The sequence below is a fragment of the Lithobates pipiens genome, unplaced genomic scaffold (genome assembly GCF_037356315.1).
Source record: "Lithobates pipiens isolate NorthernLeopardFrog02 unplaced genomic scaffold, aLitPip1_a1.2 Scaffold_3, whole genome shotgun sequence".
NCBI lineage: Eukaryota > Metazoa > Chordata > Amphibia > Anura > Ranidae > Lithobates > Lithobates pipiens.
Window position 1 is genome coordinate 284,041,552 of NW_027507790.1, and position 121,184 is coordinate 284,162,735.

The following is a 121,184-nucleotide window of genomic DNA, read 5'->3' on the forward strand; positions in this document are numbered from 1 at the left end:
GCCTGCATCTCCAAGAATATTAGTAAATCCCTACCTTTCTCAGCTTGTTAGTAATCCAATGACTTAAAATGTTAATCGATTCCCTGTGCCTCTCCTAATGTTAGCAGGCTCCCCAATTTCTCCCAGGATGTTGAAAAAACCTCTTCCGTTCTCAGGATATTAGCCATGGGCGTCTGCAGGTAGGGGCAAGGGGGGTCAAGTGCTGCCAAGACCCCCATCAGTGTAGTGTGACTTCTTTTTCCCTACTCCCTACCCTCCAGCAGAGAACTCGGCAGCGCTGTGACAGGAGAAAGGCGAGCTGCGGGCTGTCAGAGGTTTCCCCTGCTTGCCCCCCCTTTCTCCTGTCAGGGAGCAGAGACGGCAGCTCTCATCAGGTTCCCCACCCAGCTTCCTGCCCACTCCATTCCTTCCCTATTGCCATAACTGAGGGCCAATCAAAGGGGACTAGGAGAGGAGAGCATCATGGGACATGTAGTCCCAAAGATCGTGGCCCCATTTTCCACAGGGAGGAGGCTACAGCTCAATCAGAAGAGAGATTGAGAGAATGCAGCCTAGAAAAAAGCTGAGGGAGAGAGCGCTACAGGACAAAGAATAAGGGGTGTGCTGGGTGGAAGCCAGAGAAAGAGCCACGCTGCCCAGCACCACCAGAGAGAGCCACGCTGCCCAGTGCCAACAGAGAGAGAAACACTGAGCCACTACCAGGGTACAGACATGCTACACTACTGACCAGAGTCGGCCCTGGGGAACCCAGAGGGAGCGATCATCCAGCCGGAGGGATCACTGCAGTAGTTTCGCTGGGTCTGGTAAGAGGGCCTGTTGGCCATTGGCCATTACTTATCCTAGGGACTGTACTATGTCTGTAGTCTCTGACCATAATAACGTGATAATGACATTGTCGAAAAAAGGGCGGTGCATGGGTGACCCTAAAATGATGCCCCCCCCAAAAAAAGTTCTGTGGACGCCCATGATATTAGTAATACTCTTTGTGCCAACCAGGATTTTTTTTTTATCTTACTTCTATATAAGGAAGCTTCTTTCAGGATGCTGAATGGGCCACTTTACCCTACCAGCATGTCTTGCACATGCTCAAGCTAGTTGGTGGGCATCAAACATGATGGAAAACTTTACTAGCACACCATACATTTTTGCAATACCTGCAAAATTCCAACATTCCGACTAGCCTCTGCATTTTTCCCACTTATATGAAAAGGCAGCAAGAAACATAACAGCAAAACCCTTCCCAACCCAAACAAGACAACTTCTGACAAATTCAGGTCACCCACCTTTTGGAGGTGCATATTCTTAGTTAACTGTTCTTCCAACATATTCTGCAGCTTCTTGTTCATTTCCCGCAGGTTTTCATCTCCCGGTTTAACTAAATCTCTCAGGACACTTCCAAGACTGCTCCGGTCTACTTGGCCATGTGTGGTTGACACATCTGGGGGTGAAAGATTAGATGACAAACATCAGATTAATAATATTAGACAAACTAGACAACAAGAGTATGGGGGTTGCCACCATTTAAAGTACAAATTGCTTAAAGCTAAATGCCAATGGAGACAGGAAGAGTCAAAATTTTGAGCCAATCAGGTTTCTACATTAAATAATGTTCATTGTAAAACACAGAGCTTCCTGAGATGATGAAATGGTAGAGTAGAATTGGAAGCCACCCATTGGCCCGAGAGTTTTTGGGCTTTTAATTTCACCTTCTTCTAGTATGTACCCAGTTCTTTAACAAGCTGCACCAAAGTAGGATTGTTATAGTGTATATCACTTCTATGTTATTGTTGAAAAAATTACCAATAAAAACCATTGGAAAAGAAATGGTAGAGCAATGATCTTATTAATCTGCTGCTGCTCCTCCAATGTCCAATCACAGGTTGGGGTGAATTCAAGTGCAGGCTGCACTGCTCATATAGTGTAGTCTGTAGGGAGTTCTGAGTGCAGGAATTGGCTATAGTGTTTGATAAACTGTCATGTCTGCATCACAAGGTTGATTAAACAGAATGATAAATACTTTCAGCAGGTAGAACAGTTAATCATATACTAATGTGATCGCATTTTCATCCCAGAGCATCCCCCCCCCCCCCCAAAAAAAAGAGCCCCTTGAAATACAACCAGATGATCTCCACTGGGCAAGTTATACATGTACACCAAGTGGGGCTCCCACTAGAGAAGATTCAGGCATGGTAACCAGGGAGGATGTCCCAGGGCAGACCCAGAACATGCCAGGCCAGGGCAGACCCAGAACATGCCAGGCCAGGGCAGACCCAGAACATGCCAGGCCAGGGTAGACCCAGAACATGCCAGGCCAGGGTAGACCCAGAACATGCCAGGCCAGGGCAGACTCAGAACATGCCAGAGTGAAAGAAACTGCCCAGCCAGGAAGGCAAAGACCTGGCACCTGCCACATCCAAAAAGAAATCTCGATCAACCAGTATGAGAAAGTACATTGAGATTATGATGTATAAAACACAGAAATATGAAAGCTGCCACTCAGGGCACAAACACCAAGCTTGCCATCCATTTTCCTGCATTTAGAATGTCAATGAGTGACTGGCCAATCATGCAGCCAATGTAGTCAATCATAACACCTGCATAGTTGTTCATGGTAAATTATTTACTAGGATGTGAACCCAGGATGAAGAGGACAGTCCTGGAGCCAAAATCTTAAAAATAAAGTTGGAAAAGTCAGCCCCCTTCTATCCTAACAAGATCCCTTATAAAATAAAATACATACAAGGCCCGGCCAAAAGCATTTACATGAAGGTAGAACTAAGGAATTGTACTATGGCATGGGTCAGGCGACATGAAAAAGATGCAAACATGTATAGATTTCCTATATGGGTGCCATAGGACAAAGTAAATCCGTCTTCGTGAAGAAGGTCCTTTATGCAGTGATGAGCCCAGGCCCACAGTGCCAGACCCCATAAAGAGTTCATTCAACTCCTTGGCAAAGGCACAGGAATACAGCAGTGATGTTTTGATTGAAATGTAAATAATTCAGGTTTTTATAAAGTGGATCCATTTTCTTAGAGTGTTTAGCGCTCAGCAGACTAAGCATGGAGCTCAACCCAACCCCTCCCCCCCACCTCCCAATTTCTACGTCGGCTGTATCCTCCTCAGGACACACCCCCTCACCTCTCTCCACTTTATGCCTTAGTAAATAAAACATCAGCCAATCTTTCTGCAGCTAAATTATTCACACCTTGCAGCCCCCCACTTGCTGACAGCCTTAAAATTCACCAAACACGTCATGTCCTTTTACACTAAGTCTGGGTAACGGGACGGACGGGCATCAGAGAAAGAAGATCATTTCACTGAAATAATATAAGAGCCGACCAAAACCTGCGCACAGACTGGGGTGAAGCTGTAGACGGGGAAAAAAACCAGTGAATCTTGTATTTGTCTAGGAAGGGGTTAAATGGTGAAGAAAGGCAACTGGCCAGGCTCAGGTTGCTAATGTGCACACTGACCGAGAGCAGAGAGAAGGCAAGCCATAGCAGTGTGAAGATGGAAGAGCCGAAGTCTCTGGGATCTGAAGACTATCCAGGACAGACAGATAACCACAAAGTGTGGGATCCATATTGCTCTCCGCAACAAGCGCAAGTCAGACTGGCAGAGAATGACTTCCTTATGCTAACCAAGGTGGCAGCACAATCAGCAAGCAACACATTATACAATCACTATGTTATCCAATCTGCACTAGACTGCCTTAAATCCCTGGAGAAAATCACCTCCCATAAACTGAATTGCCAGAGATCTGCAGAGTGATGCTTAACTCCACTTCTGCCGGGGGCCCCAAACAAAATCACTTAATTGTTTCTGCCAAGGCCCTGAATTAGATCACTTAAAAAAACATTCCCCTCGGGGTGATCTCTGTACATTGCAAGGATTATAACAATCTTTGTTGCAGATTGCTAGCTTTTGTTAATCTGAAGAAATCCCTGTGTGTTTGTCTGTGCCTCTGTACCAAGTGGGTCTAATGGGAGGGGTTGCATAATTAACTGTCAGGTTTGCAGCTGCAGGGCACTAATGAGGAAATCTGCTGGGCCTGCATCCGCTGGGATGTGTTCCTATTGAAGAATCTCTCCAAAAATTGCATTTTTGTTGCAGGGATGCCTGAAATCTGATTTGTATCTTAGGCAGACTTCTGGGAAAATTGGTGAGCCAATCACACAAGCAGGAAATGATGTTTCTGGGGAGTAGTCGGTACACACTGTGTACAGAACCACTCCAGGTAGCCATATTGCAATGCATTCTCAGAAAATTACAGTGGGTGCAGATTAAAAAGAAAGGTAATTTTTAATAACATTCAGTTACAATATTAGTGGGCTCTGCTTTTCTGCACCCCCCCAAGTGCCACATTTGCCACCTTTTGGGGGCAGTGGGTACCTGTTTGACACGTACCCTTAACCACTTCTGAGAGATCTCGCCGCAGCAAGATCAATCAGAAGTTCAGCACCCCTCCTCTATCCCCTCGTAACTGGGCCATTCAGAAACTGCGGCACATTTCACCCACGTGCAGTAGAGAACCGGCTGGGAAGCCAAAAGGCTTCATTGCTGGTTTCCCTTACTACAAATGACGGTGGCAGCACCCAAGAGCCAATGAAAATATCGGCTGGGGTACCAACATCACTAGATTCCAGGACAGTTAAGTGTCCCAATATATACAAGTCAGGACTCCGCTTTAACTTCACTTCTATCCACTTCTACTGGGGCCCCAAACAAGATCACTTATTTGCACTTCTGACAGGGCCCCACACAAGATCTCTTAACTCCACTACTGCCAGTGAACACGATCACTTAAAGCGGAGTTCCACCCAAAAGTGGAAGCTCGGCTAATCTGCTTCCTCCACCCTCCACTGCCACATTTTGCCCCTTTCCGGGGGAGCGGATACTTGTCAAAACCAGATACCCGCTCCCACTTAAGCGTAAGGGCGCCCCAGCAACTTACGTCATTTGTGGCCCCTCCTACTTCCCTCCGCTGCCTTCTGGGAGACACAAACATGTCCCAGAAGACAGCGGGACCAATCAGAAAGCAAGATCACTTAACTCCACTTCTGCCTGGGTCCCAAACAAGATCACTTACAGTGGAACTACATTGCATCTGAACACCACAAACCAAAAACGCTATTTAATCATTTTTAATATTCAAAGCAAACTCCCACATTCACCCATATCGCCATGTTCATTTCTGCTGATAAATCACTGCTGGGGTCCTGCAACAAACTCACTTGGACCCCTTTCACACTGGGGATCTTTTAAGTCCCGTTAGCGCTAGAAATAGCCTCTGCAAAGCACCTGAAAGCCACCACCTATTCATTCCAGTCTTTTCACACTGGGGCGGTGCGCTTATGGGACCTTCCAAAAAGTCCCGCAAGCAGCATCTTTGGGGCGGGTTGGGAGGGTTGCATTTAGCGCTCCCAAAACACCCTGCCCATTGGAATGAATGAGCAGGGAAGCAAAACAGGAGTTTTTAACCCCACCTTTTTTTTTTAAATTTTAGGTTAAAAGGGCCCCGCTATCGGCCAAGAAGCGGTGCACAAGTGCCAAGTGGCGCTTTAGCGCTAATGCCCAGCCCTTTTAGTGTGAAAGTAGCCTTAAAGTGACAGTAAACACAGCCTTTGGGATACAGGGTAAAAATAAATATTTAACCACTTAAGGACCAGAAGGCCCCTTAATGACCAGGCCATTTTTTGCGCATTGGCACCGCGTTGCTTTAACTGACAATTGCGTGGTCATGCGATGTTGTACACAAAGCAAAACTGATGTCTTTTTATCCCCAAAAATAGAGCTTTCTTTTGGTGGTATTTGATCACCTCTACGGGTTTCATTTTTTGCGCTATAAATAAAAAAAAAAACACAAAAAGCGTATATACAGCGGTTTGCGCAAAAGTTACAGCGTCTACAAAATAGGAAATTGGAATGAATAGGCAGCGCTTCTGAAGCGCAGCAACACAGGAGTTTTTAATCCCTTCTTTGGGGTTAAGAGCACCCCGCTATGGCCGAAAAGCACAGATTAAACTGCAGCAAAGAATTGCTAAAACAAGCGGCGCTTTAGCGCTAACGCGGCCCCATTGTGAAAGGTGTGTAATGGTTTCATAAGCTGCTGCACCTGAGGAATACTGCTGGGCCTGTATCCCTTTAGACGGAATTTCCTATTGGGAGTATCTCACCAAAAATGACATTTTTGTTGCAGGGGATGCCTGAAATCTGACTTGTATCTTAGTGCAGACTTCTGGGAAAATCAGTGAGCCAATCACACAAGCAGGAAATGACATATCTGGGGGGCGTTCTGTACACATTCTGTCATATTCATTCTATATTAGGCTTGTGCAATTCGTTTCGTAATGAATCAAAATTCGGCCTAATTTTACATCTTTCGGACATTCGGATGCATCCGAATAAAAAAATAACGAATTACAACGAATACGAAAGAAATTATAGCGGATATAACAAATTAATTTGACATGATTCTGTAATTCTTTAAAGGTCTAATGAAACAAAAGCTGAAATCTTAATCTTAGTAAATCTTATAGTCCAATCAGCTGATTGAGTTTGTGCCGGAGGTTGGATTACTGGTAAAGCGCATTCCTGAGAAGTGAGTGAGAAGGGTGATGTGTTGTATTTGAGGCGAGGAGAAGAGACGTTGTCATTGTGTGTGGTAAAAGATTCAATAAACAAACGACTTTCCAAACTACAAATCATTATCAGGAATGTCTATACATAAATAGCGAATTTCAACGAATACGAACGAAATTATAACACATATAACGAATGAATTAGACAGGATTCGAGATTCAGTATAACGAATATCGACACTCTACAAATAATAACAAATTATCTGAAAACGTATTAATGTAACATAACGAATATAACAGAACGAAATGATGTATTTTACGAATGACAACCAACCGAAACAAATTTTCTGTTGTGCACAAGTCTATTCTATATCCATTCGTTGTATTCATTGGAACACCTCCAGGCAGCCATATTGAATGTCCTATTAATGAAAACTACAGTGTTGCAGATTGAAGGAAAGGTCATTTTTAATACAATTCAATTATAATACGACTTGTGTTGCAATTGCACACGCTATATTATTTTATTTTTTTTCCCAAGAAAGTGGAGTTACCTTTCAATTGAAGAAGCTGAAGTTAGAAGCCGATTGGCTACCATGCACAGTGCTCCAGTTTTAGTAAATGGCCCCCCTCGCGGAGTGCGATCAGCACGCCATGCAGCGTTTATTGATGTTTGTTTGATGTGGGTTTAGTGACACTTTAATTGGAAATCCTGCCAGAGCCCCAGAAAAGATCACTCGTCTCCAATAGGCGTTCAATATATCATCACTTAACTCCCCTCCTGCCAGAACTAAGGCCACCATCCCATAATTCCCCTCTGGCTAGCAGTCAGCATAGCAGAGCTTAACCCTTCTCTTGCCAGAGCCCAGCACAGCCTCATTTCCCTTTCTCCTACCGCAGCGCAATAGAGCGCCATTTACCTCGTTCCTCCCACAGCCTGAGACCCCCGTACTTCCTCCTATGATAGCCTAGCACAGCATCATTAACCCCTTGCTGACTGACCCATGTACATTTACAGCGGGGCGCCGGCTGCTTTGCACAGAATCATGTATAGGGACGCAATTTTGCACTTCGGGTCTGGTGCGCACGCGTGTGTGACTGGACACAACGGAGCCAATCAGCGGGTCCTGAGAGAAGCAGAATGGCGGTCTGCCTATGTAAACAAAGCAGATCGCCATTCTGTTAGTAGGGAAGATAGAGCTCCTGTGTTTCTGCTAAGCCGATCTCTTTCTTCCCACAGTTAGCAAGCACTCGCTAGGGACACATTTAACCCTTTGATCACCCCTAATGTCAACCCCTTTCCTGCCAGTGACATTAGTACAGTGAGAATGCATTTTTTTTTATCACTGATCACTGTATTGGTGTCACTGGTCTCCAATTTGTCCGTCGGAATGTCGCAGTCCCGCTATAAGACGCTGATTGCCACCATTACAGGTAAAAAAAAAAATTTTAAATTCCATAAAAATATCCTATAGTTTGTAGACAATATAACTTTTGTGCAAACCAATCAATACACGCTTATCGGGATTTTTTTTTTAACCAAAAACATGTAGCAGAATACATATTGATGTAAATCGATGAAGAAATTTGATTGGCCAAGTCTGTCCTGCTTTAAAGGTTTAGTGCTGTGCTCCGAATAACTAATATACACCTCACTAACACCACATCTCCATCGCAACCCGGCTGCATGAGGCGAAGGCGTCCTTCACTTGGCTGCTATTGTAGGAATAACCTGGAGGAGGCCCAATGACATCTCCGACAACACAACCAGTCCATTCATGGAAGAATGGACTAACAATGCAGCCTATCTATTCTCTAGAGCAGTGGTCTCCAAAGTGCTGCATGGGGGCCAGATGTGACCCTCCTCCCACGGACACCAATAATAGGGCACTATTCCTCCCACCGACACCAAAGATGGGGCACTATTCCTCCCACTGACACCAAAGATGGGGCACTATTCCTCCCACTGACACGAAAGATGGGGCACTATTCCTCCCACTGACACCAATAATGGGGCACTATTCCTCCCACCGACACCAAAGATGGGGCACTATTCCTCCCACTGACACGAAAGATGGGGCACTAATCCTCCCACTGACACCAAAGATGGGGCACTATTCCTCCCACTGACACCAAAGATGGGGCACTATTCCTCCCACTGACACCAAAGATGGGGCACTATTCCTCCCACTGACACCAAAGATGGGGCACTATTCCTCCCACTGACACCAAAGATGGGGCACTATTCCTCCCACTGACACCAAAGATGGGGCACTATTCCTCCCACTGACACCAAAGATGGGGCACTATTCCTCCCACTGACACCAAAGATGGGGCACTATTCCTCCCACTGACACCAAAGATGGGGCACTATTCCTCCCACTGACACCAAAGATGGGGCACTATTCCTCCCACTGACACCAAAGATGGGGCACTATTCCTCCCACTGACACCAAAGATGGGGCACTATTCCTCCCACTGACACCAAAGATGGGGCACTATTCCTTCCACTGACACCAATGATGGGGCACTATTCCTCCCACTGACACCAATGATGGGGCACTATTCCTCCCACTGACACCAACAATGGGGCACTATTCCTCCCACTGACACCAACAATGGGGCACTATTCCTTCCACAGACACCAACGATGGGGTACTATTCCTCCAACTAACGATGGGGCACTATTCCTCCCACAGACACCAACGATGGGGCACTATTCCTTCCACAGACACCAACGATGGGGTACTATTCCTCCAACTAACGATGGGGCACTATTCCTCCCACAGACACCAACGATGGGGTACTATTCCTCCAACTAACGATGGGGCACTATTCCTCCCACTGACACCAAAGATGGGGCACTATACCTCCCACTGATACAAATGATGGGGCACTATTCCTCCCACTGACACCAATGATAGGGAACTATTCATCTCACCGATAACAATGATGGGGCACTATTCCTCCCACTGACACCAATGATGGGGCACTATTCCTGCCACTGACACCAATGATGGGGCACTATTCCTGCCACTGACACCAATGATGGGGCACTATTCCTCCCACCAATACCAATGATAGGGATACTATTTCTCCCACTGACACCAATAATGGGAAGTTATTTCTCACACTGACACCAATGATAGGGGCACTATCCCCCTCCCCCCCATTCCAATGATGGAACACTATTCCTCCCCCTAATACCAAAGAAGGGATGCTGTTGACTCCCACTGACACCAGGACATGTTTTACTCCCGGCCCCCCTAAAGTTTGAAGGACAGCAAACTGGCCCTTTGTTTAGAAAGTTGGAGACCCCTGCTCTAGAGAATAGTGACATCATGAAGAACAATCCATTTTAACTCTAGGTTCACATCTATGCGTTTTCTGTGGCTTGCGATCCGTGGGCACAGCAGCCTATTCATTTGAATGGACTGCGGTACCTGCAGGAAAAAGAAAGGCACTGCAGCTTTTTAATAATGCAGCCGCAGGGAAATAGTTTGCCTGGAAAGGCTTTGTGCTGTCTGATGTGTAGCGGCGCCATTAAAGAGTAGAGCGTCGGTAGCAGGTGCCGGAATCGGTGAGATTTACACGCTGTCCCGAAACCACAACCACACAACATTGTGAACTTCGTCTTAGTCAGTTATGAATAAAATGGTTGTACGGAAGATGGTTACTGTTCTGTCTTCAATTATTTCATCGTAAGCTTCTAAAACCAATAAATATTGAAATCACTGCGAATGCACCCTGTCCATTTATTAGAGGATGATGACATCACAGCGAATGCACCCTGTCCATTTAATAGAGGATGACGACATCACTGCGAAGGCACCCTGTCCATTTAATAGAGGATGACGACATCACTGCGAAGGCACCCTGTCTATTTATTAGAGGATGGTGACATCACCGCGAATGCACCCTGTCCATTTATTAGAGGATGATGACATCACTGGGAATGCACCCTGTCTATTTATTAGAGGATGATGACATCACTGCGAAGGCACCCTGTCCATTTATTAGAGGATGATGACATCACTGGGAATGCCCCCTGTCCATTTATTAGAGGATGATGACATCACTGGGAATGCCCCCTGTCCATTTATTAGAGGATGATGACATCACTGCGAAGGCACCTTATCCAGTCACTAGATACCAGATGCATGTTTAGTAAATTCATAATTGATCGTTTTTCTACCACTGCTCATCAAGAGAGACAAAATGATTAAAAGGGAAATAACAGGAAAATATTATTTACCAAAAAAGTGAAGCTGTTTGCTGAACCCATAAATGACACGGTTATATGCCCTTTCCTACATAAACCTCTCCGGCGCACACAGAGAGACGGCAGGCTGAGTGACTTTGATAAGTTTTTAAGTCAAGTTGTAGAGGAGATGAGGATACAGCAGTGGGGAGAAGATGTAAGAGGATCCCGTGACAACCCAAGGACGGATAGTGAAAGGAGAGCCAACATGAGCTGGGAGGGGTGGAGGAGGATGATGATGCCAAGGCGGGCCGGCAAACAGGTGGCATAAGGAACAGCAAGCGCTGGCATTGCACCGACATCCGCTCAGACACCCACGATGCCTGGCACTAGCCAAGTCAACAGCAAAAGCTGCTGAATTGTATCAAGATACAGTTCATTGGCACAGAGATATAGAATTACTCAAGTCGGCGGTGGACAACCACTTTGTTTTTTTTGGGACTCAAATGCTAAGTTGGTCACCTCGTAAGGGTGGCACATGACATTACTACAGTGTGTGCCTATCCAGTATGAATTCTGGGAGTTTATTTGGTACTTTCTTAAAGAAGCAGTGCCAGTTCTACAGTCACCACTCTTCACTAGCACCAGCTGAGCCAAGAATGGCAGCAGTAAGGGTAGCAGAAAGCTGCAGTTTGCTCTGATTTATAGTAAAGACGGGAGCACATATCTGCATCAGCTCTCATTTCCCACGGCTACATACTGGACTGTTCTGAATGGGCACAACTTCCGGGCAGAATTAGAGCTTCTCACCTCCGCACATCCCAAATGATCGATAAAAGTAAGAGGCACTTTTATTTACAGCTCTACAAATCACAGAAATCTGTACTGGATGTAACGGCATAAAAAGTCTATTTAACAAAGTTTACTTCTTACTCTGGGCAGACAGGATTCCAAGGTGACACGGTGTCACGTGAACACCACTAAACTGTACATCTCATGTTCAGCCTCAAAATGAATGCAGTGCAACAAATAGCAGTTCCAATCACTCACAACTCTAGCAGAATGTCAGGTTCAGGGAACAGGACACTGAAACAGGATTTGTCTACTAATTTTATTGATACTGGAGGGACACAGGGGTCATGTTATACTTCCTATAGGAGGATTGGATAGTGGCAAAGTCCGGGATAATCCCTCCTACTACCAGCATCCCTCAGTTTTGTATCAAAGCAGTACTAGGAGCATAAACAGAGGGGTGAGATGTGTCCCTTAATGAAGGGGTCCCCAACCCCCAGGTCGCACTACCACTGGGAAGAGCCACAACAGCAGCCAGCGGCGGGAGGGGTGTCCACCTTCCCAGGGGTCCGGTGTGTCGACTGTATTGAGGAAAGGCAGCATGAGGACGGCCTACTCCGGCACTGCTGCAAACAAAGGCACGATAGAAGTCCCCTTGAGCGGGGATTACAGATGGAGCTGGAAGGAGGCACAGGCACCTGGCCACACGCACACAGCCAGGCCTCTATGTGAGCATCTGGTGGCAGGCTACGGGTGGCAAGTTGCATCTGGTGGCAGGCTACGGGTGGCAAGTTGCATCTGGTGGCAGGCTACAGGTGGCAAGTGACACACTGCATCTGGTGGCAGGCTATGGGTGGCAAATGGCACGTTGCATCTGGTGGCAGGCTATGGGTGGCAAATGGCACGTTGCATCTAATGGCCCGGGTACAGGTGGCAAGTAACATGTATCTGGTGGCAGGCTACGGGTGGCAAGTTGCATCTGGTGGCAGGCTACGGGTGGAAAGTTGCATCTGGTGGCAGGCTACGGGTGGAAAGTTGCATCTGGTGGCAGGCTACGGGTGGAAAGTTGCATCTGGTGGCAGGCTACGGGTGGAAAGTTGCATCTGGTGGCAGGCTACGGGTGGAAAGTTGCATCTGGTGGCAGGCTACGGGTGGAAAGTTGCATCTGGTGGCAGGCTACGGGTGGCAAGTTGCATCTGGTGGCAGGCTACGGGTGGCAAGTTGCATCTGGTCGCAGGCTACGGGTGGCAAGTTGCATCTGGTCGCAGGCTACGGGTGGCAAGTTGCATCTGGTGGCAGGCTACAAGTGGTAAGTTGCATCTGGTGGCAGGCTACAAGTGGCAAGTGACACGCTGCATCTGGTGGCAGGCTACAGGTGGCAAGTGACACGTATCTGGTGGCAGGCTACAGGTGGCAAGTGACACGTATCTGGTGGCAGGCTACAGGTGGCAAGTGACACGTATCTGGTGGCAGGCTACAGGTGGCAAGTGACACGCTGCATCTGGTGGCAGGCTACAGGTGGCAAGTGACACGTATCTGGTGGCAGGCTACAGGTGGCAAGTGACACGTATCTGGTGGCAGGCTACAGGTGGCAAGTGACACGTATCTGGTGGCAGGCTACAGGTGGCAAGTGACACGTATCTGGTGGCAGGCTACAGGTGGCAAGTGACACGTATCTGGTGGCAGGCTACAGGTGGCAAGTGACACGTATCTGGTGGCAGGCTACAGGTGGCAAGTGACACGTATCTGGTGGCAGGCTACAGGTGGCAAGTGACACGTATCTGGCGGCAGGCTACAGGTGGCAAGTGACACGTATCTGGTGGCAGGCTACAGGTGGCAAGTGACACGTATCTGGTGGCAGGCTACAGGTGGCAAGTGACACGTATCTGGTGGCAGGCTACAGGTGGCAAGTGACACGTATCTGGTGGCAGGCTACGGATGGCAAGTGACGCGCTGCATCTGATAGCAGGCTACGGGTGGCAAGTGACACGCTGCATCTGATGGCAGGCTACGGGTGGCAAATGGCATGTTCCATCTGGTGGCAGACTACGGGTGGAAAATGGCACGTTGCATCTGGTGGCAGGCTACGGGTGGAAAATGGCACGTTGCACCTGGTGGCAGGCTACGGGTGGAAAATGGCACGTTGCATCTGGTGGCAGGCTACGGGTGGCAAATGGCACGTTGCATCTGGTGGCAGGCTACGGGTGGCAAATGGCACGTTGCATCTGGTGGCAGGCTACGGGTGGCAAATGGCACGTTGCATCTGGTGGCAGGCTACGGGTGGCAAATGGCACGTTGCATCTGGTGGCAGGCTACGGGTGGCAAATGGCACGTTGCATCTGGTGGCAGGCTACGGGTGGCAAGCGACAAGCTCAGGGCTCCCACTGATTATTTTTATTACTACATTGTAATATATCAATGTGATTCAATCATCCTGACACCATATCAAGCATGGTGTCGGGATGATTGAAGTGCAACACCAGTCATTCCCATGACAAATCACCCGCCGAATTCCTCAGTCAACCGTTACTACACCCAACCACCCCCTCCCCCTCGGCCCCTGGCAATTTTTCTTCCACAAAACCGGTCCCGATTGCCAAAAATGTTGGGGACCGCTGCCTTAATGGACTCCAAGAAGGAAATTTTATATTGAGTACAAAAATCCTAGTTTCTTTTTCATCCACTAAGAGATTTTTTTCACCTGCATAACAGTCCAACTGAGGGGTGGTCAGCACAGCAAGCAAATATCAACAGGTCCAGGAAAAAAAAAATCCCATTTTGTTTTTCATCAAATTGATTGTAAACCCTGCGGGGCAGGGGTTGTTCAGCACAAGTCTGATCATTGGAGGAGAGGAGGCTGAGTTCCCAGTATGGCTATAGAACTAACCAAGGTTTGTTCCCCTGCTTAGTGTGGTCATTTTTTAATAGGAAAGCAGAATGACTGGAAGGAACAACATGAACTTCCCACAAAGGAAGCAATACAAGAAGAACAGGATACTATTTCATATAAGTATATGGAGTAGCAGGCACATATCAGGAATGGGGATGAGCTCCGGCGTGTTCGCACACTCCACATGCAGAGCCCACCAGGAAGTCTGCATAGTGCTGCGCTAATCACAGGCAGTGAGACATTGCCCCGATGCGCGGCTGCAGAGATCGGGGAATGTCTCACTGCCTGTGATTAGCGCAGCGATATGCCGACTTCCTGACGGGCTCTACACGTGGAGTGTGCGATCACGCCGGAGCTCATCCCTAATCAGGAATATTCTTTAACCTGCACAACATCCAAACGCAGTTTAGCTGAGGGGTTATTTACACAGCAAACAAATGCTAACAGGCCCAAGAAACAAAAAAGCAAAAGAACTGGAGGCTGCCAGCAGCTCAAAGAGCCACGCCAAAGGACCGAGCCAATGCTGGCACCAGATAAGGCTGCAATGTCCACCTGGTAGGAATTAGAGAACATTTGAACTGAAGACCATGTAGCAGCCTTGTAAATGTGGGAAACAGTTGGTGCAGAAAAGCCAGAGAAGCACTCACAAATCTGGTAGACTAGTGTGCCTTGACAGAAAAGGGTGGAAACAGATCCTCGAGACCATAAGCATAGATAATTGTCTGCCTGGCCCACCTATAGATGGTGGAATGAGAAGCCAAAAGCACTCTTATGGGATCCATCTGGGGTTACAACAAAGTAATCCATTTTTCTATAGGAGGCAGTAACTGGAGATGAAATCTTGCAGCCCAAGACAAATTCAGAGAGAACTTTCTTTTTGGCGAACTACAGCAGGACAGAAAAAAAATCCTGGTTGAGAGGAAAGGCAGAAAGTACCTTATGGAAGTAGGAAGTTCTGGGCGTCAACACCACCTTGTCCAAATGCAAAACCTGAAAGGGCTCCTTTCAGGATAATGCTGCCAGTTCAGACACTCACCTTGTAGAGTTGATCGCTACAAGGAAGGCCACCTTGGGGGTGAAAGTGGAAAGAGGAGTGTCTCTATGGGTTCAAACACTACTTTCTTAAGCACAAAGAGAACCAGATTCAGATACCACAAAGTCACAGGGGAGCAAACAGGGAGAGCTACATGGTTGACTCTCTGTACAAGGGTCCTAATCAAGTGAGAGGCCAACAGTCTCTAAAAACATAACAAAAAGGGCAGACCCCCACTCAGCGGTAGGTTGGTGAGGATTTACTTCACTGAGAAAATCCCAGGATGGAAGCCCTGAGATTCGCAATACAGAACGCCTTCCACATGCGATAATAGATCTTACAGGAAATACCAGTAACTTCCTAGCTTTTAACATTAGAGGAATTACAAATTCAACGGTGCCTCATCTCTCAAAACCTAGGCTTCACCAGCAAGCTGTTCTAGCCAGCAGATGTAAAGCAGGATAGTAAATAGGTTACTTGCAATAGGTTCGAACATTCATGGCTCATAAGATCCTGTTTGTGTCGTAACCAGCCATAATACAGTATTATAGCGGAATAGGACACAGACAGAGCCAGTGCATTACTGACATACTGGAGTCGGTGATATATATATATATATATATATATATATATATATTTGGTTTGCACCTTATTATTTCTGTTAATGTTCAAGCCAACGGCAAGTAGCGGTCCCTGTGTAGCAGCTTTTCTTCTGTCTTGTGCCCCTCCATACTCACCCCCAGGGTGGATGGACAAGCCATTATGCCTTGTCTGGTGGTGGTGTCCCCTCAGTGCTGAACACATCTGAATTAATTTACCAACTGTTGCCTCCTCTGTTCCCTCTTCTGAAGAAGCAAACCCTCCACGAGATCCTCCTTTGTTTTTTTTTCCAGATACAGTTTAATTTAACCTAAATTATTATGAACCATGTTTTTTTGTTAGGTCAAGTGATGATTTAAAAAAAATAATTTGGTAAATTGTTTGTGTTGCACCACAAAAAATCCGGTATGCCCCAGCCTTATTTTTGGTGTAAGATATCTTACAGATGAGGTTCTGTTTTAACTATATCAACTATCTCTTAATTAGTTAATGGAAACAGCACTTGTAGAAGCAACAGGCCGATTCCCTAGTGTCAGCGAGGTGTGCGGGACATCGATAAGAACGAAAACTGTCTCTGGTAAGAGCAAAAGCAGTAGATGGTGACTCCTTGGGGGTAAGCTCATCACTTGAAGACTGGAGAAACTCAGAATTAAACTCTGAAGGCTGTTGGCTCAAAAACCACCATGACCTTGTGTAAATCAGATACAGGATTTGGGGAAGGCAGCGTAGGAGTAGATCTGTGCCTTCAGAAAGCAGAATCAGCAAATAACTGAATGATTTGAGAGACAAAGTCCTGTATTACCGGAGGTAAAAACCTCAGCAGAACGCAAGGAGACACACTGAACGGAGCTAAAGAGGACACCGATGATGGCGTAGACTCTAGTGGCATATGGCTACAGAGATTCAGGCTGTAGATGTCAAACACCATCAGTAGAAGGGCTGCCATAAGAAATAAACGGGCCCTGTACAGCCTACCTGACAGCTCCCGCTGCCACTGAGTCGCAGCAAGGATCAAGGATAGAAGCAAGGCCTCGGGTACAAAACCAGATAAGCGTTTCCTTTGAAATATTGAATAAAAAATATTGGAAAAGAAAACCAGATAGCTGCTGGTAGCAGATGAAGGATGAATGGCTGGAGTGCTCCAAAGTCACTGTAGTTGGGCAGCAGGAATGGATTGATGTTCTATATAACTCATTAATTAAAAGCAGAAGTGGGGTGCTATATGACATTTTATTTACCATTGTCCAAATGTCCTGAAGGCAGCAGAAAAAAACATAAGGTGAAAGACTTCCTGTGTCTCAATAGACAACAAAAAAAAGTCTCTTACCTGTCTAGACGCATCTCTCTGCAAAACACGTAGGCATGCTAGAAGTAGGAATGGTTATCCTGGGCTGGCCTACATTTTTTTTTTCGTTTACTAGTGCCCAATTATCCTTAATCGTCATCAACTCAATAATAACACACCAACAATGAACCATTATTGTTAACAATACTGGAATAAATTGTGTACTTAACAGCTAGTAATAAACTAATGGAGTCCCAGTTATAACAGGAGATGCTTGATCTGAATAGGATTACTGTGGTCAAAGCAAAAATAGGCCTACCTCAGTATCTTTTTTTTTTTACCCAAATCTTGAGAATAATTTCCAGAAAACACTTAGAAATTGATGAAATGTCAGAGTTGTCTTCTTGAATTTACCACTTTGAACAACAAATAAATGTTCCACTAGTTTTTGGGCCTAATCTTGACTGACAACACTCTAGCCAGTACACACAGAAGACATCTACCCCAGTAATGTTAGGCCCTGATTAAAAAAAAAAAAAAATTCGGCCTCTTTCACACGGGGAGGATCAGTGATGATCCGCCCCATGGATATCCGCTTGCTCAGCGGGGGATCGCCGGAGTGATCTCCGCTGAGCAGGAAGATGACGGGTCCGTCTCTGCACACTGCGCAGGGACAGACCGGTCACAGCACTGCTCTCCCCTATGGGAGATCGGGTGACGTCGGGAGCGGGTCGGATGTCAGCAGACATGTCACTGCTGACATCCGACGCTTCACATGGCCGGATTGGCCATGTGAAAGAGGCCTTCATTAGTTCAATCTCTATTTTTCTTTCACTTAAAAAATGGGTCGGACGAAGAATGGATGTAAACTGACAAATGGTCAGTTTTTCATCCGTTTTTGCATTGGTAGTGGATGTAAAAAAAACTAAAAAAACAAAACAAATGAAAAACTGATGAGCACAGATGAAAAACTGATGAACACTTCATTCGTTTTGATGTGACTGAAACGAACGGTCCACATGTGTGAAAGGGGCCTAAACTGATGAAAACTTCAATGGGCCGCTTTCACACGGGCCTATCCGTGTACGGACTCCGCTTTGCTCAGCAGGGATTGATCCGCTGGCAGACGGATGACAGGTCCATCGCCGCTCACTGTGCGGAGATAGACCTGTTAAAGCCCCACTGTCCTCTATGAAGATCGGATGAAAACTGACCTTTTGTCTGGTTTCATCCGATCCTATTCTCCAGAAGGATGGAAAATAGGATTTCCATCCGTCTAGATTTCATGGACAGGATCGGATAACAGCGAATGCCAGCGGACATGTCACCGCTGACATCCACCGCTCCATAAGGCTGAATGGAGCGTCTGATCAGGTCCGCATGAAAAACTGACAGGCGGACCCGATTGGAAAGCCTGTGCCAAAAGGCCCTTGACCAGTTTCAAAAAATGGATGATGTACATGGATGTAAACTGATGTAAATGGATGATCACCCATTTACATCTGTTTTTCCACAGAGATGCATTGATGTACATTTTTCACCTGTCTGAATGGATAAAAAATGGACCTAACTTTCAATGCAGTTACAGCTATAGCTCACATTCTATAAAAAATAAATACAAATAAAATAATGAACTTGATTAATTATGCTTTGGCAATAAAACCTGGAAGCTGATTGGTTTCTATGCAGAGTTCCCCCCGGATTTTGCACACTTCAGTGTTAGTAAACAATCTCCAAAGTGTCCAGGGCTTGTGGTTTCCGAATACTATAAACCTAAAACTCCTATGACCCGCAGATCAAATAAGACACAATGGGCCTTAAAGCTATCCGAATTGCTGGGACTTGTAGTTCCACAACTGACACCTACCGTTATCTCAACCATGGCAAAGATGAAGAGGTCACAGAGTGTGGTGCATCACTCACCTATCCTGCTGTCCATGACGTAGGTCTCGATAATCTCACTTTTCCTGCATAGGTCCTCTGCCATAGAGGCGCTGCTCACTTCTAAGTGCTTAACCTATGAGACAGGCATTAAATTAAAACCATTGTCAGTGCTGGTCAGATTAAAGTGAAGTATGGAAAGAATGGACTCTGCGGTGAGCAGACAATGCAGATAATTATATTTTATATATGAAGAAAATGTATAAGCATCGCACACATTAAAAGCTTTCATTAAACTGGCTGCATCCACATGGCTATAACTAGCGTATAACAATTAACTTTATCCCACACCACCAGAAAGTGAAGGATTTAACATTCGCACTGTGGATTGTGGGTAGGGAAGGTCAAATTGCCATTAAAGCCCAAATGAAATATCCCACCTTTTTATCTCTATATAGCTCTATACTGTCACTGTTTATGATTTCATAAAGTATTTTGCAATGGCGTAGATATGTATTAGCCACACCCCTTGTAACAAGCATCCTATAAGTGCGGCGAAAAGGAGGGGGAGTAACTGATCTGACCTGTTGGTTTCAAAGTACACTGAACAAAGCACAGTCAATTAAAAGTACCAAGACTATTGTATCCTGACTCCAGTGCCAGCTGCTCTATTCATCATATTTAATGATAATTTACTTTTAGCGCAGCGTTAATCCTTTTTTTTTTTTTTTCCAATAACGTTTTATTCAATTTTGTCAGGTATACAATATTGATAACAATATATTAACATTAACAAAATATTGAAAGCAGATTGGAAAATGTAGATCGTTACAAACAGCAATCTACAAAGTCGTAAAACTTGTAATAATTAGGTCTAGCTTTGAATTTAATGTTGTGCTGAACTGCGACATCTAAATGTCGTGGGTTACGGAACAAAATAATCTGAGAAAAAATGATAGAGCCTATTGTGAAACCCCTTTTTTTTTTACCATTTCATGATTTACAGACCAAGTCTGAAACCTTAAAAGCCACCAGACCAGCAGGACAGCCATGCAATTAATGTTTACAGAAGGGGGCAGCAAGGCACCCTCAACATTTTTCAGAAGGTTTCCTTTAATCCTCTTTGAAGAAAATTTTCTGCAGATTTTTGTCTTCAGATTTAACAAAACCATATAATATGAGGTCAAACCTTAAGGCCGCGTACACACGGGCGGACTGTTCGCCCAACTTTGTCCGCTGAACAGTGTTTCAGCGGACAGTCCGCTCGTGTGTGGGCTTTCAGCGGACAGTTTCAGCGGACAGTTTGACGGACAAAGTCTTTCGGAAATTCCGAAAAACTGTCCGCTGAAACTTGGTTTGAGCGAACAGTCCGCCCGTGTGTAGGCTACTTTCGAAATGAGCAAACTGTTCCCGCTCGGAGGAAAGTCTGCTCATTCCGAGCGCGTGTGAAGGTAGGCGGGGCCCGCGACGGAGACGTCGCGGGCTCCGCCGCCTGGAATGGACTTAAAGGGGAACCCCAACGCCGAAAAAAATCGGCGTGGGGGTCCCCCCAAAGTCCACAACAGACCCTTGTCCGAGCACGCTACCCGGCCGGCCAGGAAAGGGGGGCGAGCGAGCGCGCCCCCCCTCCTGAGCCGTACCAGGCCGCGTGCCCTCAACATGGGGGGTGCCTTGGGGAAGGGGGGGCCCCGCGGCCCCCCCCACCCCAAAGCACCTTGTCCCCATGTTGATGAGGACAAGGGCCTCTTCCCGACAACCCTGGCCGTTGGTTGTCCGGGTCTGCGGGCGGGGGGCTTATCGGAATCCGGGAGCCCCCTTTAAGAAGGGGGCCCCCGGATACCGGCCCCCCACCCTATGTGAATGAGTATGGGGTACAATGTACCCCTACCCATTCACCTGTAAAATAAAAGTACCCAAAAAAAAACACAACACACGAGAAAAAATGTTTTATTGCACAGCTCCGGGGGTCTTCCGTCTTCGGGGGTCTTCTCGCCGGACTCCTCCGCTATCTTCTTGTAGCTCTTTTACTAGCGGAGGAGTCCGGCTTTCTTCCTCCCCGCCGCCGGCCTCTTCTCCCGACTTCAGGGGTCTTGTCCCCCTCTTCGGTTCTTCTGCCGGGCCACCGCGCCTTCTTGTAGCTCTTTTGCAGGCGGTGGCCCGGTCTTCTGTCGCCGCCGCCTTCCGTTCTTCTGCCGGGCCACCGCGCCTTCTTATAGCTCTTTTGCAGGCGGTGGCCCGGTCTTCTGTCGCCGCTGTCGCCGTCGCCGCCTTCCGTTCTTGTTCTTCTTCTTGTTCTTCTTCTTCTTCTCCAGGAGATGTTGACACGACGCTCTCTCCGGCCGGAATGCCAGAGCCGCCCTGCGCTGCCACTTATATAGTGCCAATGGGGCGGTGTCACATGGTATATGTCACATGGGTTGGTCACATGGGTTGATGTCACATGGGGACTATGACATCGTAAGGGGGCGGGGTCACCATGTGACATCAACCCATGTGACCAACCCATGTGACATATACCATGTGACACCGCCCCATTGGCACTATATAAGTGGCAGCGCAGGGCGGCTCTGGCATTCCGGCCGGAGAGAGCGTCATGTCAACATCTCCTGGAGAAGAAGAAGAAGAACAAGAAGAAGAAGAACGGAAGGCGGCGACGGCGACAGCGGCGACAGAAGACCGGGCCACCGCCTGCAAAAGAGCTATAAGAAGGCGCGGTGGCCCGGCAGAAGAACGGAAGGCGGCGGCGACAGAAGACCGGACTCCTCCGCTAGTAAAAGAGCTACAAGAAGATAGCGGAGGAGTCCTGCGAGAAGACCCCCGAAGACGGAAGACCCCCGGAGCTGTGCAATAAAACATTTTTTCTCGTGTGTTGTGTTTTTTTTTTGGGTACTTTTATTTTACAGGTGAATGGGTAGGGGTACATTGTACCCCATACTCATTCACATAGGGTGGGGGGCCGGTATCCGGGGGCCCCCTTCTTAAAGGGGGCTCCCGGATTCCGATAAGCCCCCCGCCCGCAGACCCCGACAACCAACGGCCAGGGTTGTCGGGAAGAGGCCCTTGTCCTCATCAACATGGGGACAAGGTGCTTTGGGGTGGGGGGGCCGCGCGGCCCCCCCTTCCCCAAGGCACCCCCCATGTTGAGGGCACGCGGCCTGGTACGGCTCAGGAGGGGGGGGCGCGCTCGCTCGCCCCCCCTTTCCTGGCCGGCCGGGTAGCGTGCTCGGACAAGGGTCTGTTGTGGACTTTGGGGGAACCCCCACGCCGATTTTTTTCGGCGTTGGGTGTCCCTTTAAGTCCATTCCAGGCGGCGGTGCCCGCAACGTCTCCTTCGCGGGCCCCGCCTACCTGTACACGCGCTCGAAATGGGCGGACTTGCCTCCGCCTTACGTGGGCGAGTCCGTTCATTTCAAAAGTTGAGCGAACTGTTTGGCAAACAGTTCGCTGAAACAGTCCGCTCGTGTGTGGGCAAGTCCGCTCATGCAAATTTTGAGCGGACTGTTGCGGCAACTGTTTGACGAACAAAGTTTCAGCGAACAGTCCCCGCGTGTGTACGCGGCCTAAGAGTTTCAATTTGTATGCAATCAGCCTTAGCATTAGGCCCCATGCACACTATTAGATTTTGTGAAAATTGTTGTCTTCAGATTTACCAGAACCATAAAATTGCAAGGGCCGGCCTGATTGTATACAAATTGAAACTCTTAAGGTTTGACCTCATTTTATATGGTTTTGTTAAATCTGAAGACAAATCTGCAGAAAATCTAATAGTGTGTATGGGGTGTAAGATTAACTGCTTGTTTGCAGTCACCTAATTGGTGGCATACTAAAATCAATGTGATGTTAATGGGTTGATTATCAACAAGCAAAACAAATTCAGCAATATATAATAGAATCCTTCAGTAGTAATAGTAGCCTTCAGTTACTATTCTTCATCCTGACTCCTGAAACATGCCGAGCACCGAGCATGCCCACTAATCCCCACCACCCGCTGCTTGTCTAAAATACGAGACTATCAGAGATTGAGCCAGGGGTGAATGAAGACGGGGGAGCTTGCATCACTCAACCTTGCTCTCCTTTTCCTTATATTAGAAGATAAGCTGCTTATTCATCAATATTTCAGGTGTGCCTGAACAGGTCATGCCATTTAAAAAGAAGTGAACAGGGCAAAGAAAGGTTTCTCATTCACAACGAGTCAATCTGAAGGGTTGAATTGGAGTGGACTGGACTTCTCACATCTCATGGAGACTCCAGTGGAAAATCCTCCCCATCACAATTACCGCCTTCGTTCTCTATCCTACAACAGCAAGAGTGGCCCCCACTCCACAATAATGCAGATCAGGCAACTCAAGCACAAAATCAAACCACTTAAGCCCCAGAGAGACATAAACAATTTGCAGTGTTACCTATTCAGCATCTACAAAAATCAGAAATGTCAGCTTTGGGTGGACTGACCCTTTGACAACACAGATCCTAATGAGCAGAACCATAAATAAAAAGGACTGATGTTCACACCAGTCTTATTGGAGCCCATCAGTTCAAAGTAATAGGAAATATAAACCATATAAACGAATGGGTAATAAAACATTTAGTGACTAGATTTACCTTTTCTTCCAGCATCCACTTCTCTTGTTGAATTTCGGCTAATCTCTGGAAAAGGTCAGAAACTTCTTCATCTGACAGCTCAGCCGGTCTTTGAGGCTGGGACTGTGGACTTCCACTGTTAGACTAGAAGAGACATCACAAAGCAAGTCTATACTACTGATAAAAGGATCCCATATCCAAAGCAACCATGCAAGCTCCCTCTCTCATTCTGCAGCATTGGCCAGGCTATGGATCTCCAATTACATACAGAAAATGATCTTTAGAACAAGGCACTGTAGAGTAATTCATCCTCAAATTCACAGTAAAGCAAATAAGAGGAGCTCCAGTCTGGAAATAATAAAAGTCAGTAGCTGCAAATACTGATATACTTTAAGATAAGGACACTTAGATGTCCAGGGATCCTGCAATGTCAGCACCCAGAGCCGATTCGTCAATCAGCTTCAGGTGCAGGCGCCGGCATTATAAGTAAGGAAAACTGTCAGAGAAGCCTTCTGGCTTTACAGCCAGTTTCCTACCGCACATGCACGGGTCGCACTGTGCTCTTTGAATGGTCCCGGCATCTTCTGAGACCTGTGTGTGTCCCAGAAGGCAGTAGGGGGGAAAGAGGAGGGAACGTAATGTTTGGAGATTGCCGCAGCGATCTTACCTGAAGTGGAAGCAGGTACCTGTCTAAACCAGGTACCTGCTCCCCCCCATAAAAGTGTCAAATGGGCAGTGGAGGAGGGTGTGAACAAGCGTAGGTTTTCCCTTTTGGGTGGGGCTCCGCTTTAAATTGTTCAAGTCGGCTTTCTCAGCAGCGCAGCTCCCCCTGTTCCCTCCTTCTCAGACTACCTGCTCTGCGTTTGCTTTAAATATCAGAATGCTGAAAAGCTGACAAGTCACTGCTGGGAGGAGGGTACAGGAGTAGCCAAAGCTGGTTTAGGCTGGGCACAGCCAAGTGATTTTTATTGCAAAGATAGACTATAAAGCATAGGACAGGATTATTGGCAGTTTTTAATCTGTCTTTGAGTTGTATGATGTCCCGTTTAATAATCCCTTAGAAAACATACCGTTTTTGGCTAGGATATGTGCAGGCCCTTAAATCTATAAAGCTACCAGGAAAAAAAAACTACTCAGCGCAGAGAACTAGTATATGCAACATCATCATAAAAACAAATGGGAAAGTAATACATACAAATAAAAAGAAATACAAAAAATCTTAATATAAAACTTTATTTCCTTGTATGGGTACCTTCAAGAGAACCTGTCATTTCTGAAATCTTTTATTCATCTATCAGCTGTGACACTTTAGAGCTGCTGTCAGTAAAGACCGACACCTGTCTCCGCTCATTTCTTTTATTATTATTCAGGATTTATATAGCGCCAGCAATTTACGCAGCGCTTTACAATATAAAAAGGAGACAATACAGTTACAATACAATAAAATACAAGAGGATTAAGAGGGCCCTGCTCAGAAGAGCTTACAATCTAATAGGGTGGGGCAGGTGGTACAAAAGGTTCTGTCGGGAATGAGATTAGAGTAGTACTGCACACAGTAATCCCGACTCTCAGCGGAGAATCGGATGAACTGCAGGTATAGAAAACGTTAGCTCTAAAAATAGCGATTTCGGTGAAGAAACAAAATTTGAAAGTGACAGAAAACATTTGAAATGAGTGTCAGCAGATTACCTTATTGCTGCTGGGCGCTGTGTTTTCCTTCATCATCTCCCGGTAGCTGAAGGACGAGACGCTGCTGCTGTCACCCGTTTGCGCCCGACTCGGGGAACTTATCTCCGCCAATACCAGATCCTCCAAACCTAAGCAAAAAATTACCAGTCAGAAACATTTTGGACAACCAGGCACAACTAAGCAGCCCGTTACAGTATCTGACCTACCCAAAAATCCTACGGCACAGTCACTAAAACAAACGTTTCTGTGAAAACGGCTTAATGTGTCTTGACAGCTAGCAGCACCCAGAACCAATTACTAGTGAGGCCCTGTTACATTGATGCAGGGTTGCCAACCACCAGTAAATTTAATAACAATTTGTAAAAATCAATATCTGCCAGTAAATATCAGGGGCTGATAATTTCATGCTCTGTTGACTTTTTAAGTGTAAATCAAGCAAATGACTTTGTTATTAGGTATCGTCAGTGTTTCCTTATCATGTTCATACTGTTTAAATATTTACTGTTTTAGCTTTCAATAGGAGTTCTGCAATTTCTCAGGTTGCCAGTAAAAATTGTGCTCCGTCAGTAAATTTTCCATGTTTAGTCAGCAAAAAATGCTGCGTGAGGTTGGCAACCCTGCATTGATGCATATTCTTTGCCTGAAGCTTTAACACATATAATGGTACCTGTGCCTTTCACTTCCAATGGGATCTCAGAAAAAAATGTCCAAGCATAAAAAAACACACACACACACACACACACACACACACACACACACACACACACTCTATTATCCCCAACACACTACATTCACAGCGCAGAGGTACTGTGTGCATACGTGTATGGGCCCCACACCCCACAACACATGTACAATGTGCCTTACATGTGTGCATAGGTGTGAAGCGGGCTAATGCTTTGTCACAAAGTATTTCTTTTATAGTGTTTGTTCCACTTATTTAAAACAAAACCAAAAAAAACAGCTCAGGTTTGTCCTGCAATGACATGATGGACATAGAAGTTTAGGACACATTCTTTCAGTTTTTATTACTCCGCTTTTATCAGAGTTCTGTGGAACCCCAGGGTTCCTCCAGAGGTTGTAGGGGTTCCTCCAGAGGTTGTAGGGGTTCCTCCAGAGGTTGTAGGGGTTCCTTCAGCATTGGGCAATTTCTGCCTCTCGGATAAGTTCCCACTCACACCATTGATCTTTCTAGCGATCTGTAAGGAGGTAATTCTTCCCAATGACAAGTGGAAGGACCGTTCTTCCCACTGACCATCCCACTAATGTATCATGAATTGTAGATTTCTAATTTTTAGAAGGGGTTCCCCGACACCAGAGAATTATTTCAAGGGTTCTTCTGTGTTGATGAGGTTGAGAAAGTCTGGTCTAGGTGCTGGAAATTCTGTCCCATATGGCTGGTGTAAACCTTTAATAATCCAGATTATTCACAAAAAAAAAAGGTTGTTTGGAGCCTAACTCCTGCCAAAACACAGTGGGGGTGGGATGAACCCTTTGGTACTTGTTCCTCTGGGGGAGATTTCCTCTCAATTCTGGTATGAACAGGAAGTGACGGGCAATCGCTCCATTAGACACACAAGCTGCAATAAAACACATTTTCAGAACAATGATAAAGGATTAGAACCTCTGTCGGGTTATTTTTAATGATTGGATCATCTTGTCCCTAAAACTACTAATTTCCTAATTTCTAGGCCAGCTGACACAGGGAAAGGAAATGAGGTACAATCTTCCTGAAGGGGGTCACAGACAGCAAAATAAACATTTACTTTAACATGGTCTATCACAAACAAAAGTTTTGGCTGGAGCTGAGCTTTAATCAGGTCGTAAAATAGGTCTGCAGTAGGGATGAGCTCCGGCGTGTTTGCATACTTCAAGTGCAGAGCCCGCCAGGAGGTCGGCTCAGCGCTGCGCTAATCACAGGCAGTGAGACATTGCCCGATCTCTGCAGCCGCGCATCGGGGGAATGTCTCACTGCCTGTGATTAGTGCAGCGATGCGCCGACCTCCTGTCGTTCCCATTGATTTCCAATGAGTACCGTTCAGATCTGTGCGACTTCAATATGCAGCGACTTCAAATTAGTCCCTGCACTACTTTGGTCCCACTTTGATGCGACTTGAGGTCCATAGACCTCAAGAATACACAGGCATTGCTTCCAAGTCGCGGCAAAAAAAATTGCAGTAAAAAATCACGGCAAAATTGCACAACTTTGGGGACACAATAGTGGAAACATAGCCTTAGGATGCTTTCACACTGCGGTGCATATAATTTCACACTGCAGCACTTTAAAAATGCATATTGCGTTTTACATGTGTTGCATTACAGCCCATCTGCGTGACTAGCTGGTTGTTAAGGACGCTGTCGGGTGTTGGCCCCTTAACAACCAGCTATTCAGTGGTTTTTAAGGACACCGGCGGGTGTCCTTAACCAATGATAAGGCCTCAGTGGTCAGTATGAGCGATGATACCACCGGAGGGGAGGAAGAGGGCAGATGGGTCAGCCTGGAGAAACAGCTGTGAGGAGAGGAGAGGAAGGACCAGAGGAGCTGGATGAACAGATTGTGCCCATGCTACCCTGGCAGGGGACAGGGGAGAGTGCATTTTTTTTTTTTTATCTACAGTGCCTTGCGAAAGTATTCAGCCCCCTTGAACTTTTCAACCTTTTGCCACATTTCAGGCTTCAAAAATAAAGATATTACATTTTTATTTTTTGTGAAGAATCACCAACAAGTGGGACACAATTGTGAAGTGGAATGAAATCTATTGGATTTTTGAATCTTTTTTAACTAATAAAAAAAATTAAAAGTGGGGCGTGCAAAATTATTTGGCCCCCTTGCGTTAATACTTTGTAGAGCCACCTTTTGCTGCGATTACAGCTGCAAGTCGCTTGGGGTATGTCTCTATCAGTTTTGCACATCGAGAGACTGAAATTCTTGCCCATTCTTCCTTGCAAAACAGCTGGAGCTCAGTGAGGTTGGATGGAGAGCGTTTGTGAACAGCAGTTTTCAGCTCTTTCCACAGATTCTCGATTGGATTCAAGTCTGGACTTTGACTTGGCCATTCTAACACCTGGATACGTTTATTTGTGAACCATTCCTTTGTAGATTTTGCTGTATGTTTGGGATCATTGTTTTGTTGGAAGATAAATCTCCGTCTCAGTTTCAGGTCTTTTGCAGACTCCAACAGATTTCATCCAGAATGGTCCTGTATTTGGCTGCATCCATCTTCCCCTCAATTTTAACCATCTTCCCTGTCCCTGCTGAAGAAAAGCAGGCCCAAACCATGATGCTGCCACCACCATGTGTGACAGCGGGGATGGTGTGTTGAGGGTGATGAGCTGTGTTGCTTTTACGCCAAACATATCGTTTTGCATTGTGGGCAAAAAGTTGGATTTTGGTTTCATCTGACCAGAGCACCTTCTTCCACATGTTTGGTGTGTCTCCCAGGTGGCTTGTGGCAAACTTTAGACGAGACTTTTTATGGATATCTTTGAGAAATGGCTTTCTTCTTGCCACTCTTCCATAAAGGGCAGATTTGTGCAGTGTACAACTGATTGTTGTCCTATGGACAGACTCTCCCACCTCAGCTGTAGTTCTCTGCAGTTCATCCAGAGTGATCATGGGCCTCTTGGCTGCATCTCTGATCAGTCTTCTCCTTGTCTGAGCTGAAAGTTTAGAGGGACGGCCAGGTCTTGGTAGATTTGCAGTGGTCTGATACTCTTTCCATTTTAAAATGATCGCTTGCACAGTGCTCCTTGGGATGTTTAAAGCTTGGGAAATCTTTTTGTATCCAAATCCGGCTTTAAACTTCTCCACAACAGTATTACGGACCTGCCTGGTGTGTTCCTTGGTCTTCATGATGCTCTCTGCGCTTTCAACAGAACCCTGAGACTATCACAGAGCAGGTGCATTTATACAGAGACTTGATTACACACAGGTGGATTCTATTTATCACCATCAGTCATTTAGGACAACATTGGATCATTCAGAGATCCTCGCTGAACTTCTGGAGTGAGTTTGCTGCACTGAAAGTAAAGAGGCCGAATAATTTTACACGCACCACTTTTCAGTTTTTTATTTGCTAAAAAAGTTTAAATTATCCAATAGATTTCATTCCACTTCACAATTGTGTCCCACTTGTTGGTGATTCTTCACAAAAAATAAAAATGTTATATCTTTATTTTTGAAGCCTGAAATGTGGCAAAAGGTTGAAAAGTTCAAGGGGGCCGAATACTTTCGCAAGGCACTGTATCTGCTGATTGCTAAGGAAGTCAGCATGTGCTGGCTCCTTAACAATCAGCTACTCGTTGGTTGTTAAGGATGCCGGCGGGTGCCAGCTCCCTAACAACCAGCAAAAAATGCAGCTAAAAATGTACCATAGGTGCGTTTTTGAAACATTTTTGTGGCGGTTCCTATTAGGCTTCAATGGATGGTGTATTTTTTGGTCCGCTTTTGGAAAGTGCACCAAAGATGCAGCATGCAGAGCTTTTCAAACTGCAGCACGAGTGCAGCAAAGGATTTGAAGGAAAATCATTTTAATGTACTTTTGTCCTGCTGTAAAGGTGCACAGTAAATTCTTACCGGCGGTTGTAAACACTGCCTGCTCAAATCGCATGCGACCAGCAGCAGCTGTGCGATTTTGTACTCATCCAAGTGGTTACATGAAAACAAAACTCCAACTGACCCCGAATGCACCCTGCAGAGTTCTGGCCACAGCTGCTCGACCAATTTGGATGCACCCATAGCACAGAGTCTTGCTGCGTCCAGGGACAGCGTTTAACATGAATGTGGACTTATTTACACAGAAGAAAAACACCTTCTAACTTTCGCCCAGCAAAAATTTGGAAAGAGTGCTGCACAAATGAAACCTCTTAAGTTTGCCATTTATTTTCAAGGTAGAAAGATACAGGTTATACAGTTGTAATAGAATGTGCAGTCATTCAGCCTGGGTTCACACTATTGCGAACAGAGACATCGCATGCGATTTGCACCTGCACTGCTGTGCTGATCACACGCTATGTCTGTGCAATGCAAGTTCAGCCATATAAATGTATCACTGAATTCCCATTAAAAAAAGGTTCAGGGACCCCCCCCCCCTGTACTGGAATCGGATCGCATGGGTGTTCACACCCACGCAATCCGATTCCTGTCCGAATCCAAAGTTCGCACTGTGATCTGTGAAACTACCTGGGGGTGTCATAAAAATTGTATTGACACCTGCAGTGGTTTGCAGAGGGCAGTGCGAACTGCATGCGGGAGAGATGCGATGCGGGAACTGACGCTGGTTCCCGCATCACTATAGTGTGAACCCAGGCTCAAGGATCAGAATTAAGCCTACATTCACACCTGCACAGAGCGTATTCCTGGTGAATTTTTAGCCTTTTTTCAGGTGTTTTTCATGTGTATCAAGCTTCAGGAGATTTTTTTTTTCCTGAGTTGGACAAGAGAACTAAAGCAGATCTATTGGGGGAAATGAATTCTTCATGTGTGAGAACGCATTCCTATTGAAGTCTATGAGATCAAAAATGCCTGAATACGCCAAAAGCTTGTGTGGTTTCTTGAGGGTGTTGAGTGACTGAGCACAAAGGTGTAAACAGGAAAATTAGAAAGAATAGGATTCTACATAGTCAGGTGTAGGAAAATGAGCAGAAAAATGCTGAAGTGTGAATGAGGCCTTAGATCTACCAACTATGCAGTGCAAGGGCCTGCTTGATTGGATATAAACTGACTGCATATATTCGGTAGGTCCTCATATCACGTGATTTTTTTTTTCTAAAGTTGATTGTACAAAGATTGTATCGTCAGATTGTAAGATGTGTCCATCACCCAGGAAGATTAAAACCACTGCAGGCGGCATGCTGGCCAACGTAATGTGCAGGTGTAGGAGTTGCATGATTTTCTGGACAATGGGCCTTACGATACCACCAGGGTAGTGTGTACAATAAGAGAATTATACAAGCCTGGCAGAAACAAAAAAATCTATTTAACTAGCTCTCCTGCCATGGCGCCCTCAGCAGAGCCGCGAGCGAGCTCAAACAAGATGCAACATCGGAAACTATACATCTTTTATGCAAGAGCTTCTATAGTACAGTATGTTAGGAAAGAAATTCCTTCACAACGAATTAACAAGAGGCACGAGACGTTAACACTGACTGCGCAGTTCACTCAGCGCCGCGTTCCGGGATAAAATGGAAATCTGTTGTAATTTTTATTATCCTAATAAAGTGCTACTGAGCTGGAACAAATGTCTACCATATACGTATATTACCGGAGAGAGCCAAGAGCCGCTTGTGGTTTCCAAGACCATTCTTTTAATGACCAATCGAAAAAAATTAAACAGTGCCTGAAGGTAACAAGTGAAATCAATCAGTGAGCTGCAAGTGCTATCCAGATATAAAACGGGCTTTCCAAAGCAGGTTCAGCCTTTAGCCTATCATTTTATGCCATGCGACCTCCGATCTACATTCTTGCAATATGTAGCAGGGGGTGGATCGGGGTGGGGTGGGCATCGCTACTTTCTGACACATTAGGGAGTATATAATTAAACGGCATAATGAGCTCAGGGGGCAGGGCTTGGAAATCTCAGGGTTGCAGAACTTTCATATTTACGTTAAAGAGGGCCTAGCAGAAGATATCATTTCAATGACCGGTAAAAGTAATGCTTATATAAAAAATAGATGCAGAGCTAGTGATATTTGAAAAAATTTACAATGGAAAAAGACTTAGAATAAAAGACTAAAGCAGAGTCCCAAAATTTCAGTCCATAGATGAAAGTGAAACAAACATCCGTGCTTTGTATAGATTATAGGCTGTAGGTGAGTTATAAGTGACCCTCCTTCACATTAATTGCATCCAGCTCCACACCCAAGTCAGGGTAAGTGGCCTGCTTACCAGCTCTCCGTGACCCCTAGAATCAGACCCCTTTCACACTGGAGGCATTTTTCAGGTGCTTTTGGGCTAAAAATAGGGACGGCAAAGCGCCTGAAAAACTTCTCCCAGCGGTCCCCGTGTGAAAGCCGGAGTGCTTACACATTGGGGCGCTGCGCTGGCAGGACATTCAAAAAAGTCCTGCAAGCAGCATCTTTGGGCCGGTGGAGGAGTGGTATAAACATTTCTCCTCCCCATTAAATGGGCACCACTGTGGATGTGTTTCAGTAGCGATGCTACACGGGCGCATTTATCCCTTTATTTGCCCGCTAATGGGGGTTAAAAGCTCCTCGCTAGCGGCCGAATAGTGCCACTAAAATGATAGTAAAGCGCCGCTAGTTTTACCGTCAACGCCTGTCCCAGTGTGAAAGCAGCCGAATGGTCTCACCAAGCACCTTAATAATGACTGGAAACTCTGCTCTACTGGTAAAACTCGAAAATATAAAAAAGAAATGCTCCCATAGTGCAGTACAAATGTAATATGACAAGTGGATTACACTTACAAGATAAAAGCAGAATATAGGCATCAAAGGCGCCTTCAGACGACGTTCTTTTGTGACAAAACGCGTAGGGTGAGGCCTACAACAGTGATGTCATCACGCTTCTCCCATCGGGATGTTGACAGACAAGCAAACCAGGAAGTCAAGCGAAGCCTGTGGAGACGCCGCGGTTTTTACTACATGACATGCCGCCTTTGATGCCTATATTCTGCTTTTAGCTTGTAAGTGTAATCCACTAATTTTATTAAAATTTGGAAACTTTAAAGTACTGACTTTTTTTTTTTGGGAGCATTTATTTTTTATATTTCCAAGTTTTACCAGTAAAGCGGAGTTTCTAGTCATTAAGGTTCCTGGGGAAACGCATTTCGCTGTGCAGGGTGAGACTATTATTCTAGTGGTCATGGAGAGCTGGTATGCTGGCCATACACGGGTCTCATTTCAAAAGAAAATTAGTGCGTGTTGTGATTCGATGGCGCCACCATTGATTTCGAAATTCGACCAACCAAACCTTCAATTTCACCTCATGTTCCTACAAAAAAAAATTTTCGTGTCTGGGAATCTTTTCTTTCCGGGAATTTTCTTTTCTTGCATATGCACATTTCTTCCCATCATTGATTAGAAAATTGTTTGTTTTTAAAAAAAAATTACATGTCCGATTATTAAAATTTGATGGCCGCACGAAAATCAGTTGTTGCTGCAGCCCCACTAATGGTGCGAAATTTGTACAAAAATTCTTAGATAAGATTTTCTAAAGGAATTTCTTTCGAAATTCCACCCGTGTATGGCCGGCATTACTCTGACTTGGGTGTGGAGCTGGATGCAATTAATGTGAAGGAGGGTCACTTTTTCCTCACCTACAGCCTATCATCTATACAAAGCACAGATGTTTGTTTCACTTTCATCTATGGACTGAATTTTTGGGACTCTGCTTTAGTCTTTTATTCTAAGTCTTTTTTCATGTGTAAATTTTCAAATATCACTAGTGCTGCATCTATTTTTTATACATTTCTGTTTGAGCTTGTATTAGCTGTTTTTTTTTTTTTTTAAGCACAGCGTTAGCCTTTGGGCCTTTTTTTTTGCAATGCTTATATGTAACATTGCGCTGCAACACAACTGTAGGCGCTTTTGGCTGTGGCCAAAGGTCAGCATGGGCACCCTGACTAGTCTGTGGGTAAGTAGCCCTATATGCAATCAACTCTGTGTGCTCTGTGTGTTCTGACACCTTTCTATCAGAACCGGCAGTAGTTCTATTGCAGGGGTAGGGAACCTCGGCTCTCCAGCTGTTTTGAAACTGCAAGTCCCATGAGACATTGCAAGACCCTGACAGTCACAGGCATGACTCCTAGAGGCAGAGGCATGATGGGATTTGTAGTTTCAAAACAGCTAGAGAGCTGAGGTTCCCTACCCCTGTTCTATTGGATCAGAATACACTCCCCTTGTACATTAATGAGCCATGGCCGTGCTGCCAGTTGACCAGTTTTCCTTCCTTGAAGCACTATTAGTAGACCCCGACCACTGCAGACCGGAACATCCCACAAGAGCTGCAGTTTTGGAGTTGCTCTGACCCAGTTGTCTGTAACAATTAAGCTCTCGTCAAAGTCACTCATATGGATTGCCATTTTTCTCTGCTGTCAACACATCATCTTCGGGAACAACATGTTGACTTTCTGATTCCATTGTTCTAAAACAAGCAATACACTTCATACTGGTCAGTAATCCATTTGTACATTTGCATTGACTTGTAGGAAATCAATTATGACATCAAAAGCCCTAAAATATGAGGGTCAAGGTGGAGGTCCCGTGTAAAGTTAACCTGTGGCCAGACGGGTAGCTGAGCAACCAACTCACTGCTTGGAGATGGAAGCAAGGGAAACGGATTTTCTGAGAATGAATTTCAAGCAAACAATGGTCAAAGTTTTCTTAACGTGCTTGTAAACCTCAGTCATGAAGTAGGATCAAAGCATATCCCTCTATAGTGTGTATGTGTCTCAATCCAGAGCACCAAGTGTCATTTCTCTCTGATACTTTGTTCCTCTGCTATAAGCATAGGAACCTCTAATGACCTAACCAAGAGAAAAAAGGTGACAGAGGAGGGCACAGTCTCCTCATCGATGTTCAGCTCCCTGCCCCCTGATTTTCAGAGCTGAGAGATTCTGTGTAAAGTCTGCACTTTGAATGGATGTAGGGGGGAAATTGCTGTAGATAAACAGGTACAACTTATGTTGAAGGATTTGTTTCATCTCTGTGTATCACCTGAGGCCAGTCACTCCACTGGGTATACAGTATCTCACAAAAGTAAGTACACCTCTCACATTTTTGTAAATATTTTCTTCTATCTTTTCATGTGACAACACTGAAGAAATGACACTTGTCTACAATGTAAAGTAGTGAGTGTACAGCTTGTATAACAGTGTAAATTTCCTGTCCCCTCAAAATAACTCAACACACAGCCATTAATGTCTAAACTGCTGGAAACAAAAGTCAGTACACCCCTAAGTTAAAATGTCCAAATTGGGCCCAATTAGCCATTTTCCCTCCCCAGTGTCATGTGACTTGTTAGTGATACAAGGTCACAGGTGTGAATGGGGAGCAGGTGTGTTAAATTTGGTGTTATCGCTCTCACTCTCTCATACTGATCACTGGAAGTACAACATGGCACCTCATGGCAAAGAACTCTCTGAGGATCTGAAGATAAGAATTGTTGCTCTACATAAAGATGGCCTAGGCTATAAGAAGATTGCCAAGACCCTGAAAATGAGCTGCAGCACGGTGGCCAAGACCACACAGGTTCCACTCAGAACAGGCCTCGCTATGGTCAAAGAAGTTGAGTGCACTTTTTAAGCGTCATATCCAGAGGTTGTCTTTGGGAAATAGACATATGAGTGCTGCCAGTATTGCTGCAGAGGTTGGGGGGGGGGTCAGCCTGTCAGTGCTCAGACCATACGCCGCACACTGCATCAAACTTATCTGCATGGCTGTCATCCCAGAAGGAAGCCTCTTTTAAAGATGATGTACAAGAAAGTTTGCTGAAGACAAGTGGATTACTGGAACCATGTCCTGTGGTCTGATGAAACCAAGATAAGGTTATTTGGTTCAGATGGTGTGAAACGTGTGTGGCGGCAAGCAGGTGAGGACAAAGACAAGTGTGTTTTGCCTACAGTCAAGCATGGTGGTGGGAGTGTAAAGGTGATGGAATGGCCAACCAGTTCTCCAGACCTAAACCCTAGGTGAGCATCTGTGGGACATCCTCAAACCGAAGGTTGAGGAGCACAAGATCTCCAACATCCACCAGCTCTGTGATGTCATCATGGAGGAGGGGAAGAGGACTCCAGTGACAACCTGTGAAGCTCTGGTAAAGTCCATGCCCAAGAGGGTTAAGGCAGTGCTGGAAAATAATGGTGGCCCCACAAAATATTGACACTTTGGGCCCAATTTGGACAGTTCCACTTAGGGGTGTACTCACTTTGGTTGCCAGCGGTTTAGACATCAATGGCTGTGTGTTGAGTTATTTTGAGCGGACAGCAAATTTACACTGTTGGGCCTCATGTACACTGTTGCTGGTAAACAGATGTTTAAGGAACAGTTGGGCATTTTTTTCAACTGTTCCTGAACTCTCCTCTATGTTATCTTATCAGTACATTGTACACAGGGCTGTTTAGTTGTTTCTAGACAGTTGAATTTAGAGACTTTTTGGAAAGCAAAAAAATGGTTTCAGAAGCTGAGTTTAGAGACATTTCAAGCACCAAACGCAGCTAAACTATATATTAATTTTTTTTATTTAGACGCTTCTAAACGCAAATGCGCCAAAACGCCACGTCATGTAAACGCGGCACAACCAGACATTTAAGCGCAGGTTATTATCTGTCAAGTTAAATCGTTCAGGAGAGGTCGTAAAAACATTCCGTGTACACAAAGCCTTTTACAAGCTGTACACTCACTATTTTACATTGTAGCAAAGTCTGTCATTTCTTCAGTGTTGTCACATGAAAAGATAAAATATTTACAAAAACGTGAGGGGTGTACTCACTTTTGTGAGATACTGTATGTAGGGTTGAGAACCACTTAAAAAGGGTTGTCTGGCTTGGCCCTCGCAGCATTTCCTTTGTGCCAACAAGTGCTTACCATAATGGTGCCCTACACCTGCATACCATGATGCAGAGATTGGTATTGATATTGATGTTTTAATATCAGCACTGATTTCTGCATAAAGCACTTCTCAATGCTAAGGAAGGCCTGAAGACGTCTGGAAAAGGTAAAAAAAAATAAAAGGGGGGGGGCAGCAAGGGGGCCTTCAGGAGGAGAGAAAGAAGTACTGAGTGCTGGAAGAGAGCAGCCCAAGGTTTGGCTTCTAGCCCTTCTGCTGTGAAGTCTGTGGTTAAATGCTCCACAGTGCCTGCAGCTACAGAGGTGAGTGAGAGCTCGTTTTAACGCTCATTTACAGTATAAGACTATGTAGCTACTAGAACGTCAGTGGCTTGGCCACAGGTTCATTTAAATATCCACTTGCAAAGTTTACCTGAAGCTTTTTATTTAATATCCTGGCTGTATTAAAGGTGAGGATGGCCAGCGGTTCATGCAGAAGAACATAGAAAAGCAGCTATTACCTCGGCTCAGCACTTTCCAACGGATTTTTTTCCCAAGGATGGGTTTGGCTGTTTCTGCCTCCCACCTCCTGACTCATCACAGCAATGAAATATTAATGCACTGCTGAAAGTGGATTGTCTTAATGCTTCCAGAGGGATCATGAGGAAGGAGGGAGCAAGCAGACAGCGCTGGTCTTAAGAAAACGAGAACGAGAGGAGAAAGAGGGTGGAGGAGAGGAAAATAGAAACTACGGCATCCAACATGAATTACATCAGTTAGCTGCAAATCCACGGCTATATAGAGAGACAGCTCATTGATTCCCCAGTCTAAGTACAGAAGAGGTCTTTGTCATCTGGAGTTCTGGGACCTCTTCTAGCCATGAGAAAGAATAATATAGAACAATATATATAAATAGCAACACTTGGGTCAGAAAGTGATGGCCCTTCTGGACACAACATTGAGAAAAACAGATTCAATACATTCATCCAATGCTATAAAAAGAAACCTCAACAAGAAAAGTGTCCTTAAACATGCAGCAGTTCACTTAAATAAATAAATAACATTATTTAAAAAAGGGAACATTTTCACCAAATTTACAAATATGTGTTAAAGAATATCTGAAGCCTGGTAATTATATATATATATATATACATATATATATATATATATATATACACATATATATACACATATATATACACACACACAAACACACACACACATTTTTTTTTTGGAGAGAGCAGGAAAAGGTTAAAGGAAAAGGTTGTAAGCTTTTTTTTGTACCCACTCAGGATGGTGGCAAAGTTTTTATTTAGTAATTTAACTATGTGTTCTCCAGATCGCTACTGGAATGTCTCTAGTGCACTTGTGATCCTTTAATGTCTGTGTTATTTTCTTGCATGGATCTAATAAAACAAAAAGGAGGAAAGCTTCAGCTTGCCAATATTTGTCCGTATGCCAGAACCATCCTAGGACGGTGCTTTACTTCATTATCAGTGCTGAAATGAAAGATTTGTCTCTTGTGGAATTTCATGACAGGTTACACATCAATTATCCAGGATCAGGCGTTCCACGTGCTGAATGATCACAGGAATGACTGCTGTGGGCCGGGAACCACCACAGACAGGATCGTCATTGATGGACTTATGGCCATCTTTGAAATGTTTACACCATTCAAATGTCTTACTGCGGCTGAGCGTCTCATCACTGTATTGTGCTTTAAGTCTTCTGCAGATATCCACGGGTATCCCGCCTTCGTGCACAAGAAACATAATCACCACACGCTGTCCCATGCAAGCACGAACACTGTTGTCCTCCATCTTGTATATCAGTAATAGTGAAGAAATGTCATCAGCACACGAGGATTCCATGAAAGGGCCAAAGCTTATTTTTGTGGTCCCATAATAAACATACAGCAATGTTTCGGAGCCACGCAGGGCCCCTTCGTCAGACAAGTGTCCACGAAAATAAAGCTTTGGACCCTTTGAGGAATCTTTGGCGTGCTGGTGACATTTCTTCACTTTGATAATCCATGGTTTCCAGCCTGTAGTCATTATAGCATCCAGCACTACTGAACAGACAGTTTCTTGAACGTTGGCTTGGGGAATATTGCGTTTGGGCATATCAGTAATAAGACACACTTGCCGGGGGGCGTGTCTATCCGCAAATGCGATAGGACGTGTTTTCACTAAGCTCCCTGCTGTCCGGGATAATCCGCCACCATCCTCGCCCACGGAGCACCCTCAACGCATCCTGCTGCACTGGGATACAGCGGGCAGGTCCCTATCCTAAATCCGGCGGTGCCTGCCTGAAACAGAGAGGAGGGAGAGTGCTACAGCCCGCAGTGTGACCCCCTCCGCAAACTCCCCGGCACCATCTTGAGGCCTACGGAGCCTCGGGCCTGTGCCACAGCCTCCCTCAGCTATCCGGGCCCGGAGTGCCCGCCGGGGCTGCTTCGTGTGGAGACACTGCCGTCCGGCACAGGCGGCATACGATTGCACCGATTTAGATTCCCTAGAGCGGCCGCCAGGCGTGAAGGATGGTCGCCATCACAGCAGTCGGCCGGACATCTCTGGAGCGGTGAGTGCCCCCATAGCTGGGATAAGTTGGACAAGTTCCTCACTGGGCTGCTGGGAGAGATCCAGGGGACTGTATAGGGCGGTACTCAGCGGGGAACTGCCACTAGGAAAGGCCGCGGCTTCGGCCTACTTGCTGAGCCTGGCTGCTATCTTGCTCCTCCAAGCACACCTCACCTCAGCCCAGTATGCCCCCCCCCCCCCCCCCGGGAACACTGCTTCCCCCCCTCCACATTCCCATATGAATTAAGCCCTACTGCTAGCCCCATATAGGGGAGGACTAAATACCACATCAGTTAAAAAACACACGGCCTGCCTGCTTCAGTGAGTGCATATGAATATATTTGACTTCTTACACTGTTATCTGCACATGGCACTGAGTGGATGTAATTAAGGGGACCTCCGACCAGCATTCAGTGTTTCAGCTCCAATTATGCCAGCAAAAATACCTAAGTCCCGCTCCACATCTAACAAGAGTTCAGGGAAGGGACCAGTGATTAACCCGACTGCCATCGGCTCCATACATCGCTTCCTGGTCGCCGATAGATCTGGCCACACAGCACGCAGCGGACAGGCTAGGGCCACAAGATGAAGCGCATCCCCCTCCTCACTTGCTGCCTCCATCAGAGAAAGCTCTCCCTTGTCCTCGGGCTGCTCCGACCTCATGGATGACCCCGGTTCTCTTACCGGCTCCGACATGTCATCCCTGGTGAGTGGTCTTAAAAAGGAACTAGCTGGGATGTTCCATGGCCTAGAAAAATCCATAAAAAAGGAGATCACGGGAGTGAGAGCGGAAATGGCGCACATTCTGAACAGGGTGGAAGACACAGAGCACAGACAAGACGCCCACGCCACAGCCATAAAGGAATTACAAGAGACTGTCACCCAACTTGCCTTCGCTCAATGTACCTCTTTATACAAACTCGAGGACCTAGAGAACAGAAACTGCAGAAACAACCTACGCATTAGAGGGCTACCGGAGGCAACAGGCGATAACGACCTTGAACCGTCAATCCGTGGCATTCTTAACACAATCTTGGGTAAACCGGTGACGGACCCGCTGCGGTTTGACCGAGTCCACCGTGCTCTTCGCCCCCGTAATCTCAATTCTGACCAACCCAGAGACGTTATATGCCGTTTACACTTTTTTATGGATAAGACCGCCATCATGGTCAAAATGCAGAACACCCCTAACATTGACTTTGATGGAGCGGTCATCAGCATCTTCCCAGATTTACATAAGGAAACTTTAGACCACCGTAGAGCTCTTAAACCACTCCTAGAATGTATACGCTCAGAGGGAATCACTTATAGATGGGGCTTCCCGGCGTGCCCGATTGCTGTTAAAAACGGCCGCTCCCACACCCTCCGATTCCCTGAGGAGCTTGCTCAGTTTCTGACAGATCTCAACCTACCACCAATGGAACTCCCGGGCTGGCAAGACTCTGTGCCTCAGCTTTCACCCATCCCGGATTCTCAGTGACAAAAAACCCCATCTAATGCAAGTTATACTGTTTACTTTGCCAGAAAATTGTTTACATGGTTTTGCTATCTTAATGTGTTTACCTCTCTTATTGTTACTGGAGCCAATTTCTTTCAATGTATGTTAATCCCTAGCTAAATGCTGGTGAAGCGCTCTGCTCCCATGTACCCCTTACATGGTACACTCCCTACTCCCCCCTCCTTCTGGGGCTGGTGAAAGCGGGTAGCCTCCAAGCCGCATCACCCGATCTCTACTTGGAGACTGGGAATGCTGCCTGCTTTCTCTCTCCCACAGGGACCACCGCAGAATTCTGCGTGACATACTACAATTTCCCATGAGAGTTCTGATGGACGATTATATCCTCCACACAAACTTGTTTTTCTTACCTTATCTTTTCCCAACTATTCTCTCTTTCTACCCTCCCCTCCCCCACCCACCTGGTTGGCACGCGTGGAACAATGTGTTTAGAGGTCACTTGCCGCTGACATAATGGCCACACTCACGATTACTTCATATAATGTAAGGGGCTTGAATGTAGCAGCAAAACGACACCAGGTTACACGTGAATTGCAGAAATCAGCCTGCTCTATTGCTTTCCTTCAGGAAATGCATTTAACCCACACAACGCCGGTCAATTTGACCTCACCCCAATTCCCTCACTGGTATTATAGCTCATCTGACACTAATAAAGCTAAAGGGGTGGCCATAGGTTTCAGCGGCAAGGTACCCTTTCAGACATGCAAGCGGACGATCATGGGCATTATCTTTTTCTAAAGGGCTTTCTTGACAACACCCAATGTACTTTAGCTAACATTTACTGTCCGAACCACAACCAACCCACCTTCTTCTCCCAGATTCTCACCAAATTGTCACATTTTGCCAAAGGAATTACCATACTGGCGGGAGACATAAATATGCTCCTAGATCCCATTTTGGACACCTCCCAGGGCCGATCTAGCATTTCGTTTAAACGTCTGACATTCATTAAAAAAAAAAACTCTTAGACCTTCAATTACTAGATGTCTGGCGTATACTTCACCCTAAAGAAAAAGATTTCTCACATTTTTCTAGAACGCATCATATTCCCGAATAGATAATATCTTTATAGACCACCACCACCTCCCACTCTTACAGTCCGCTCACATAGGTACCTCCACCATATCTGATCATGCATCCGTGTCGATGCGCATGGCCATGCCCACTATGACTCACCGCTCACCGAATAGCTGGAAACTCAATGACTCTCTTCTTTCTAACCAAACAGAGGTCTCCATGTTATCCTCTCACTTAATACACTACTTCAAAGAAAATACATCTTCCGATACTCCCCCCTCCATTGTATGGGAAGCCCACAAAGCTACCATGAGAGGTTGGTTTATCGAATTAGGAGCGAGGAAAAAAAGGGAGCATGGTCAGCAAATTGAGCAGGTGCTACACCAAATAGCAGATCTAGACAAACAGCATAAGCTTTCTCTACAATCAACCCACCTTACGGCCCTCACATTGAAGTGCGAAGAATTAAAAAATCTACTCGACCTTGACACTAAAAGGAAATTCCAACGGTTCTCTCAGACACTATACGAGTGGGGAAACAAACCTAGCAGACAACTGGCTAGATCCCTTAAAGCAAAACAGTCCAAATCCTTTATCCCCAAAATAAAAACTCTAACGACGATCTTGTACATGCAACCCCACACACAGCCAAAGCCTTCAGGGAGTATTACGCTGATCTATATAATGTGGCCCGTGATTCGCCCCTCCCTGACCTCTAAAGAGAGATGCAACCGCATGCTCACCTACCTGAAAGAAGCAAATCTACCTAGACTATCTGACTCAATTCTTAGAGACCTAGAATCAGAATTCTCTGTCGAGGAATTCGAAACAGCTCAGAAATCCACACCCTCAGGGAAAGCCCCCAGGCCTTACGGATATACTATTCTTTATTTTAAGATGTTCAGTGACAGTCTACTCCCTCGCCTTACAGCATATGCTAACTCAATCTCACATACCTTGGGACTTCGCCCAGAATCTCTCGTAGCCCACATTACAGTCATCCCTAAGTCGGGAAAAGATCCCACCCAATGTAGCAGCTACAGACCAATTTCCCTGCTAAATGTTGATGTTAAATTGTATTCCAAAGTCATGGCCAATCGCTTACTCCCCCTAATACCTAGCTGGGTCTCAGCTGACCAGACAGGCTTCATACCTCATAGAGAAGCCAAAGATAATCCCCTCCGAGCAATATCTCTAATCCAATATGTGCAGAAATGTGCCACACCCATCCTACTCATATCCACTGATGCTGAAAAAGCGCTGGATAGGGTGGATTGGAACTTTCTCGAACTAACCCTGCGGCATTTCGGTCTGGGCCCTCGGATGTTTTACCGTATCTCCTCCCTCTATACTAACCCCACAGCTCAACTCCGTATAAACGGCACTCTCAGTGACCAATTCACACTCTTCAACGGGACCAGGCAGGGCTGCCACGTCTCCTCTCTTGTTCGCACTCACTCTAGAACCTTTCTTGTCAACGATTAGACATAACACTAACATCCACAGCATCCAAGTAGGTAACAAAACCCACAAATACACGGCATATTTCACGCAACTAAGGAACCCATCGGAACTTATAAAGGCTCACTTGTGCCCCACCTGCTTAACACGGCTAAGGCCTTAATACCCTGCCTCTGGAGACAACCCATGATCCCTTCAGTGAAAAGCTGGCTACAAAAAATATCAGACTTCCACCTCATGGAAGACATTACTCACCGCAACAGGAATACTTCTCAATGACACACTCTAACCTGGTCTCCAAGGATAATCTTCACAACCTCCCCTCATTACAAGGAGCTCATAACGCAAACACTTTAAGACAGGAACCCCCTTCCCTGGACAGTTCTCATTACTCCATCTACCTGGAGGCTGGTTCCTATGTGGTTTAAGCTCGACTTTATTCTTACATGACCCAATGGTTTAGGTATACTCGTTATTAGGTTGCTACGCATGCCAACGTCCCTCCCCCCTGTTCCCCCCTCTCTTTCTCTGTTCCCCCACCTCGTCTCTTTTCTCTTCTCTCTCCTCTCTTTCTCTGATAACTTCTATGCATTTTGAAGGTCTTGAACATTCAACTGGAATCGTATTCCTGCCTGACCAACTTCACACACACGGTTGACGGTCCTCTCATAAGCATAGACTCCATCACCTTCTATATTAGACCTCTCAATTGCTCAGGCAAACTGTTGCACTCTACATGTAATATTGCATAGTTTCTGCTTATTGTTTGTCTTTCGTCTCTTTGCATTTCAATAAAAATGTATTAAACAATAAAAAAGACACACTTGCCACCTATTACAGTGTGTAGCACCGCCACATTAACATTCCTTTTCTTCTTTCTAACATTACTTGCCAAAAAAAAGGGGGGGGGGTAAGAAAATTAGACTTTTATCCTTCATACTAAAGTAGAGCGCTCACCTTTTGCTGTACCTTATTTGCATTTTTCTTTGTGCAAGCCCTTTTTTAAAAGACCTTACAAGGGGTCCAAGCCATCCCAATGTAAAAAAAAAAAAGGTTTTGGAGTGCCATACACTTTAATATTACTATTTAATACTGCTTGTACCCCTCTTCGCTGCATCTTAGAAGTCCTGCACAGTAAGGACCTGTGCACACTATATACAGTAAGCTGCATTTTGTCACATCGGAGCTCATCTGAAGTCTCTACCCAACCATCCATTTCTATGAACCACAGCTCCACTGTGACTATTCAATGAAGTGAAAAAAAAATTTTTTTTTAAATAAAAAAAAAAAAAAAAAAAAAAGTAAACAGTGTCTTGACAAAACACATGGCACTACCTGATCAAAAACTGACACCATCTTTCCCTGAGCCAAGGAATTTGCTGTATTCCTGCCCAGAAGCACAATGAAAAGCTTGCTTAATTTGGCTACAGTGGCCTGCACAAAACACATATTGAAAGCTAAATTTAAATATTTGCTATCCTCCTTATGTCACGCAGCCAAACTACACAGCAAGGGTAGGGAGCTCACAAGTCTATGTGCATTAACTTACAGATTTCTGGCAGGTAACCAATTCCTATTTATGTAACTGTCTAAAGCTGACCTTAAACTTCTCAGAATCAGCCACTAAAATCCCATAAGCAGATGGTCGCATAATTAAAAAAAAAAAAAAAAAAAAACACAAGATAGGAGGCGAGTAGTTTGGGAAAGCCATTCATTGCTCCACCGGATCTAAAATTCACTGCCGGCATATAACCTCTATGGATAAATTGCGAGCATTGGATGTAAAATGGAAAGTTGATGTCGTTTTAATTCTTCCGACTGACTCCTAAATCATAGATGTTACCCGCACTAGAAGAACAATTGGCGCACAGTCAGCACATCCGACTCTTTCTCAATCCTTCAAAACTTCCATTAACGTTCACAAGATACAGATGCAGAACGACAATGAAGCAAGTTTCTCTGGCCAAGCAATATTACCAATCCTACAGGCCAACCTCCCCACCACCAGAACAGAAACTGAGGAAATGAGAGGATAACCTTCAACCAAGCAGAGCTTCGTGTTTATCGTATCCTTACTCCTTTAAATGGAAACCTACAGCTTTTTTATTGACATCAATTCAGTGTTTTTTTTAAATATATATTTATTTAGATGCTAAATATTACTTATGAATACTTCATATTAAACAATCTGCAACCAGCAGGTGACAGAAGAAACAGAAAATAGTGCTGATTAAACAGTTGCTAAATAAGGCTGAAGGCTCATTAAAAGTGAAGTATGAGATTTTTTCCCCCCACAATCATACTTACCTATGTGGATGCTGCATCTGTCCCACACCGCCTCTGCACTGAGAACCGAGCGATCCAACACCGCTGATGACTCGGTTCTCACAGCCCCCCCCCCCCCCGAGAGGAGAGCCGATGACTGTCAATCAGCATCTCTCCGCTCTGTTCCTCCATGCTCATTGGAGTGCTGAGCTGTGGAGTGGCGGGGAGTGGCTGTCTCAGCGGCTCACTGAGAGGCTGAGATGCCCATTAGTCCAGGCACCTGGCGGATCCAGACTCCCATAGTCGAAATGACACGGTGCTTGGACTGATCTGTGTGACGTCAGCACAGAGTGGCGGGCTTCAGACCGCTCTCTGTTGCAAACAGGTCACAGGAGTGCAAAACAAACTGTGACCCATAGGAGAAGCCCCGGCCAAATGAGCTTAGGCTAGACTTCTCCTTTAATGACAAACTGTTGCGAAAACTTTTTTTTAAGTTTTGACAAAGTGGGGAAGGCATAGTTCACCTTGCTTCCTACTAGGCCATCCATTGTGTGCGACAGCGCTGGAGTGATGGATGGTCTGGTACCAATAGTAGCAGCCAAGGCTGCTGATAAGGGGATACCACCAGTCCTCCTTACAGGGCCTGGGTAACATGGGAAATCAGATGTGAGCAGGACAGGGAGTATGATTGGTGCTGCAGTGGTGTGATGCTAGGAACTGCTTTTAGCTGCTGCAGGGGGAGATACACGGGGCTTCACAATTTTATCTTTTAGATTTATTAGGAATTTTGTAAGTTACGTTATGTGTGTGTCTGCCAATAATGATTTTATTGTATTTTTATTGAAAATATCAGTTTAATATTTTCAGAGGGGGGCCTGTCAGGTAGTCTTTACAGGGCCCAGTGACTTCTAACAGCAGCCCTGGTAGTAGCACTGTGGGCTTGGTTGTCCTTTGGGGAGGGGAGGAGGCTTGTAACCATTGGGCTGTGGAGCAGGTTGACCCCGTCATGGTCTTGGGCTTCTGCCTCTATGAAAGAGATGGGAAAGACGCTCTGCAGAGTAATTTTGGATAGGTGTAGAGACGCACTCAGTATAAAAGTACATTAAACGTAAAGATATAAGAGACAATAAAAGGTCTTTTGCACCACACGGCAAGACCCTTGGGCTATGTGAAATGACACTCTCAGCCCAAGCTCCAGACAAGTCATGCCCCCCAACATGTTTCACCAATCATCATGATTATGCTCCAAGACAGAGTGAAACACGTTGGGGGCATTGCTTGGCTGAGTCCGGGCTGAGGCTGTCATTTCACATATTCACAGGGTCTTGTAGTGATGTACGGAGCATAAGACCTTAAAGGATATCTAAAGCTTTGTTAAAAAATAATAATAACAAACATGTAATACTAACCCTCTGTGAAGTTGGTTTTACAAAGAGTGGCCCCTCCACTTCTGGGGTCACTCAGGAGCACTCCTGGATCGCCCTCTTCTCAAGTACCCAGTTGTAGAGCTGCTCTCCCTGTGGGCACTAATGTGGGCACGCTCCTATGTTCTGCTGCTGCATCTATTTACACAAACAGCAGGACAGGACTCTGCCCCCCCTCCCCTGAGTTCCGGGTCATTGGATTTGATTGACAGCAGTTGGAGCCAATGGCTGCACTGCTATTAATCTATCCAATCAGGACCAAGACATCAGCTGGAGCTGGTGTGCTGGCCCCTGTCTCTGGAAAGACCGGGTTCTGGTAAATAAAATGGGGGCTCTGGGGGACAGCTGCATCACAGGAGGTGTAAAACCACGAGGTTTTACAACCCCTTTAAAGTCTGAGCTGAGGCTGTCATTTTACATATCCACAGGGTCGTGCAGTGATGAACGGCACATAAGACCATTAGGTCTCAGCTGAGGCTGTCGTTTCACATATCCACAGGGTCTGACAGTGATGTACAATGCATAGAACCTTACTTAAGGTCTTATGCATTGCATATCACTGCAAGGCCCTGTGGATATGTGAAATGGCAGCCTCAGTCCAAGCTCCAGTCAAGCCATGCCCACAACTTTCACTATTCATCATGGATTAAGCTCCGGGATGGAGTGAAACACGTTGGGGGGCATGACTTGGCTGGAGTCCGGGCTGAGGGTGTCATTTCACATATTGACAGGGTCCGTATGAGGGTCCTAAGACCGGAGACCTTGAGGTCTTATACGCCACATATCACTGCAAGGCCCTGTGGATCTGTGAAATGACAGCCTCAGCCCGGACTCCAGCAAAGCCATGCCCCCAACATGTTTTACTCTGCCCTGGAGCTTAATCATGACAAATGGTGAAACGCCTTGGAGGCATGGTTTGGCTGGAGTCTGGGCTGAGGCTGTCATTTTACATATCCCCGGCTCTTGCAGTGATGAGCGCTGCATAAGATCTTTTCTCTGGACAAGTACACACTATAGAGGGATATGCTTTCTTCATTTTTCATGCCTGAGGTTAAAAACCACTTTAAGGTAATAATTATCCCTCAAAAAGATCACGTTATTCTCCCCATTATCCTCCATGACAACCTTCCATACGTTTTTCTCCCCAGGTGGTCACCTCAATTTTTTTGCGCCATCAACCAGAATCTACTTGTAGCAAGTCACACAGTGAGATCTGCAACTACAGCAGATTTATGGCAAACATTAGTAACACATCCGACAAATGCACAGGCATCGGATTTATATGACATATAAATACACATGTGCAGTCATCTCGGCCCAGGACAAAGATGCTGACCCTGGATGATGCCTAAACAGAGATGGCTCCATTCTTGTGGGAGGAAAAGCAGATGAAGGCATTGTTGGCATGACTACTAGGATCTCTATGAGAGCAAATAAACAGCTGCAAGTGTTGCACTTACATTCGAATTACGCATTGAAAATGTACAGTATGGGCTTCCCGTCTATTGCAATATGAAAAGCCCCTTGTTGGGGTGTACAGACAACAGCCCATTGTGCCTGTAGCTGCCCTCTCCTGCGGGCTCTGCAGAGCACACTGAGCCCCCAGAGGCTACTCCTCATCTCCACATCATTGCCAATTCTCAGTGGCCCTGTTATAAATGGAGCTGTCAGGGGTTTGTTTTCCTCGTCTAATCCGGACACAGAATCTCCAATACTCGGATGCTCTGCAGTGGAGCCACAAGCTGTAAAGTGATCTTGCTGCAGTATTAAGCAGCAGCGAACCTCGGGCCTCATTCAATGGGAGCGTCTGGGGTCAGGACTGTTTAATTGCTGCCTTGTCGCCCGGGACTTCATGGAATTCTGCAACACAGCTCTATGTAAAGCCCTCTTTATGAACTGTGTCATGTATGCTTATCCCTCCGCATAGGAAGGATGGAAGCTCCAGGCTTACCACGCAAATCCATCTTTACACCATTTTCTTCCTATGACTATTAGCTCTGTATTCTTAAAGCTGAACTACAGCCTTATCCTCAGGTCTAGATGTACAGCAGCATCTTCTGTACTAGAATCACTTACTCTGATTTCACTGCACACTGTGATCTTCTCAGAGTGTGCATTGGAAGCTGCAAGTCAGACAGGACCCACCTCAAATCCTGGCTTTTATTTTTAGCTGGTGATTCAGCCAGTAAGTCTGTTATTCAAAAGAACAAGCTCTCCTGCAGTAGTATCAGGAACAGGGATGAGACAAACCATTAAAAAGGTACAGAGTAGAGATCCCTCCTCTCTATTTGTCCTGTTTACCATTATCATTGAAAGTAAAGAAAATACCACGTTAGGTTGTCCACAGAAAAGTAATAGATAGGAAATCTTCCAACGGGGACACTAATTCTGGTGACCTGGGGGTCCCCAAGGGATTCCCCCTTAATATGCAGAGATTTTCTCTCACTTCCTGTTTTAGCTATAAATCAGGAAGTGAAGGGACATCTCCCTAATGGGACACATAGGGCAGAAAATAAACCGACAGGGTTTTTAACCCCGCTCCCCCTTACTATATTCAAAAAAAAAAAAAATGCTTTGTCTTTAGTTCTACTTTAACACTGGCAGGGGTTCTTACAATGGTTAGCTTTTATTTATACCTTTATACCAAAGGGGAAAAAACGGTTAGGGTCAGTTCACACCACATGCAGTCCAGTGCAGTTTTTTTCTGCATCACAAACGCAGTGTGGCCATTTTCAGTGCATTCCAGTTCTAGAAGAAAAAAAAAAAGTAGAACATGCTGCATTTTTTCTGCACGGAACTGCACTGGAACGCGGTAAAACTCATCAAAAATGCACTGGAACACACAAGAAAAAAAAAGAAAAAAAAACCCACACTGGAACGCATCAAAAATGCACCAAAAATGTGCATGCAAAAAAGCATCCGGAACAACTCATCTGGACTGCGTTTCTCTGGTGTAAACTTCCCCTTCGATGTAACCGCTTATTACGTTTAACTGGAGTTGGGCTTCAATTAGTGTATCAAAATCTGCTAGTATATCTAACACTCCCCTCCCCCCAGACTGACAAAGCTGCTGTCTAAAAAGGTGTCCCCTGTGCTCCACATTTAGAGTGGGGCGTCTAATACAGGAAATGTGTTATTAGACAGATCACCGGGTGAAAAAAGGGGGAAAAGCCAAGCAAAGGAAAAGCCAATGCAGGCATCACACGTTTGGCAAGTGCAATATTTTTGGTTGCGGATTTAATACTGCTTTAATGGAGGCGCAGTAGCACATGCGTGTTACCTATGGTGCTCTGCATGCGTATGAACCCTGCCTAGGAATTCCCACACCTGCAGACTGACATCTACCCATCAAGGCATTTTCATATTTGCATAGCTGCTCCAAGAACCGGCCTCTGATTGCATCGGGGCTGAGGGCTTTAGTGAGGGCTGCTGAGGCAGGGCACTATGATGTTTTCCCTAGAAATATGTACAAACAACTGCCAGCCCCTGCCACCCACCATGATCTGCCTACATTGTACAAACAACCGCCAGCCCCTGCCACCAGCCATGATCTGCCTACATTTTACAAACAACTGCCAGCCCCTGCCACCCACCATGATCTGCCTACATTGTACAAACAACTGCCAGCCCCTGCGCCCCGCCATGATCTGCCTACATTGTACAAACAACTGCCAGCCCCTGCCACCCGCCATGATCTGCCTACAATGTACAAACAACCGCCAGCCCCTGCCACCAGCCATGATCTGCCTACATTGTACAAACTGCCAGCCCCTGCCACCCGCCATGATCTGCCTACAATGTACAAACAACTGCCAGCCCCTGCCACCCGCCATGATCTGCCTACATTGTACAAACAACCGCCAGCCCCTGCCACCAGCCATGATCTGCCTACAATGTACAAACAACTGCCAGCCCCTGCCACCCGCCATGATCTGCCTACATTTTACAAACAACTGCCAGCCCTTGCCACCAGCCATGATCTGCCTACATTGTACAAACAACCGCCAGCCCCTGCCACCCGCCATGATCTGCCTACAATGTACAAACAACTGCCAGCCCCTGCCACCCGCCATGATCTGCCTACAATGTACAAACAACCGCCAGCCCCTGCCACCCGCCATGATCTGCCTACATTGTACAAACAACCGCCAGCCCCTGCCACCAGCCATGATCTAGCTACATTGTACAAACTGCCAGCCCCTGACACCCGCCATGATCTGCCTACATTGTACAAACAACTGCCAGCCCCTGCCACCAGCCATGATCTGCCTACATTGTACAAACAACCGCCAGCCCCTGCCACCCGCCATGATCTGCCTACATTGTACAAACAACTGCCAGCCCCTGCCACCAGCCATGATCTGCCTACATTGTACAAACTGCCAGCCCCTGCCACCCGCCATGATCTGCCTACAATGTACAAACAACTGCCAGCCCCTGCCACCTGCCATGATCTGCTTACAATGTACAAACAACTGCCAGCCCCTGCCACCCGCCATGATCTGCCTACATTGTACAAACAACTGCCAGCCCCTGCCACCTGCCATGATCTGCTTACATTGTACAAACAACTGCCAGCCCCTGCCACCCGCCATGATCTGCCTACAATGTACAAACAACTGCCAGCCCCTGCCACCCACCATGATCTGCCTACATTGTACAAACTGCCAGCCCCTGCCACCCGCCATGATCTGCCTACAATGTACAAACAACTGCCAGCCCCTGCCACCCGCCATGATCTGCCTACATTGTACAAACAACTGCCAGCCTCTGCCACCCGCCATGATCTGCTTACATTGTACAAACAACTGCCAGCCCCTGCCACCCGCCATGATCTGCCTACAATGTACAAACAACTGCCAGCCCCTGCCACCCGCCATGATCTGCCTACAATGTACAAACAACTGCCAGCCCCTGCCACCCGCCATGATCTGCTTACAATGTACGAAGCGATGAGGTCACTGGGTCTAAAATAAGGTAATATTTAAAAACATCATGAGTAGGTTGATAAGGAGGGGAGGGAAGAACCAGGCAAGGCAATAGAGAGCAGACTAAACTTCAGCTTTTAGAACATGAACCTGTTATCACTTTGCACTTTATGTATTTTGCTGTTTCATATTGCACTTTTTGTATATATGCATTTTAGTATTGAAGTATGAATGTCATATGTATTATAACACATTTTGCTCATCATGATTTTCAAAAAATCGTGTCTTCCACATTAGCGCCCCCTTATCATATACAACCCACAGCTTTTAGAACATATCTAAACCCCCCAAAAATAGATTAGCATATTGCAGCTTACCAGTCCTTAGATGTGGTTGCGTTGGTTTTATTTTTTGCTTTTATTACACCCTGGTGATCCTGTCAGTAACAGATTTCCTGTCCTAGGGTTACAATACTATACTCATGGAGTATTTGTGTTGTCACTATAGGACAGAAAACTACTAAAAACAACCCCCCTCCCCCGTTCTCTATAAGAGTGGATAGATTCTGCGCTCCTCTGCAGCAAAGGCAGACAGCCCAGCCAGAAAGATTTGTAGAAGGGTCAGCAGGATTTTTTTTTACTTGTTAAAAGGAAAAGTACAGCCAAAACTCGTTTTGTTGTACTTCTCCTATGGCTTACAAGAGCGCAGTTCATTCACTCCTGTGACCAGTTTTCAGCAGACAGCGGGCTAAAACCCGCTGTCGACTGCCGTCACAGATCCGCTCCAGGCTTGGAAAGATTTAGACAATGAAGTCCGAATTGGCACCAAGCTTAGCCTCTCAACGGCCGCTCCCTACACCGCCCAACACTCCAATCAATAAAAAAAATAAAGGAAATAATAAAGAAAACATAACATATGCCCCAATGTTTTTGTATATTATGAAAGATGATGATAGATACCCAACATGAAATTCTTTAGAATTGTGCATGCTCGTAGATCGGCACCAAACTACACTACTTAAAAATCTCCATAGGTGACATTTTTCTACAGGTTACCAGTTTGGAGGCAGAGGGGGTCTAGTGAAATTATTCTCGCTCAGACGTTTGCGGCGATCCCAAATCTCTCCTCTACCCTTAAAAAGCAAAAGGCCTTGTTTACATATGAAAAAACAAATTGCTACCCCAGCCCTACTACTAATGTGGAAGTCCAATAACTGTGATGCGGTTCTCTAGCCGGGGCGTTCAGGTCGAATAGGTAAAGTTCTTGAATCAGGAAGGCTGGCAACTCGGATGCTCTTAAATAAAAGTACTTTATTGGTTACATGGGTACACAGGTACGGGCCATATTCTGATGCGTTTTGGCAATGGAGACTTCATCAAAGCCTTCGATGAAGGCTCCACAGCCGAAACGCATCAGCATATATCTAGTACTGGTGTACCCATGTAACCAATAAAGTACTTTTATTTAAGAGCATCTGAGTTGCCAGCCTTCCTGATTCAAAAGCTTGTTTATATGGCCAGGACAGGAAGTGATGTCATGACATCACTCCAGTCCTCCTAGGACATAGAGATGAGTGGAGGCCATCTTTCCTTCACTCAATTCTGTGTCCAGCCAACACCAGCGCCGGATCAGTTTTCGGGACTCCCGATCTGCCAGGAAACCACCAGGAAGCTGCGAGAGAGGGGGGGAGGGGCGACTAACCCGCTTGTCGATTCCAACAATGACCGAATGTTGAATATGCCACTTGGGCCACTTTTATCAGAAAGATCAGTTAGGCAATCAGCAAGTGGTTAAAATATATATATGCTTTCTTTACATCAACACTATATTTACTAAGGATAGAGTGCTAACACAGGATAATGCCTTTTAAAAAGATTACAGCGAATTCTCCATCATGTGAGATCCATGGGATATTAACATTTCATGCTCCATTTCCAAGGGAAAACCCCCAAGCGTTATTACGGCTGGAGAGGAAATGGATGTATCCCGGGTTCGGTAACAAACTCTTCTGCAGTTATAGGAATATATTTTGTGGTCTGGATAAACAATTCATCCAGAGGCATTATTAGCGATTCCTCTCGCTCATTCTGATGATCACTATATGAAGGTTGGTTTAGTGTAATGGCTGCAGTCCGCACCACTCCCAGACAAAGGCAATTGGATACAGAATGTTCTGATTGATATTATTATTGTACAGGATCTATATGGCACCAACAGTTTACGCCTCGCTTTACAACATAAAAAGGAGACAATATAGTTCCAATACAATATAATACAAGAAGATTAAGAGGTCCCTGCTCAGAAGAGCTTACAATCTAATGTATATGAAGTAGGGAGAAGATCAGATGGATTGTCGTTCCTCTGGCTTGCTCATGAAAGTAATGAACATGTTTAATATGCAGTTACCCAGAGCAACAAAACTTAAAAAAAAAAAAAACATTTTTCACCTTTTTATAGAAGCCTCCCGGCTTCAGGCACTATTGCCCCGTCTTGTCACTAGCAGTACAAAGCGTATTCATACAGAACTTCCCCGCATCCCGCTCGTTGCATCCATAGCACTGTATGACATCAGTTCCTCGCATTTGCATTCCCTCTGCTGTCCCAGCATCTATTCTTCTCCCCCGAACCCTCCCACCGCTGCTCCTCGCATTTCCACCTGTGTTGGAGATAATGTATCTGCAATCGTCTAATGAGATGTCCGGAGTTAATTATTCTCAGCGTTTAGAACGTAATTTGCCAGAAATGCAGCAAATCAATCAGGAAAGAGTTTCCAGCATAGATTAAAGGGAAATTAAATGATTTCTGCAACTAATGGGGCTTTGCAAGAGAAAAACAAGAATGCAAGGACTGCGAATGGCTGCCGTATCTGAGAAATACAGCCAGTCTATCCTGGTGCTCACAAGGCGAGTATGCGATAGAATAGGTGCTACTAGTGTTAGGGGTGGATTAAGGCTGAATCACACCTGGGGCATTTTTGGTTCTTTTTGCATTTTGCAGATTTGCACTATAGAACGGGTTCCATAGGAAACCATGATAAATGGACTGTAGTGCAAATCTGCCAAATGCGAATCAGGCCTCAGGCTGCATTCATACCTAAGCATTTTTAGAAGTGTATTGCGGGCATTTTACATGTGTATTGAAGCTTTTTTTTTGTAACCAATGATAATCACCAGGGGAAGTAGACCAGTTAAAATAGCCTAAAAAAAAAAAAAAAAAAACTTGAATAAAGCATTTTCAGGCGTTCCCATTGAAGTCTATAGAGCTAAAAACACTAAATTCTCCCTGAAAAGCTTGTATACTTTTTGAAGCGACAAGTTTTCAGCTACAGGAAGCTCAGATGTGAAATTTCTGAGCTTTCAGCTACAAAATTCCCAGGTGTGACTGTGGCCTTAGAGATTCAGTGTTTTATGGGTTAAGCCTAGTACACAACACTTCGTTGTTTTTTTGTTCAACCCAGAAGGCTAATGAGAAAAAACTGACAGCTCAGGTCAGAACCGCTCTACTAACAATCCAACATTAGTACAGCAATCTCTCCTCTGCTGTGCCATTGTGTTCTGACAGTGGGAAGGCCACCCACTAGAACATGTCGGTCAGCACTCTAAGCCATTGGCTGAGAATGCTGATCGGGAGCTGGTTGGCAGACCTTTGTCGGTCATGAGCCTTTGACAGAAGTGGCTTCTGTCGGACTGGTTGCCATACATATATGTCGAATGTCGGTCAGTTTCTATTAAACCGGCCGACATTCGGTCCATGTATACTAGGCTTAAAGTGGTTGTAAACCCTTACAATCCACTTTTTACTACAGGTAAGCCTATAATAAGGCTTACCTGCAGCTACCCCACATATATCCTAAACCTGCACGATTTAGGAGATATCCCCTGTATCAGCATGTTCCGACGTCATCAGCACATGCGCACTGAAGCAATGGCACGTTTGTTCCATTGCTTCAGCTAGTGTGCCATTACCGGCGGCTCCCGCACACATGCGCGGGAGTGACGTCATCGCGGCTCTAGCCAATCACAGCACCGGAGCCCACCATACCTAGAAGTAACTCCGGGAGGGATGTCGCTGGCCGGAGCTGTGTACTGGGACTGCTGCGAGGGCTTTGATCTAAGGTGAGCATTTCATAATGAGCTAGTATGCGCATACTAGCTCATTATGCCTTTGTCTTGCAGGGTTTTTTTACATTTTTTGTGGGTTTACCACAAGTGATTGTGAAGGTTTTGTTTTCTTTTGTTTTTTTTTTTAACAACAAACATGTTATACTTACTCGCTCTGTGCAAGGGTTTTACACAGAGCAGCCCCAATCCTCCTTTTCTGGGGTGCCCCGGTGGTGCTCCAGGCCCCCAAGGAGAGCTGCTTTTCATGGGGGCACCCATGCGGGCAACTCCATCGACACATACGGCAGAAACTCAGCCCTGCCCTGTGTCACTGGATTTGATTGACAGCAGCGGTAGCCAATGGTTTCTGCTGCTATTAATCTATCCAATGAGGACAGAGACAGCACCTGGAGTGGCTGGGCTCGTGCACGCCGCTGCAACGGAGCACAGAAGGTTTTTCACCTTAATGCATAGAAAAACATACAACCCCTTTGATGTTAGGGAAACTTGTGCTCGTTTGTCCACACAGTGCAAAGCCACAGGTTTGTTTTAATGTCCCACTCTTCAGAAGCAAGTACTTACCTTACTTTTATTGCCCAGCCCTTTTTATTCAGCTACCAGGAGCAGAGAGAGAATCAAAAGTTGCCATGTGAAAATAAAGGGAGTGAGTCAGACAGTCTTTTCCATATCTAGAAGTACAAGTTATTTTCTCCTGTCGGGTGAAAGAAGTGGTGGAGGAGTGAAGGAAAGGTGAGTATGTGGTGCCAGGAAGATGGCATTAAAAAGAACCAGCTGTTGTGGCCTACAGTGCCAAAGCAAACGTGTGATACCAAGCACACACTGTCCCCTCTATGTCTGTATGTGGAGGACGGCACTCTAGTTATTTCACCTCTTTACACTGCTACCTCCCAGCCCTTTAAAAGGTTTATGATGCTGGGAGGCGGGGTGGGGTTTAAGAGCACGTGACCGCTTGGCTGTCATGGTGGTCACGTGATCCGAAAACTCCCAATCGCAGGCAGCAATCAGGAGCTTTCGCTTAAGCGCAGATAACTGGGCCAGGAGCACAGACTGAGCATGCTCTCGGCAAAACTGAATTGACAGAAATTCCTGCAAGTATGTGGCCCCTCTGCGCCAAGAGGCCGCATATTTGCATGCAGCAGGCACCAAGGGGTTAAAAAAAAATAATCAAAGTACCTTTTTCCCGATGGATATACAGCTGTCACATGACCCAGATCTTACTCGGCCTGTCTGCAGGGAAACTTAAGCAAAAAGGAGCTTATAGTCCTCTGCTGTTGGTCAAACGTAAAAAAACAAACAAAAACCAGCCTTTGCAATACAGAGTAAAAATAATTAATAATATCACTAAACCATTTTAAATTGGCATACAAATATATATTTAAAATCACATTTTTATTATTTTCTGAAAAATAACATGGTATGGGCGAATTTCTGCGTCATGTCACTTCAGCCTGTGTCTTAGAATAAGAGAGAAGTGCAGCTTCCAATAATCCACATGTAATATCCCGCCGCCCCCATTGTGTTTAGCTGGTTAGTGGGCATGGAGGAGGAGGGTGGGGGCTGTCAGTTACCATTGTGTATACCAGTGTTCATTTTGGCAGCAAATTTTGATTTAGTCTTAGTTTTAGGACTAAAATGGCATTTTAGATCTAGTCCCATTTTAGTCTTTTGAATAAAATGCTATTTTAGCTTTAGTCGTATTTTAGTCATTTCAGTTGTTTTAGTTGTATTTTAGTAGACTAAAATAATATTCATTTAGTGTTTTAGTTGTTTTAGTCAACAAAATTAAACACTGGTGTATACACCCACATGTGTGACTATAGTCACATGGGCTGCTCCCATGCAGAAATGCTGAGCATAGAAGCTCACGGAAAACTGAGCATGTGCAGAGTTGCCATCACAGCTGCAAAATCCCTAGCTGAATTGGGGACTTGGACAGAAGGTGGAGATAGAAAGCAGCAGGATCAACCAGGTTTTTTCCAGAATACAGAAAACAGATCTCATAGTGAGAGACTATGAACAGCATACAATATAGCATTTATTCATAGTTTTTTTTAATAGGTGGGAGCAGAAACAGTTTTGGATACGTTGGGGCATTGGGAAATAATTAAGGGGGGACTCTCTTGGATGGAATGCTACAGAATCTGACACAACTCACTACAGAATAGTCTACTTCTTTGCACCCTTCCACCTAATATTTAAAACAGGCTTTTTGAAAGAGTTTGTAAAATTCCAATTTGAATACAATTAACAGAGAAGCGATCGAAGAAAAAAAAACAGAAGTGACAGAAAGTTGGCAACAAGATGGATATATGGGGATGCAGGTATAATCAAATCAGGATTTTTGGTTTCCTGTGAAATCCTTTTCTTGGAGTATCACAGAACACAGAGGAGGCGTGACTACGCTGCCACCTTCAGGTGAATAGAAAAATGCATACATCCCTGCCCAGCAAACCCCTCCCCAGCTCAGGTAAGCCTCCGTTTTGTAGCAAGCAATGGGGAGCACAAGCAAGAGGGCGAGAGCTCTGTGTCTTCTGATAAACTCAAATAAAAAAAGACTTTACAGATGAACCAGAAAAAAAAAATGTACATCAAAGGGCACAGTAGAGTTAGAAATAATGATTACTTGGAATGTCCCAAAGCACTGAACATGAGAGGAGCACAACACAGCAACAAAGCCAACAAGCTCAAAATCCCTAAAGATGAGAAAAAAATCCCAATACAAAGCCTTCTGCCCAAATCTGCAGATGCAAAGACATCAACCTTTAGAAATGAGTAAATGTGTGAAAAGAAGACCAGGCAGCAGCCCTACAAACTTAAAAAAAGACCTTGAGGCTGAGTGGCCCAGGAAGCAGCGGCACTCAAGGCAGATTTGGATATGATCAGAAAACGAGGAATCTTGCCCTTCATACCACAGGCTTGAGAAATGAGCCAATAAATACTCCTGGAAATAGAGTCCTCTGAGAGAACAAATAGAATCAGATTACGGAAAAGAAGCTGTAGATTTCAGATAAACTCAAGCAGCTTGAAGAACATCCAAAAAGTGAAGAACTTTCTTCTTAGGATTAGGCAACACAACGTCCCAATTCAGGTGAAGCGAAGAAACCACCTCAGACAGGAAAAAAGACCAAGGCCTCAAAACCACTTTATCACGGTGTAGAGTCAGGAAGGCTTTCCTTGCAGGGAAACAAAGCCAACTCCCAAGGCCCTCCTGGTCGAGGTAATGGCTACCAAATAAAAACAACCATTTCATAAGGAGCGACAAGGGAATCACTCATTAGGTTTAAAAGAAGACTGTAAACCAGACCAAATTAAGACCCCACAGAGACAGCTGGGGCCACAAAAGGTGGAAGGAGCTGTGTGATGCTCTGCACAAAGACTAAGGAATGAGGTGTGATTAGGTCTTTTCTTTGAAAAAGCACAGCCAAAGCTAAGATTTGGTCACTCATGGTATGCAAAGCCAGGCACCTCACCACACCAGATTGGAGAAAGGCCAAATTCACCCCACCACATACTGTTGGGGATGTAATCTAGGAGTTTCACACCAGGTGGAAGGAGACATCCATGTACAATGGTTAAAGGATAAGTTCACCTTTTCAAAAAAAGATAATAAATGCACATTTTATTAGAAGGTAAAAAAAAAATTTACATTTATTATTTTTTGTTGCAGGGGCCTGTAGAGCATTGCACCATTGATCAGCAGATCGCTCATGCCATACAGGTCTCCTGCAAACCAATCAGTGTATAGGCTTCTGCATACCTTCTATGAGGAAGCCGATACATGCTGACAGGAAGAAGGAATTGACTATCACAGCGCTACAAGCAGTCAGCCGCAAAGGCTGCTGGACCTTGTAGTTTTCTATTCACAGATCTCTGAATGAGTGATGTGGCCCAGTGGGTGGAACTCCACACTGCCATGTTTTTTGTTTATTTGAAAGCAGGTGGAGAAGAACCCCTGCTAGCTGGCACAGTGGGGATCGGGAAGGTGCGGGGGAGCGGTGCAATCATAACATGTTACACCCCGAATATGGGTGTAAATTGTGACATGTTATGAAAGGTGAACTTATCCTTTAAATTTTCTGGAGGTTGACTTTCTAGTCTTGAGCGGGGTAGTAGGAAGTACAGAATCAGAAACATGGGCTTCAACAGCCATCCTATCAAAGCCAGCAACTGTAAAGCAGGATGGAAGAACAACCCCAGCAACACTAAGTCTAGGCGATCTGGAAAAGCCCACAGCTTGTCTGTCAAGAGACAGACAATGGTATCCTTGGCAAAGCTGGTGCAATCAGAATCACCAGAATGCCGTTTACTTTTATCCTGTGCAACAGTCAGAGGAGTAGAGGGAATGCAAAGATTACAGAAAAATGATCCCAAGGAGACAGCAGAGCCTCCACTGCAAATGCTTTATAATCTGTACACCAAGAGATCCAAACTTATTGTCCTCCATCACAGACAAATCCCTGCAAACACTTCTGGGTGAAGAGGCCATTGATTCAACTGCTGATGGCTAAGAAAGTTTGCCTGCCAATTTTTCATATGCCGGGAATGTACAAAGCAGAGGGCTGTAGCATTAAGTTCTGCCCAAGACAAGTTAATTTCTTCCTTAGCAGCTCGGCTTCTCATCCTTCCATGACTGATGTATACCACAGCCGTGGCATTGTCCCACTGCACCTTCACAGAAGACCCTGAAGGTAGACAGGTGGGTACAGCCAGCTATATCACCTGGAGTTACAGGATGTGGATCGTCAATTTCCACTCTGACGACCAGGTTCCCTGAACCAAATTGTTTTCCAGAATGCCTCCCCAGCTCGAGAGGCTGGTATATAATTTTCCAATTCATCAGAAGGAAGGATTTTCTAGCAACTGTGTAGTTATCCACCATTCTAGAGCTAGCCAGGTCTTGGGAGGCAGATCTAAAGACTCCTGATATTATTCTCTTACCAACAGGATATTAAGCTGAAGATCTCTAGGGTGAAATTGGGCATGGGGGGGACTGAAGGCAGCGACCATCTTCCCCAGCACTATCATGCATCTCTGAATGGAGTGACCTTCTTAGGGACTCCACCAGGGCTCAAAGAGACAGGCATTTCATATGGAGGAGCAAGCCTAATTACTCCAGATGTTGAGTTGGAAGGAAGGCTGGCTTTGGAAGATTCAGTAAGCAAGCTTAACCCCTCAAGGACCTATACCCTTCTGCTGAAGATTTGTAGTCAGTTTCTGAGCCACTTGCTCTCTTAGAAGCCAGCTGCCCAGGTACCCCACAACGAGGATTCCCTTGGTTCTCAACAAACCCAGAACCAGAGCCAACACCTCTGTGAACACCCTGTGGGCCTAAGACAAGCCAAAGAGTAACAACAAATTGATAGTGGTTATCTTCCAGAAAACAGGAGGAAACATTTGAAGATGGAAAATGGGAATGTGCAGGTAGGCATCCTTCATATCCACTGACACTAGGCAGTCCCCTTGATGAAGTTAAGCAATATCTGACAAGGAGGACTCCATCCTGAATTTTTCTATTTTCAGGAACTTGGTGACACATACGAGATCCAGAAGTGACAGATGTCTCCATTTGGCTCGGGAACTGTGAACAGATTTTGAAATAAATGCCTTGCATTTGGGGAGGATTTTTCCTTGGAACTGGATGATTTGGATGACCAGTTTTTTTTTTTTTTAACAGAAACGGGGGGTGGGCTTTTGCTTGAAGCCTGAGGTTGGTTGCTTATGAAAGGACTTATACTTGAACTCAGACGGCATGTCTGACCCGTCATAATTGCCTCCTTTACAAAGGGGTATGATTGGGCTTTTACTCACAGTCACCCTCTGTATACAAGGGCAGCCTCTCAATTTGCTTTTTGCAGAGAATTTCCACAAACCAACACTTGAGCTAAAGGGTTCTTCTCATATCAACTTACATGGTGCCCTCCTGTGAACACTGCCTTATGGAGACTTTTAAGCATCCATCGAGAAACTCAAGGCTCTTGGAAAGTCTTCTGGAACAACTTTACATCTCCCATGTGGACAAACACGGCCCTTGCATGAGCGAATGCTTGAGCACCGCTGTGTGACTGAGACCTACTGTTTAAAGAATGAGTCATAGCCCTTGTACACACGGTCGGAGATTCCGACAACCAAATCCGTCGGATTTTGTCCGACGGATCTTGTCCGAAACTGTTGCATACACACGGTCGGACAAAGTTGACGGAAAATACGATCTTTCAGAACGTGATGACGTAATTTCGTTACGATGGGACTACATTCAGGCTAGTAGCCAATAGCTTTGATGTAGGAATTTGATCTGAGCATGCATGGCACTTTGTCCGATCGGAATTCTCTACACACGATCGGAGTATGTCCGATCAGAGCAGTTTGTCGGAAAATATTTCCAGCAAGTTGGAAAATTTGGTCCGACGGATATTCCGACGGAAACAGTCCGATGCATACCACACACAGTCGAAAATTTCCGACAAACCGCTCCGATCAGACACATTCCGACGGAATCTCCAACAGTGTGTACAAGGGCTAAGTCAACCCTAAAGCTTGAATCTTTAACTCAAGTTAGCCAACAAAAAGCAACAATTAAACTCTAAAAACGTTCTGCATTGATCGATGGCTAACACGGTTAAGTACTCTCATAATCGATGTTTTTAAAAGGCCCCCAAAAATATCTATATCTACTTACCAAGTACATAGGATAGTTATAAGAGTCCCCGCCATGCAACAAACTTGCACCCAATGTCCAATTGTAGGCATACACACACATACTGTACATTTATGCTCATTGGTGGCTGCAGGCTGCTAACCTCCCAGCAATTGTGTGGTTAGGAACAATATACCAGCTCCATGCACAAAAGCCCAGTAGTACAAGATCAAAGACTGAGCCACAGTGTTTCCTTATTATTTATAGCCAAGTGATATCTGTAAAGGTATTATGATAGTAGTCATTTTGCTGCTTATCCATGCAGTTTCTTCCATTCTGAAATGAAGATGTTGTTTAAATAGGCAGTTACATTTCTCCACATTATAGAACAAAGTCCAGTTGAATGTGACCAACTACTACTAGCCATTCCTCAGTCATCTTTATTATATAAAACTACTTGAGGGAGCAACTACCGTATATACTCGAGTATAAGCCGAGATTTTCAGCCTCTTTTTTGAGGCTGAAAGTGCCCCCTCGGCTTATACTCGAGTCACCGCTGTCTGACTGCTCGATCAGCGTATCGAGCAGACAGACGGCGGACATTAAAATTCAAAAGCCGCGCCTCCTTCTCCGCCTCCGCCTGTGATAGGCGGAACACTGAATTTCCCAGCAGTCAGTGTTCCGCCTATCACGGACACACTGAATTTCCCAGCAGTCAGTGTTCCGCCTATCACGGACATCCGTTCATTCTCATACTACGGACGAGTATGAGAGGATGTCCGTGATAGGCGGAACACAGGCTGCTGGGAAATTGAGTGTTCCGCCTATCACAGGCGGAGGACGGAGGCGCGGCTTTTGAATTGTAGAATGGCCGCCGAGAAGAGCGGCGATCCATCGGCACGACACGGGACGGAGGAGGCACGGAACGGAGGAGGCACGGGACAGAGGAGGCACGGGACAGAGGAGGCACGGGACAGAGGAGGCTCGGGACGACGGCGGCTCGGGACGGAGGCTTGGGACACAGGTAGGCTGGACACACACACAAGGCTGCACGGACACACACACACACACACACACACACACACACACACACACACACACACACACACGGATGGATGGATACACACACACACACACACACACACACACACACACAGGGATGGATGGATGGATGGATGGATACACACACACACACACACACACAGGGATGGATGGATGGATGGATGGATACACACACACACACACACACACACAGGGATGGATGGATGGATGAATACACACACACACACACACACACACACACACAGGGATGGATGGATGGATGGATACACACACAGGGATGGATGGACGGACACACACACAGGGATGGATGGATGGATGGATGGATGGACACACACACAGGGATGGACGGACACACAGGGATGGACAGCCATGTGTCACCCTCGGCTTATACACGAGTCAATAAGTTTTCCAGTTTTTTGGGGGTAAATTGGGGGCCTCGGCTTATATTCGGGTCGGCCTATACTCGAGTATATACGGTACAAATATTTGAAATAAGATCATGAAAGTATGATGGGAAAAAAGTGAAAGTCACAAGAAAATTACTTTTAGGTGAATTTCATAACAACGTAAAAAAAACGTGTACACTTTTAAAAATATAACGTCCCTATAAGCACCCAGTTATGAAGGTGTTAAAGTTATGTCTTTAGCATTAATGAGTAATAGTTGAGTCACAGTTGATTGGACTGCTTTAATTTCCCATTGAAAAAGAATTAAAATGCCCCTTGTGTTTCTTCTGCTGTATTAATCCTCCATTTTGTCCATTGTTAAACTAATGGGAATGATGTAGATGCGGCCATTAAGGTAATTGGATTTTTATGTGAGTTTATCAGCTAGGCACTTGACTGTGTTTGCTGTTTATGTGGATGGCAGTGCTATATTCTGTCATCTGGGCAATTCATCTGCCCTGTTCTTCCCCTGCATTGTCTGACACTTTTAATATACCCAGAAAAGTGATTTGCCATTTACACAGGGCTAGTGAGATATTCTATACTGATTACCATAGCCAAGAGCACATGCTATAAATCAGTATTCATGTATTAACACATCTACATTAAAGTGAATTCGTAGTTAGCACACTGACTTAGGAGGCAAGATACAGGAGCACAGGGTAAAGACGGGTGACCCTGGGGATGACAGTAAGTAAAATGATACTCGACAGTAAGCTCTTGTTCCCACTGAATATGGCTTTGAAATAGTGCAAGTTCATATGAACCTGCACGATTTCAAAGCCGCATTTCAGTCTGACTTTGGGGGGCGACTTGAAAGACATCTGTGCAGGTTCATGCACAGATGTCTATTGAATTTGCCCCCAAAGTTGCCAAAAGTAGTGCAGGAACTACTTCTGTAAATTGGTGCGACGCCGCAAAGTCGGCTTCGCACCGATTGGGGCGATGCTATTCTCAGCAAAAGGATCCAATTTGACATGCGATTTGACCTGTCAAATCCCGCCGTTGTGGGTGCTTAAACTGGGTTCCATTTTTTACATTTTGCTTCCACCTTTCAGATGACCTTAAAGCAGAACTAAAGTTATTTTGTATCAAAAAGCGAGCAGGAAGGCTTTTTATTGCAGAAGAGACATGGCACGAGGGCCGCTCAGTTTACAGCACCGGCACGGTCTCTGTGTGCCAGAACGATGGCCTCCCGCGCAAGCGCAGGAGTGAGGTCATCCCATTCCGGCCAATGCAGATGGCTGAAGACCGACACAGGAGAAGATGCAGGCACTGGCGTTAAGGCAAGTCTTGATCCCTTTAGTTCTGTTTTAAAGCAGAATGAAACCTAAAGATTTAACAAACGTGCTGTGAATGAAAAACTGTCACATTTGGTTGTGTTGTTAACCGAACTGTCGAGCCATTAAATGGCTGGTGTCAAAACTGATAACATGTGCAGCACCACTGCAACTGCAGATCAAACAGAGGCTAAGATGGCAGCTTTCTTGGCTATAAAGGATAAAAGGGCCAGTAAAATAACTAGCTTTGTCCTGATTTTGGAGAAAAATAACTGTAGGGCGTAACTGGAAGAGAAGCACGCCAAAAGTTCAGTGCAGACTTCAAACTCTCCTGCAGTTTCCAGCAGTGGGGGCGCTCCATTAGGGGAGCAGGGGGAGCCCCCCTAACCCATGCACCAGGCCCCTAATCTACATACAGGTTTTTTTTTTTTTTTTTTAACCACATGATTAGAGCCTGGGGCCCTAAATGGCTTCATAAAGGGTGATCTTGGAGTACCGATTTGTTTCCTGCCCCCACCAAAAAAATGGAGGGCCAGCCGTCACTGGTTTCCAGTTGCACATACTAGCTTTCCCTTTGCTTCTCTTAGGGATCAAGCTGGCATTTTTATTTTCCTGCTCAGATGAAGCATATGTTCACTTTTGCTTTCTGCTTCCAGGATAAATATGGAAAGGTGGCCTGCGCACATCAGATGATGATAGTGATCTCAAACTGAAATGTCGGCCTGTTCGGCCAAGCCACCTACACAGTGCTTGACTTGCTCAATTTTCTTTAACAATACCTGAGAAACCAATTACTTTTCAACTGAATTCAGAAGCTACATGTGTGCATGCCTTAGCCCACGCTGACTTTAGGAAGGTGGGCAGTGTTCAGCTGAAGAGCAAAGCGGTGGTGGCTGCAGATGTTAACTACTGCTGTGCTACTGTTAGAACAGCTAATTACAAGAGGTTTTGAGCAAATAGGGGAGGTAGGGACTCCGCATGGAAAGTCTCTTTGGCTTGCGCCTGTTAAACTTCAGAGAGCGACAACCCTACTTCATGATGATCCCAGACTGCCATGCTCCTTGGGTCATCCAGACGAGACATAACGCAGACTGGCGATAGCCACAGCCCCATTCATTTTGTCATTACTCACAGCTTGTGACCACAGAAGAGGATAAGGATTTAGTAGACTGGTAAAACCACAATCCCCGTCTACAAACTCACTTCAAACTTCTCACCACAGACTGCTACAGCCATCATTATTAAAGTAATGTTTCCACAGAAGGTTATATAAGCAGAAAACTGTACATACATAACATGGCATGTATTAACTACTGTTGACATATGTCTATTATCTGGCTTTGCCCCCTCATAAGGTAAATTATTCAAAAGATTTTAAAAAAAGGTGACGTAGTATTCAAAAATGAGCTCTGCAAGCCATTTAAATCCTGTGAATATTAAGTAGAAACCTATTAAGATTTTTTTTAAGCTCCTTTGCATGCCTTCACTTTACTAGGGACTTGCCTTCCATGATTGCTGGGCTAAGGTTCACCTACCTGCTTATAGCTTCTATGGAACAGGGTGTTAAAAACATGTTACTAAGGCTACAGTAACAAAGAGAAATGAAATGAAGGGGTGCACAGGTTGGTTTTCCAGCAGACATCTTTTGAAATGCAGTAAGCAGCATAGAGGGAAGCCTACCCCAAACCATCTCCAGGCTCATAAAAGATCCCCCTATTCAACTCTACGTTTGTTTAATGCACAGGCACAGCCAGAGTAAGTGCAAGAAACAATGAACGGTTGTACACAAATCCATAGCTGAAATAGAGGGATATGTATGTATACTTTACAAAGTCCATACCGTATATTCTCGAAATACCAGAACGGATTACGTGATTCTAGTAGGCAGACCTAGACGTAGTCTGATCTCTAGCAAGTGAATTGACATCTCAACATATCTATGGAACCAGGTAAGGTGTTGCTATACATTTTACTAAAATTCGTTCAACTTGTAGGGTCCACTTGTATGCGATGCTTTATTCTCTTTATAAAGATGGGGTTCCAGTTTATTTGTGTATTCATTTATGTAAATGCCCCAGTGTTGTTTCCACTGGTTAAAGCAGTTTTGCACTTTAAAGAGGTACCATGATATGGTGCGTTTCTTGCACAAACGTTGGAAATGTACGTAACCTTGAGACCTGTATTAGAATGTCAGAATTAGGTTTTAATGAGGTCCTTTTTCCTCTGCGTGTCGGGGCTGAGTGCTGGGGAATTCTTTGTGAACTCGTAATGAACTGCCCCTCCCATATACAAGTCCCTTGCTAGTCATAAATTAATTGAGCTGCTTGACATTTAATCCTTGAGAGGTACCATCGAAAACCTTGTCTCGTGCAACACCTGAGGTCTCATAATGGAAGATTCCCGCACTTACAGAGATTTACTGCCAAACAGTTTCCCGTAGTATGGTCACAGTCGGCTCATGCACCCAAGAAAAACAGTACATCTAAACAAAACAAGCTCAATTCATAATAGGCCTATAAATACAGTCCAATGTTTCTCCCTGCAGAGGAAGCCATCAATAACCAGCATAAGGTATGGAATATTCCCTAACCATATAAAAAGCTGAACTCCAGCCTTACCCACAGGGAAACCAGATAGAAGGAGCATAAATCCTGAATGATTTGCACAATCCCTAAAAACTTAAATCTGAACTCCAGTACAACCTCCCGTCTACCACTAGTGTACAGGTTTTTCTTTTGTATGGAAATTGGATTAAAACCAACACTGAAGGCGTCTCAAGGCATGCTTTAGCTGCAGCAAGTCAGATAGAGCCCACCTAGAGAAAGCCTGGAGAATGTCCAGCGTCATAGTGCACTTTCCTCTCCAGCCTTAAAGGAGAAGTACAGCCAAAGCTTGATTGGCTGTACTTCTGTTGATCAAAGGAGTGCACTTGCGTGACCCGTTTTCAGCAGACAGCGGGCTGACGTCACAGAGCTGGTCCTGGTTGGGGAAAGATCACGACCATATGACTGAGATACACCCAGGAACCTGGACTAATCGTTAGCTCAGCCTCTCAGCAAGCTGCTGAGAGCCTGGGCTAGCCGCCCCCACCCCCTCCACAGCCCATGCGCTCCAGTAGGTGGGGGGGGGGGGGTGAGCTACAGTGACTGAATCACCAGCTCTCCGCACACAGAGCACTGAGAACTGAGCGATCAGCAGCGTTTGATCTCTCAGTTCTCAGCCTTAGAGCCGGCAGGGGACAGGCACCTAGGTAAGTATGATTCCAAAAAAAAACCCCCCACATACTTCTCTTTTAAGGGAGAAGTACAGCCAAAGCTCATTTGGGTGTAGTTCTCCTGTGGTTCACAGGAGTGGAGTTCATTTTGCACTCCTGTGACCCATTTTCAGCAGGGAGTGGGCTAAAGTCTGCTCTCTGCTGACATCACAGAGTCGGTCCAGGCTCGGGCCTTGACAGTCAGCAGTTCTCTCATGGAGCTGAGAGAAATTAGTGATTGGGGGGTGCGACGCTCGGTTCTCATTGGTAGAGGCGTGGGCAAAAGTTGTAGCATCGGACGATGCTGCATCCACCTAAGTATGTAGGATTCTAAAAAACAAAAAACCTTTTAATGTCCCAGCCTGACCTTTACATTTACTGGATTTCAGTTCTTTCAGTCATGGAGGCTCAGTTTTAAAGAAGGTATGTACAACACCCTGCCAGCCATGATCTGCCAGCATGGCACAGAAAAGCACCAAGACCTAATAATGATGGTAATGGGTCTCAAAAAACACAAGTAATGAAAATAAAGGTTTCACTGTATTTAATAATTTCAATAGCATGTTGATGAGGGGGAAAGAAGAACCAGGGAAGGAGAGAAGATAAAAATTTCTGCATTAAGCCACATGCTCACTACTAACAGTCTGATCGACACTGAAGGACTAGCAGAATTTTGTACAGTGTTAGTCAAGACACAAGATGGATTAATGAAAAGTTCTTAAACTTCAACATTTAAAATAGTGAAGTTTACATTTTTTGAAAAGCAAATAAGAATAAAACAAAAAACATAATTTTGCAGAAACAAAAATATGCATTTAATTTTTTTTTCACAGGAGCCTGCAGAGCATTGCACCCGTAATCATTGGATTGTAGGTGCAATGCCAGGCTCCTGCACATGTGGTCGCAGTCCATTAAGAATTACAAGGATGTCTGCAAAATGTGACAGCAGGTGTGGAAAACTGATCCCCTGCCCACTGTCATGGGAGGGGGTGGAGTTGGGGCATTGGGGTGTGGGGACAGGTCTGGAGTGATGTGGTTGTAATGTGTACTATACGCCAAAAGGTGAACGTATTCTTTAATTAGCTCACATAGACTATTCAATTTATCAATTGCCTAAAATGTATTTTTAATGATCTCTAATCAAAGCTACAGAGGGAAAGAAGTATTTGATCCACTGCTAATTTAGTTTTTTTGCCCACTGACAAAGAAATCATCAGTCTATCATTTTAATGGTCAGTTTATTTTAACAGCGAGAGACAGAATAACAACAAAAATATCCAAAAAACGCATATAAAAAAAAAGTTATTAATTGATTTGCATTTTAATGAGTGAAGAAAGTATTTGATCCCCTATCAATCAGCAAGATTTCTGGCTCCCAGGTGTCTTCTACACAATAAAGGGAGTGCTCCTAATCTCAGCTTGTTACCTATATAAAAGTCACCTGTCCACAGAAGCAATTAATCAGATTCCAATCTCTCCACCATGGCCAAGACCAAAGAGCTGCCCAAGGATATCGGGGACAAGATTGTAGACCTACACAAGGCTGGAATGGGCTACAAGACCGAAGCAGCTTGGTGAGAGGTGACAACAGTTGGTGCAATTTTTCGCAAATGGAAGAAACACAAAATAACTGTCAATATCCCTCGTTCTGGGGCTCCATACAAGATCTCACCTCATGGAGTTTTAATGATGAGAACGGTGCAGAATCAGCCCAGAACTACATGGGAAAATCTCATCAATGATCTCAAGGTAGATGGGACCATAGTCACCAAAAACACAACTGGTAACACTCTACGCCGTTAAAGACTAGAATTATGCTTTGGGGGTGTTTTTCTACTAAGGGGGCAGGACAACTTCACTGCATCAAAGGAACGATGGGCGGGGCCATGTACCATCAAATCTTGGGGGAGAACCTCCTTCCCTCAGCCAGGGTATTGGAAATGGGTCGTGAATAGGTATTCCAGCATGACAATGACCCAAAACACACAGACAGGGCAACAAAGGAGTGGCTCAAGAAGAAGCACATTAAGGTCTTGGAGGGGCTTAGCCTGTCTCCAGACATTAAACCCATAGAAAATATGTGAAGGGATCCGACGATTCAAGTTACCAAACATCAGCCTTAAACCCTCAATGACTTGGAGAGGATCTGCAAAGAGAAGTGGGACAAAGTCCCTCCTGAGACGTGTGCAAACCTGCAAAACTACAAGAAACGTCTGACCTCTGTGATTGCCAACAACGGTTTTGCCACCAAGTACTAAGTCATGTTCTGTGAAGGGATCAAATACTTATTTCACTCATCAAAATGCAAATCAATTTACAACTTTTTTTAAATGCGTTTTTCTGGATTTTTTTTTTGTTGTTGTTGTTATTTGGTCTCTCACTGGTAAAAATAAACCTAGCATTAGAATTCTAGACTGATCATTTCTTTGTCAGTGGGTAAACATACAAATCAGCAGGGGATCAAATACTTTTTCCCCCTCATTGTATCTCATTTATATAAATCATAAAGTCTTAAACTCAGTATATGCAGGAAAAAGTCCTCTTATGCTCCCAAACTACAATGCTTCTAAATGCTAGACAAGGATTTAAAAGCAGCTTTAATCTTTTACATTCAGCTATTTCAGGAAAGGTGTATGTAATACCGTACATAAAATACATCATACATTTTACTAACGGGGTATCATCTGTGGCTGATTAGAGACTTTACTATGCTGGAGGAGGTCTTGAAAGCAATTATCAAAGTTGTCAGAACACAGTTTGGGTGCAGCCTTGTTTTCCGCAGGACTGCCGCTGGAGGGCAAGGAGCTCCAACCGAGCATAAGAAATCCTGCCATGTTCAGGAGAAGAGTGGACAGGCTCCTTTCACTGTCCACATAAATTAGCTAAGGATAACGGCGATGTTTTAACACATAACTATGTCTGAGAATTAGCAACAGATTCTTGGAAAACTACCCAACAATGAAGTGAGCACTGCATGCCCGGGTCCTAAGAAACCACCTACCTGTTCGAGTTTTACTGTTAGTGAGAATCTCCTGAAGCCGTTCCTGAAGCTTATCTGCTCTTTTCCTCTCCAGGTGAAGCTGCCGCTTCAGGTCCTTAAGCTATGAGAAACAGTACAAAACAATCTGTGTATTGGGGAGCAGAGAGGTCAATATATCCTGATGTCTGTGTATTAGGAGGAGAGGAGAGGTCAGTGTATCCTGATGTCTGTGTATTAGGAGGAGAGGAGAGGTCAGTGTATCCTGATGTCTGTGTATTAGGAGGAGAGGAGAGGTCAGTGTATCCTGATGTCTGTGTATTAGGGAGGAGAGGAGAGGAGAGGTCAGTGTATCCTGATGTCTGTGTATTAGGAGGAGAGGAGAGGTCAGTGTATCCTGATGTCTGTGTATTAGGAGGAGAGGAGAGGTCAGTGTATCCTGATGTCTGTGTATTAGGAGGAGAGGAGAGGTCAGTGTATCCTGATGTCTGTGTATTAGGGAGGAGAGGAGAGGAGAGGAGAGGTCAGTGTATCCTGATGTCTGTGTATTAGGAGGAGAGGAGAGGTCAGTGTATCCTGATGTCTGTGTATTAGGAGAGGAGAGGTCAGTGTATCCTGATGTCTGTGTATTAGGAGGAGAGGAGAGGTCAGTGTATCCTGATGTCTGTGTATTAGGAGGAGAGGAGAGGAGAGGTCAGTGTATCCTGATGTCTGTGTATTAGGAGAGGAGAGGAGAGGTCAGTGTATCCTGATGTCTGTGTATTAGGAGGAGAGGAGAGGTCAGTGTATCCTGATGTCTGTGTATTAGGGAGGAGAGGAGAGGAGAGGTCAGTGTATCCTGATGTCTGTGTATTAGGAGGAGAGGAGAGGTCAGTGTATCCTGATGTCTGTGTATTAGGGAGGAGAGGAGAGGAGAGGTCAGTATATCCTGATGTCTGTGTATTAGGAGGAGAGGAGAGGTCAGTGTATCCTGATGTCTGTGTATTAGGAGGAGAGGAGAGGTCAGTGTATCCTGATGTCTGTGTATTAGGAGGAGAGGAGAGGAGAGGTCAGTGTATCCTGATGTCTGTGTATTAGGAGGAGAGGAGAGGTCAGTGTATCCTGATGTCTGTGTATTAGGAGGAGAGGAGAGGAGAGGTCAGTGTATCCTGATGTCTGTGTATTAGGAGAGGAGAGGAGAGGTCAGTGTATCCTGATGTCTGTGTATTAGGAGAGGAGAGGAGAGGTCAGTGTATCCTGATGTCTGTGTATTAGGAAAGGAGAGGAGAGGTCAGTGTATCCTGATGTCTGTGTATTAGGAGGAGAGGAGAGGTCAGTGTATCCTGATGTCTGTGTATTAGGAGGAGAGGAGAGGTCAGTGTATCCTGATGTCTGTGTATTAGGAGGAGAGGAGAGGTCAGTGTATCCTGATGTCTGTGTATTAGAAGGAGAGGAGATGTCAGTGTATCCTGATGTCTGTGTATTAGGAGGAGAGGAGAGGTCAGTGTATCCTGATGTCTGTGTATTAGGAGGAGAGGAGAGGTCAGTGTATCCTGATGTCTGTGTATTAGGAGGAGAGGAGAGGTCAGTGTATCCTGATGTCTGTGTATTAGAAGGAGAGGAGAGGTCAGTGTATCCTGATGTCTGTGTATTAGAAGGAGAGGAGAGGTCAGTGTATCCTGATGTCTGTGTAGTAGGAGGAGAGGAGAGGTCAGTGTATCCTGATGTGTACTAGAAGGAGGGCAACTAACCTGTGATCTAAATATAATCAGAGTGTGTATTATACAAAGAATGTTACTTACAGCAGCACTTCCTCGCTTCTCTACAATTCTCTGCCCATCTGTTGTATCCTTTACCTCCTAATAAAAAAAAAACACAACAAACCACCTTACAATATTTCGAAAAAGATATTGATGTAATTCTCATAATAGAAGTGAAAGTAGCTCTGATGGAGAGTGGAAGACAAAGCAGAATAGGGAGGAGGTATCACAGCAGGGGGCACCTTCGATGGTCATGGGGCGTGTGGGAAGGGGTCTCACCTGTCTCAGCTGTTCTATTGTCCCATTAAGACTTTCTTTCACTTTTTCAGATGCCTTGATTTGTTCCATTAGTGAGTCTAGCTCCTTCTGTTTCATCTGAAGGTAATTAAAACAGCATAAAATTAAAATGTAACACCTCTGGTGCTGCAAGTATGTCAGCACAAAGTAAAATAGTACCTTCTAAAACACGGTCATGTACTTTGCTTATGGGGTACAGACAATAAGTTTGTTGAATATCTTTCTCCCACCCGGCTGCTTATACTCTCTCTCAATTTGCTTAACCTTACAATGTAGATAAACCCAGAGACCTGGCATCCATTTCATTCTTAGCAAAAAATCTTAGTAGGAATTTAGCCTTTCAAAAATTTCACAGAATGCCACTGAAGGTGAAAAAGCCAATAGAAAGTTATGTGAATCTGACTGCATCAGTAATGAAAGCCAGTTGGTCACTTATGTACCTATAAGAACATCCTCGGCACAGCTGCGTCACAATGTGATTTGAAATTTTCACCGAACGCTCTATTATAAGCCAAAGAAAGGAGCAATGAAGGGGGTTAGCTTATCCTGTGACTAATACTCATGGTTTTAGGACATTGGCAGAGCAGCACTAACATAAAATGGTTTGTAGCTCCTCTATATATAGTTAGTGAGGGAGGCAATCCACTGCAAGTGTATAAAACTAGGGATGCACCGATACCGGTATGGGTGCCGATACTTGGCATTTTCCGGTGTATCGGTACTCATTAAAATGCACCGATACCAGCAACCGATGCCGGAGGTGACGTCCGCTTGGGCGGAGCTCGGGAACCGGATAAGGGTGTGGCCTCTCCACATGGCGGCGAGTGCCGTTTCCCTTATGACATGTGCTTTGCTGCTGCTGCACCTGCTACATGGCTTCCCCACATGGCAAACGTCCGCCATACACTGTGTCCCTTCATATTATGGCGAAAATGTGTAATTTTTCCTTTTTTTGGTTTAAAAAAATGGTCACATGACCAAAATTAGGTATTGGTGAGTACACAATGTCAAGTATCGGTACTCGTACTCAATGTCAAAAAAGTGGTATCGGTGCATTCCTATATAAAACTGATGCTACAGCACTCAGTCCTACCAGCTAGAAAACTGAATCTAATTAAAACTAAAAGAAAAAAAAGCTCTGTGAATTAGCTAGAAAACACGAGTTTCAATATTAATCTTACATGCAGATCTGCTGTATGTTCTTCTTGAAGTTTTGCAAAGTCTTCCTTGTGTTGCAGCTGGTTCCTTTCAACAGTTTCCTGTAAGAAGTCTCAAGATTAGACAGAGAAGACACACTGATCCAGATGCAAAGAAGTGAATAAAACTGACAGGTTCGGTGACATTGGAAGCACATGGATAACCCCGCACTCACTTCTGCCTCCTTTAGTCGACGTTCAAACCATCCTTTGGTGCCCTCTAGTGAATTAATCTGTAAACGCAGCTCCTCTGTAGTCTGCTGTAAGCCTTCCAACTCCCTGCAGCGCGCCTGAGGATACAGAACAGATTATAGGTCACATGAAAAAATCTCTAATAGAAAATTACAGCCTTTCAGCCAACGAGAAGTTAAAGTATTGCAACAAACCTCATGGGGGGCAGATAAACAGCATCATATAGACAATGTCTGATGGTATAACCAGCCCAGTTGTCTGTATTACAGTTGCCAAAACCACCTATCAACAGTCTGTCCTCATCAATGCCCCTCTGGTTATGAAAAGCAAATATATGGGAAACTATGATGCATTTTCAATGATACCACAATCAACTATTGTTGTGACATTTTCTGAAAACAGATTTAGAATGTTAACTTTTGCCCTTGATGTTTCCATATTTTTATGGAAGATTTGTTGATTTTAGATTCTAAAACGTATACATTTTAAGTAACAGTTTTTGGGTCCCCTGCTGGCGGTCCAGGCTCCTCCCCCCTGCTGAGTACCCCCAAAAGCAAGCCTCTTGCTATAGGGGTGCTTGAGCAGGCTCGCTCCTCCAGAGCTGCGCTCCTGTGAATGGACATTGTCCAGCCCCACCCTCTCCTCATTGGCTCACTGGCTTTGATTGACAGCAGCATGAGTCAATGGCTCCCAGTGCTGTGTGAGCCAATGAGCAGAGAGATCCGGGAGACCAGCTGCTTTCATGCACATCGCCGGATGTAGATGGGGCTCAGGTAAGTATAAGAGGGGGCTGGGCAGCTGCACCCAGGTATTTTTTTTTTACCTTGTATAGAATACATTAGGGTAAAAAACCTTCTGCCTTTAAAGCCACTTTATTTCTAGGTCGTTTTTCTTTATTTGAAACACTTTAAGCCGCACCCTGATGAATAAGGGCCTGTTCACACTGCCCAGCAGCCCAAACAGCTGTTGCCTATACAGCATTTTGGGCTGCAGAGCCGTACAGCAGGGGATGAGCATCACAGAGCTCTCTTTTATTTAACAACTTTATATGAAGTGTACAGAGTGACACTACATGCATGTCACTGCACAGCAGCCCATTGCTCTGCATCTGCCATGCAATGACATGTGGGAGCATGCAAAGCGGTGTGCTCTTATGCACACGTTACATAATATTGCACAGCTCTGGAATGTAATAAAACACTGTGTTCTGGTCTGAAGAGGACACACAAAAATATATTGTTTTCTGTGCGTCCTTGCAGTTTCCATGAGGTAAAGCACAGGCAACTGCATGCATACCATTGTCCTCATAAGTTTACATACCCTGGCAGAATTTATGATTTCTTGCCCATTTTTCAGAGAATACGAATGAGAACACAAAAACATTTTTCACTTTGGTTGAAGCCATTTATTATCAATCAACTGTGTTTACATACCCCAGTTCTTAATACCGTGTATTGCCCCCTTTAACATCAATGACAGCTTGAAGTCTTTTGTGGTATTTGTGGATGAGGCTCTTTATCTTCTCAGATGGTAAAGCTGCCCATTCCTCTTGGTAAAAAGCCTCCAGTTCCTGTAAATTCTTGGGCTGTCTTCCATGAATGGCACATTTGAGATCTCCCCAGAGGGGCTCAATGATATTGAGGTCAGGAGACTGAGATGGCCACTCCAGAACCTTCACTTTATTCTGCTGTAGCCAATGACAGGTTGACTTGGCCTTGTGTTTTGGATCATTGTCATGTTGGAATGTCCAAGTACGTCCCATGCGCAGCTTCCTGGCTGATAAATGAAATGTTCCTCCAGTATTTTTTGATAACATTCTGCATTCATCTTACCAACAATTTTGACCCAATTTCCTGTGCCTTTGTAGCTCACACATCCCCAAAACATCAGCGATCCATCTCAGTACCTTTCATCATAGGCCTTGTTGACTCCTCTCCAAATGTAGGCACTTTCGCAACGGGCGTTGGTGGTAAAGCACCGCTATTTTTGGCGGCACTTTTCGACTGATAGCAGGGCGCTTTTAAGCCCCGCTAGCGGCTACAAAAGGCTTAAAAGTGCAGTCAAAGCGGAGCTGCAGTGGCACTTTGCCAGCGTTGTCCATTGATTTCAATGGGCAGAGGCCCTATAGGAGTGGTGTATGCACTGCTCCTGCAGCGCCTCAAAGATGCTGCTTGCAGGACTTTTTTTGAGTGCCCTGCCAGTGCACCGCTCCAGTGTGAAAGTCCTCAGGCTTTCACACTGGAGAGGAGAGGCGCTTTACAGGTGCTATTTTATATCGCTATAGCACCTGTAAGGTGCCTCAGTGTGAAAGGGGTCTTATGGTTGTAGCCAAAAAGCTCAAATTTGGTCTCATCACTCCAAATGACTTTGTGGCAGAAGGTTTGAGGCTTGTCTCTCTTCTGTTTGATATATTGTAAGCGGAATGCTTTGTGGCATTTGGGTAGTAATGGCTTCTTCTGGCGACTTGACCATGCAGCCCATCTTTCTTCAAGTGCCTCCTTATTGTGCATCTTGAAACATCCACACCACATGTTTTCAGAGTCCTGTATTTCACCTGAAGTTATTTGTGGGGTTTGCTTTGCATCCCGAACAATTTTCCTGGCAGTTGTGGCTGAAATTTTAGTTGAACCCCTCATTTTCCACTTGACGATTAGAGTTTGAACACTGCGAATTGTCATTCTCAATTCCTTGGATATCTTTTTATACCCCTTTCCTGTTTTATACAGTTCAGCTACCTTTTAATTTATGTCTTTGGTTACCTTTAATAGCCATTCAAACCCCCTTTGTGTCAACCTGTGTGCATGTTATCAGGCCAAAATCGCCAGGGTATGTAAACTTTTGATCAGGGTCATTTGGCTAGTTTCTGTTGCCATTATGATTTAAAAAGAATAAACACAGTTGATTGATAATAAATGACTTCAGCCAAACACTAACCATGAGTTAAAGCGGGAGTCCGCCGGGACTCCGCGTTTTTTTTTTTTTTTTTAAAAGCCAGCAGCTACAAATACTGCAGCTGCTGACTTTTAAAATAGTGACACTTACCCGCCCAGCGCGCCCGTGATGTCGGCACCCGAAGCCGATCTCTAGATCGTCTTTCGGGTGCTGCCGCCGCCATCTTGGGTATGGGAATCAGCAAATGGAGCCTTTCAGCTTCATTTCCCGGTTCCCTACTGCGCATGCGCGAGTCGCGCTGCGCAATAAGGACGGTCCCCGCTGCCTCTGGGATCTGTGTGTTTCCCAGCAGGCAGCGGGGCACTTGCGGAAAGGGACGGGCACTTGCGGAAAGGGGCGTAATCTACGTCCCTTTCCGCAGAGAGCTATCCCGGAAGTGGGTGCAGTTACCTGGATTATCCAGGTAACTCCCCCCCCCTCCCCCCTGAAAGGTGCCAATTGTGGCGCCGGAGGGGGGGAGGGTTCCGATGAGCGAAAGGTCCACTTTAGGGTGGACCTCCGCTTTAAATCTTTTTTGTTATTCATATTATCTGTAAAATGGCCAAGGAATAAAATTCTGCCAGGGTATATAAACTTATGAGCACAACTGTATTGTGAATTGGCCCTAACGGCTAAGATTAAAAAAAATAAAAATGACATACCAAGCCGTCCTGATGTGTCTTATTTTTACTCAGCTAGAATACACCAATATTCCGGCACAGAGAGGAAGAGCGAACAACAATAATTGTGCTGCTTTACAAAAAAAAAAAAAAGGGAAGAGCAGCATATATAGGCAGCAAGCAAAAACAACTGTCCCCATGGACACATAAAAGTACAATCTATAAAAAGAGGTTATGTAAAGTAAACCTTTCAGCTCATTCCTGCAGCCTGTTCTAAAACAACTGCCAACCATCTATTTATATTTTCTTGCTGATCGTTTCAAATTTAGGGAAATTGGTATTTTTTTTCTATTTTGATTTTCTCTTTTACATTTCTGTAGTTTAGTTTTAATGCTGCACATCATTTTATGGATGGTTTAGTTCTTACTGAAAGATTTATTTTACATCCATTAGTCGCTGGGCACTCTACAAAAAATGAGGCACTTTGGGTAGAATTTATGACTAGATGCAAATATAAAATTGAACAGAAGTGACCTTATTACCATCTTGCAGTGTGTGCTGTGAACTTCGCCCTCTAGTGGACAGCTGTACTGCACCATCAGCGTGAAGCATGCACCCAACCAGATGTATGCTCGATTGAATAAGAAAAGATGAAACCTATCCTACATATTCAAAAAAAAGGTTGATGTTCTGAGATATACTATACAACCTGATTGTACAATCGCCTTTAGATCCAACAACTATGTTATATAAAGGCTTGTGAAAAAGGATAGAAAATGATTGGCTTGTATAGATTTGTCCTCACATTACATAGTTTTGATAAATTTAAATGTGATTGTACAATCAGATTGTAGTTACGTTTGTCTACTCTTAGGGGGCATATTTTTAAAGTGGCATAAGGTGAGGTCTCCAATTATTAAACACTTTTCTGGTTGGCAAAAACTCCTTTACTGTTCATGCTTTCCCTGTTGGGTAATATTCGCCACTGTCTGCTAAACACATGGGTTTCCCTATTTTCACCTTCAATAAATGTTATTGAATTTAAAGAGGAGCTCCACCGTAAAAAAAATATTAAAATCCAGCAGCTAAAAATACTGCAGCTGCTGTCTTTTAATAAATGGACACTTACCTGTCCAGGGTGCCCGCGATGTCGGCAGCCGATGACGAGCGATCACTCATCTCTCGGCTGCCCCCGCCACCATCCTCGGTCAGGGAATCAGGAAGGGAAGTGTTGCGGCTTCACTGCCCGGTTCCCTACTGCGCATGCGCATCTTCACTGGTCCCCGTTGTGTTCTGGGAACTGTGCATTTCCCAGAACACAACGAGGGGGGGCGGGCATCTGCGGCTATTCTGCAGCTAGCTATGCCCAGAAGTGGGTGCAGATACTTGTATTATTATTATTATTAATAAAAAAGTGTAGTGCTCCAACAATCCTACAAAAAGGTTTACATATATACTGTAAATATCACATCATATGAACTGAGGTAACATTGCAAAGTGTCCACAAGTGCGATTCCACCACTACTATGCACTCACCAGAGCAAGCACAAAATTCACCGGATATGGTTTTGTCATCACTTAGGGTCTCCTTCCTGATCCCTGCAATAGATTTCCCAGTAACGGTGAGGCACACCTGGGCAGCTCGTTCTATGCAAGGAGTAGCTCACCACACGGAGCCTTTTCATTTCCTGAGTCCATGACTATCCAAGTTCACCCAGCAGAATCTGATCTATCAGATACTCACCTGCAGCTTGTATTGCCAGCACAAGGGATCGAGCCGGATGGCAGGCTTGGCTGCTCACCTGAATTACTTGGTATACAAGACTCTTCCAGTCTTCAACGCTCCTGGGGACTTTACCTGGTATAGGCCTGTCTCCAAAGAACACAGGCTCCAGGAATTATTATAGCAGCCGCTGTGCGACAGTAGCAGGGATCTGGCAGTCAGCACTCTGTTTGCAGCTGTGAACCTAAGCCTAATACCAGGTCAAGTCTCCGGGGGGAGGGGGCATCCTTCCATCTCCATCCCTTGTGCACAAATTGTACACCGACATGTTTGACACTTTTTTGGCGACCAGTGGGGCTAATACAGTGATCAGTGCTAAAAAAATATGCACGGTCACTGTACTAATGACACTGGCTTGGAAGGGGTTAACATCAGGGGCAATCAAAGGGGTTAACTGTGTGCCTAGCCAGTGTTTTACTACTGTGTGGGGGGTGCTTTTACTAGGGGAAACATAGATTTGTGTCCCTGCTTTTCCATTACTGACAGAACGGCGATCTACCTTGTTTACGTAGGCAGCTTCCCATTCTACCTGTGTACCGAACGATCAGCGGGTGCCAGCAAACATGGGGTTCAGAGGACCCGCTGATCCGCCTGCGCTGTGTAGAAACACAGCGTGAGCGAGCCGCCAGTAGTGCACACTCAGATCCGATACTTGGAAATGCAGAATCACGTATCATACACGTGATCCTGCGCAGTGCAGCCAATCTGTAGCAGTAAAACTTCTATAGGGCAGATGGCAAGTGGTTAAGAACAGCCATAAAACTGGAAATCTGATGTTAAACATTGTAAACTTTGCTGCCTTTACCTCTCCCTACTTACCTTCTCATCTCTCAGTTGTCCCCTCAGGTCCTCCTCTCCACGGTTTTTCTCTTCGTGAAGCTCCCTCAGTTCCTTCTCATATTTGGCTCGAATACTCAGGACCTCTTTTTCGTGCTGGAGCTTAATATTCCCCACCTCTTCCTTGTGCCGAGCCTTCTCCTGCTGCATCTCAATAGCCATTTCATCAAGCATGCCTTTTCTCTTATCAGCGCTCTACAGAAAGATAAAGAATGGGTAAGCTAAGATAGAAAGCAGGCCAAGAAAAAAAAACAAAAAGTAAATGTTTTTATTTCCACTGCAAAATACAGCAAATTTAGATCAGCGTGTTGTAAATTTTATTAAATGTATTTTTTTTAGCATCTATTTAAAGTTTAAGTCCATCGTAACATTAAAATCCCTGCATCTACAGACATCCACAATCTAACACTAACCTATCTATAGTTATCCCTGTACAGAAGAAATCAGTATACATACCTTTTCTGAAGCAGATTCAATCTGGTCTCCAGTGGTGGAAGCTCTGCAGAGGACACAGCCGATGACAGCTGTGAAATCAATGGGGAGTGGCGCCACCCATAGACTTACTATGGGGCTCCCGCTGTCCTCTGCACCCGTCTCCACAGCAAATCCGGCTGATTGGCTTCATAAAGGTATGTATACTGATTTCTTCTTTACAGGGCTAGATAGGTTAGTATTCGATCGTGGATGTCTATAGATGTGTTAGGGTGGACTTCTACTTTAAAGCTAGTTATGTTGTATGTAGATGAAGACAGCCATCAATGATCTTAGTTGATATAGAAACGCCGTCATGTTAGTAGTGTCTTGCAGCGATTGTGCGCACTGCTAAGCTGGTCACACACAGTTCTAATTTCAGCCATTTCATTCTGAACTGGCTGAAATTCCAGCTACAGGTGGCCCCAGCAGCAGCACCCGGCTACACAAGCTTTAAATGAAAAATTGGCAGAACAGTCAATGCATCCTACCAGATGCAGTCACTGTTCAGGTATTCAAGCAGCCACAGGGATCACAACTGGCTAAATTCAATAGCTGGAAGCAGGGATTCCTTCATAAACTATATTTAAAAGGCAATTTTTGGATAGAGTGGAGAGGGATTAGGACACCTGTCAGGTTTCTTTCTTGCGGTCTGTCTGTTCACCAAATTTTACCATTATCCTTGAAAGTGAAAGCAAAAGAAAATACCACATTTTGGCATTTCCCCAGAACATAATAGTGGGGATTTCTTACAGTGGGGACACTAGTTATGGTAACAACCAGAAATTCCCTCACTTTAGAGGGATATTCTCTCACTTCCTGTTTAGTTTATGGTAAAGAAAGTGAAGGGAAAATTTGCCAATGGGATACAAATGGCAAAAGTAAACCTTATTGGGGTTATAACCACCCCCTTTACTCTATCCAAAATAAAAAAAAAAGGAAAGATTTGCCTTTAGTTGTAAGCCGACCATATATTATGTGAATTTTTCAGGGGATTTAAAAGTATGAAATTCCGCTTTTCAGTGTATGAATACCACAACTGGGAGACAGGCGGGTAAAACATTAGATAATGTGCACCGAGGTAAAACATCGGATAATGCGTACACCCATAAAGGCTTATTGGAATTGAAATACTCGCATGTGCATTAGTTCATTCGGTATTTTTGTAGAAAACTACTGCATAACTTACTGGATTATGTGCAAGCTGTGTCCAGCTCACATGCGGAGGAGATTGGGGAGGGTTTTGTGTAAATACCTTATCTGATTGGTGTATGCCCCATTATAGCAATTGGTACCTTGGTAACAGTGACACATATGTGGTCTTGCATGATAAGCTATTGAGATATTCTTCTGTCTATTTATAATTCAGAATGCTGCTGAATTTATTGCCATTTACTGTATCCTAATTATGAAGGCTGCTGAATTTATTGTAATTTAATGACACTTTAATGTTAATTTAATGTTACTTTGTGTTTTAAAATGTTCGTAATAATGCTTTAAATTGCTCCAAATGCTAACACTCGTGACGATCTAGCGTCCTACGATGGCGTTTGCTATTGGATGGGAGCGCCGTTTGTCAGGTGAAATTTTGCACCTGATTGGTTTTGATACCAGGGTATGCATACAAATAGCGTCTTCCGGTTGGCAGGTCACGCCCTCAGACGAAGTCGGATATGATGAAACGCGACCAGCTGGAAGTGACGTCTGCACCTCAACTCTGCGTTCCACGATCCAGAGAAGCAGGAAGTGGTCCGCTGATGTACACAGTGAACTCTTCATCTCTTTCCGGCAACCGGGATCGTTAAAACAGGCACAGTGCACTTTGAATTAATGCTTTAAAGTTCTTGCTTTCTGGTACGATTAATGTATTTGGGGGGGCTTTTTTATGAATAAAGCTGTGAAATAGGATTACACTATGGTATTATTTTTATTCCTTTCACATGGCATATTGGAGCCTTAGCCCATTAACACTGACATGTAATGGAGGAGGAGAGAGGAACAAAAGGAGTGATTTGCTTTGAAGGCATACGAATACAGGTTTTCTGGTGAGTGGAATTCATTTAGTGCCAATTTTATATTGTTTGTATACAGATATTTATGTTTTATAGTAGCCGCTTTGGGATATACATTCTTATCATATATACTATTTGGGGTAAACTCGTTTAACCGTGGGAATTTATTTAGAGGCGCGGAGTAGTGTTCAGTAGGGCGCATTGGGAACACTGTTTTTTACCCTTTAGCATGGACAGAGGAACTTAACAGATTTCTCTCATTCAGCCTGCAAGCTCAACAGGAGAAATATTTGTGTGTATAGCTGGCCTTACTTTCTCTCAGGGCAAGGTTATCATTCTGATAAGACAGCTAGAAATCAATACATTGTCTAGGTGGTTTATCATGCAGCAGATTTTCCTTGGAACACGTTTTTTTCCCCAAAAAGGGAAACAGCAACAACTGAAATAGTTCACTCAATTAAAATATAGGTTCCCTTTTAGGAACTCCATACCTTTCTCGCTTCATCCAGATCCTGCTGTAGTTGCTGAATTTCCTGTTTCTGCTCCTGTAGTTGCTCCAGGAGACGGCCATGTGCCCGGTTGGCCTCCTATTGAAAGGGAACATAGTTAGAGAATGTTTACCATACACAGTCAGTATATTAAAGCCGAGTATGGTAAACCACCAAACTCGAGTTTAAAAAAAATATATAGATTTAATGCAATTATGTGTTCTTAACTAACAAAATGATCTACACACAAATCGGAATTTACGCCAATGGATTTTGTTGTTGGAAAATTTGAGAACCAGATCTGCAATTTTGTGCGACAGAAATTCCGATGGTCGGAATTTCCGACAACAAGCTCCGATCACACATTTTCTGTTGGAAAGTCCGACCGTGTGTACGCAGCATTAGAATGAACATGGACTGGATGAAACCTCAATGTATGGACAGCACAAGTCTATGTGACTCGTGATATATTACAATACAAAAAAAGATGTAAACAACAACAAAGCTGTAGTATCTGCAAGTCAGGGGTGGAAAAAAAACCCACTAAGAATGATATTAGAATTGCTCAGGTCAGAACTCTGTGCAGGCCAGTCAAAGTTCCTCCAATCCAAATTCACTCATCCATGTCTTTATACAAACACTTTTATTGGGATTTTTAATACTCATCCATGTCTTTATGGGGGCATGAAATTGTCCAAAATGTCTTGGTATGCTGGTGTCTTATGAATTTCCTTCATTGGAACCAAGGAGCCAAGCCCAACCCCTGAAAAACAATTCCACACCATAATCCCCTTCCACCAAATTATTTGGACCAGTGCACAAAGCAAGGTCCATAAAGTCATGGATGAGTGAGTTTGGGGTGGAGGAACTTGACTGGCCTGCACAGAGTCCTGACCTCAACCCGATAATTCATCCTAAAAGGTGTTCTAGGAGACTGCGAGCCAGGCGTACTCGTCCACATAAGTGCCCCCACAAAAGCACTTCTGGAAGAATAATCATACACTCCTAAAACATGTGGACGGCCTTCCCAGAAGAGTTGAAGCTGTTGTAGCGGCAAAGGGTGGGCAAACTCCATATTAAACCCTAGGGACCAAGACTGGGATGTCATTAAAGTTCACGTGTGTGTAAAAGCAGGTGTCCCAATACCTTTGGTAATATAGAGTATTTCATTGATAGTTGATCAAATGTTTGAGCTTTGCAGCAAGTTCCTATGTGTGCTGGTGACATATTTTATCTAATTCCAGAATATGGTCTCACTTTCTAAACAGCGTTGATCAGCTGTGTTTTCTGCGTAAAACGGTAGCCTTGAAGCTGCTGGAAATGCTTGTAGAAATGGGGCTGCTATCCTGGGAACACTGAATAAAATGCTGAATATTTGAAATAGCCTTAGAACATTTTGCTTTACCCAGGACAGCTCTTTGCAGCTGTTTGTGTCCTGCTTTATATTGATGCTATATATGGTGCCACCCAATAACCAATCTCACATTAGGATGGCGATTGGCTCAAACACTTACTAGCTTCACAGTGGGACTTGTACTTTCACAGCTGGAAAGCACAAGGTTATGTACAGCCAAGCACAAAGCAAGCTTTAATAATGCAGAATTTGTCCCAAAAAACATCCTACCGTCAGCTGTGTTTTCAAATCTTCCCTTTGCTGCAGCAGAGCTTCCTTGTCATTTTGCTGCTGCTGGATCTCTGTCGTCAGTGCTGCATTCTGGTCTCTCAGTAAACTCAGCTCCTGAGTCCTTGACGTCTGAATCTGCACACAGACAAAAAGTTCATAACCAATATTCGCCGAGTTCCCTCTGTATCATTAAAGTGGTTGTAACCTTACAAAACCATTCACTGCCAGACCCTCAGTGTGTTGAAAACAAAGCCTCTAAATACCTTTTTTCAGATATCTTCGGTTCACACAGGGGGCGACGCGAGGCGACACGACTTGCCGTGCCGCGACCTGACAAGTCGCCCCTGTTCTGTACTACGGAACCGTTCGGAGTGACTCGAGTCGCTCCGACTTAGAAAAAAGGTTCCTGTACTACTTTTGGGCGACCTCGGGCGACTTGCATTGACTTCTATGCAGAAGTCATTTGCAAGTCGCCGCTGAGGTCGCGGCAGGTCGCGGCAGGTCGCGCCGCGGCAAGTCGCGTCGCCTCGCATCGCCCCCTGTGTGAACCGAGCCTAGTCACGTGACTCCCGCCTCCTCTATTCCTCTGATCTACAAGCATCAGTGGGAGGGGCCAAGATCTCCCTCTGACATCAGCCTGGGATGTCACCATGCTGGTCACTCAGCCTCTCCCGCTGTAGCCCTTGGATGGGGGAGGAGAGCGGCCGGGAGTCATGTGACCGGCCTAAAGGTATCTGAAAATAGGTATTTAGAGGCTTTGTTTTTAACAAACATTTACTCTGTGTGTTATGGCTGCATAAAAGAAAGGGGCTGACAGTGACATTTTTTTCAGTTTACTTTACTAATAGTAGTGGCAGGAGTGGAGGAGGGCTGGGGCAGAGACGACACCAACGCACACATGATCTGACAAGCAGGGAGAGAGGAGATCAGTGGATGACAGAGGCACATGAACTGACCACGGTAATCAGGGCTCAGCACACCAAGGGGCACACAGGAACAGGCAGGATCAACCAGATTTACAGCTTACAGAGGGACAGGTTAGACGGCACAAGGACTGTGCTATTTAACCTGCTATAAGAGAACAGGAGTTACTTTTTTTTTTTTTTTTTTTTTATGGTTACAACCACTTTAATGACAAAATAAAAATGAGGCAAGGTACAGACAGCAAATCACAGTTAGGCCCCATTCACACCAGTGCTTTACTCTGGTAAACATCTACTATTATTATATTTCTTATCACTAATGATTAGTCTGTTTATCAGGTATCCACATACAGCCCAACTCAAGTACTGCATGCAGCAACATACATTATTACAGTAATCAATAACTCAATACGAGCAGATACATCTTCATGTGTATCCACCGCTAAAAGTTTTTTTTGGGTGGCAATAGATTGGATAGAGTGCAACGGGTTAAAACCCTGGTCAGATTCTGTATTACCATGAGAGTCATTCTCTGTTTTTCCTGTTGCCCACTGTCACTGGGTCAGAGTGTGATGGGTTACAGTTGTCACAAAACAAGAATTGAAAGAAAATCTTCCAATGGGGACACAGGTTTTGCTGACAACTTACTGGGTGTTTCTCTTTATGCCACGTACACACGATCGCACATTCCGACAACAAAATCCATGGTATTTTTTCCGACGGATGTTGGCTCAGACTTGTCTTGCATACACACTGTCACACAATGTTGTCGGAAATTCCGAACGTCAAGAATGCGGTGACGCACAACACGTACAACGAGCCGAGAAAATGTAAGTTCCATAGCCAGTGCGGCTCTTCTGCTTAATTCCGAACATGCGTGGAACTTTGTGCGTCGGAATTGTGTACACACCATCGAAAATTTCCGTGTGTCGGAAATTCCTATGGAGTCTACACACGGTTGAAATTTCCTACAAAAAGCTCCCATCGAACATTTTCCGTCGGAAAAAAACGACCGCGTGTACGCGGCATTACTGTAGAGAGATTTCCTCTGACTGTTGTGTTCTCAGGACAAAAAGTGAATGCAAATCTACCAAATGGGAAACAGCCAGCAAAAAAAAAAAAAAAAATCTGTAATATATATATATATATATTTATATATACACACACACACACATACAGGAGGGTTCTCCCATTCCTTACTCTATTCTAAAACCAAGGGGAAAAAAATGTGCTTTCATGCAATTCTGAGTGGATTTTATTTTATTTATACAGGTTTTCAAATGCATAGATGTAAATAAGAGCTAATGATAGATTAATAGGACTTTTGTATATTATTTTATTGTTATACAGCCTTAAAGAAGAACTCTGGTCCCATTAAAAAAGCATGAAATGCTTCCATTTGACAAGCGCCATCATTTCTCAATATAACAAGTAGATTTTCCTACTCATAATGAAAAAGCGGCCAACATGCTCTAGTAGATAAATCTGAACCCCAGACACATAAAATACAGAGGATTAGTGAAGCTCTGTAATCATTACTGCAGACCTAAAGCGGAGCTCCACCCAAAAGGGGAAGCTCTGCTTGTTTGCCTCCTCCCCCCTCCGCTGCTACATTTGGCACCTTTTTAGGGGAAGGGGGGGTACCCGCTGCAAACTCAGCCGTAATTCTGGCCCCCCTCCTCCTTCCCCCGCCTCCGGGCCAATCACAAAACGCAGCAAGCTTAGCGCATGTGCAGTAGGAAACTGGCTGTGAAGCCACAAGATTTCACAGACGATTTTCTTTTAAATGATATGGTGACGGCAGCACCCGAGAGCCCATTATAAAATCGGCTTGGGTGAAGAGACCGCTGAATTTATGAACAGGTAAGTGTCCTAATATTAAAAATGTAATTCTTTCTGAAGGAGCCCCGCTTTAAATGTGTTTCTTTAATGCAAGCAATGTAAGTACCCAAATGTTACTTGGTATTAGCCCTTGCAGTTCATGTATAGCAGAGGGTAGACTGGGAGAAGGAGAAACAGCACAAATAGCCAATCAATCACACTGCAATGTTAAGGGCATTCTGATTGTAGAGAACGGAGCACATTAGCTTGCCACTTCTCCTTTCACGGTCCAGTCCCTGGGTGGGGGAGGAACAAGACCTGCAAGTATTACTGAACTGCAGCAAAGACAAATCAGGTGTTATGCTCTGCAAGATAAGACTGTGCTGCATGGCAGAGCTGTGTAAATGTTGGAACAGGATAAACAGAAATAAGTCTTTTGGAATATAAAACAGTCCCCTTTACGCATTTCATCTGTGCATTTAGCCGTTTGCCTGGAGTTTAGATTTTAGATCCTCACAGACGGTCTCTATAAATACCATTGGTAAAATTGTCCGGTTAAGGAGGATCGGTGGATTCAACAAGGCGTTATAATTCACAATTTTGCATCTGTAAAAAGCAGTTAGACACTGACAGGTAAAGTGAATAACAATGATTATCTTGTTACAAAGTTATCTGAAAGTGGGTGGGGTATATTAGGCAGAAAGTGAAGTTGATAGCACATGTGAGGATCAAAGTGACTTTCACAAGGGAAAAATTGTAATGGTTAGATGACTGCGTCAGAACATCTCCAAAACTGCAACTCTTGTGAAATGCTCCCGGATGTTTTACTGCAGTTGTTATGACCTATCAAAAGTGATCCTAGGAAGGAAAACCAGTGAACTGGCGATAGAGTCATGGGCAGCCATGGCTAATTGATGCATGTGGAAAGCCACTACTGGACCATGTAGTCCGATCAACAGAAGAGCTACTGGAGCTCAAATTGCTAAAAAAAATAGTTAATGCTGGTTCCGACTCATTGCATCGTAGTGTGTTACATATGGAACTGCGTAGCCCCAGACTGGTCCAGGTGCCAATGCTGACCTGTGTCCACAGCTAAAAGTGGCTACACTGGGCAAGGGAGCATCAGAACTGGACCAAGACGCAAAGGAATAATGTGGTCTGGTGAATTTAAGAATGGTTAAAGGAAAACGAGTTTGAAGGTGTTGACTTGGCCTCCTAATTCCCCTACCTCACAACTTACAGGACTTAAGAAATCTGTTACCGATTGTTTGAAACCAGATACCACAGCAAACATTCAGAGTGGAGTCCATGCTTCAACAGGTTATGATGGATCATCATGATGTTATGACTGATCGGTGTATATAAATGATTGATTTTCTAAAAATAGTAGGGTGTCATGATATTTCTAGATATATGTAGTGTATAAAGAAAATCTGTAAGGATAGAAATATGAAAGATGCCTTTGCTGGCTTGCTCCAGGTTCATGACTCACTAAACAATGAAGGATGAAGATGACGGGCCAGACCTTCAAAACAAGTCAGCAATGACAGTTCCCATATTTCAGACCTCACAGGTTCTTCTAATTGAGAGTTCTTCTTTAAGTTGTCTAAAACTGTACCCAAAAGAAATTGTATTACCACAATAAGCCTGATGGATGAATAGCAGATCAAAACTGGATTTACACGTTTGTATACTTTTACTTACCTTAGTAACCCTAATAAAGCAGGCATTATATGAAGCAATATTGGTGAGTATTGGAAAATTATTAGTAACCAGCAAGAGAGGTGAATACGGGATCAGAACAGAGATGTGTATGTGATTTTGCACACATCTGAGGGGTGTAAGGGCAAAACCAGTGATTGGCATGGTTAATGGATGGCAATGTACCTGTTCCAAGGCTGCTAGGTTGGTACGGAGGGCATCGTTCTCGGACAGAATGTTGTCCACCTGCTCCTGGCTCTCCGCGCTCTGCCAAGCTACCTACATGCGATTGGGCGGCAGGCGCACAGAGAAGCAGGGATATTTACAGGTCACATAGTAGGAAGAGAGAAGCCAAAGAGAGCACAGAGTTTAGTAACAAAAGCAAAACAAGAAGACAATAAAAACTGCAGCGACTTTAACCAGAATATGACGACATACTTGTTCCTGAAGACCGTGCAGGGCCCGATCATGGTCTTGGTTCAGGCTCTGGATCTGTTCTTTTAGCTCAGCACAACTCTGCCAATACAGAATATATAATAAAGATCAAATATGGAAAAAGAATTGCAAAGCCTTGATTGCTCACCAGCATAAAAGAAAAACTGTCTGCACCCTACCATATACTTGCTTTTATTCTGGTATCTGCAGAATGGAAGAAAGATAAACAAGTTGAGTCTGATGTAGTAACTAAGGCTCGACCGATCAGAGCGGCCGATTATTGGGGCCAATACTCAAAATGTTGTAAATAATCGCTATCGGTGAGAAACTTATCGATATTAGTCAGACTCCCCCCTGCACGGCGTTCTCTGCAGTCTCCTCCAATTTGCTCCACCTCTGCAGCTGGGCTGAGAAGGCTGCTCTGTCAGTGGTGCGGCAGGCAGCAGAGAGATGACATCATCTCGTGCTGCCCGCCTTGCATCAATGCTGTTCCACCCCTACAGCAGGGCAGTGAAGGCTGCTCTTTACAGAGCTACAGCCACGGGCGAGCAGAGAGATTGTTATGTCATCTCTCACCACCCGCCCGCATGTGGAAGTTTACCCGCTCGGAAGCCGCTGGGGAGAGCCTGTCAGAAGTGGTGTAAGTAGTAACAAGCTGCATCTGGGTGGCAGGTGACAGGTGATGGTGACAAGCGGCATATGTGCATAAGTTATATTTAAAGCAATTTATTTTTCCCAGTGGTTTACTTTTAATGTTTAAAATTTTAATAAACATGTTCCGTTTATACCATATTTGTGTAGAAATTGTGATCTTTCAAAACTTTAAAATGTACAGAATATGGGCACCTGTTATCGCCCATTAGCCTGTAAGGTGGCCGATAATTGGTATCACTCCTGAAAAAACAATATCAGTCTATCCCTAGTAGTAACACAGTCGGTTCACATTGCAGACTGATAACAGAGAACACGTGGGATATTTAACTACAAAGTGTCACCTCAGTCAGCTTGTGGAGAGTTTTTACATTACAGAAGTAAGAACATTTCCAAAACAGCAGTTTATGTTCTACCTTTATCAGTAGAACGTATGCCAGGGCTTCCCCACTTCCTGAATGTCTGCTGCATTTGTACAACATTTATCTCATACATAATGAGTTAGATTGTGGTAGAATTAACACACCAACCTGTTGCAAAATTTAAAAGTGGCGTGAACAATTTTTTAAACATGTACCTCTGAAAATGTCTTAAAAAAAAAAAAAAGGCAGAAAAATATGTGGCAAATATGCCACATAATGCAACAAAACCACCGCAAAGCAATTTGACACATTTATTACACAATTTGCAACATTATGATAACTCTGTTGCATTTCCAAAGCAGGCCATAGATGGTGCGATTTTCTTTCCCACAACCACAGTATTTGGGAAAGAAAATCACTCGATTCCCATATCAACACAGTACTGCAGAGCTATTGTGTTCTCCCAGTGGGGAGGCAAGGGAAGCTGTGCCTTCAGGGAGGACACGGCGATTGCTGCTAGCGGTTATAGCTGCTGGCATGCTAAATAGCCGACATGCACACAATTCGACTGATGAATCAACTTGGGTACAATCAGCCTGCCCATAGATGGATCAAATGTAGACCGGTCCCTGCTGAACCGGTTGAGGTTCGTTCCATCTATGGCTGGCTTAAGATGCAAAGGCAGCAACTTTATGTCCCCCTCTTTGGACAGGGTGTAGATAGGTTACATTTTCTGCCAGTTTTTTTTGTGATTTGTAACCATATTGAGGAGACTTTTCTTTTACTTCCTATCCCAGTAACACCCCAAAAAAAGCAGAGAAGGATTTTACCAGGACACAAAGGCACAGATAGAAATTATAATACTTCCTTACTCTTTATTTTTGTGTTCTCCTTAAATTCTTGCCCTTACAGGAAGGGAGAGAAAACTCCCCAGTAAGAAAACAAAGTAAGTTTTGTCTGGGATTTAGAACTGCAGTATAGCCCACTGGTCATCACTGTTCACAGAGACCATTATTAGGTGCAGTATAAGCTGGGTGAGAGAAGTAACTAAGGGGCCAGGAACTTGGGAAGCCCCATTAAAATGGTCCAGTGTGGTATTACTGTCTATAGCCTTGTGTAATATCCACTCTGTCCCATTAAACAATCCTTTTTAAACCCATGAAAAAAAAAAAAGAAAGGAAAAAAAATATATAGAAATTCTGCTGGTGCTTGAAGGATAAAATTGCGACCCATGCAATACTACTGATGATAAACTGTCAAATTGAAAGCAAAAGAGATACTGATGTAATTGAGCTGCCTGCCAACTAATTTTCAGGATGAATGCATAAAAAATAAATACTACAAAACCTTAATGCAAGGCATTGTTGCTGACACGTACCTGCTGAGCACCTTGCAGATCCTGCTGAAGCTTCTGGTTTTTTAACGTCAAGGCTTTCAGCTCTTCCTCTTTCCTCTGCTGAATCTCCTCAATTTTTGTCCTTGTTTGGAAGCAGGATAATGTCAGCAAGCAAGCATAGCGGGAAGTCCTCTGATCCACGGATACAAGTAAATCACTACTCACCTGCTGTCATTGTACAGAGCCTCCTTGTCAGTCTGCAGCCGCAGGTAGCTGTAAGAGAAAGAGGTACATAACAAAATTAAAAAGGACCTGCTGTGAGTGGAGATCTTTTGCATTTTAAGAGATGGCAATCTACCTGGACAACATTGAAGAGATCAAGTCAAGGATCACCGGGGTGAAGCACCCCCCCTTTTTTTTTTTTTTTTTTAAGAAATTACCTAGCAAGCCCCCAATAAAAAAAGTAAAGCCGGCATGAAGAAAACCTAGAAAAATCTACTAAAACAAAGGTTGCTGTAAAAATATAACCTTAGCCTACCTTAAAAGTTAGTTTATGTGAGAAACGCTGCATTCACTTTCATTCACGTTGTTTTCATGTCTGGGGAGTAATTTTTCACCCCACAAGCCTGATGACAGAGTTCATCATGAAAGCAGAACATCTGGTACTGCAGGCTGATTTTCTTCACTAGTTTCAGTACTTGTTATCTGCTCTGATTTCTGGCCAGTGCAAGTAGTATGTAGGCCAGTGTACAGGGCTCAGTAGTGCGATGCAGGGCAGCGTACAGAGGGTCAGTACGATGCAGGGCAGCGTACAGAGGGTCAGTACGATGCAGGGCAGCGTACAGAGGGTCAGTACGATGCAGGGCAGCGTACAGAGGGTCAGTACGATGCAGGGCAGCGTACAGAGGGTCAGTACGATGCAGGGCAGCGTACAGAGGGTCAGTACGATGCAGGGCAGCGTACAGAGGGTCAGTACGATGCAGGGCAGCGTACAGAGGGTCAGTACGATGCAGGGCAGCGTACAGAGGGTCAGTACGATGCAGGGCAGCGTACAGAGGGTCAGTACGATGCAGGGCAGCGTACAGAGGGTCAGTACGATGCAGGGCAGCGTACAGAGGGTCAGTACGATGCAGGGCAGCGTACAGAGGGTCAGTACGATGCAGGGCAGCGTACAGAGGGTCAGTACGATGCAGGGCAACGTACAGAGGGTCAGTACGATGCAGGGCAGCGTACAGAGGGTCAGTACGATGCAGGGCAGCGTACAGAGGGTCAGTACGATGCAGGGCAGCGTACAGAGGGTCAGTAGGACGTAGGGCAGAGGTCAGTAGGATGTACAGCAATGTACAGAGGTCAATAGTATATAGAGCTGGAGCCAGGAGGGCACAGTATAGGGGTTTAGGGGGCATGGTACTGGGGGAACAGAATATTATGGTGCAGCTGAGGTCAGGAGGGCAACAGTGCAGGGGGTTCAAGAGAGTATGGTACTGGGAGATTAGGAGTACTGGGGATCAGGAGGGCTGGGATTTCAGGAGTTCATGGTGCTGGGGCATCAGAACTGTGGTGTCAGGAGGGCATGGTGTTGGGGCATCAGGAGGGCTGTGGTGTCAAGAGGAAATTGTCTGGGGCATCATGAGGGCACAGTTGTTTTTTAATGCAGAGTGGCGTAGGCAAGGTGCACTGGCACACATACATGTCCTGGCACTAAGCCCTACTGGCAATTCTCTCCTTTTCACCTTCTTACCTGGTATAACCCACAAGCCCCTGGGATCGGAGAGGAGGGCTGTGGGGATTGTGGAAGAGGAAGAACTGGGGAATGTTCGGAGAAGAGCCTGAACCCGCCCAAGCTATTCCAGAGGCTTTCTCTGCTCCATGTATACAAGGGGCGGGGGCTGCCTCTGCAACCCAGAATTGGGTGAGCGTGCACCTGCCCAGGTCGGCAACACTAGGATGTGTTTGTGATCTACCCATCACCTGTCTGCGGTCGATGAGTAGCCAGCCCCTGCTTTAAGGGTATCCTCCTTATAGGAGTTGCTCTGAGGGCTTTGTAAAGGAAGCTTGCACTAAGAAAAATATATATAGAGGCTGGCAACTTCCATCTGAAAATAAACATGCATGTTCCAAGTTCAGGGACCTGGGCAATGTTAAAGCCAAAGGATCAGTGTGACAAGCAGGCAACTAGCATTTTTGGAAAGACGGATCAGCAATGGCAGCATTCATATTTTTGTCAGTGCAGGTTTTTGTGCATAAAAGATAATTAAATCAGTGATGGCTTTGAATTTGGAGAGTGCATAATAAAAATAATATGCATTGGGGATACATATGTTTACTGTACCAAATCGAAACACTATATAGCCCCTGAGATGTGACCTGCTCCCGAATTCATTGCTGACTCACCTGTCATGTTTCTTCTTCAGTTTCTCTGATACCTATTAGAAGAACAAGAAAATTAAAACTATTACATCTGACAGAAAGGATACAGATAAAAAGGGTAAAAAAAAAAAAACACTGAGATTTGTTTTTTGTTTACTAAGTTTTTATTTTAATAATTTTTTTTAAATATACATAAGACTTTAGAGTCAGCTGGACTATGTTAGTTAGGTGTACACTGCTGTATATTGTTTTTGGGCCCTGTGTGGTCTTAGAAGTGTTTTTTTTTTGTCCTAGCGCTGCTTCAAGTGTTGTAAAACTTAATAAAAAGAATAAAAATAAAAAATAAAACAAAAAACATACATAAGACAAGGCATCGTGCAAAATGAAATAAAGAAAAAAAAAAAACAGATCAAGAAAGCAGTCTAAACTACAAATAAGATATAACAATGTTGGTCTAATAAAGTCCAGTTTCCTCAATGACATAAGAGTCTAATTTTGGGAAGGACATGAACACATGCTAGTACCAGATGACGTAATGGATGTGCCATGGATACATACCCAAAGAAAAGAAGAAATAGAATAGGTGGGAAAGGGAGAGAGAAAAAGAAGAGAGCAAGGAAGAAGCAGGGGGAAGGGAAGAGAGGGGATGCCAAATGGTCAATTAATACAGACTAGGTTAGCAAGATGGTGTCTAGAGGTTGTTCCAAGATATCAGTATTAGAAATAATCTCCAAACATTGAGCAGAGGCTTTGAACTCAAACCAATTGGCCCATACCTTGGTTTGCCTTTTGGAGTTTGTCGTAAGATGTAAGTATTATCTTCCATAAGACAATTGGAATCTATGGTGTGAAATCACTGGAGAATAGAGGGGGGTGCTTTGCCCCCAGTACTTAGGCATTTAGTAGGCGGAGGGGTAAAAGATTTGTTTGTAACACAAAGCTGTGTCTTTCCCACCCATGCAGATAAAGAAAGAACTTCACTTTAATAACCCCAAATTCCAGCAATACAACCCCACCTTTCCTATCCACAGATGCTTAGCAAAGAAAATGCAGAGTGCTTGTGGGTATAGAGGTTCTCCCACACACGACAGCACTGGTGTTCAGTGGTTCTGCCATCATTATGCATAGGGCAGGGAGAAAGATCTCAGCCCTGTGTAAGCTCAGACTAGAGCTACTTGGAAGCTTACCCAGGGTCTAATGTTCTCACTCATGGCAAATGAGAAGAGTGGCAGGGGTGCAAAAGGCAAAAAAAAATTTTTTGGGCAAAAATCAATAAAAAGAACCTGAAGAGCCATCTTGCATTGGCAAAGCAGATGTTTGTTTTAAAAGTTTGTCGATTTCTGTTACCTTTGCATTCTCCTCTTGTAGCCGCGAGCGATCACCCTGTGTAAGAAACAAATATACTGTGAAACATACAAGGAAAGTCAACAGGCACAAGGAAATTACGAAGGTACACCATACTACAGTCATGGCCAAAAGTTTTGAGAATGACACAAATATTACATTTCTAAAGTCTGCTGTCTCAGTTTTTTTAGATTTTTTTTTTAAAAGATTATTTTTATAGAACTTTTTGTGAAAGAAACACACAAAGTAAAAAATGTGGCATATAGTAATATACAACGCAACAACAAAAAGTGCAGCTACAATACTTCAAAACAAAAAGTGCCTGATGACGTGCATGCGCAGGAAACACATAGGGAGCAACTTTACATTCTGGCGCTACACCACCGTGTCCCAGTTTGGGATCGGCGGCTTTTGCTGCAAGTTCGGCCTTTGATGTTTTATATTAGATGTACATCCTTCATTTTACTTGTACGTCATTAAAGGATGACAGATCTAGCATTGATAATATTATTGATTATATCTAGATATCTCCGAGTACATGAGCATTTTTAACAAAAAGGACATACATAGGGTCTACCTACCACAGTGGCATGGGCGGCGACACTCCACTCATAAAAAGCTGTGGAGTGAGAAATCCTTCTTGAATCCCTTGAGTTACATTGAATCCAGGAGAATAATCCATTGTGCCTCTTTTTGCAACAATATTTTATCTTCATCTTCCCTCCAATCAGGCAATATGAGTTTGTATATGACTGCACTATATAAGAGGCCCAATGGATTTTTCTCCTGGACTCAATGTCATCCAGGAGACTCAACAATGATTTCTCACTCCACAGCTTTTTAAGAGTGGTGCGTCACTGCCCGTGTCACTGTGGTAGGTAGACCCCATGCATCTCCTTTTTGGTAAAAATGCTCATGTACACTGAGATGTTATATCTATATGATTATATATATATATAGTCTGACTGGACTATAGGGTGTTCAGCCTGGCCACTGGGGGCACTGTCTCTTCTAGCAGGCATGGAACCACATGCCTGCTAGAAGGTTGGTTGGGTGCTTTAAGGTTACTTTCTCTCAGAGCCCGCCCAGTGGGAGTGTCACTCTTGCTGTGCTTTCTGGGAGAGGGTAGTTAAGATGCGGATGTCACATGGTTCGGGGTTCTGGTCCAGAAAGTATGTTCTGACTCCATGGTCCTGGTCCTCCTGACCAGCCCCCAGGAAGGCTATGGCCCTAGGGTGCGGATCCACCCAACTATGTTTCGGGGCTGGCTAGCCCGAGGCAAGGAAACTAAAGGAAGGATTCCAAGGTGGTCCAGTGCCTTCTCCGGTTGTGGAGAGGCCCAGGAACTTCGTAGCTATCCAGGGGAGGACTCTTCAGAAGAAAGCCACGTACGGGTTGGCTTCTTAGCAAGAGCCTGGTGAGGCTGAGGGACCTAAGTGAATCCAATCTCGTGGGTATCGCCAAACCGGCTGAAAGATCCAGGTATTACACAAGTGTTCTACAAATCCTAGTTTCCTATGTGTTCTACAACAACGTCTGTGGCAGAGATTTGTTCCTGATTTAAGCACCTTGTGGGCTGCTAGGTCTTGTGAGAGAGGGACTATCCAACTTTAGTGACCATCCAGCTGTGAATGGCTATTCTCTGGATTTAGTCAAAGTAAGAGAGTTCTTCATTATTGACTTTGACACTAAGAGCACCTGAACTTTCCTCCTAACCCTCGGATCCTATTTTAAGAGGCTGTACGTTAAATACTTTTTTGAAAATAAAAATCCCTTTATGCGGATCTGTCGTCAGTCTCTAAAGTTACTGGGCCATCTACCGCGGGAAACCCCTAGACGTAAATCGAGGAGAAGAAGGTAACTGTAAGCCCAATCAAACCAGCAACTCCTTCGGGGGTTAGTGCTACATTTTATATATATTTTACACACACACACACATATTCCTTCCATCTCTATGTTGATCACAATATTAGTATCCCTGAAGGGATATAGATATATATATTGTTTTTAGGTGATACCAATTTAGTATCACTAAATGATGCTCAACTACACCGCAGAGTGCATGAGCATCATGGGAAATGTAGTTCCAAAACATCTGGGGTGCCGAGGTTCGCCATCACTGGCCTAGGCCATATTCATGTAGAGCAATAACTCTTTTTTTCAGATCCTCAAATTTCTTTGCCATGAGGTGCCATGTTGAACTTCCAGTGACCAGTATGAGAGAGTGAGAGCGATAACACCAAATTTAACACACCTGCTCCCCATTCACACCTGAGACCTTGTAACACTAACGAGTCACATGACACCAGGGAGGGAAAATGGCTAATTGGGCCCAATCTGGAGATTTTCCCTTAGGGGTGTACTGACTTTTGTTGCCAGCGGTTTAGACATTAATGGCTGTGTGTTGAGTTATTTTGAGGGGACGGGAAATTTACACTGTTATACAAGCTGTACACTCACTACTTTACATTGTAGACAAGTGTCATTTCTTCAGTGTTGTCACATGAAAAGATACTGTATATGTAGGGTTGGCGCTACCTGTATCCAGTTTCATAAGCTCTTTGGTCTTGCCTATGATGGTGAGGCCTGAATGGATGAAAAGATCTGTGGACAGGTGTCTTTTATATACATAACGAGTTGTAGTTAGGAGCACCTTCTTAAATTGACAGGACTAATCTGTGTACCACATGAGCACCTACTGTAGCCAGAATTATTGTTGGTTGGTAGGGGATCAAAAAGGTTTTTTTTATACTCACTGAACTGCAACTCAATTTATAACATTTGTATCCGTTTTTTTGGTTGATATTCTGTCTCTATCATTTATCATCATTTATCTATCATTTTGGGGGGGGGGGGGATCAAATAATTATTTTCCCCACTGTATGTATATGAAGCAGACAACACCATGCCTTGAATATAAAATCCTTGGCCTATTTTTCTATTGGGATTATCACAGACGTTAACGGTAAGCCAATGCAATAACATCTATCGGGAAACCCCAGAGGCAAATCACCTTCTTACTCAGAGGGACAGCCCTGCAACCAGCAACTACTCCTTCAGCTACAGCCATCCCAAAATATGGTTTAATCTTTTGCATTGGAATATCACAGACCTGTAATGTGAGTATCTTTTCCTTTAACAACTTATTCTCCTCCGTCTGCGTTGCTAGTTCAAGTGTTATGCCTGAAAGGAAACAGAAATGACAGAACTCCACTTTAAGCATCTCCAGTTTGATTTATATGTGAGTTTTCTTGTGTCTAGCGAGTGGCCATTTTTATCATATTTCCATTTAAGGAGGACGTTAGCACTTCCTGACCGTCCACCGCACATATACTGCAGCAGGGCGGCCCGGCTGTGCAAACTGAGGTACCTGGACTCAATGTCACCCACGATCGCGGTAAAGAGGCAAACTGAGGATCTGCCTAGGTAAACAAGACGGATCCCCGTTCTCACAGAGAAGGAGAGAGAGTTCAGCTGTTCCTAGTCATCAGGACCAGCGATCTCTCTGTCCGTCTGACAGTTAGAAAACACTTCCTTAGGGAACAATTAACCCTTTGATCACCCCTAGTGTTAACCCCTTCCCTGTCAGTGTCATTTAGACAGTGATCAGTGCTTTTTTATAGCACTGATCACTGTATCAGGTCACATTTTTTTACCAAAAAGTGTCACTTAAAGCGGAGGTCCACCCTAAAATGGACCTCCGCTCATCGGAATCCCCCCCCCCCTCCGGCGCCACAATCGGCACCTTTCAGGGGGGAGGGGGGTGCAGTTACCTGGATAATCCAGGTAACTGCACCCACTTCCGGGCTAGCTCTCTGCGGAATGGGGCGTACGTTATGCCCCGTTCCGCAAGCGCCCGCCCCCTTCAGCAAGTGCCCCGCTGCCTGCTGGGAAACACACAGCTCCCAGAGGCAGCGGGGACCGTCCGGATTGCGCCGCGCGGCTCGCGCATGCGCAGTAGGGAACCGGGAAATGAAGCCGAAAGGCTCCATTTCCTGATTCCCATACCCAAGATGGCGGCGGGACCCGGCAGCCGAGCGAGCGATCGGCTTCGGGTGCCGACATCGCGGGCGCGCTGGACAGGTAAGTGTCACTATTTAAAAGTCAGCAGCTGCAGTATTTGTAGCTGCTGGCTTTTAAAAAAAAAAAAAAAAACGCGGAGTCCCGGTGGACTCCCGCTTTAAGGTCAGATTTGTCCACCGCAATGTTGCAGTCCCACTAAAAATCGCAGATTACCTCCATTACTAGTAAAAACAATAAAATAAAAAAGTCTTGAAATCTTTCCCCTATTTTGTAGACACTATAACTTTTGTGTAAACTAAATAATATACATATTGGCCTAAACGTATATTTTTTTTTTTTTGGATGTGCATTATAGCGGAAAAGAAAAAATATTGTTGTTTTTTTTCAAAATTGGGGGTCTTTTTATTTAGAGCGCAAAAAATAAAAACTGCAGGAGGTGATCAAATACCACCAAAAGAAAGCTCTATTTATGGGGGAAACAAAGAGACATCAATTTTGTTTAGGTACAATGTTGTGAGAATGTCAGTTATAGCGACACAATGCTCTATCACAAAAAATGGCCTGGTCATTAAAGGAGCAAATCCTTCCTGAAGTGGTTAATATATGGCCTATCATATGATTAGACAAGCTTATGATTGATTTATCATCACTATAAAGGGATTCATTTTGCGCCAACATTGTTGATCATTAGTTGTTTTGTGTGTTATTCACTAGCGATGCAATTTTAGTTTTTTATTTCACTAGAGGGTGGTGTGCTTTCCTCAATTGTTAGCAGCTCCATTTCTAACTAGCGCTAATCTTTTCTTTTGCCATAGACTTCTATTATATCCTACAGGTGTGGTGCACTTTCAACTCCTGCATTCAGGAGATTTGGTGCGCTTTCAGAAAGCGAACCAAACCAACAACAGGTAATAAGAGAAATCTATGGCTCAGTGCAGGTAACCTGCAGGTGCACTGCTCTGCACCTGCAGATCAGTAACAACTGTAGAATAGATATGGCCTTATATACACTGTGATTATAGCATTAAACTGACCTTTAATAACAGTTTTCTATTCAGTTATCGGCGGCTGTTGCTGTCCCAAGCGGCGTGTATTAGGTATCACTCCACCTGTGACAGGAGCCAGCGCTATACAGGAAGCATCGGTCTCTGCAGCTCTGCTGTGCAGCCACTTGCTTCCTCTGATGGCTCCATTCACAATGCTAATGCTCTGCAACGGCAGGTTGGTAAACCCCTGACCTGGGCTTGCCGACTCGCCATCCCAGAGCAGCAGGTTCCGGACCACATCCGAGGGCTCCATGGGCCACTGGTTGGGCACCCCTGAAATACATCTATAGAGGAAGTGCTAGCAGTTACTAGAGACAAATGATGACATTCTTAGAACTATTGCAGCCCACAGGCACAGGACCTATAGGATGTTTTGCATTTAAGTGCACTGACCTTGAAGATTATCCCCTCTTGGCTGCCAGTTCCTTGGTGGCTCACCATCCTGAAAAACAGGCAGACACTAAATAACTGTGCCACTGTGATCCAGGAAATAGCTGACAAAAATTTAGGTTTACAGAATATCTGTCTTTCATCAACCGGAGCTCTTAATCTGAAGCAAAACCACATATCCCAACAAGGCTGCAGGCTGAAAGAGTCTCCAGCTCTTCTCCAATAAGTACTTTCTGTATAAGGTTGCAGCTTGTTTTATACATAGTTACATTGGTCTAAGCTGGACCAATGTAACTATGTGTAGACCATACAAAATACACACAAAAGTTGCACCGCTCCAGGTGAAATATGAGATCTCCCCTGCTGTAGAAATTGCTCGGTGACAGCCTTGGTCCGCAACGAGAAGAAAAAAAAAAGGAAATTACAATGCCAAAGAACAGGTGTGTGAAATGAGTTTGCTTAAGCCACAGGAGATGTGTGTGCAGGCTGTGTCCTCGTTTTGAATGGATCTGAAATAAAACTACTATTTTATGCTGGCAAGTGCCGCCATTTCCTTTTTTTTCCTTCTATGTGTATAACATACCTGGCCAATACACCCAGAAGCTGAAAATCACTGAAGTAGACAAGGTTACTCCAGTGATCTCCTCTTGCTTCTGGGTCCCGTGCTGAGTGGCTGGACTTTTACATTCTGAAACCATGAGGTTGGCTGCTTGACACTGGCACCATTCAAACAATGCGCTGCAATTTCTGAATGAACGCATAGGGTTCTCTGATTGAACAAATGCCCCGTCTTTCCAACTCATTCAATCAGAAAATTATTTTGTATTAATTCAGAAAATTAAAACATTCTCTGAATGACACCCATACAGAGTGGCTGCCCTCCTGTTGTCAGAATGCGGCAGAGAAGCAGATCAGCATGGAACTCCAAAGCCAGTAGAGGTCACAAGAGTTGTGGTGTCTACATCGGCTAGGTATAGTATAGACATAGTTACATTGGTCCAAGCTGAACCACTATGAATAAAAATATGCATACCAGGAAATCGTATTTGAGAAATGTTTTAAGGCCCCCTTGTGTGGGATAAAATGTTGACAATTACAAAAAGTTCAAACAATGAAGCAGGAGTGGCCCTTAAAGATTATTCCCATCACATTTGACCCTCTGTTTCAATTGAGATTGAGATGGACTTGTATCGCGTAAAACGATAGACGATGTCCCACAGACGTATCACAAACCCATTATTATTAGTATAGTGATAGTATTGGTGGGTGAATATGATAGGTTACCTGATCTTGTGAAACCTGTCCATCAAGTTCTGTGACTGACACTTTATCCCCTGTCTCTGTGTCTGTGCACTGAAGTCCATTTGCTTGAGATTCTTGACCCTTCAGGGAGGCAATCTCTTTTTCATGACGCTCATGAAGTGCTGAAAAACAGAGACTGGGATTGAAAGTATAAAGGTAACCCATGCTCACTACAGAAGAACAAGAAAAAATATAAGACAGTGTGACAGAAAGGGCTCAGGGTAAATGCAAAACAAAAAAAAAAAATCAGACAAACATACTGACACAGTGAAACTGGCATAAAACAAATGCACACCTAGAAATGACTTTAAGAGCACCATAAAGCAAATTCAAATTTCACTTCCTAATGTTGTACTCTTTTCCTTATGTCTTCCTATTAGTCCTAAACTCTGATAAATGGACTTATCAACCAAACGGGTGACATTTATCGTGGGGCAGGCCTAGGCCTGTATGCAGGAACAAAAATCTGATTTAAATATTACAGCACCCCAAAAACTCAATGCCCTCTGAACACTTCAAAAAGAACATACTTCTATGTGCCTACTTTTATTTACAGCTGTCAGTTCGTTTCTTTCAATTTAAAGAAAGCCTGTGCTTTGCCTATGCCAAACATACCAGTTTGCTTTAAAGTGGAAGTAAACTCCCCTGTCGTTTTCAGCCATCTTTGCCTCTGTTTAATCTTCAACTGCTATGGTGCTGCACATGTGATTCGTTATGACACCAGCCATTGGATGGTTTGATAGTTTGGCTGAGAGCACAACCAATGTGCAGTTAGCATTCCCGGCATGCCTTTTTTTTTTTAAACTGTTTAAATCATCACAGCTCCGTTCAGCTGCTAGGATTGGAGAAAGGATAACCCTGTGTAAGCTCAATGTTACTCTAGCCAGTTGAAGACTAGGCATTTTCTGGCACTTTTTATTGACATGTTAAAATTTGTAAATTTTTATGCTAGAAAATTTATTTGAACCCACAAAACATTAGGGCTGAGGCCCTAGAGAATAAACGGCAGGTACTCTTTATGGAGGGATCCCTCCTTTGCACTTGTAAGCTGAGCGACTGCTAAGCCGCATCGGTTATTATTACAAGAGAACTAACCGTTGGCTCTAACAAACAGTACCAGGATGATGCCTGCAGCTGTAAGCATTACTCCGGTACAACCACTTCAAATGACATGGAGATATGAGATTTGGTGACAAGAGGCTAGTCAGAGATCATACAGAGCTGAGAATTACCTCCACCCTGCATGACAGTACTGGTCAAAAAACACCAAGCAACAGAGATGTCACATTAGAGAAGGGGAGTGTGCAACATTCTACTCTATACCCAGAAGTATCATCCATTTTCTTTACTTCCAGCAGCTCAACAGAGAGGTAGGGGATCTAAGTCTAAGGAGGGGGGGGGGGGGGGGGGTTCAAAGCTTCCTTCATCTTTGGGGAGTCTCCTGCCAGTACTGTCAGCTTCTTCCTACTTCAGGAGCCCCCTTAGCAAGCCTAGTCCTAAAGAGGCAATCGTGCATGTACGATTCCCAACCAGGCTGTTTGTGTCCATAGACTCACACAGCACAATAAACCACGCCCCTGCTCCTTCTTCACAGGAGTTGGTTTTACAGCAGCAGAAGCCCATGGCTCCACTGCCCTCAGTTTCTCCAGAGAAAGCAGGAAGTGAGGGGAGCGGTGTTGAAGCCTGAGACAGAGCTAGAGTAGTGTTTAGGAATAAGGTTTGGTAAAATAGGAAATGTGGAGTTTTTTTTACCTTAATGCAGAGAATGTATTAAGGCAAAAAAAAAAAAATATATATATAGACTTTAGAACCACCTTACACTTAGCATCCTTTAAAAAGTCAGAATAAAAGGTGCAAAGTAACCGCAGTTCTCATCCGAACTGAACACTTGCATGCAATAAAAAGTAAAATTCATAGAGAATTATGCTCTGTATTTCATACATCCAATTGTCCTCTGCAGTGCTGTATTCTCCGCCTGCAGTCGTCTCATTTCACCTTCTGTAATGCCAGGGATGCCATCTGGAGAGCGACTTTCCTCTTTCAACTGCTGATTTTCAGCCTCCAGCTGCTCAATTTGGGAGCAGAGCTGCAAACCCATAAAGAAAATGTGTAAAGAGCAAGAAAAAGACACACAAAGTAGCACATAAAGTCTAGGTCTACTTACCTTGGACAATTCCTGCATTAGCGTGCTATTCTGTAACCGGAAGTCATCCTCCTGACTGTGCAGCTTTCCCTGCAGCATCTCATTCTCACCTAGCAAGGCTTCCACTTCCTGTGGTGAGAGAAACAGATGACCACCCTATATGTCAATCAATCTGCTTGATTCACAAATCTCAGTACACAGCCAAGGGGACACTAGACAGATAAGTGAAATACTTTACCCTATATGACAGAAGATGGAGACGATTTAGTAAAAGCACCAAAGTTGTACAATAACAGCATACAAACTAGGTGAACACTTCCAAGTACATTGTATACATGTGGCAGTAGTAAATCTAATGCTGTGAAGGAGTAGGGAAGAAGATGCAGATACCCTGCTTGGTCCTTCCAGTGATGAAGGTTTTAGTGCATTTAAGAGGCATCACCTATAAAACAGAACTGCACCCTCTAACTATTTTTGTATTACTTTTATTCCCTGCTTATCTGATGCCGGGCTACTCACAGTTAAGATACTCACCCACCCAATGTATCCAGCACTGTCCTGCTGAGATCCACTTCTCTGCAGCCACCACTCGGGTCCCCTGATGCCATGTTCTCCTGTCACATTATCGGGAGGCAGCCAGCTCTTCCGGTTTCAGGCACTGAACCCTGATGCTGTGCCACTAGGCTTGCCCCCTCTCCCTCCTTTAAAGGGTAAGTTCACCTTTACAGAAATTGTGTAAGGTGAACTTACACTGGACACCCCTCCCCATCCTGCTGTACCAGAGTGCCACGATCCCCCGCTGTCAGGCATCGGGATGCCACTTCACAAGTTCAGGAATTTGAAAACCTCCTGGATTTCTCTCCTCTCCTCCAGCACTAATAGGATGATGTAGAGAGAGTCTGATTAGTCAGCATCGTCCATGTGATGGCGCTGACCAATTAAAATGCCTCCTATCCATACGCACAGAGAGGTACGGATAAGAGATTAAGCTGCAGGGATTTCAAATCCCCAGACTAGTAAAGCAGCATCCTGGTGTCTGACAGTGGGGGAAATCACTGGACTACAGTACAGCGGGAAGAGGGGGATGGGGAGGGGGTCCAGTGTAAGTTCACCTTACAGATTTTCTGTAAAGCTGAACTTACACTTTAATGAATGGAATGACTGTAGTGCTCATCTAACCACGGAGGCACTAGGGGACTGCAGGCCAGGGATATGCAATTAGCAGACCTCCAGCTGCTGCAGAACTACAAGTCCCATGAGGCATAGCAAGACTGACAGTGGAGCAGGGGAAAGTTATGGAGGAGGGAAAGTTCATTTTCAGGGTGAAAATCTGTTTTAAAGTAATTTTGCCCGAAATTGAAAAAGAAAAAAAAATTATTTTCATAGCCAACCTCCACTGAGCTCCCTTATTGCCCCTTCCACCTGCTAGAGTGGAAGACCCTGTATGCTCCATATAGACCTGTATCAGAGCTTACATAGAACTACGGACCTTCCCCACGTCACAATACTCAGGTTTGGCACCGCAAGTTGTATAGTGGGAGGAAAAGGAGAATGTCACATTCTACCCCAAACAAGGTATTTCCAAACCAAACCAGGTATTTCCAAGGGCTCCAAAAAGCAACAGGGTACCTAGGGGCGTGCGGTAGAGGTATTAGAAGCCGTGGAGGCATCTATAAAAGAAAACCTCTTACTGTGACCTAAAATTGCAAAGTGTTGCTAAACCAACAACAGTAAAATCAGTCTGTATATAAACTAAAGCATGCTTGTTATACTCACTGTAGCCCTAAGGGGTTAATCCTCTGCATTGTGTAAAAAGGCTTTTTGATCCTGTCTTCTCTGATCCTCTCCTCCTTTTACTGTCCCCACTCAATCTGCTGATAGAACAGGGACCTAGGAGGCACTCTGCACATGCTCAGTTTGCTGTGTATTGCAGGAGAGTTTTTTTTTTTGTTTTTTTTTTGAGAGGGGCTGCATGTGATCAGCACAGGACCAATCAGCACTGTCCAGACAGAGGGTCAGGGGTCATGCAGCCTCATAGGACAGTCAGAAGAGAACAGAAGAGCTCCTCCTACAAGCTTTAACCAGTGCTCGGCCGGATACTGATAGGAAGTCACAAGACTGCTGATGAAAACGGGTATTTATCAGTTTATATTTACTAAAATAATTGCATTTCCACATTCTGTATACTGTGGGAGACCAGATATAATGAATGCAGGCTCCAGGGTTTAGTAATACTTTAAAAGTTAATTTCCTGCAGGCTATGGACATTGGCAGAATTATCCTAATTTATGATGTAAAGGCTCATATTCTTTCAACCTTCCCTAAAACCTACATAATGAAAAGGGTGCTAGGCCTTCCATACCTGCTCATATTACAGCAAATAGGTTTCTTTAATACCTGCTGGTACACAGGCTCAGCGTGATGAATTTCCAAGTACTGAACACAGGATCTTACCTGGGCTTTCTTGCTCTTGGTGAGTGCCTGTAAAGAAATTAGCAACACTTGTAAGTAACTAAAAGGCTCAACAGAGACTGCACAAAGGGAAGGGTAACATTCATGAAATGTGTGTAGGCTTTGAAAAGCAATTCCTGGGCTCTGTCTATGTTTTTTATGCATGCATTTTCTTACTTTAAAAAGGGATCCTGTGCTCCACTTCAAACCTTGACTAACAGAACATAAAGGCTCCATTCCCACTTGTACAACTCCAATGTTGCGCTGACTTTGGAGTGCAACTTTGGATGGGTGCAACTTGGATACGACTTTGGCTTTGAGCAGCGATAATGGAAAACTGTTACACACAAGCTGCATTGTATAACATTTAGGTACGACTTTCGTGCAACTTCTGAGGGTTAACATTGAAGTCTATGGCCCTCAGGTTGCATGAAAGTCAGACTAAAGTAATGTATGAACTACTATGAAGTTGCTGCAACTTTAGATCACGCATATATTATTATTATACAGGATTTATATAGTGCCAACAGTTTGCGCACCAACATGATGGCAGACAGTACACTTACAGTACACATCAATACAGGAGGGACTAGAGGGCCCTGCTTGTTAGAGCTTACAATCTAGAAGGGAGGGTCAAGTTGAAATAAAAGGTAATAACTGTGGGGGATGAGCTGATGGAGAAAATGAAAATACAGTTGTTAGGTGTGGGTAGGGTAGGCTTCTCTGAAGAGAAGTGTTATATATGAATGGGTAACATTGGAAAATATGGAGAATGCTTGGCATGCAACTCTGATGTCCAAAATTGCATGGCAAGTTGCACAAGTGTGAATGAAGCCTTAACAAGTTTTCTGCCAATACCTCTGTAAGTCAGAACAGCATGGATTCCCCTAACCTAATTGCAAAATTTTACTAAACACCATCTGCTGTTCAATAAAAGCACCCTCACTGACTACTGACCCTTTAGAAAGCCGGTTGTTAAAGGAGAAGTGTAGCCAAAGCTTTTTTCGCTATACTTCTAAAATGTATTGCAGGAGTGCAATCATTTCTGCATTCCTGTAACCCATTGTCAGCCGACTATAGTAAGAACTGGCAGAACAGAGAGCCGGCAACTGACAATCACTGGCTTTCTGCAGTCTAAGGACTGAGAGCTAAGCGACCAGCTCAGTTCTCAGTCTTAGAGGGGTCAGGGGATAGCTACAACTAGGATCAGTGCTGAAGCCATCCCATAATTCTCTTTTAAGGGGGCACCCATGTGGGCGTGCTCTCAATCTGGGCTGTTTGAAGCTATAGACACACATCCAGTGTAAGCCATGCCCTGCTCCCTTCTCACAGGTGTTTAAATTAGGGGTATTGTTTAAATCAGTGGTGAGGAGCTAGAAATAACAGGACCTTGTATTTTCATGCAAGGTCTGCTTTACGTAAACTTTAAAAAGTTACCTTTTGAGCTTTCAGGAAATCTCTCTCTAGGGCTGCCTGCTTCTGCCGAAGAGATGTAAGCTCTGAGAATTACAAAAAAGGCATTTGTAAAATGACAAAGACATCCAGAACAGATGCTAGCATAGAGGAGGTACAGTTAGAAATGAATACAAAGGCTGAGGAAGACATTGGGAGGGGTTGCGGAAGGAGCTGCGCTCACCCTGGTTGTTTTTTCGCAAGTTGTCCGACAGCTGATAGTTTTGGCTTCTGAGGTCCAGTAGCTGAGCCTGTGGAGAAGGAGAAAGAGAATTCAACATAAAGGTCAAAAGCAGAACCGACATGCAAGGAGTTCTAAATGAGCCAACAACTAAAGCTGAAGCAATCAGACTCATGTGAAGATGCCATGAAGGCCTTAGGCTTAGGGTAAAGCTTGTAAACACAAGTCCAGCTTAGGCAAAGCCAACAGTATGGACGCCCAATCAGCACTGGCCGCTCTACTCACCCTGTCTCTGGCGCAGACTCACGCACTCACCCATCCACCAGTCTATGGACAATCCCCACTCTATTTCATAAATGTGTTACCACTGCTATGTCTGTTTCCTTTCTTCCTCACCATCTATCCTATTGACAGGGGTCATCAGGGCAGGAAATGAGGGGAAACTCTTCAGCAGGGACATACAGAGCTATGAAAACCCAAGAGAGGTTCTAACGCTTCCATACTCTGTCCAAACAAATTAAGTTTTGTATACAGAGCTCCATTTTAATTTCTTTGTATTTTCTATTTCCTGCCCCTTTATTCACCCTAGACAAAGAGCTGTGCCTCGCCAACAGACTTGTATATGAATACTGATATCAAAGTCTTCTTGCAGTGGACTGAGAACATCCATTCATTCAGTAACATGTGACTAGGCAAAACATGTGAGCATACAAAACCTCAGGGTAATAAAAGTGAAAACCATTGCACGAGGAATGAAAGAGAACCTGTCACAAGCACATAGACAACTGACATGAGTGTGAGGAAAGGCGTTACAAGGTGCTGGGATCTAGCACTGCCCACCTACTGTAAAGTCATCTTGTACACACCTAGGGCCATATCCATTACACAAATGTCCACACTACACCTATTCAGAGTTCAGGTAAGCTCCATTATACCACATATGCAGACACCTTAGAATCCCAGGAATAAAAGGGGCATGTTGCATTTGGGTGGATGTGCCTGATCTCTGACACCAAGCAAAGTCGGCATTTGCACAGTGAGTGTTCACATTTCCTTGTACAGCATATACTACAGACTGTTAGATCAAGTTCTTTTAAAAAAAAAGTGTACTTTATCTAAAGCCAAAGCATCTTTTTTGTGTTGAATGGAGTATGGCAGGAGAAGTATGTCCACAGCTCTTTCAGCCATATTTATCTTCTGGGTCACAGAAGTGCACTTAGTTCTACACTCCTGTGACCCACATTCAGTAGAGAAAGGGCTGAATCCCAACAATAATGTTGGGATCCACCTAGATGTCTGACCAGCAGCAAGCTCAGCCTCTCGACACGTCGCTGAGAGCCTGAGCCAACAGCTCCCTTCCCCCCCTGTGTCCAGCACTCCAATGAGCTCTGGAGAGGTAGAGCAGAGAGCCGGTGACTGACAGCTCATTGAAGACTGAGGAATCAGGGGTCATATGTTTGCTTGGTTCTTGTTCTTAGAGTCGGCGGGTGACTGACCCTATGCTGCATCCACACAGCGAAGTATGTATGTTTGTTTTTTTGTAATCTCATACTTCTCTTTTAAGTGTTTACTATGTTAACATTATATTGCTGTGGTCAAAGTGGGTAAAAAAATAAATCTTAAAATAAAAAGAATTGCAAAAAAATTATTATTACTTTTTTTTGTACAGTCATCCAGTCAGTGTCCCTGATCACCACCACACCAGTGATGCTACGATGCTATGATGATACTGTACTGGTGATAGTATGTAAAAAAATAAATACATTTCCAAAAAAAAAAACTTGCCATGCCCCCTACTAAGTACCTTGGACTGTCTACATATCAAAAAGGGGTCATTTGGGGGATATTTGCACTGGCCTGACATTTTCGGGCCTCAAGAAATGAGATGGCCGACAGTACATCAGGATTGATCTATATATATATATCATAGTTTGTGGACTCTAACTTTCCTACAGACTAAATTTAATAAACACTGATTGGGTTATTTTTCACCAAAGAAATGTAGCAGAATATATTTTGGCCATAAATTTATGAAGAAAGATTATTTATTTATTTGCAAAATTTTATAACAGAAACAAAAGATTTTTTTTTTTAATTTTAGGTCTTTTTTTATTCATTTAGCAAAAAATGAAAAACCCAGCAGTGATTAAAGTGGTGTTGCCCCCCAAAAAATAAAACTACTTAAAATTCTTAAAAAAAAATCAAAAAAAAATAATTGGCAAAAAAAAAAAATTTTACTCACCTCTAAATACCGGTTGCTAGGGGGTCCCTCGTAGTCTGCCTTCTTCATTGCCCGGGCTGGTGACATCACTTCCCCTCGCGCCGCACATTCACCTGGGACCTGTCACGTGTCCCAGGTGACTGTACGGCGTATCACGGCGCCCTGCGCCGCTCGCGCATGCGCAGTGGGTGCCCGGCTGTGAAGCCACAGCCGGGTGCCCACAGTATGCATGACGGCGCCGCGAGCGGAGCGGGGAGCGAGGGGGGGGCTTCGTTCCCCCGCATCGCTGGACCCTGGGGCAGGTAAGTGTCCGATTATTAAAAGCCAGCAGCTGCAGTATTTGTAGCTGCTGACTTTAAATTTTTTTTTTAGGGGGTACCCCACTTTAAATACCACCAAAAGAAAGCTCCATTTGTGTGAACAAAATGATAAAAAATTAATTTGGGTACAGTGTTGCATGACCGTGCAATTGTCCTTCAAAGTGTGGCAGCGCTAAAAGCTGACAATTGGTCTAGGCAGGAAGGGCGGAAAAGTGCCCAGAATTGAAGTGATAAAATTAAGGTTTACTATATTTTGAAAGTATCATGTTTAAGGCCTCTTAAACACGATAGTCTCCATCATGTCTGCTTGATATGAGGGCAGAACAAAATGGATGAGATGAGGCTAAGCTGTCATTCAGCTCCCCTGACCATCGCTGTGACATCAAACATCTACTTCCTTTACATCAGGGGTCTTCAAACTTTTCTAAGGGCCAGTTTATTGTCCTTGAGACTGTAGGAGGGCCGGATTGTAGCCAGCAGGGGCAGAAAATGTCACGGGCTTGGCATGAGTGAGAATAAATATGGCCTCAGGGTTGGTGGTCAATAGGAGTAGTGTGCCTATTAATAGGAAGAATAGTATCCCATCATTGGTATCGGTGGAGGAAATAGTGACCCATTCTTTGTGTCAGTGGGAGGAATAGTGCCCCAAGGGCCTGATAAAGGCTAGAAAAGGGCGCATCTGGCCCTCGGGCCGCAGTTTGGAGACCCCTGCTTTACATCAACCATATAAAAAAAAATAAAAAAAAAGGAAGAGGGATGGGCAACAGGGAAGTGAAACACAACGACTGTGGCCCTAAATCTCCTTCCCAAACTTTATAAAAACAAAACATTTGGCCGGGGCTGTGTGTAACATGTATAACAGGAATACTCTGTTAATATTAAACTGGAGAAAAATACCGGCACACACTGGAGCCATTATGGTTACAGATTTGTAATACAGGGACACAATTATTTGACTTCCCAAACCTCTATAGATCTGATATATCCCCAGCTCAGTGACCCCTCCAGCTTATCTGCATGTTCAGTTCAAAGTGAAGTTCAGCCTGTATAAAAAAAAATGACAAGTCAGCAGCTACAAATCCTGCAGCTGCTGACTTTTAATATATGTACACTTACCTGTCCTGGGAGCGTGTAACGTCAGCACCCGAAGCCGACCCGTTCCTCGGATCCGAGTGCAGGCGCCGGCATCCTTACTAAGGGAAAGAGGAAGGAAAGCCTTGCGGCTTCACAGCCTGTTTCCTACTGGGCATGTGCAAGTCACTCTGCTCTTTCTGAATGGTCCCTGCTGTCTTCTGGGACCTGTGTGTCTCCCAGAAGGCAGCGGGGGGGCGGACATTGCGTAGTTCACCGCACAAGATTGCAGTGATATTTCCTCAGAAGTGGGAGCAGATAACTGGATTTCACAAGTATCTGCTGCCCCTCCCCCCCATGAAAGGTGCCAAATGTGACACCAGAGGAGGGAAGGAATCCGATCCGAGGAAGTTCCATTTCTGGGTGGAACTCTGCTTTAAATGATACTAAAGTCTCCTTTTTGTTTGTTTAAAAACAACAAACATGTTATATTTACCTGCTCTGTGCAATTGCACAGTGTGACCCCCGATCCTCCTCTTCTTGGGTCCCTTGCCGGCGCATCTGGACCCTCCCTCCTGCCGAGTGTCACCAAAGCAAGCTGCTTGCTATGGGGGCACCGAGCTGATCCGCAGCTCCGTGTGTCTATTCAGACAAGGAACTTCGGCTTGACCCCGCCCCCCTCTCTCTCCTCATTGGCTCACTGATTTTGACTGGCACCCCCAAAGGCAAGGAATGCATTAAGGTAAAAAAACGTTTAGACTTTACAACCACTTTAAGACATTCCATCCATCACATACTGACATCATCAAGTACAATACAGAGCCAACAGTTCTGCATTGTATGAGAGGAAAGCAAGGGACCGCTCAGGGCATCAGCAATAGGATGAGAGTGCAAAGAATAAACAACGTATTAACCCTTATTCCTCTACCCATAGAATTTACACGTATTTAACCCTGCAGTGCTAGTGGACCCCACTGCTAGGGTATATTTGTGTCGTTTCCATAGATGGGTTATAAATGCAAACATTGTAAGTAATATATCTAGCCTTATATCAACCTCTTGCACTCTCTGTACAGCAGGGCTGGAGTAAGACGAAGAAGCAGTACAAATAGCTAATCAGGTCATGTGCTGACCCTAAGCATGCTGATAGGAGGATAAAGCAAAGTGAAAGGGAGATGAGCTCATCACTGTGCTGCTTCTCCTTTTATGACCCAATCATAGGCTGAGGCAGGTCCAAGTCACCCTGGGCTTACAGGAAGTGGGGTGAATGATGCTGATCAGACTGAAGATATCTAGTGGCAGAAAAATGCTTTGAAGGTTAAAAAGTAGTGAACTGAAGGTGAATACTGTAATAAAAGCTGGGTTTTATTTTATCTTTTAGTGGGCTCTCCATTTTTAACTTACTTTCGGCTGGAGTTCTGATATAACAAATATCTCTACAAAATAATTACAGCATCCAAAAAGCTCAATTGCCAAAAATTAAAAGTGGAACTAAACCCTTCCATTCTTTACAGCTGAGGACGGCGCCATCTTGGCCATGATTTGGCTCTAAAGTGACCACGGTGCTGCACACAAGACCAGCTATAACCCAAGCAAATGACAGTTCACTGAAAGGATAACTGCCTTCCTTTAAATTCAGTGACATCATTGGCAAGATTGAAAAAGACACGGATCCATCCAGCTCAGCCTACGTGTGTTCATATACTACTATTGTCAATATCCCTATACATTGTGTTCACTAAGAACATGTCTAAGAAATGATTGAATTTACAGAGACCTTTCTTACCAATGCAAAGAGAAGTAGATTCAGTGAAGGTGGAGATCTGCTGTACAGAGGGGGCAACCTGTCAATTCAGTGACATCTGCCGATCATCGGTGATGCCAACAGCTCCTGTGCCATGGAGAAGCCGGATCCAGCTTATAATGACTTCCAGATAGAAGTCATTACTAGAGATGAACCTTCAGGTGTACCCACATCTGACAGCTGTACCCTCCTTGATTGATTTGGGTTCTGTCCTATCAGTGTCAAGCTGTCAGCTACCCTAAAATAAAAAGGCACTGGTGATGCCAGCTAGAGAGATAGAAAACACAAAGCACTGACTGCACTGTATGATTCCAAGGCATAAAACTGTCACCCATCACAGTGACATCAATCACATCACCACACTGTGTACCATCACTGCCAGCCAGAAGATTTACACTACATCTCCGGTACTCAGCAACGTGTGAGAAAGGAGAAGTCATACCAAGTCCACCAGGACTTACATTAAACCAGTGCAGAGATGTGTGACAACCAATGACGGGACAGTGACATCATTATTACTGGGAAGAGCAACACATCTTTATTAAAAGGGAACAGCAACCTGTGACTTCATTACTGCTGGGAGCAGCAGCACTTGTCATTACTGCTGGGAGCAGCAGCACTTGTCATTACTGCTGGGAGCAGCAGCACTTGTCATTACTGCTGGGAGCAGCAGCACTTGTCATTACTGCTGGGAGCAGCAGCACTTGTCATTACTGCTGGGAGCAGCAGCACGCGCGACATCCTCAGCGCTGGGAGCCGGCACGCGCGACATCCTCAGCGCTGGGAGCCGGCACGCGCGACATCCTCAGCGCTGGGAGCCGGCACGCGCGACATCCTCAGCGCTGGGAGCCGGCACGCGCGACATCCTCAGCGCTGGGAGCCGGCACGCGCGACATCCTCAGCGCTGGGAGCCGGCACGCGCGACATCCTCAGCGCTGGGAGCCGGCACGCGCGACATCCTCAGCGCCGGGTACAATCAGTAAACCAAATTTCTATTTTGCAGTGACACATGACATGATTATTACTGGGAGCAGTGACATCACTAGGACAATGACACATAACAGGTGCAGTGACATGACCAGTGTTGGGTGGGATATCACATATGACATCACTAGTACAGAGACAAATGACATCAGCAGTGCAATGGCTGATGACAGCACAGCTCTCCTCGCCTCTCTTTTATCAGGAAGGGGGTGACAGACACAAGATGTTGTTTACATTCTCCAACCTCAGTCTGCAGGCACACAATGACGTCACATAGACTGCTGGGAGTGACGTCACCCAATAGCTGCGGCTCCCCTTACCTGCATCCTCTGGAACTCATCCTCTGACAGAGCCTGCGCCATATTCCTGCCTGACACCGGCACCGCACCCCCACCGCTCCGCTCAATGCTATCCTTCACATCCTACCATAGAGAGGAAGTCAGGAACAAACAGGAACTCCGTTGTATAAACAATGTTAGGGTCGGTAAGATAGAAAGGCAAGGAGGGCAGTGTTCGCCATCTGGTGGCCATATCAATTACTGCACGGTGTTCATCTATCTCTGTCAAATCAACCATGTACAATTGCTGTAGTGATATCAAATTTCATCTATTTGTTTTTAATAACAATTATTGTTTTATCACAGCCTTAATAAATGAATCAGCCCACCTATTATTCACAATAATTGTATTGTACATTTTATACAATATATATGGGTTATCAAATGCCAATATATGTTCTCATTACGGTCAATCTCTTAGAACCAAATAATAGCCATATATTATTAAAAAATAATAAATAATAAACATAAAAAAAAAAGACTGATTGCTGATTGTCTGTTAGTGTGTGAAAGATGTCTTGTTCAATAAAGTTTTTTTGAGAAAAAAAAGAAAGTGGTGTTTGGCCGTTAGAACGGTGACGTCATACTGTGAAGAGCCCTATAAAGGAAGCATTCTCAGGGTATTGAGAGCAGACGTGTTTACTAGAACCCCAGAAGGTATGATTTACAATTTAGATTTACAAGCCAAATTTTAATGATAATCAAATTGTTGTTTCTGTAGAAGCAGGTATGTCTTGCTACATTTAAAGAGGAAGTAAAACCTGATGGGTTTACTTCCTCTTTCATTCCCTGCAAAGGCAAAGCATAATGGACTACTATGCATCGCATAGTAGCCCATTATGTGTCACTTACCTGACACAGGAGCCAGCGATGTCACCGCTGTCCCCTGTAGTCCGGTGCATCCATCTTTTCGGGGGGGTCTCGCAGCTCCGCCGCTGTCATTCGGCGGAGCCGCGATGACGTCACTCCCGCACATGCGCACGGGAGCCGACACGCGCGGCAGCTCCATTATTGGAAATGCCGCGCTCAGTGCGCCTGCGCGCCGCTGTCTACGGCGCATGCGCCGTAGACAGCGGTGCCTGTCTTCGGGCAAATATCTCCTAAACCGTATAGGTTTAGGAGATATTTCTTGGACCTACAGGTAAGCCTTAATCTAGGCTTACCTGTAGGTCAAAGTGGTTTGTAAGGGTTTACAACCACTTTAATACACACATATATTATATAGATATATAGATATATATACCAGTACATAGTATGAACAGGGCCGTCTTTAAGGCAGGGCAAAAGGGGCAGCTGCCCTGGGCCCTGTCATTGTTGTGGGGCCCAAAGCAGCTGCTTCATACTTGCCAACTATCCCAGTTTAAATTCCCTTGTCCCTTGATGTTTTTGTCCCGTGCTGTGTTCCGATATCTCAGGGTGATGTGCTGGTACTATTGCTGCCCAGCTCTACCCTATTGTTGTGTACATAACAAATAACCGGCATTCATAAGCAAACAGCTGTGGCTGGTGGCATTGATATGCAACCAATCAGTGAGCAGTATTACTGTACAGTAATCTCTATCAACCAATTAACATGAAGAAATCATTTGCTGTAGCCTCTAGCAACTAATCAGTGAGCCGTAATGAGTCCTGTAACCTCTAGCAACCAGTCAGTAAGCAGTAATGATATGCTGTAACAGCTGGCAACCAATCGCAATTGCTGCCTGATCTGATATAGTAAATTGATTTTAAGTCTAGCTGCTATTTATTGTATGTCTCAGAGCAGGTGGAGGGTGGAATCTCATTGGGGGGTGGGGGGCATTTTTTTGCCCAGGGTCCAATCAATATTAAAGGCAGCCCTGAGTACGAAGGAGATTTTACAGATTGTAACGGGCTGAATTCACACAGCTAACAGACTGCGGTACGGAACACTTTTTTCAAAATAAAGTGACAGCAGTGATAGGCATATTGTGCTGTTTCCATGGAGACTCAGACTGTGATCAGCTTTTATTCAGCAAAGGGTCTGTTTATAAAACATTTATTGGAGGAATGTCACACACATTCGTGCAGCGTGGTCATATTTTCCCCGTATTTTCTATATTAGATGAATTCTGAGTTATTAGTATATTTTATCTAGTGGCCAAAATGCGGTATATATTCTCATGGAGGTATTTTAGAAAAATAAATTGCATTTGTGTCCACTAGATGGCGCTAATAATAGGAATTTCATCTATTGCAGAAAATATAGGGAAGATTCATCCAGCCTGCACCAATGTGACATTTATCCAACAAATGTTTTATGAACAGACCCCGTAGTGATTAATACTCCCATTTACATGTGTGCTATGAAAGTAGAAATAGAAAATCAATCTTATTTTTATTTTTTCTCTTTGCAGGTGCAGATTGTTTCTTAAACGTTTGGAACTTCTACAGATTGACAAAATGATGATCGCTGCAGTAGCGTTAAACTACGTAATTAGGAGAATTTGGAATTACTCAGCAAGTATTATTTTTTACTCATGTCATATGTGATTAGTAATGTATAGAACTGTATTATGGATTGATTTGCTGAACAGATTTCCCCTCTGCAGCATAGATTATCTTTGCAGCTTGGCCTCCAGACCTTTTTCTGACACTTTGTTTACATGTCAAATTAGTTACAACCCCCCAAAATTATATATACACATACATTTTTAAAGCAGAGGCCCTACAGAAAAAAATGGTGAGTTTTGCCATTTTTTATGTCACACGGTATTTGCGCAGCAGCTTTTTCAAATGTAATTTGTTGGGGAAAAATACACTTTTTTTAATTTTAATGCAAAAAAAGACAGACTACATAACCCATCTTTTGTTAGTAAAATATAAAAGATGATGTTTTGCTGAATAAATAGATACCAAATATCTCATGCTTTAAAATATTGCATAACTGTGCAATGGCGATAAACAACATCGATTTAACTGTCCATAGGCGATGCTTTAAAAGCCTTTACAGGTTACCACTTTAGATGTACACTGGAGGTCTGGTCCTAGAATTACTGCCCATGATCTGATGTTCGTGGTGATACCTCACATATGTGGCATGATACGTGCGTGCGGGACCGACACGTGCGTTCGCCTTTGCGTTCAAGCATGTGGGCACTTTTCTTTTTCTTTTTTTTTTTTACATTTGTTTTTTTAAACTGTCACTTTCGTTTTTTTTTGTTTTCTTTATCACTCTTATTTTTGTAGAATTACTTGTGAACATTCATATGACAAATTCATATGTCAAAAATGACAGCTGATTTATCCACACTAAATCTTAGAAAATTGAATGAAAGTTGTAGTAAACACTTTACCCCTGGACTGTGTGATAAGACTGAGCTGGTTTTCCCTGTTGGTGAGACAGTCTTACTTTCTGTTGAGTCACCGGGACAGGAAGTGAGGAGAAATTCCCCATATAGAGACACAGATAGCAATGAAAACCACTGTCTACTCCATGTAAAAGGTATAAAAAAAAAAGTTTTGGGTGGAATTCTCCTTTAATGTCTGAAGGGGAAGACTTTACCAGGGCACACTGGTGCGGATCCTTTACACTGTCACAGTGTTTATAATTGTTTGGAAGTGTATTTTTGATTTATAATACATATAGCCGATGGAAATTTAGCATAGAATGGTGCAGCACTAAAAATAAAAACCCATACCTTTAGCATAAACAAATGCAAAATAATAGTCACCTTAACTTAGTGGTTTCATAACAAACTCCACATAATAATTACACTTTGAATACATGGAGTTTGTCATGCCATTTCCATTTTAAGGTGATGATTATTTTGCATTCAATGATTGATAGCATTAGGGAATATTATTATAGTATTTCTAGCACTGCACCATTCTTTACCAATTTTCACAGTGAAATGTTTTCAACAGATGTGAGCGGCTTAAGCAGGGTATACACCTTCGGGTTGAATAAAAATGTTTTTTTTTTTAAATGACAGATCCCTGCATCTCCCTCCCTACGGTATTGTAGTCTGAGAGGGTGGACTCTCCCCACTAGAATACACAGATCAACGCTTGTAGCCATTGGCTGCAAGTGTTGATCAAATACTGGTTTTGCAGCATGTCCGTTTGATAGATGTCAGTCATTGGATCAGCTTCTGTTGAACTGACAGCACTATACATGGATAGAACGTCGGCTGCTTCAGCAGGAATTGACCGAATTTCGGTCCCTGTGTACCCGGATTTAGAGTTAGGTTTCTAAGTGAGAAAGGCTCCTTTTGTCATGTACGTCTGCTTACCTTTATTTTTTAATTTTCTAGGTTGATTCTGAGAAAGAAAGGAAGAATGAAGAAGACTGGCTAGAGTATGG

At 44.5% G+C, this 121,184-nt stretch overlaps 1 protein-coding gene across 3 annotated transcripts; it reads right to left on the bottom strand.

Moving 5' to 3' along the window:
• Nucleotides 1-1,112: 1,112 nt before the first annotated feature.
• On the bottom strand, nucleotides 1,113-116,990 carry LOC143941206 (GRIP1-associated protein 1-like). Of its 3 annotated transcripts, none has more exons than XM_077463243.1 (27): nucleotides 116,843-116,990; nucleotides 110,126-110,192; nucleotides 109,927-109,988; nucleotides 108,493-108,519; nucleotides 106,060-106,167; nucleotides 105,891-105,981; nucleotides 103,878-104,017; nucleotides 102,597-102,645; nucleotides 100,247-100,317; nucleotides 97,138-97,173; nucleotides 95,815-95,846; nucleotides 93,646-93,693; nucleotides 93,463-93,562; nucleotides 91,075-91,152; nucleotides 90,823-90,915; nucleotides 86,192-86,326; nucleotides 84,571-84,666; nucleotides 81,579-81,791; nucleotides 75,410-75,523; nucleotides 75,219-75,296; nucleotides 74,020-74,115; nucleotides 73,783-73,839; nucleotides 72,026-72,125; nucleotides 25,537-25,664; nucleotides 23,869-23,991; nucleotides 19,309-19,402; nucleotides 1,113-1,438 (listed from the first exon to the last, which is right to left on the bottom strand). In XM_077463243.1, exons 1-27 carry the CDS (start codon nucleotides 116,882-116,884, stop codon nucleotides 1,128-1,130), a joined length of 2,589 nt encoding a protein of 862 aa, XP_077319369.1. In that variant the 5' UTR covers nucleotides 116,885-116,990; the 3' UTR covers nucleotides 1,113-1,127. The 3 variants fall into 3 exon arrangements, with proteins under 3 accessions (XP_077319369.1, XP_077319368.1, XP_077319370.1); XM_077463242.1 differs by having other exon boundaries at nucleotides 105,837-105,981; XM_077463244.1 differs by lacking the exon at nucleotides 90,823-90,915 and having other exon boundaries at nucleotides 105,837-105,981.
• Nucleotides 116,991-121,184: the final 4,194 nt, after the last annotated feature.

Coding starts and splice junctions, on each gene's coding strand:
- LOC143941206 (XM_077463242.1), bottom strand. CDS start 116,884: ATGGCGCAGGCTCTGTCAGAGGATGAGTTCCAGAGGATGCAG. Junction 75,524..81,578: donor GACAACTGAGAGATGAGAAG/GTAAGTAGGGAG, acceptor CTGTATCCTCAG/GCGCGCTGCAGGGAGTTGGA. Junction 75,297..75,409: donor GTCGACTAAAGGAGGCAGAA/GTGAGTGCGGGG, acceptor GACTTCTTACAG/GAAACTGTTGAAAGGAACCA.